Source organism: Eurytemora carolleeae, unplaced genomic scaffold (assembly GCF_000591075.1).
Source record: "Eurytemora carolleeae unplaced genomic scaffold, Eaff_2.0 scaffold219, whole genome shotgun sequence".
Classification (NCBI taxonomy): Eukaryota; Metazoa; Arthropoda; class Copepoda; order Calanoida; family Temoridae; genus Eurytemora; species Eurytemora carolleeae.
In genome coordinates, this window is record NW_019396115.1 from 3,811 (window position 1) to 123,178 (window position 119,368).

General features: G+C 32.0%; 7 protein-coding genes across 11 annotated transcripts in view; 1 reads left to right on the top strand and 6 right to left on the bottom strand.

The window, feature by feature from the left end:
- The first annotated feature begins 1,091 nt into the window (after positions 1-1,091).
- Positions 1,092-30,345, top strand: LOC111695373 (uncharacterized). Of its 4 annotated transcripts, none has more exons than XM_023464688.1 (25): positions 1,092-1,149; positions 3,536-3,583; positions 5,493-5,555; positions 6,991-7,059; positions 7,455-7,525; positions 8,024-8,229; positions 10,353-10,406; positions 11,033-11,097; positions 11,668-11,723; positions 12,522-12,591; positions 13,091-13,204; positions 13,484-13,588; positions 14,375-14,419; positions 15,262-15,420; positions 15,914-15,970; positions 16,413-16,606; positions 17,329-17,409; positions 18,049-18,119; positions 18,616-18,689; positions 19,670-19,791; positions 20,380-20,470; positions 22,167-22,213; positions 27,268-27,380; positions 27,669-27,794; positions 28,542-30,345. In XM_023464688.1, the coding sequence occupies exons 1-25, from the start codon at positions 1,138-1,140 to the stop codon at positions 28,601-28,603; spliced, it is 2,175 nt and encodes a 724-aa protein (XP_023320456.1). In that variant the 5' UTR covers positions 1,092-1,137; the 3' UTR covers positions 28,604-30,345. The 4 variants fall into 4 exon arrangements, with proteins under 4 accessions (XP_023320456.1, XP_023320458.1, XP_023320459.1 ...); XM_023464690.1 differs by having other exon boundaries at positions 18,628-18,689; XM_023464689.1 differs by lacking the exon at positions 1,092-1,149 and adding an exon at positions 1,636-1,753.
- LOC111695374 (adenylyl cyclase-associated protein 2) lies at positions 22,724-26,403 on the bottom strand. The gene is made up of 10 exons (XM_023464692.1): positions 25,748-26,403; positions 25,367-25,500; positions 25,059-25,172; positions 24,794-24,903; positions 24,630-24,694; positions 23,920-24,453; positions 23,742-23,849; positions 23,530-23,565; positions 23,333-23,426; positions 22,724-22,976 (listed from the first exon to the last, which is right to left on the bottom strand). Exons 1-10 carry the CDS (start codon positions 25,850-25,852, stop codon positions 22,885-22,887), a joined length of 1,392 nt encoding a protein of 463 aa, XP_023320460.1. The 5' UTR covers positions 25,853-26,403; the 3' UTR covers positions 22,724-22,884.
- A 6,408-nt stretch (positions 30,346-36,753) lies between the features above and the next one.
- LOC111695370 (histone-lysine N-methyltransferase SETD7) lies at positions 36,754-43,891 on the bottom strand. The gene is made up of 9 exons (XM_023464684.1): positions 42,976-43,891; positions 42,396-42,515; positions 41,020-41,257; positions 40,488-40,597; positions 40,031-40,152; positions 38,933-38,999; positions 38,184-38,303; positions 37,282-37,417; positions 36,754-36,921 (listed from the first exon to the last, which is right to left on the bottom strand). The coding sequence occupies exons 1-9, from the start codon at positions 43,032-43,034 to the stop codon at positions 36,802-36,804; spliced, it is 1,092 nt and encodes a 363-aa protein (XP_023320452.1). The 5' UTR covers positions 43,035-43,891; the 3' UTR covers positions 36,754-36,801.
- A 2,151-nt stretch (positions 43,892-46,042) lies between these two features.
- On the bottom strand, positions 46,043-53,631 carry LOC111695375 (flocculation protein FLO11). Of its 2 annotated transcripts, none has more exons than XM_023464694.1 (12): positions 53,470-53,631; positions 53,075-53,247; positions 52,899-52,951; positions 52,058-52,105; positions 51,811-51,989; positions 51,146-51,299; positions 50,365-50,432; positions 49,765-49,900; positions 49,544-49,590; positions 48,560-48,722; positions 48,119-48,178; positions 46,043-48,065 (listed from the first exon to the last, which is right to left on the bottom strand). In XM_023464694.1, exons 1-12 carry the CDS (start codon positions 53,579-53,581, stop codon positions 46,319-46,321), a joined length of 2,940 nt encoding a protein of 979 aa, XP_023320462.1. In that variant the 5' UTR covers positions 53,582-53,631; the 3' UTR covers positions 46,043-46,318. The 2 variants fall into 2 exon arrangements, with proteins under 2 accessions (XP_023320462.1, XP_023320461.1); XM_023464693.1 differs by having other exon boundaries at positions 49,765-49,903.
- Positions 53,632-53,833: 202 nt separating this feature from the next.
- On the bottom strand, positions 53,834-78,299 carry LOC111695376 (protein obstructor-E). Its single transcript, XM_023464695.1, has 12 exons — positions 78,243-78,299; positions 78,111-78,144; positions 77,741-77,836; positions 64,791-64,889; positions 64,219-64,265; positions 63,678-63,755; positions 63,133-63,235; positions 62,544-62,605; positions 62,014-62,108; positions 61,260-61,356; positions 58,054-58,143; positions 53,834-53,862 (listed from the first exon to the last, which is right to left on the bottom strand). The coding sequence occupies exons 3-12, from the start codon at positions 77,821-77,823 to the stop codon at positions 53,849-53,851; spliced, it is 768 nt and encodes a 255-aa protein (XP_023320463.1). The 5' UTR covers positions 77,824-77,836; positions 78,111-78,144; positions 78,243-78,299; the 3' UTR covers positions 53,834-53,848.
- Positions 78,300-85,078: 6,779 nt separating this feature from the next.
- LOC111695377 (uncharacterized) lies at positions 85,079-93,743 on the bottom strand. Its single transcript, XM_023464696.1, has 9 exons — positions 93,720-93,743; positions 91,433-91,481; positions 90,982-91,010; positions 89,137-89,189; positions 88,689-88,763; positions 88,112-88,186; positions 86,981-87,061; positions 85,823-85,942; positions 85,079-85,601 (listed from the first exon to the last, which is right to left on the bottom strand). Exons 4-9 carry the CDS (start codon positions 89,137-89,139, stop codon positions 85,590-85,592), a joined length of 366 nt encoding a protein of 121 aa, XP_023320464.1. The 5' UTR covers positions 89,140-89,189; positions 90,982-91,010; positions 91,433-91,481; positions 93,720-93,743; the 3' UTR covers positions 85,079-85,589.
- A 2,372-nt stretch (positions 93,744-96,115) lies between these two features.
- The window catches only part of LOC111695389 (serine-rich adhesin for platelets), a 37,237-nt gene continuing 13,984 nt past the window's right edge, over positions 96,116-119,368 (bottom strand). Inside the window, exons 13-32 of the mRNA XM_023464709.1 lie at positions 115,429-115,490; positions 114,999-115,058; positions 114,600-114,650; positions 113,761-114,116; positions 113,246-113,325; positions 113,008-113,056; positions 110,956-111,036; positions 110,519-110,587; positions 109,971-110,060; positions 108,661-108,788; positions 106,385-106,502; positions 104,835-104,899; positions 103,892-103,931; positions 102,362-102,463; positions 101,241-101,346; positions 100,407-100,502; positions 99,467-99,539; positions 99,168-99,249; positions 97,156-97,215; positions 96,116-96,232 (exon numbers count right to left, since the gene is read on the bottom strand). Of these exons, the coding sequence (XP_023320477.1) occupies positions 96,214-96,232; positions 97,156-97,215; positions 99,168-99,249; positions 99,467-99,539; positions 100,407-100,502; positions 101,241-101,346; positions 102,362-102,463; positions 103,892-103,931; positions 104,835-104,899; positions 106,385-106,502; positions 108,661-108,788; positions 109,971-110,060; positions 110,519-110,587; positions 110,956-111,036; positions 113,008-113,056; positions 113,246-113,325; positions 113,761-114,116; positions 114,600-114,650; positions 114,999-115,058; positions 115,429-115,490 (1,787 nt within the window). The 3' untranslated portion in view covers positions 96,116-96,213. The remainder of the gene's footprint in view (positions 96,233-97,155; positions 97,216-99,167; positions 99,250-99,466; positions 99,540-100,406; positions 100,503-101,240; positions 101,347-102,361; positions 102,464-103,891; positions 103,932-104,834; positions 104,900-106,384; positions 106,503-108,660; positions 108,789-109,970; positions 110,061-110,518; positions 110,588-110,955; positions 111,037-113,007; positions 113,057-113,245; positions 113,326-113,760; positions 114,117-114,599; positions 114,651-114,998; positions 115,059-115,428; positions 115,491-119,368) is intronic.

Below are 119,368 nucleotides of genomic sequence, written 5' to 3' on the forward strand. Positions count from 1 at the left end.
GGGGGGGGGGGGCAATTTTCCAATTAGTTCTTTTCTAAAGAAATATCTGTATATTTTCATACTGCTGATATTTTCCGTAATATGTTCAAACAATTTCCAAATGTTTTTTCTTCGTATTTTATCTTGCATCATTCCATTCTACATTTTGCTTGGGATTCATGAGCACATTTCTCTAGCTTTCTAAAAATTACAGCGTGTACATTTTACATTGTACATTGTAAATACACTGTAAAAATATAAATTAAAAGGGGCCCACTTGTTTCAAATGTGTTTTTTATCTGAATATACTTTTAAAAAAGTATTTAAAAAAAGTTGTTAAAATCTTCACATGGATTCATGATGAATGTTCTTTGCATATTAAAAATATGGAAATATAAAGTCAAGTTTTTATATTCTTTTTTTTGCCCGAATTTCCTGAAAAATCATATATTTTTCCTATAAATATCTTATTTTTCCTATAGCTAACTTATTTTTCCCAATCCAGCAAATCAAACCCTAACCATTTTATGGCGCAAATGTACCTTTCTTCTAAGGAAAAATAAAATTTTTGCAAGATTTATTTAAGATAAATTTCTATTCCTAGTTGACTGTATGCATGTATGATATATGACACTAGTATGCTATATTAACGGTATTTCAGAATAATATGTTTTCCCAGTATATTTGGATACTTTTTTATCATTATTTTAAAATGGTTGATATTGATTTATTTTGAGCAATAATCATAATTTGTTTCAAAGAATTCAAAGACGAGAAATTAGGTTCAAACGTTTCTGAGTTAATAATCGCAAGCAGCTGTTGTGATTAACATGAAAGGGGGGGGGGGGGGATGTACCACGCCTTCTTTTTCTTCAATCCCACCCTTTCTTGAATTCTCATAATAACTGATTTGCTCAACAGTTTGTTTTGAATTTGTTCTACTGCAGAAACTAAAGTACACTTTTTTTCTTGAATATAACGCACTGCAGTGATAACGTACTGCAGTAATAGCGTACTGCAGTAATAGTCTACTGCAGTACGAAATGTAGTTGCAGTTCAAAATATCAAGGTGTTTCAGTACAGTCAGCTGTTGCAGTACAAATGCTAATTGTAAACAAACTTCAGTTTAATTGAAAGCCTAGAGTGATTCACACAATTATGGACAACGAGGTTAAAAATAAACAATTATAAATCATAACTATACATCTCAAATTTCTCGAGTTTTATCTCTAAAATTAAGTTTTTTTTTGAAAATTGACGATTTATGTTGGGTCAAGTATTTATTTCAATTGTTTTGATTTTTAATGCAAAAACATTTTTCTATTTAAAACTAGTAATTGGGCCTATATATGCAGAGCATATGTATTTAATATTGGATACATAACTAACCATTCACAATGTCTTAAAATAATTCTACCTTTTATAATTTTCTGGTATGTGCAAAAAAAAATCCCCATTTAGAGATATGCTGAATTCAACATTATAAATTGGCTTTAAAATCAATGCGGCTTTATTTTTTCCATTGTGTTTAGAGTCGAAAAAAAGTCGTGATTTTTTAAAGATATAAATAGATCTCAGTTACTTTATTTCTATAAATTCACCCCTTGTAGCTTATATCTATCTATTCTATTCACTCAGCTCAGTTAGAGACTAGAGTTAATCTTTAGACAGTGAAACACACACACACACAAACAAAAAACGGTGAATTTATCAAATAAGAATAACATTTTAATTGTGATTTGATATCCAACGTCTTGACGTAAAAAATAAAATGGTAAGAATCATACTTTTTAGGCGGTGACGTAAAATTTATTTTGAAAAATAGAAAAAGAAGTTTTCATGATAATATGAAAACTCAGCATTTAATTATTTTTAATGGTTTGATATTTTTCAATATATATATATATTTGAGAATAGACATATATATAGGTCATATAATAAAGATTAGTTTGCAGTTATTATGCATATATATTTGCACCGAACACACGCTGCACTGCACGTGTTTTTTATTTCATAAGAAGACGTTTAAAGTATAAAAGAATATATTTTAATGTAAACTCCATCTCTGTTTCATCTTCACCTAACCTAAAAATGCATATCTTAAAACTTCTGAAAATTTGGTTGATCTACGCTAAAATTCCAATTGAGATTGGTGAGTAGAGAATAGGATTTAGTAAAACGAGAAAATAGATTTTTGTGGAATATTTAGAAGAAAAAAAATTTTAATTTCGTATAATTCCCCCCCTNTTTAGCTTTTTATTTTGGTTAAAGTTCATAGTTCAAACTATAAATATATATCTTTGTTTATTGTTCATCATCGATATTACAAAGTATCATTTTTGGAAATTAAAAATAAATACGCAAAGTACAAGATTTAAACATGAAATTGCACACTTTTTCTGTGAATTTAAGTTTTAAAGGAAGAGAAATTATAGAGAACACTTGTAGCACTTTTTGACGCAGTTGTGACGCTTTTCCACTTTATCAACAAACTTTATTTCTCTGTCGGACAAATGGATAGATAGATAAATATTTTAGAATAGATAACTATATGAGAATATATATAGTATAGAGTCTCCTTTCTTCCTGGAAAGGGGTGTAAAACAATCTGTAGATACACAATTTAAATATTATCACAAAACAATTTCTTAACATTTTGCGGAACGAGCGCCGCGCTGCGGCCATAGGTCTGTTTCAATTATAAAATAGTTCTAACTTTTTATAACTTATTTTTTTGTTTAATATATTTTTATCGGACAGGAGCGCCGGTCCCAACTTCACTGAACGAAGGGTTGTCTTTAAATAAAAATAATAATAATAGTAATAAGAATAATAATAATACTGACGTTCTTTTACTAATTAAGAGATTTCCTAATTTTTTCATAAATTCAGCTTTATGATTTTATCCGTCTGAGTATTCATATTTCTAAGGTCAAAAAATACAAAATAAATAATTTTAGCGGAAAACGTTAAACTGGAATATTCCGGATAATAGCTCAATTTTTGCCTGGGTGGGGGGAGAGGCTATATCTGTCGCAGAGAAGGGGGGGGAGAGGGACGTAAAAGAATGCACTTTGTGTACCCATGCTGTGCTTAACTGCATTGGTATTATACTGCTGGATTCTCCCGCCCGCAACCTGTCTAAATCAAGTTATTTATCTAGCTTTAATCGTCAAAAATTTGCTTCCTCAGTTTAGAAATACAAGACATAGTTTTAATTATTGTTTTAAATGATATATTTTATACACAGAAATAAAACTCCCGTATAATATTTATATTAGTACATCCGCTATTTTTATCAGAATAGTCGAATTAAAGGTTATACCGTAAATATTTCAATGTCTACCCATTTTAAGTCAGAATGTCTGATTCACAAGGGTACCCAAAAGCTTTGTCTTTAAAGAATGATATTTTTTAATTTTAATTTTTAAATTATATGATAAGCGTCGATATCTTCACATTTGTATCAGAAAAATGGAGGAACGCCTAAAGTTACGACAGTTTCTTAAAAATTGATTTTTTAATGTTTTTTTAAAAATAATTTTTTATTGTTAAGGTTTGGTTTGGCGGTTGTGTAACAGAGATACCGAATCACAAAACAATGGTGAGATTATATCCGATCTATTCTGGGCTTTGAATCAGGGGCGTATTCAGGGGGGCCTTGGGGTTTAGCCCCCCCTTGTCTAGTGAAATCTATTGATTTTATGGGGTTTTCAGGCCCAAACTGGTGCTGAGCCCCCNCCTGGAAAGATAAAAAATTTAAGCCCCCTCCTGGAATTCTAAAGAAAATGAATATGAATGGAGATTAAAAGAAGATTTCTAAGCAAACATATTTACGCTGGGAAAATAAATGAAACTGTTAAAAACTGGTTTTATAAGATACTTTAGATTGACTTTTGGACTAAGGGGCCAAGTTAAAGTTGACTCGGTTTTTAAATATTTAATATCTCGAAAACTTATAATTTTTCGTGCAAAATTTTGTTCTTGTTTTAACCAGACGTATAGCAATTAAAACCCTACACCTAGTGTTTATTTCATATGTATCAAACATAATTTTTTACACAAATAGATTATCAAGTACAATAGTTGGGAAAAGAGATACGAACCAACAGCCGCGTAATGGAGGTTTAGCGTAGGAGGGGGCCGAAATTTTTTTTTGTGCACCCCCCTAAAAAACCGGTATTAAGAAAATAAAGTTTAAAATCTTTAATAATCTACCTAAAGGCTGACTATTAGTCATCTGACCATAATTACCAATCATTTTAAATGAAACCCCGCGAAATAAATATTGTAAATAAGGTACAAGAAAGAATTTGAGAAATAATCATAAAATGGAAAAATTGTGACATTGTCGATTGATAAGAAAAGTAAAAAATGTTAATATATATTTAAGTGTACTGTTTAATAAATTAGAGCCTGCCTCTGGCTCTAGGGGGGTGCATGTCTATGGGGGGGCACAGGGGTACCGGCACCCTCTCTACAAATGTAACAAGGAAGACGACAGTTTAACTACATTTATATATGCCAAATATCTTTATTATAAAAAAACAAGACATTCGTATATATACATGTTGCCTATAGCCGGCCAAACAGCTGGACCAAATGGCTGAGGGGGGGGGGGGGTATAAATCTATACTCAAATCTCTTAATGTTTTCATTTTATATTTTCTCTATCAAAATCTCTCCAACATTATACCTTGTGTTTATCTATCTATCTATCTTTGTATTTTTCTATCTATCTATTTTTGAATTTTTCTATCTATCTATCTTTGTATTTTTCTATCTATCTATTTTTGATATCCTCTAAATCTTCTCTTGATGCCCTTGGGATGTGCATACAGTGTTTATTCATAGTTGGTACAGACCACACTTATTCTGGGGCAAAGAGCTTTGTAATATTAAGAGCAGGCATTGGAATTTATTTATACGCAAAACCAGACGCCTCAATAGGGTTGAATAAGAAGCCATAGAATGTCGTCCTTTCTAAAATTCAAAAAGAATTTAGGACTTTTTATGCATTTCTACCAACAAAAACTTGCGTTTTTTACGTAATTTGCCGTTAGAAATGCATAACTTTATTATCCTTTTAGATAAACTTTATATTAAAACAGATTGCAATGTAATTGATTAAAAAAAGTTGGCTACTTAAAACCAATGCCCTATCTACTACTATTCTACCGTCTTTGATTCAGGGGTATATATTATCGTTAAAATGTATAAGGAATATTAGCAGGAAGCAACAAAAACTTGAAGAATATTATTAGACTTTTCTTCTGATTATATGGTCTATTCCAAGGACTGTCGAAAACAAAAAAGAAATAAAGCTGTGGTTTTTTTTTTACAAAAACTGGATTGATAAAGTTTTAACTGTAACCGCAAATCTAACCAAAATATCCTCAAAGTATTCAACGCTATATCTTTGTAACATTATGGGTAAACCATTTATAAAGATAAAAAGGATCCCATGAAATTTAAAAACCTAACCTACTAATTAACCTTTTCTTTTTGTTTAGAAGCCCAATGAGAGCATTAGTGAAGATCAGTTTATAATATCTAGTGGTCAAATAAAGTCCCAGGTAGAAATACAGCATAATCTTTAAACCTTTTTTTGTAGGCTTGTAGATGTAGTTTTAGGTAACCCTTTCTTATTAGACTGTACCCTCTAATGATGAAGATGCCCATAGTTTTTTTTAATTATAAAATTTTGTAAGATATGTAAAATCATCTTGAAAAGTGAATCTAAGATTTAAGCAATAGAAACAAAAAAAATTATTGGTCAAATAACGATGTAGAGGGTACCGTTGTAAATCGTGCATTTAACTCTTTTTTTGAGGGGTCACTTGAAATAACTTCGACAGCCCGAAGGCCAAATTTAAAGAGCCACGATTTAAATTTGAGACGCGGTCAAATATGGTTTGCTCCACTTGGAATTGTATTCAATGTTTTAAGATTAAGCCGGCGCTCAATTGAAACCGGTTTTTTTTGGGAATTTAAGACGCTGTTCAAATTCATTGAATCGGACTCGAGTCCCATTAAATTATTTCCATGGCCACCGTAAGTGATTTTCATAGAAAAACATTACATATTGAATGGGTTTCGGGTGTTATATTGACTGGTTTTCTGTTTGTTTACAGCAATAATGGCTTATTATTTTACATATTTTTATACAATACAATAATAACTTTTTTAAAACTAAATATTTTTATTTTCCGTTCAGATATTTGGTTTAACAATATGTTACAGATTATCCATTATAAATCACAATTATTGATATACGGAAATTATGCTTTTATTTATAATTAATTAGCATATGAAATCTAAACATAGTTGAAATTAGGACGGTAAAACCAAGAATTTCAGCGTTTCGAATATAACTGCTCGAAAACAGCGTCGACATTCAGGCTCAATTACTTTAAAACGTATAAATTATCCCACAAAGTTAGTCAATTTGCTGACGGAAAGATTTTTTTTTTAATACAATAATAACGTTATCCTCAAATTTTAAAACAAAACATCATTCAATAAATTATTTTAATTACATATAATCCACCTGTGTACACTTACCTGTAGGAACGACAGATATTAATAAACCCTCTTAAGCGTCACATTTAACTTTTGTTCGTATATTTTTAACTTTTAAATCTGCTGATTTTATAATTTTAATCTCTATTATTAATATTATTGCAAACTATACTAGAATAGCAATTTTTTTTCAAATAATATATTTTTAATACTTATTTTTTATTTAGTTTTACGGAGACATTTTACAATGTTTTCTTTATATATAATATAAATTGTCTAGTTTCTGAAATCAATAATCTGTATACAATCAATCTGCATATTCAATCTTCTCTCAAAAAATGAACTGAACACTTCATCTTTGCAACCTGATGATGTACATCTTTGATATTTAAAACTTTCACCTCCAGATTATGTTGAAAGGTCAAAGGTTTACGACATCTGGTTGCAAAGATATATTGAAAATAAAATGATATTTATGTTAATGCTCAGGTTGATACAAGTTCTGGCAGTGACACTCTTCAGCTTATTCTACAGTCAGACCATAATTTAGATTCGAAGGAACCATTTTTAACAGAAATATTTATCTTTTATTTTTAAAATAGAACCGAGGATGATATTGATTATATAGAAATATATATTTTCTGAAATTTTAAAACCTAGTGTCAAATTCGGAACGAAAAATCGGCTTTTTCTCCGGCCACAGTTGTCTTTGAAAAGTAAGACTATTACCAATCATCAGCAATTAGGCTGTTTAGTTTACCCTGAAAATACCCAAAAAAGTGAACGGTCCCTTTAAACAGTAAAAACAAAGAAAAAATTGGAACATTTTACTCTCTGCTTTTTTTTGATTTGCCATTTGATTGAGAAAGTTTATCATAAAATTATTTATAAAAATTACATAATTCAACCGAATACTGGACACGAAAATCATGTTAAAATGTTAAATCATTTAGTCGATTATGTTCGATTTATCGAAACTACTTCAGGACAACCCTAATCTAGGACTCAGCAACGGACAACAAAGGTAACAGGTTGTTTTGGGTCAAGGGAATTTTTTTAACATTTATTTTTTCCTCAAATCTTTTTTTCTTAATATTTATGCATTGGGGATAAGACCCAAGGACAAAAAGTTTTTTTTTAATTAAATGAATTCAAAGGTTTACCTGGGGAAGTTTTAATAAAAGGGGAGACTTGTGTACAATATTCATATTTTAAGCATTCATAAATGTATCTGTTTTTAAACCGTCACGTGCTTTTTTCCAGTTTTCCAAGTTTAGTAAATATTTGATAAATGTGAAAACATATTTGTCGTATTATCAGTGTTTGGTTCCGAGAAAACACCTTAAAATACACTTTTTTCCCTTTTCTACGCCTAAAGTAATTAAATTTACAAGAAATGGATTTTTATCCTGTTTTTTCATTTTCTCGAAATTTAGGTGTCACTCATTTATTTGTGATTCATTTGAGGAAAAGATGATTTTATTTATATTATAATCAAATTATAAATATATTTTTGTTTCAGAGTGTTAGCTAACTCCCCACCAAGTTATTCTCAGCATCAAGGGAGCTTGGCGCCACATCAGGTTGGAGGCATGGCGCCTCAAACTTCGATCGCGCCTCGTGGTGGAGTAGGACCACAGGGAATGCACAATTCTGGCATGCAGGGCATTCCACAGGGGATTAATATTCCTAAACGTACAATGTTTAACATCGGGCAGTCTGACTTAGGTGAGATTTAAATCATGTTTTTAAAGTTCTTAAAGGGACTGTACGCGCAATTTCATGGAACCGTTCTTGATATCAGTCAAAGGTTTAAAGGGTATGCAGACTTTGTTACTCTTGGATGTTCCGCTTTTAAGGAAAGGTCACTTAAAATTACATGTACAGTCCCTTTTAACTGTTTTTATTCTTATAGTTGGTTTGCACTTCTCGGACGGGTTCTAAACCTGCTTGGAGGAGATTGACAAGTTCTAGTAGTTTTCCGTACTACAGGGTGTCCCATATCATATTCGTCATTGGGTCTAAACCATGTTTTTCGAAATACAAATACAAATTTTAAGAAGAATAAATCATAAAAAAACTCTTAAAGAAAATGTTAGGGTTTTCGAGTATTATGTGTTTATTATGGTGTTAAAACTTGGATAATATGATATTGGGACGCGCTGTACTTTATTTTACGACTTTAAAATGCGTGCATTCTGACTCCAGACAGCAAGGTGTCTTGATAACGATGCGAATATTCAACCTTTTTTAAGAAAAGTTTTATTTTTTGACTTTTTCGTCCATTCTCCGTGTCAGACTAAAAGTTGTTTCCTCGGTTCTGTTTAGTCTAATTTGTATAGTCACAACAAAATGCGCGAACAATTCTGTAAATTGCCATTTACCCCAATACGTACTGTACCATGGGAGGGAGCTCATGCATTTTCCTAAAAAGATAATGGTTGAGTGCGATTATTATTATTATTATAATACCCTTAAATTGTAGAATGTTGAAGTTTTTCTATTATATTTCTTAATATAACTCCTATCTGGATAATCCTGACCTTTTACAGCTAATCTTTACTCTTCAGAGTAGGTTTTCAGATATCCTCATTTGTTTATCATTCAAAAATTCTTATAATACTTCATTTTTTCTACTATCTAAGTTATTTTACAGATATATCTTCATTTTTATAAAAGATTACAAATATTTTTTAGATATCTTCATTTTTATATGAGATTACAAATATTCTTTAGATTATTTTCATTTTTATAAAATTACAAATTTTCTTAAGATATCTTCATTTTATATAAGATTACAAAAAATTTTAGAGATATCTTCATTTTTATATGAGATTACAAATATTCTTTAGATTATTTTCATTTTATACAAAATTACAAATATTCCTAAGATAAATTCATTTTTATATAAGATTACAAATATTCTATAGATATCTGGCCTAGACCTCGATATCTCGATCACACCAGACTTATGTCATAATCGGATATACATTAATTTCCATCCTTTGGTGGTTATTTTTGATGGGGTCTCGGCCTTGATTTCCACGGAATGATGGTTGATCTTTTATTTATTTATTTATTTATATATAGATATCTTCATTTTTATATAAGATAACAAATATTCTTGATATATACATTTTTATATAGAATTACANATAAACTCGTTTTCACTCTTCAATCATTTCTGTATAAGATAACAAATATTCTTTAACTATATACATTTTTATATAGAATTACAAATATTCTTTAGATATCTTCATTTTTATATAAGATAACAAATATTCTTGATATATACATTTTTATATAAGATTACAAATATTCTATAGATATCTTCATTTTTATATAAGATTACAAATATTGAGAAAATTTATAAATGTCGTCTTTTAAACTTCCCTAAATTAGTGTTGCTGCATCATCTGAACTAAGACTCTGCAAACTTTTAATTCTAATATTCTTTAGATATCTTCCTTTTTATATGAGATTACAAATATTCTTAAAATTATTTTCATTTTTATATAAGATTACAAATTTTCTTAAAACTAAGACTCTGCAAACTTTTAATTCTAATATTCTTTAGATATCTTCCTTTTTATATGAGATAACAAATATTCTTAAGATTATTTTCATTTTTATATAAGATTACAAATATTCTTTAGATATCTTCATTTTTATATGAGATTATAAATATTCTTATGATAAATTCATTTTTTTATAAGATTACAAATATTCTTTCGATATCTTTATTTTATAAAATCTTCCAACTATGTATACGATATTTTCATTTAAATATAAAAGGTTTTATATATTCTTCAGATATCTTCATTTTATAAATTATATTCAAATTTTTTTAGATGAAACGTTTTCTGTAAACACCGCTTCATCATCATTTGGGGCTTTTGGACAAGGTATTTTTTATTAATAGAAAAGAAATAGTTGCGTTTGACGACTATGAAAAATGATTAAATATAATGTGCAAATTGTGCATGGAGTTTGGTTCAACATTTTATTTCTAATGACCTTCTACTGAAAATATTGCATGTCCAATTCATGGTATCATTAAAACCATTGTAGAAGCTGAATTGAGTTATCCCTGTTTTGGCTTCTCAAAATTTGGATCTTTTTCAATTCCGGTTCTATTTAATAGTGACTTGCAGATTCATGCAGACCAAAAAAATTAGAAATCGAATCTTTTTAAGACTGAAAAACGACAATATCGACAATATTTTTTATCTGAAAAAGGTTTCATGGATACTATTGTGAATCGGGCTAGGAAAGCTTTAGATTAAGTGTCACATATAACGTTGTTCACAGTCCCTTTAAACCTAGTTGGATATGGGACTTGAGGTGACCGTGCCTATAATTGACCAAAAGATGATGCTTGAGTCATGTTTGGCTTAATAAATATATTGGCCACCGATTTTGTGGTGTTGATCTGCTAAACTGGGATGGCTTGTAAACACATACCATCTATGGATTGGCCGACTAGTTGGTAGGACAAATCACTTCATCTTTTATTGTTTGATTGTTGAAGGTTCATATGAAACTAGTCCGAGGCCTGTATCCTCTCCAGTACTCTGGGATTCAGGACATATTCAGGTATTTTAAAAATTTTAGTTTAATTCTGTAAAAAAATATTCTTTCCACAACCCCCCCTCCTCTTGAAAATCATTTTTTTATTTTTTTTATTAATTTAGGCGAAGAAACATTAATTTTTGGGTCAAATTTAGTTTTAGAGGGTGGTAGTACTTAAGTCTTAGCTGTTGAAGTACTTGGGGAACATAAGTTTGCAAATATAAGCCAATTATTCTTTAACTAGCATGTTTCTCTTTTTTGCATTCTTTTTCCCCAAACATATGTTTCTTTTCCCGAAATTTACAAACAAATTATACATTAACTAGCATGTCTCCCTTTACAAACAAATGGGGAAATATTTATTAAGTTAATTTTTCAACAAAATAAATAACCCTGTTTTCAATGCAAGGTAATTTAACAATTATTCAAATTTATTGAATGAAAAAAAGAAGTTTTCCTAATTATATATTTAAATAAGGATGAGATTAAGAGGTTGCAAGATGTAAATGAATAAGATGGATTTATAAAATATTGTTCTGAAACTTAATTAAAAAAATCGTAAAAACTGAAGAAAAAATATTTTCTTTTCTCTAGATAAAAGAAGAGGATGAAGCTGGAATAATATTAGATGGACATTCAACTCATATCAGGTTATACTTGCTAAATTCTAATCTTTTACTTACTTCCAATCATCCTTGATGAATTTAATGGTCATTTAACAAGTTTGCCCCCCCCCCCATTAGATAAAATCCTGTATATGTCTAATTTTTATATGTATACGATTAAGTTATAGTTTAAACTTATTTTTGAATAAATAAATTCAGTTTCCTTGTTAAATATTTTCTTTGAAAAGTGACGGGCATTGTTCAAAAGCTTCACTTGGTTATAAAACTACAGTACAAAAGTTTTAACATTTTTAATCTATACTTTGTACACGCTTGTTTTATTTTTCCTTAGAAAAGACAATAAAGAAAAAAAACAAGCCGATTTACTCAACAATACTAGAAGATAAAATGTATTTGAAAGGAATTGAATGTGGAACTAACATCTACTTTTTTACTCTACAGAGGTTTGGTCCATCACCATCACTGAATTTTAAATAGGAATTGAGTCTTTGCCGCGAACTCTATTTTAAAATGCTATATCTTTGCAAACCAATGTCGTAGATCTTAGACATTTCGGTATATTCCTAGAGAACGATTTTTGGACCCCCCCAGTCCAAAAATCGTTCACTAGGACAGACCCGACATTTCAAACTAAGAATTCTGTCAGATCAATTAGTTTAAGTTTGGAATTGCAAAAGTTTACATCATCAAGATGTAGGGTTTGTGGCAAAGACTCAATTCCTTTGTGAAAGTATTTTGATCTGGAATCACTTAAAAATAAACTCGTTTTCACTCTTCAAAAGTTCAAGTATATTTTTTTTTAAATCGAATTTGATTTTTCAGACACGGGAGTCAAAGCTTTTATCCAAACTCCGAACTAACACTTGCTCAGCTCAATTCACCACCCAACGAGGCAACCATCAAATCAAAATGGCGTTTCTAAAATTCAAAATGGTGGATATTTTTTTTAACATGGTGGAGAAGGATTTAAATATGGTTTAACCGCGTTTTTAAAATAATTTATAAATTGGCCGGAATAGATTTTTTTCTCTGTAAATTGTATAAAATGAAAAATTTTTATTTTGTAGATTTTATGTTTTCTTTGAAGTATTTCCATAAAAAAAGTATTTAAATCGTAATAGAAAAATATTTTTTTCCGTCGGTCCTTCAAAAACTTTTCTTGGGTCTAATCTGTTCTTTTTTTTATTCATATAATTATTATTCAGATTATTTAAAAGAAAACAAGAAATGTGTAAATTGTTTTAAAATTTTCGATTTTAAAAGTTCTTAAGATGCATACTGTTGTAGTTCTTATTGTGTTAATGTTTTTTTGTTCACATTTTCTGCTTTTCGGATCCACCATCACTTTTTTTTAATGAATTTTGCAAAATCTGATTTTGAGTTGAACTAAGGACATTACAATGACGACCCTGAAGAACTTAGAAGAGTTGGATTCTATCAACCTCGACCTCGACATTTTAACCTCGGACATCCTCTTCCCCTCACACACATTCACAGATATTAAGGTACAGGTGGTCAATCATCAAGAGTTAAGAATCTAAAACAAAGGGTCTAAAAGTTTGAATACATTTTAAACATTTTATGATAGATAATAATAAAAATAACTAAGTACCTGGCGTTGCCATTGCATTTTTAAAAAAGATGTTAGAAAAATTTGGAATTTTCCTAAGTAACAATTAGAAGCTTGAATTGTTAACAAGAAAGGAGCGTGAAGGCCTAGTGACTATTACAAGAGCTGATTATTAGAATTATTAAATTATTGATTAAATGTGCTAATATTTTAGATTGAGTCGGATTCGATTGGGAACTCGATGTTCCAGTGGGGTCGAGAGTCTCAGTTATCTTCCTCTGTACCCGTATCAGTTATCTCAAGCCTCCCAGATTACCAGGTAACCTCAGATAATAAAAGGGGGGCAGGGGGGCATGGAAACCCAGAGAAAAATGGTAGGTTCGTTTTAAAGTGATCTTATGGCAATTTCACAAAGGTTTACTTTAAAAGTGGGGCTCTCCCAGGTGTCCTTGTGGTTATTCCAGCCGCAATTCAGTTTAAATAAGAATGTTCGATGTTTAGTTTAAATGGAAATTTGGGAAATACCTTTTTGAAATTCTCACCTGATCAAGATTTTTCGGGGATTCGATATTATCATTACAAAAAATACCCTTTTATCCTCTAAAATAAATTCAATCTTTCATAAAATTTACTTTTGCATGCAATATTTCTGTCGAAATAGTTGGAAAGTAAGCTGAAGCAATATAAAATAATTTTTAAATATTTTTTTTATTAATTTGCTAAAGCTATAAAAATTAAATTTTAGAAATAATGCAAACTGTTGAATGTTTATTCAATATAATGTATACAATATAGTCCGTCTCCTTTAATTTTTATTTAAGCTTATCAAAGTTTCTTTTGTGTTCTTAAAACACTCCTTTTTACTATGAAAATCTGTTATCAATATTGCTATAAAATGTGCTTGGAATCTAATTTTTTTAAAGCTTTATCAAGAAAGATTTGATCTCTCTTTTATGTACTTTGATGAAAAACAATGAGATTGGAACAATATTCAATTTGTTCTTTTTTCTTTTACTCGTCTGTGAAAGGATTTAGAGCTGAGTACACTGCGACAAAATGGAAAATATTTTTAATTTGTTCTCAACCTGGCACTTTTTCTATTCAGGGTGGTTATCACTACGTACATTCTCACAATGGATACAGACCGAAGGTTATTTATTGTACTGTAAAATGTACTGTATCAACTGGGGTTGATTGTGCACAAATTAACGTTTTTTAAGGTTTTGCATGATAACTATTTATTATTTTACATTTTATCCTTCATGGGAAACATCAATATTTATTGCATCGCATGTTCGAAAAAATATTTAACGAGTTCGATTTTTTTTGTGGCAAGAAAGTAAAAAAAGGAAAGGTTTACTGAAATGCATTGATACCAAGGCAGATACTAGAATTGACTATAATATGCAAATTGTTTATGTTCAGAGTGGGTTTTTTATTTAATCTATTTTTCTCTTAGATAGCATAATTTTATATATAAACTAACATGGAAGGTAGGTAGGTGGGTAGGTAGGTGGGTAGGTAGGTGGGTAGGTAGGTGGGTAGGTAGGTTGGTTTGTAGGTAGGTAGGTTGGTTGGTAGGTAGGTAAACTCATCTTCAAAAAGGAATCAAATTCTAAACTTCTATATTCAGGGTGGCCAAAATGTACGGATTGAACGGATTGTACGGATTGACTTTTTTTTTACCCTAAAATTGTACGGATTGTACGGATGGCACGGATTGTACGGATTTGTTTTCAAATTGTACGGATTGTACGGATTTTTATCCTGGAAAATACACTGTTTTTTTTTAATTTTCACTCATTTCAGCAAATTTTTCATGAAAATTTAAAAAAAAATTCTCGTCAAAATGAAGTTAGTTTAACTTATTTTCTGCAGTTTTCGAAAATTGTACGGATTGTACGGATGGCTTCCGAAAATGTACGGATTTTTGTACGGATTGGTTCAAAAAAGTTTTGGCCACCCTGTATATTTTAACTTTTTTATTTTTAGGAATTGTCAAATTTATCTAATGGAGGACCTGCTATAAGTCCCTCGAGGTTAACCCTTAGTCCCTCAAACCTTGCTATGAGTCCATCCAGAACCGGCCTCAGTCCACCTGGGCGAAGTAATCTTAGTCCACTTTCACAACCGCTTAGTCCACTAATACCGGTTAGGTTTTGCAAATATTAAATATTAATATGATTTTAGTCTATTTTTTCAGCGACATAGTCCAGTCTACAATTACTGGTTACTGTTGATTTTGTATACATGTCTTCAAATTCCGTACAGATTTTAGTCCATTTTCACAGCTCACTTTCGGTCGTCAAACACTGGGCAGATCTTAGTCCACTTTCTTAACTACAAAGTCCTTAAAACTTGTTGGATTTTAGTCCACTTACGTTTTACACTTACAAAGTACTTAACTGCTTAACGAAATAGTCCTCAAATATCGCACAGATTTTAGTCCTCTTAGTATATGAAAAAAGATCATCATTATGTTTTTATTTGCTGGAGCACAACAGAGAATACAATCAAAGCTTTCCTTTCTATATAACATTATTATATAAAGCATATACTGGTTTTGAAACAAAAATAAATAAGTCACTTCAAGTTTCTTTGGAAACGAACCCATGTTTAAATATAAAACACAATTTGTATTTAGGATAGTTTGGTTGCCGGGTCTAGAAATTCTACATTACATGAATTATTAATGAGACAGGTACTGAAAATAATTGTGATATAAATTTTCAAAAATTGCATCCCGGGGAGGGGGGCGGGGTATTTTTTGCCTTAGGATAAAAGTAAAATTGGACATAAAACTTTTTTTTTAAATTAAACCCAAGACATGTTAAGCGCTCCGTGCAAACATATCTGACATATGTTGAGGGGGGGGGGGGTAATAATTTTCAAGAAAATTATATAAAGGAAAGTGTTAGACTTCTTCTGTGATTCAGTTTAGGGTTTTATATTTTCTTGAAAAATACTTCATGATGATGTTTACGCAAAGCGTTATCAGATATTGGAAGGTTTTATCATAGAACTTGGGAAATGAAATGATATTTTGGTTCAGAAAAGAACTATTTTTATCAAAAATTAGCTTTATAGAATGTAATTATTGAAAAATGTTTTTAAGATTTACTTGTAATTTTGTTGTTGTTAAGGATCAATCAGTCCCTGATCCTATCCGGCCTAGATCAAACAGTAACCAGTTCAAATCCGCCAAACGACCCATAGGAACCAGACAACGGAACTCTCTCTCCATATCCAATCCACTTCTCGCCTCTCAGCTCTCAAAGAGCGCGCCGGTCAAAACTTTACCTATAGAGAAGATGATTTGGTCACGACGAGATCCAAGGTATTTACTATTTTTCTTAGTATTATTGGATGCAATTTTTATGACGATTCAGTGAAAATAGAAACAGTATGAAAGGTTTTTAACAACAAATTTTTTAAAGATTAAATACTGTTGAATTTTAAATTTTGGCAACACTTTTTTTTAATAATAATAATAATAATGAGGTCGGAAATTTTGAGTGACTACATTTTTTACCTTCAAGGAGTATGATATCTACAGTAAAAACTTAAAGATGAAACGTAATTTTAAGTTTTCGAATAGGGAAAGACATCGGACTAGTAATTTTACTTATTCCTCCTCATTGGTCTATTCCATAAAGCCACAAAGATACGGATTAGTGCTGTTCAATTGAATTAAACCATTGGAAAGGTTGTACCTACTTTAAGTAAAAGACCTTGCATACGATTTTAAGTCTTAAATGAAAAGCCGTTTTAAATAAATTTTTATAACTCTAGACCCCCCTCCCATCCTTTCATGTGTATATGATTATGCAAACAATATACCAGGTTAGGTTACATTAGGTAGATAGGTAATCAAAGTCTAGCCCGGGCATCAACATCAATGACCCATGATTGCACATCAGGTCAATCCAAACATGACTTTTATCATTTAGCTGCAAAGGTGCTAATGGCGTGATGTTTAATACCATCCGTGGTTGCTATAATAAATAAAAGAGGTTACGGGTTAAGATTTGACCTAAATCTTTATTAAATTATTTGTAGACCTCACATGAACTCTGTGTGTTCGAATGCTGGTGACTCAAGTATAGCTGATGAAGTATCGGAAATTATGAACAGTTTAAGGTAAGGAAATGTTCAACTGTTTAAAATTTGACGCATTTATTTTTTTATTGTCGACGCATTCAACTTATATTTTTTAAATTGTCTTGCCTGAATTGTCTTTATGTGACGGGACCTACTAAACGATATGTTTCATCAGGAAAATTTGATACAGGGTATCCCACGATCCATGACAGTAGCAAGACGGTTTGAAAGTCGTCTTTGAACTTAGAGTTTATTTGTGACGTTTAGTCTTTAACGTTCTTTCAAGTGTCTGATTCTTAAAACAATAACCACACTATTCTCCTAGTCCTGGTGTTTCCAAAGTGTGGACTGCCTTGTTTGTGCTGTAAATTTTACAGGAGATATTAAAAATTTCGTTCTCATTTCAATTTTATCAAAATGAAACCAAATCTGAACGAAATTCTTCACATCTCCGGTAATACTAAAAAAAATGCAAGGACTTAAGATATTTTGGTTTTATTAACTCAGAATTTTACTTTTAAAATTAGGTAATGCAAATATGATTTTAAATTCTTCTTGCTTTTGTCATGTTTCGTCGGACACCCTGTATGTTACAAATCTCCTGGTTTTTCCCAGTGTTATTGTTTATATTATTAATATTTTTATCATTTTTATTTTCGTTATCAATATTATTTCAAGTCCCGGCGAACTGAACGATATTGACAGTGAGGATGAGTTTAATGAGACCGAGGAATTAGAATCAGATGAAGGTATTTTTAACATAAGCATGGATACAAAAAAAACATGGGAACAAAGAGAAGCTATTAATTAAAAAAGCTTATCTTCAATTACTTGTAAACTTGTAATTCTAAAAAAGCTTGTTAACAATGAAAACTGAAATAGAATAGTCGTCTTTATTAATATTGCAAATACACAAACAGTTTTTTTTTTAAATAAGAGACAAAGCAGGCCTTTTTCCATTGATACATTCTGACCCCTATTTATTGAATGATGGGTTATCTGCTAATAATAATAATAACATTAAATAAAAAGATAAAATGATAAATGAAAGGATGAATGTATCAATGAAAGGACGATAGGATGGAAAAATGAATGAAAAAAAAAATTAAACCAAATTTCAAAATAAATATAAATATTTAATATCTACGAATATAAAATCAGAATGAAGGCAAATTCTGAAGAAATGAAGAGAAAATAGTCACAAAAATTTATGAATTGTTTGGAATGAATGTTTGAATAATCTAGATTTGCGCATAGATGAGGATGGGGAAGGGGGGAGCTCTAAGAAGGATCGTCATTTCTGGCAGTACAATGTGCAGGTATGTCCTTGGTAAAACCTTCCAATTAGTACAAAACTTGCGTAGATGTACACAAAAATATGTTTTTTTTTCTATCATGGGTCTATACTGAACATTTTTTTAGAATTAACCCCCCCCCCCCCTCCCTTTGAGTGTAATGAATTTTGATGAAGGGGGGGGGATGAAAAATTGGACATCCTGAATTTTTTTAGTTCTTTTTGATTCACCCAGCAAAAAGTTCACCTAAAAATCATTTTTTTCTAAAAAAAATCGTCTCTGCGCAATCATTCTTAACGTCTGGGGAAAAAAAAACAACGATTTTCAGAAGGGAAGTGTGGTGGAAAATGATTTTTCAGAATGGATATACCTCTGCTTCTGTTAAAATCCCCTAAATAAATGAAAGAGTAACCAAATAGAAAAACTCTTGTTTTCTTGTGATTAATTATATAAAATGAAAATTTTATATTAAACAGTTTTTTGAAGACTAATTGAATATTTAAGTGCTATAAATCGGTGGGATTGATAACCAAGAAAACACTCACTGTTTTTTGTACATTAGTTTTTTAATTAGAGGAGAAGGTCAAACAAGAAGAAACCTTCCCATTAGAATATGATCTGGATCCTGGAACCGTCCACTTTCAATAAAATGGATCCTGGATCCTTCATTTCCAAAGAATGGATACAGGATCCGTCCTATCAGTAGAATGGATCCTGGATGTGTCCTATCAAGAGAATGGATCCTGGATCCGTCCTATCAACAAATGGATCCTGGATTCTTCCTTTTAACAAAATGGATCAATCTCGCACATACTTTATTTCTTTTTTTTAATATTAAATTTCAAATATGATAGAAGACCAACAAATAATAAGAGGAATTTACCGAAATCCCAAACATTTTAGAAAACAAAAACCAGAAGAAAACAATCTTTTTAATTTATCATTTAGTTGATAAGAAGAGATTTTTTCTTCTGTTTTTTGTCTTCTGAAATGTTTTTTTTCAGGCCAAAGGTCCTAAAGGGCAGAAGCTTGCCCTCGACACCAAAATAACTGATCCTCATCAACTAAACGAGATTATAGATCCTGTATTCAGTGATAGTGTTCAAGTTCACGGTATCAAACACAGGTCAGTTAATAATGTCAGAAAGCGCGGGGTTGTTATTTTCAAGAAATAAAAAAAAAATTAAACATTAAACATTAAACAAGTTTTTTTTTGCATTCTGCTAACCCAAAAATTGATTCCCCAAATTCAGCCATTAATTTTTTTTACCATGCAACCCTGTCTGAGAGAATTTCGTCCTATCCCCACCGCCACCACCATTTAATATCTGATTTATTTGTAAGCAATTATAATAAAATACTACTGCATTGGAAGTTAAGGTGATTTTCCTTTCGTTTTTATGCCCACAATCTATTTTAAGAGAACTAGTTTTAATGAATTCCGTGAAGAAGTTGATCTACCCATACACTTTTCCCATTCTTTAATCTCCAGTTTTCATCCAAGACAAGTGGTCTATGTAGTACCTAATGCTACTCACCAAATTTGGTCGCAGAGAAACCAAAAGAAATTTTTTTCTTTACGATTATAGATTTTTTATGGGTTTCGGCTGAGGAAGATGTTAATTTTGTTAATTTTCTTTGGAGAAGTAACTTGGTGGTAACTTGACTAGATAAAGTTTGTTTTAATGGGTCATAAATAGTTGTGATTTTGTAGTGGAAAGGCTAGAAGAGGAGATGGTAATGATCTGACCGCTAACCCTAAGAAGCTTGCTGCTATTGGAAAAGAACTTGATAAACTCAACAAGGTAATTCATTCCAACCTTGTATTTATCTTTAACTATTCTTATTATGTTCTTTTTACATATTTTCTCCTACTTTTTGTCTACTTTAATAATTAAACTTTACCTATTCCGGAAATATTAAATTTTGTTTGAAATAATTTCAGTTTAAATGTTCTACGTTTAACTGTTTCTTATTCTCTAGTATCCTAATTATTACTCTTTATGTCAATTAACAAATTTGGGGCGATTCGTTAAACTTTTTATTTGTGTAGTCAAAGCTTTCATTGTTCTACTATCGACTATTTTATAACGAATTTCAAATGCTTGAAGTCCGTACGAGGGTCGTCTAATGCTGATTTAGCAAATTGTATAGCATAAATGAAAGAACAGGGGGGTTCTTACATTTAAGATTTGGCTTGAAAACAGTAATTCGTTCTTGAAGTTCTTAACTTTCGGGTAGAAAAGTTCTTAAATTTTTAAATGTTTTTTAAAAAACTTTTTACCTTAAAAATTTATTTTCGACATTTCATCAAAAGTCCTGCAAAACCTTTAAAAATTTGATGAAGAAAAAATTCTTGTTTTGTAACTCATCAGATATCTTACATTGCATTCGAAGTTCTTTTTTCAATCCTAATACCTCCTTCTTTATTTATGTTTCTTTTTATAATCTAGTATATCAGGTTCAGAAGATAGATAAGAATTCAATTTATAAATGATAAAAGTGGGGTTTTTGAGACATTTTTTTTAAGAGGACCCCAGACTGACAGAGGGATGTGTAATTATTAATGTATGTCAGAAAAAGTGAAACTTACTTTTGAAGATTGATTTTCAGTTGTTAATTTAGAAAACACATAATTGAATTTCATTTTTAAGTCGCCTCATTTTTTAAAAAGATAAAATATTTTGTTACATTCTAACGAGATTTTTAAACTATCTGTACTGTACATGTTACATGTTTACTGTTTAGATCAGGACAGTGTGAAGTACAATATTATGTTGAAAATTTTTTGTATTTTTTAAGTAGTTGCTTTAATGATATTATTTTACATATTTACGATTCACATTTTCTCTATACTTTCAAAGTAAAGTAACTATTAAAATTTGTATGCGCGTTGCATTATGGTTCAGGTTTCGTTAAATCACACCAATGAAAGAGAATTATTGAGGTGTCAAAGTTAGATCACTACTGAAAGTAGTTGCGATTTTCCTTAGATTAAAAGAAGAAAAGTATCAAAGTATTCGATAATTGGCTACAAAAAACACAAAAAGCTTATCTTAAGAAACAAAAAACTTAATAAAGTGATGTTTGACATCGAAAAAAGAGGATTTAATTTTTTTTTCATTCTCATAATTTTCCAATTTTTGTGGGATTTTAAAGATTTAAAAGAAATGTTCTTAAAAATCTTAATTTTAAAAACGTTCTAAATTTGTCAATTTTTTAGAAAAACCTTAAATTTAAGAACAATGTTCTTTATTTTTTGGAGGGCAGGGGGCAACTATGTATAGTCATAGTCAATTCAGTTTTCGGCATGGTTGGTAGGATATCTCTAAACATCTGTTTTTATTTGATTTGATTTAAAATGTTTGATTGTTAGGTGTCATCAAGTCTAACGTAATTTTGGTAAAATTCAATTTTACATTACCCCTGAGAATTCAAAAATCAAATTTTGAATTTGTCATGGTATGTCAAGGCCCTGTTATAACATTGTTTTTTGTTTAGGAAATCAACTTGATGACTCCTGTTAGTGAAGTTCCATTTTCAACAAGGTAAGAAAATGCTGCTCAAAAACCCCCCTTACTATGGCAACAAGACAAATCCCTGTAAGACGAGTAAAATAATTTTTAGAAATCTGATTTTGAAAATAGAGGGAGGGGGGGGCAGCAGATAGGATAGGATAGGGAAGCTGAGTTATTCAGTTGTTAGAAACTGTGTTTTTGTCTCTTCAATCCTTTTTTCTCTCCAAAGTTATTTTCTGTGGAAGATGTACTCTCATCCCTGCATACACTTAAATACTTTACTCTATTTTATTTATTTCCTAAAGTTTGTTCTCGATATAACCTTGAAAACATCTCTGGCACGTGGATACTACTTTACATACTTCTCTCCGAATATTTTAATTATATTTGATCATATCATTATCTCTCTGTATGTTTGATTTTTCTAATTAATGTGACACACAAAATTATAATTAATGAGTTTCTTTTTCTGAACTTACCAAAATCACAAGACATAGGATATCCATAACTTATAATATTCGTTAAAAAAAAAGTTAAAAATTAGGTGTCTTTAACATTTATTTAATTTATGGTTGGATGCATTTTTTAGTTGATTCCGTTAGTTTCTGTTTTGGATTTTCATAAAGTATATTCAGGCAGGTTTCCCAGCTGATACAGTTGACCAAATTGTTTGGTTTTCTTTCCAGTCGACCAATCTCCATCTAAGCTGATTCTGTTGGTCGAGTCTCCAGTTTTCCTCCGAGTATTGTTGTTTTGAACTGCTCTGGTATTGGATGCTCTACAAACTCTTCTCCTTTAAACAAATATTTGTGAGAACATGTTCCAGTTCTAAATTTGTACTTGAAGGGATTTTAGAAATTGTTCCTCGTGACCTGCTTGGCGACATGTCTGATTCACTCTTTAAACCCTTATCTGAGCAACAATGGGTAATATATCCTTGCTTTTTTATCCTTTAAAGTGTAAAATTCTGTAAATTATTTTCTGGACCTCATTTTTAAAAAACCACTAACAGAATTTATCAATTTTTAGATAGAAAAGCAAGGATATTTTCATCATATTTGTTATGATATAGGATTGAAGGCTTTTTCTGTGAATCAGGCATGCCCCTCTTACCGAAGGTCACTTGAAATTGGGATAACAGTTCCTTACCGTTGGGAACCATTAGGTTCATTTCGGATGATTTTGCTGTGACCAGTTGGACATCAAGGGTCTCCATGCTTAAGAACATTTGACAACCATCAGTCTTACGTTCCAAATTTTGTCTTTATGAAATTTTTTTTCCTACTCAAATTATATTTTTTGATTTTAAAAGAAAAGTTCATTAGATATAGATAAAATTTGGGTTCCTTGTCCACAGAAATTGTTGGAACCTTCCCAGTAACCTTTAATTTCAACATTTTAAAATTTCATATTTATGGTTTATTAGATGCATTGCGAATTGAATGATAAATAAATTTTGCTTTTATCTTTTAATTGAATAATTCTTGTGCTCTTACTAACTTATCGAATTTTCATAGGTTATTAGAAGTAAAAGATATAAAGTCGTTTAACTATTTACCTGCATTTGCACAGATTGGCAGTTTATAAATTCACAACTTGAAACAACAGATTCAAAAACAAGAGCGCACTTCTTGCAACTGTCCATAATAATGTTGTTGCACTTTCCCTGAAACATAAATTAAATTTGTTCTCTTCCTGCAGTTTGTTTCCCCTGGGAATTAAGTAAAGTAACTCACCGACACTTGAAATGTTGAACCATTGCATCTGTAGATATAAACAGATTGGTTGGTTTCACTGGTTTCAACAGTAACACATGAATTCCCATCAAAATTCTCTATATTCCATTTTTTCCCGTCCAATTCATGAATAGGAGACCTGCCAGATATGGTTTGAGATTCAACCTTTGGTTTCTGATATGATGGAACTGTGCTGTTTGCTCTAAGCTCAGGGTTCTTGTGGGTTTTCTCGTTGTCAGACACCTTCTTCAACCCTTTGGTAATATCTTCACCTTTGTTCAAGCTGTCTAATAGAGTGGAGCGGGGTGTGGGTTGTGCTTCTATAGATACAGGAGGAGGAGGTGGAGGAGGAGCTGGAGGGCCTGGAGGTGGAGCGGGAGTAACTATTGAGGGTTGACATAAGTCAGATTTAGCTATAGTGATTGCATCTCCACCTTTCAGGTTCCAGTTTAGTCCTGTTGTATGATGTTCTCTGACATAGGCTTGTAGCTCAGCCAAAGTCTCAATCCAAGCTTTCACCCACTCCACATGAATCTAATATATTGAAAATAATTAAAATTAATTCTAATTAGATTTTATTGACACCAATCTCCATAAGATCTTTCTAAATTAAGATTGGAGTAAAAAGCCTTATTGTTTGTAATGCTTTTCTTCTTCTTTTTTAATCAATTTGAAGTTTTTAAGAAATTAATTTTTAATAATTCTTTCACCTTGGATTTTTCTTTCCAATCTTTCAGAACTCTATTTGTATAGAATTGTCCTGCATTGTTCATTTCTAGGAAAACAACCAATTTTTATTCATTCAAGGTTACTCACAAGTTTCTTGTTGTTCTTTATCATAATTAAAATTTCTGAACAAATAAAAATATGGTTCCTAAAACAAAGGATCCAGGAGCGGGGGAAACTGCTACCCAACCTAAAGCTGCGATACTCTCTGAAACTGCAGAGAGATGATTAAAGAAGTCAGATCTTCGGTTCTTCTCTCTACAATGCAATTATCTCTTTAATTAATGTGTTAATAAAACAATTAATGTTATGACAAAACAATTTTGAACTAGCACAACATTCAGCTTCAATGTCAGTTTTGAGGGTTAATTAATTTGAATATGGGGAGGATTTTGTCATTAAAAGATTTTTTCCTAAATGTTTGAATTTCTTCAATACTCTCAGCTGTGTCTTTGAGTAGTATTGGTAGTTCAGAGTCTCGAGGCTTTGTAGATTTACTGGCAATTAGTAAAAACCTTCTCTGGGCCCTGAAATTAGTATTTATGGTCAATGGTCATACTAAATTTATTTTTAAGGTGACTCTCCTTTCATAGATTGGTATGTCTGATTCACAACAGTACCCAGGCTTTATTTGACCAAGTAAATTTAGATCTTCATGCTCTTTTTGAATCGTTGTGAATCAGGTATAGCCCTCTTTAAATCACAACGAAAGTTTTCTTACTTGAAAGCTTTGGTAAGCATGTCTGACATTGGTTTAACATCTCCAGCAATAGTGCAGCATTTCTCAATAAAAACTTTGAAGGCTCCATCCACTATCTCATCAAATGCTTTCACTGAGACGGACAAAGCTCCAGGCTAAAATAAAGCAAAATGATGTCTTAAATATTTCTTAACACTATGTTTGTTTGGTACTGCATCAGTGCATACGCTTTGAGGGACGGGGGGGGGGGGGGTCTAAATGACCTGTCATTAGTTATCAATAAACATTTTTTACAAAGCTCAAGGGCTCATTTCAGCTAAGCAAAAAAATCACAAAAAATAACAAAGGGGGATGCCCCTTCCCCAGAAGGAATAGGGTTAAATATAAAACTAATTTACTCACAGTGTCAGGTGAGGTGAAGGTTTGTGCCCTGGTTGAGGTTTCAAGACGAATTGCAACTTTTTCAAGTCTACTGATTAAACCAGGGAGGTCTTCAACACCGGGCATACTTTCTGAATTATCAAAAAATTCCCAAAAGACGTAGTTTTTTAGTAACGTCTGTTAATAAAAACTACACTAAAATCTAGGAATTATGGTTTTTGTCTGGAGGAAGAAAAAAAACATATTTCTTCCTCTTCAGTTTTTAAAATTTTCGAGTGTTGTGCATTTTTATGTAAACCATTTTAGTTTTTTCTTTCCTACTAAATATACCAGGCCGGCCTAGCTTGATAATAAGGACTTATTATATTTTCTGTACTTGACCACTAAGATGTCTGGATCTTAAGTTAAAGGGATTGTAATGATAATTTCATGTGCAAAGAAAGACATGTCCGATTTGCAATGTTACCCTTGAAAATCTGTAACTGAAAGATGTCGCAAATTTCTAGTTTTTTAGTTCTGACAGTTTTCTTAATTGTTTCTGCAACAGTCACTTTGTAGTTTAACCAAGGAAATGGAAACATCATATAATTCAATCATTCAATCAGACAACACTTTTAAGGGAACCATTGTGAATCGGACTGTCCTGAGTTACTGTACAATACTTCTACAGTCCCTTTAAGAATATTCCTAACAGTTCTGCTCTGCTCTAGAATAGAACTGATCTAATAATACTGGGAACTCAGCTTTCTAGTAGAAGGAGGAGGGGGGGGGGGTTTAGGAGAAGGAGAGAGAGGGGAGGTAGACAGGTCGGCCGGCTAGCTACGACCTGTGATAGCACTATAAACAGCTGACCTCTTTTGACACTTATCCAGACGAATCTAAATAAAAGGACTAGACTGAAGATTTTAAGATAAATAATTATCTTCCCAAAAAAAAATAATTTAATCTGAATATTAACGAAGGAAAATGAAACTTTTATAATAATTCACATTAAGCATGTGCTAAATCTGCGTCTGAAATAAATGTAATATTCCTCTTTATTCCCCCCTCTCCTACTTTCTTCTTAGCTAAACAAATCTGTTGATATCCTCCCTCCCTGCCCAATTCAACAATTTCTGAAAAATTGGGTACATAAAGTTTTGGATTAGATTTATAAATAGAAATGTATTTTTGTTAAGGTCTGCATTATTGGAAATGTATTTTTGTTAAGGTCTGCATTATTGGAAATTGCGTGCAGGGGGTGGAGGGGGAATCAAATATTTATTAACAATTATTTTTAGTATTTTTTTTCTGTGACTCATTTCTTTTCATTAAAGATTTTTAAAATTAAAAGCTGAAAGCAAAAATCTTTAAGTTCGTTAAACAAAAAAACTTTTTCTCTTTAGGTTGGATTGCCTACATACATACATATTTAATGGTTAAGATGTGTGATTGATTAATCAAAAAGTTAATTGATTTGTTGATTGATTGGTTGGTTGATTGATTGATTGATTGATTGATTGATTGATTGATTGTTTGATTGATTGATTGATTGATTGAAGGACGAAGACCCGGAAGGAGAAGAACAAGCTGGCGAGTAGAGCGTGTAGACTGAAGAAGAAAGCGCAGCACGAGGCCAACAAGCTCAAGCTTCATGGACTAGAAGAAGAACATAGTAAGCAACACTTCTCTAGAATATTACAAATGTTTGATTTATCACTAGAGGATCAAGATCAAAAGGTCAAAACTTTTGTATGGAGTATCGTTGATCTTATAAGCCAGTGTGGGCACTTTGGAAATCAAAAATAAATGCTTGATCCCTTAATGACTACCACAGGATGTCGAACAGGAATTATTTTATTAAATCAATCCTTAGGTCTGCATAAAATGAAAATCAAAAAGTAAGAAGTACCCCTTATAAATGCCCATGAATACCCTAAAAGGTCAAATAATAAATGTTAAGATGAATTGATGAGAAGTATTCACGGTGTGAAGGAGATACTCCAGGCTAAGTGGGCGGGAGCCCAGGGCGGAGCCGGACACCAACAGTTATCCGAGGAGGCGGAGAAAATTTTGAAAAAAGCTGGCAGTAAGTTTTTTTTTATAATTCCACCTTTTGATAAGTTTTTTTTTATAACTTAGGACCACCTTTTGATAAGTTTTTTTTTTATAATTTAGGACCACCTTTTGATAAGTTTTTTTATAATTTAGGACCACCTTTTGATAAGTTTTTTTTATAATTTAGGACCACCTTTTGAGAAGTTTTTTTTCATCATTATAATAATGAAAATAATAGTGTAACCGAAAACGTTGGGAAAAACATTTTGTTTAAAATTCGGTGATGGTGATGGACCAAACCTCTGTGGAGTAAAAAAGTAGATGTTAGTTCCACATTTTGAATATCTTACCAAAAGACTACTTTTATCTCGCTTTAAAGTGGGTGTCTATTTCTTAAGAGCATGTTCTCATGTTCAAGATTGAGTCTTCTAAAAAATGTTTATGTCGTGAATCATTGAATATAGTTAGTTTGGTAGTTTCCCAAGTGACAATTTCCTATTGACACGTTTCTAAATGTACATTCCCCCCAGCGGAAACTTCCCAAAGGTTAGGTCAAGCCTTCTGAGGCGCCGCAGGGTACAAAGGAACCGAGCGCAGAGGCTAGGATGGGCTAGGTAGCCGAGCACTGTGACTAGAAAAGGCTAAAGGGCAGAGCGATGCGGCTTCGAGAGACTGGGGGAAGTTGCCGCTTGGGAAGTTGCGGGTTCAAATATGAAATGAAACGCCCTGTTAACAAAAAATAAACTCGAGGTATCATAATCGTAAATTTTATTTTCAGAAAACCGAGTAGCTGGACAGACAACTGAATATGTGAACAGAATGATAACTAAATATAGTTAACTCATCAATAAAGGCTTAATATAGTCAAGCTAGTTATCTCCATAGTATACACGCTATACAATACACATTCTAGCTAGTCAAGCTAGTTAGTTTTATATTGTACAGGTTGTACACAATGCATTCTAGCTAATCAAGCTAGTTATTAGCTTTACAGTGTAAAAGCCTACATTACTTTTTTTGTTAGGCAAGCAAAGTGGCATTAAAGTTTAACGACTATACAGTATACACAATACGTTCTAGCTAGTCAAGCTAGATAGCTTTATCGTATACAGGCTATACAGTATTCACTAAATATTCTAGCTAGTCAAACTAGATAGCTTAACGTGTACAGGCTATAGAGTATACAAATATGGTCTAGCTAGTCAAGCTAGATAGCTTTATCGTGTACAGGCTATACAGTATACACAATACGTTCTAGCTAGTCAAGCTAGATAGCTTTATCGTGTACAGGCTATAGGGTATACACAATACATTCTAGCTAGTCAAGATAGCTAGTATAGACATACTTAGGTCAAACTAGCTATTTAATCTAGAATGCTTTAAAGGGATATATATTTATTCGTTCTGTACATTATTTAGCTAGTTGCTGTTTTTTATAAAAAAAGAACATTTGAAAGATACACATAAACGTCTCTATCTCTTGAGATATGTTAAAATACGTAAACGGCTGTGATGTGGCTTAATACTATAATCAAAAAGCATTGATCTATAGTATGAATGCAAGCAAATTTTTTTTCAGGTAGGTATAGGGTGCTGTACAGTTAATGCATAAAAAATGTCTCCTCGCAAGTTGATGTCCGTATCTTGAGTCCCTTTTCATAAATGAATGTACAAATGTCGAGCTTGTCGTGTTGGTTTCATGTTATTGTCTGATTATATTAGAGATTAGACGAAGGGCCAAGTTTCATAACGTTCCTTCAAAAATGGATCCAGTTTTTTTCTGTCACAGTAAACTCAAGTTCTGCATGAATTTTTATGCAGAAGAGTAAAACAATGCAACGTTTTAATTGTTATGTAAATTAAATGAATTTTTGGCTACATCGTACTATTATACACCTTTTCTGCATGAAAACCTTAATTAATCTATATAGTAATTATTATTATTTTTCATTTATCCCTGGATCTTTGGCTCTCGTCTAGTCTCAATTAAAACTGAAATTCAAAATAATTTTGGCGGATTTCTGAACTTTCTTTAATGCGGGTTTATTGATGCTTAGTTTATAGTTATAGTGTTGCAATGTCTACTTCGAATTATATTGAAGGCCATTTTATTTAATTTGCAACATATTCAAGAGAAAAAGATATTCGTTGGCTTCAAATTGAATCTGCATCAGCATGATGATTGAACCAGCTTTTGTCTCGCTTGCAGTGCAGTGCAGTGCAGTGCAGTGCAGTGCAGTGCAGTTCTGCTACACACATATTTACAATTAAACTATTAGTAATCAAGTTTAAATGTAAATCAAATTAAAACCTGTTGAGCGCCATTAATAATCAGAAATGCAAAAATCTCAGTTAACCCATTTTAAGCATAATATTTAACATTCAAATTACATCTGTGTCATGTAAAACATATTTTTTATTCAACATATATGTTTTCTATTTAATCCAACATATAAAATGTTTTTTTTTATAATTGAACTCTTTAAAAGTGGCGGAAACAAGAACCTTGTTAATAAAAAAAGACGACAAATTGTTATTGTAATAATCTGCATATCGTTTCTAAATATATTTGATGTAATCTGTAAGAGTTTAGTAAAACCGGTTTTAGTTTTTTGTATTCAAGGTTTTTGACATGAATAGTGCATGTTTATTGTTTAATCATGTGATGAGTCAAAAGAAATAAATTTCATGGTTTTATTTTTCAATAAATTTAGTCTCTGAAGCCAAGTGTCAAGGATTTTCATACAGGGTTCCCCACAAAGGATGAGACTGCTGTGAAGACTTAATACTTATTATTAACACCATCTGAGATGTAAAATTGATTTTCTCTTTAAGACAGTATATTAATGGTTCACTTCATGAAATTGACCCCCCCCCTGTAGTTTTTTTTTACATAACTGAAAAGTATTTCTCTGAGGTTGTTGAAATTTTCTGACTTATCCTAAATACCTAAAGCCCTCCCTTTAGGTCTAAAACCAGGCTTTTTTACTAACTGCATGAATCCTCAGTCTCACTGCCTTAAAGACAACTTTTTCCTGCAACAAACTAAATCAATGTTTTGACCCAACTTCAGTGGTTAGATTTTGATAATTTTTAGCCTCTTGGAAAGCCTATGATATAAGGAAACGGATTGCACAAGTTTTTCAAAGAAATCTATGTAAATTTTTTGCATACAGCCTGTCAAAATAAATTTGCTCATTTTTAGTTTTTCTTAATTACACATCAGGTTACTTAAAATTTTGCAATTTTTTGGCGTATTAAAAATGGCATGATTATGGGCTTTTTGATAATCTATAATTCATTATTTTACGGGCATTATTCCTTAAAACGCGATTTGCAATTTTTGCGAATTTTAAAAGTAGGCTTAACAATCTTTTGTCATATATAGACATCAATATGGCCTTTGCCTAGTTTGTTTCCAGCATGAAGTTCTTCATCTTCCTGGAGCTTGTCCAGTGATACATGATGTTTCCATTGTATTTTTTCTCCATCTACATTTACCAAGGTTTGAAAATCTCCAAGAATGTTTCTGGCAAGTTTGATCAGATGAGAAGCATCCATCATCACTTGTACAGTGTTACCAAGCACATTTTTGAATTTCAAAGAGGTTTAAGTCATCTCCTGAAGAACTGCCCCATTCATCTTTTCTAAAGCTAATTACTTTTTCTCTCATGATGAACGTGCTTTAAAATGGTCAATAACGGCAATCAGTTTTTCTTCTATGAAGATATATACAAATGAAAAATTAAAATAGTAACTCGGATCTTTCTGTTTAAACATTGGTTTTCAAAAATATTTACCAAATTAAAGTTTTTAATTTCAACCGGCCATAAGTTTTCTAATCTAATTACATCTTTGGAACCTAATTGCATAAACTTTTAATATTTCAAACTTTATTCAATCTAACAGATTGATAGGTTTAAATATCGTTGGGTTGCAAAGATTAGAAAATCTGAGTTTGTGGCCCAGACTTAATTCAATTGAAGAAATTAATTTGTTAAGAACAGAATCTTTTTCATTGCTGATTGACGTATATATCGTTTTAATTTTAAACATTTCTACTTCAGATATCCTTCCTATGGGTTATAAATCCACTGGAGGAATTCAGATATCCTTCCTATGGGTTTTCATACAGTGATAACCAGAAAACTTAGGAATAGTAATATGATCTTGATCAGGATCAAGTTTTTACTTTAAAAATTTCAGTAACCATAAAACACAGCAATTGTGCAGTGTAAACAGACCCATTTCACAAAAAGTAGTTTTTTAAGTGTCTGGTAAGGTAAAACTATTTCCTTTGTAACACAATCAAATACACTCAAGTATGAATATAATGTCGTCTTCCTATTTCATTGTTTTCTGGTTATCTCTATATATAAAAGTTACAAAAATCATTGATAAGTAAATATAAAATCAGTTGTCACATGTTTTTATTTGTCAACAACAACAAAAACGTTATTTTTAACATATTTCAGGCCTTTTTAAGGGGGGGGGGGTAGGGCAGGTCGTCCCCCAACTAGACCCTTCATAAATTTAAAGCAGCCAGCCTTCATAGGGTTGAATGAAATAACATTTATATTAAATTATTCATTAGAACAATATTAACTAAATAAGCACGGGCGGATACAGGGAGGGGGGGGCGGCAGGACCTTCGCACCCCCTGACGGATTCAAGGGGGGGGCGTATCCCCCCCTCCTGAGATTTCAGAATAGTTCCTCAATAGCACTTAAGGGAAGGAAAACCTAGTACAAAACAGAAAAAATATCCATCTTTAAAAAAACATTTGTTCCTAAATCTGAACGTTTTTGTTCCGAAATATATTTAGCACCCCCCTCACTTAAATCCAGTATCCGCCCCTGTAAATAAGTCAAGACTCACCCTCTCTATTATCTAGCTGTTCCTGTTGATGTGGATGGTGGGGAAGGTGGAGACTGGGAAAGCGATATAACTTAACTTTCGTCCGCAAACGTATTTGTTTTCAAAATGTTTTGACCGACAATACTAAATTTTCCCGGAGTCCTGAAACCTGGCCTTCCTGTGAAGTTACTCCACGTTTTTTTTTTAACTTTTCATCTTTAGGAAAAGAATGAAATCTTATCTTATATGTTTGATCCATGTTACAATTTCACATTGAACAATACCTCAAGCTTGTTTATACTGAGAAATCATGTAACTGATCAAAACAAATCCCCCCAAGAACAGTGTACTACATGTACACAATAACATACCAATACATGTTTACATTGTCATACCAATACAGGTGCCACCTGTTATTCAATAGTATATATATTCTTAGGAAAAATGTTTCTAAAACATTTGCTACTCCTTTATTATGCCAAATTTTGACCCTGAAAGAAAATATAGTATAAAAACGAACCAGTGCTTCCCTACCTAGCTATAATTTCATCTATATTTTCAAATTGTAAAAACAAATTTTAACCCCTATCCTTTCACGTGCCCCTAGCTACGGGCCTGAGCCCATTCTCTCCATAGAAAGTGGTCGTGTATTTCACGTACTTTGGGGGACGATATGTTGGCCGTTAGATGTCTTGTGCTAAATTCTTATCCGATAGATAGATATTTCTCCGTACATTTCACGACCAAAATAGGAGACGTCAAGTTGTCGACCAATGTAGTTTATGGAAGGAAGGGCCTCTGCTCTCTCCTTCCTCCTAGAATGCTACCTCCGTAGGGCTGGGCACGTTCCAACTTTTTTAAAATTATTCCATTCCGTTCTAGAACGAGGGCCTTCAGCTAGATCGTTCCGTCCTAGTTCGTTCTTTTTCCAATCGTTCCATCCCCGTTCCGTTCTTGGAGTTCTTAGTTGAGAACGGTTCCATCCCAAGTGTTAATAATTTGTTTATATAATTTTCCTAAGAATACTCATCAGACACTTCCTTTTATTACTTTGGTGAAAGCTTCAAGGGATGAAAAATAGAGATATATATTTTCATAAGATTATTACATAAATAATGATACCATATCTATATTTACACTGAAGGCAGTATTTATTAAAGCCTTTTTAATGAAACTGTTTAAGTTAAGGGCAAAAGTGAGATTTTTAAGTATTATTTTTATATGATGTGATTATACTTACATGGAATACATACGTAGTTTATAGAGTGGCATATCCGATACACCTTTGAAACCTTCATTTCTCCATCGTTTCTGAAGCAATTGAAATACTTTTGTAGAGAAACCATAATGAAAATAATCAGTTTTCAAATGAGAAACATGGATTTTAAATGCAATACTTGATCAGACAAAGCTTTGAAGGGTATTGTTGTGAATCAGAATTGAAATTATGTCTGCAATCACTAAACCTCTCAATTGATTCTATATTAATTAAACTGCTTTGTAGGTTTTTTTCAACAAATCTCCAGATGTTATATTAAATGAGAACGCGTTCTTGATTTTAACATTCTTTTCAAGCAATTTCCGTTCGTTCATTCTTTTACTAAATGTTATAATATGTTTAAGAACGCATTCTGTTATCTTCGTGTTCGTCCTTTTTTTCTAAACGATGGGATCGTTCTTGATAATTCCGTCAGGAACACCATGCTGAAAGTGATATTTCCGGTCTTGGGTTCATTAAGACTCTCCTCACCGGAACATAATGATACACTGAATAGGTTATACATGGTGAACGTGGTAAAAGTAACAGTTTAAAACAGAGCTCAGCTACCAAATAAATATATACAGAGTTGAACACAAGGGATAAGACTTCGGAGACGATTATACGGAATTTGTTTAGTCCTGTTCCTTGTAGGTCAAAACTGGCAAATTTCTGTGCTTGACCATTTAGTAAACCATTAAAATATTTAATTAAATACAGAAACCAAAAATCAAGCTTTTATCGTCATATATTTAGAGTTTTGGGCCGTATTTACACTCTCATCTGTTGTTGGTAACCCTGTATAAAGGAAGTCTGTAGAAACATATCTTATTCCATATCATTGAAGTCACAACTTTTGTGGATTAAATTTGAGGATCAAGCATTTATCTCCATGAGGTTCTGCAGAACTGTTCAGGAGCTGTTTTCTATAAATCTTGATCCTCTGTGTTCAGAAGCTGTTCTTTATAATCTATATCCTCTGTGGGTTAATAGAATGAACATTTGTAAAATAAATAAAATGCATAAAATAAAATTATGTAAAATATTTAGTTCAAATCATTTTTTAACAGAATAATTGGTGAGATAAATAAGCGCTGTAATATAAACTACATTCAAAGAAGTTTTTGAAAAAATCGTAAAATATGTAGGGAAATCCCCCCCCCCCCCTTATATTGGTGTTCGATTCAAAAACTAGATCACATTTCAGGCCTGCATGCAAAAAATCAGTGTTAAATCTCGAGTAATAAAATCATCAGGCTTCATTGGCATTTTGGAGGAGGAAAATGAGGGAAAAGGGGAGGGGAATGGTGTAACGACAGGGCGAAATGCATTAAGTTGTTTCAAGGTTTCTTTTACCCACTCCGTTGAACCAACTATAGTCTGAAAAAAACAACGGTTTCACACCAGGGGCAGGGCCTGGGCCCAAGGGTCCCCACCTTAGCTCCTAAGGAAATTTATGATATGAATTAAAATCATGAAGGGATGAAAGATACAACAAAAATAGAATTGAATAAATGACCTGAGATACCAGTTAAAATTGTTTTCTCATCTTAAATTATTAACACTAATATGCCTTTGATGAGATATGTAAATCTCGAAATCTGATGATGAGGCCTGCTGTTAGCATGAGCTAAACTTTTTTGAATGACAAAGTATATATACAGGGTTACCAACAAAGGATGAGACTTCAGAAAGGACATCACAAAATGTACACTGTCTGTTTCCATGAATACTAAATAGTAAATACACGGTTTCCTTAAACTTGTTTCTTTCTTTGCCAAATCATAAGATAATAATAGACTAAATTCAAGGTAGACGACTCAATTAAACCTTGGGTTTTTCATTATTAAGAGTTTTAGGTCGTCTTTACAGTCTCATGCTTTGTGGGTAACCCTGAACACAAAAAGTAGTCTTAAAAGTAATAAACACATGTGTAGATATGAACAACATCTTATTTTCTGCAATGTATAAACTTTTTTAAAGGTTGATTTTGATTGAAAATTATATCTACATACGTAGTGCTCTTCAGATTTTGCTTCATCTTGGACGTCGACACTTCAAGTCTCGAACCAAGCTATGTAGTAGAGAAGCCTGTATATTTAATTAGTTTCATGTCAAAAAAACCAACTTTGTAGATGAAGCCATATCTGGCTAGCACTCAATGTATTAAATGTTACCCACACTATGAGTTGTGACGATTGCACAAGTAAGGTTACCTTTAACTGGATACTCCATATGTATATACTCTGTGATTTAAAGAGTCAACATCATAAATTAAGACAGCCATGTGTGTTTCTCTCGATCTCTATGCGTCCTCCACGCATCTCTGACCCTTTAGTAAAAGTAAATTCAACCTAATGTCTGACCGAGTCCTATTGAGTGTCTGCCATATTTACCCGATGTCCGGGCGATACGGTACAAACTGGGTCCGGAAAGGTTGACCCGGCTCGGAAATTCAAATATACTAAGTCTGCCCGTGCCTCACCCCTCATGCATACCAATCTCCCTCAAGGGGGGGGGAGGGCTCTAAAAAAATGCGATGCACATCCTCCTTACAAAAGTTGTATTTATTTTGATTAAGTATTTTGATAGTGAATTGTTTTGTAATTTTGAAACATACATTTTTGAACAAATAAGAAATTGAAACTTGCTGCTTTTTGTTCAATTTTTAGGGGGGGGGGCAACATTTTTTTTGGCGAGCACACTCAAGCCTTTATCCCCCCCCCCCCATGAGATATTGATTTAATCCACCCCTGTTTAACACAATCATATTGCAAAGATATAAGGATTACAAAATTTAAGTTTGTCGCATAGAACTCAGTTCCTTTGCAAAACTTGTTGTTAATAATAGAGCGAAATAAAATACTTGTCATGATTCGACATAAACTCAATTTATATTATTTCAGATTTGTTTTATACACATTTATAGTTCTTCATGCTTGATTTCTTTATTTTGTTTCTCTTGTAACCATAGTTTTCTAAACCAGTCTGGTTGAGATTCCAGTTGATCTTCGTTAACATAATATTCATAATCAACCAGTATCTAAATTATAAAAAATCAGAAATAATACAAAAATACAGGGAGAGAAAGTTCAAAACTGTAATTTAACCCGAATGTGACACTTAGTTTCCGGTTAAGACTAAATAAACATAGTTATCTGTTTCTCTCAACTTTTAAACAAGTTATGGCATTAAAAATCTATTTACTTCATTAAATTGATAATATGGGTACATTTTGATAATTACGATGTACACATTATATCATTGTGTAAAATTTTTGAATTAATAACTTTTATTTCATAAATTCTGGAACAATACACATCATTTGCTAAAAAGTGTACATTTGGAATATTTTCAAATATCATAATTTTCAGATTTTTCAAGCTTAAAAAACGTCTGTTACCTCTTGATCAGCTTGTATATCCTGGGTTGCGACCAATGACATGACAGTACCAAGGATCGGATGAAGAGGAAAAAGAAGGAACTCAGAGTTAGGTTGGAAACTATGATTTACTTTATGTCCCAGGGTAGCATTATACCTAAACAAGTATAAATTAATAATGTAAAATTTTATTCAAAATCAAATATTTTATTATTTAATTCTTATTTTTAAAGATAATTTTCTGCTTTAAATAAGCAATACCATATATGCTTTATAAGAAAGAAATATTAAGTTTATGTTTGCAGGAAACCTTGAGAAAAAAGTGTATACAGTTTGGAACAGCTCTAGGCTTGAGTTTGATATCCACAGCAGACAACTTTAACATTTTAGGGAAAAGTGCTTAATCTATTAATCTTAGTCATTACTTCCAACAGTAATCCACAAGTAGCAATCTCTTACACATAAATAGATGAAAGTTTTGCTAATTATTTATAAAAAAGCTTTGAACAAGAGTTTTATATTCCTAAAATGTACATGTCTAGGTCTACACAAAAGTATTGATAAGTAAGGTAAAATCAAAAGGCCAAGCTCGGTTCAAGATTTCAAAGTCAATCCAGTCTTGTAAATTAACTTTTCAACCTTTCAGAGCAGACTAGATCTTTGTGTTCCTGGTACGACCACGAGATATCCAAGAGGAATTAATTTTTAATTAAGATACGAATCATTGCTTGATCCTGGGATTTACAATACAAAAGTTTTGGCCTCTTGGAAAAGGACAACAAAAAACACATAAAGCACATGCACAATTCGAAATTAGGTTTAAAGACAATTAACGAATAAAAATGTGGGCGTATTGTGTAACTATTAAAACATATTTTCATATTTCAAAAGTTGGATCTGCTCTCCTGTTGTATTGAAAATACCTTTGAAGATTAGCGAGCTCTGGTGGAAGATCTATACAATAGTTATCTTTTACTTCCTCTTGATGATGAAACATACGATACGTATTCCGTATATGTTCCTCTTCTTTACTAAAGCTTTGTCTAAACAGAAAACAAATTTGAACTTTTTTTAAATGGAATTTTATAAAAAAAAATATATTTTGAACATGAATTTTTCAAATTTATTCTAAACAATAAAAATCAAATAACTGAAAAGATAACAAAAGCATCTTTTTGATATAAGTTTAATGGGATTTTAAAAAAAACAATAGAAGTTTTAAAAAAAATTATTCAAATATATTCAAAATATGCCGTTTTTCTTAAATTTAACTTTGTCAAAACAGCAGAAGTCAAAAGACTAAAAAAATCAGTAATGATTTTAATTGTTTGCATGGACGAGTTAGTTTTTATAAAAAAAATAACGAAACTATAATTGAGGAAGTGAGCTTTTCAAAATTGAAAACAAATCCCTTGTTTTGCAAACAAAACTGCCAAAAGATGTTTACACAAAATATGTTTATGAAAATGTCACATCTTGAGAAAAAAATCAAAATAGAAGATAAATGCACATTAATAGGTCCAGTATATCAAATTAAATTAGCCGAAAAGTAATTGTAGACTGTTTTGCTGGTTTATGCCAAAATTCGCACAAATTGCCAAAAATGGTGCGAAAGTGAGCTTTTGGTTAAACCCCTATAGCTCTTGAAATTGTTTGTGTGGTTGTTTATTACCTGTTCAGTGGTCTGGTGGTAGCATTACAAAAAATAATATATCCATTGTAAAAAGCTAACACTTCACCTGCATGTGAAATAAAATATTACTAAATAATCTCTAGAGGAACTCAGTTTCTTTTCATCCTGATGGTTTAAACATTTGATAATCCAATTTTAGACTATTAGATCTAACAGAATGCATAGAATTCTAAAATCCCGAGCTTTATTAATCCCAAATGGTTCATTGGTTAGAATAGTGAAAGCTTTAGGCGCAGGACTGTATCCGTTATTCCAAGTTACCATAAGTTTTGGACTTATCATTAATAAAAGCTTGTAATTGTGTAAACTAGATTTATAGAAATATACCCTCTTAATATACTAGTGTAGAAACTAAGACTGGCGTTGGTGGTTAATTGACTAATTGGTTGGTTGATTAGTTGATTGATAGTTGATTAGTTGATTAGGCTCCTGGACTCAGACACAGGATTTGATTATTGATTAAAAGTTTTACTGTTTTGTGTTTTCCTTGTCGGAGTAAAAAAATTGCCAGAATATTGCTTTGGTTTGGATTTTCTCCGAGAGGAGGGGTTGGTTAAAGACGACATTCTGTGAGGGACGGGGCCGGGATAGAAAGTAGATTTATGGTCAACAACTAGATGGATAAGTAAATAACTATACGCTGCGTCGGTATATTGCGGATGCAACGGCTTCTAACTCACCCATCGCAATATCACAGCTGTCTTTCTAAGAATTCTCAAAGAATATATGAAACGACAGCTGTATTGAGTTAACACTCTACGCTAGCTTACACTCTAGTTTTGCGGCAATTTGAACACCATCTTACATATATTATACTGTGCATGTCCGTCTGTTTGTTTGTTTCTATTTAATCACCTGAAATCACGCTTACAGTCCTTTTAACGCCTACCAAATTGCATGGAACTAAAAAAAAATATGTTCCTTAATTTTTGCCACAATTAATGACACCATTTTAACTTTTTGCTTCACTGTATTGTGGCATATTGACTAACCTTCTTTGTCTGGTCTTTTAAGTATACTTGAAATAACAGAAATTATCGAGAAAAAAATATGTTAAAAATCTGTAATATTTCTATCCTTTAATTATATTTCGTTTAGTAAACAGTCCTTGTCCAGCTGAAGTATCTTCCACTGAACTGTTTCTAACCTCAACTGTTCTACTCTCATATGGGTCAACCTCTAGAGGGTCAACACCTAAACTGGAGAGAGAAATTAAAGGGATTGTTTGTATATTTGTAAATTTTACCACTCAAGCATTGCCATAAGGGCCAAATTCATAAAAATGTGTTATCTCTCAATTTTTTAACTTCTGCATGAAGAAGCCTGAATTTTCTGATCATTTTGAGATAAAGTTTCAATGATTCTGGCCCTAACTGCTAAATTCGTAAATGCTAAAACTCAAATAGTATTTACATATATAGCTAAAAAATAGTATTTACATATATAGCTAAAAAATAGTATTTACATATATAGCTAAAAAATAGTATTTACATATACAGCTAGAAAATAATCATGAAATCTGATGATTTAAAACCTGTAATGAGTTGGCGGAGAGTATTTGATATTAGATTCTGAAGATTCTTTAAAATCTAGAATCCACAAATTTCCAGACTTACAAGCTTGGTGTAATTTTGTAATTTGACCCTAGAATATAGAATATTGTTAAAAATAAATTCAGTCATAGGTTTCTTCGTTTACAAACAAATAAAAAAGTCTTGAAAAAAAAACTTTATAAAATAAATCATTACCGCGGCAAAGAGTTTTTTTGAGAACTCAGGAAGGATTTGAGTCTTTGCCACAAACTCAAGTTTTCTAATCCCTATATCTGTGGAGCCTATTCAAATTGGATTAATTGATCTAACATAATTGATAGTTTGAAATATCCGAGGTCTATGACGCAGGGTTGCAAAGATATAGGGATCAGAAAATCAAGGCATGTGAAAAAGACACAATTCCTTTGCTAGATCTTTAAAAATATCATAATTTATAAAGTTTAAACAAAAACTACCTTGATTGGTTCATTGTGTGAAATATAGCTAACATTTATTTTAAAATAAAACTAAAACCTGAATTAACAAATGATTCTGCCAAAGTCCCACCACAGCAGTGTAGAAGTCTGGATAAAGGTAAGCCCCAGATAAAGTTTTATCTGATATTTGACATTCCTTTAAATCCTCTAAATCTCCAGATGTGCTTGATTCACATAAATCTCCAGGTCTATCTTGAGAGTCAAATGAAGTATAGTAGAAGCTTCCCTCCCAGCCATGAGCAGCTATATACCAGGTCGGATTGGAGGGACCATTCCTGCAATATTAGAGATGAGTGCATATAATGCAATATTTTAGGAGACATGATAAGATTATTTATGCTAGAATATATTTAATGAAAACGTTAATAAAGATTAAAAAATAAAAAAGTAATATTAGAGATATTGCATATAATGCAATGTTTTCAGAGACATGATAAGATTATTTATGCTAGAATATATTTTATTTATTAACAGCTTGGGTGGAATAATATAACTCAGTGAATTTATATATATATATATATATCTTGGTATATAAGGCGTTTTTAATATTTTTCTTCATATATACGCAATAGATAGAAGACAAATTAAAAGGGAAACCCGAATTAAAATTGAGTTAAGCCAATAGTCCTATTAATTTTTAGCTAACACTCCCTTTAACTGTAAGATTGTAAACTCTATTCTATGAAAAACAAGCATCACCACAAGGTTGTAATGCAAGGAAAGTTTTTTCAGAAGTGTACACATCTTTTGTACTGCAGTGTACTGTCTCTGGGCGGTAATGTAAACACAAAACGGATGTCAAAGCCTGACATGGGATCCATTTTTCACATAAAAAAATCAATGAAATATTCTGGTCATAGGAAACTATTATGTGAATTATCAAAATTATCAAAATTTAATGCTTTTAACCTCCTCGGATACTAAACGAACACTGATGCTTCAATTCTTGTTTACAAATTCCGTCCAAGGAGAACTGGTTTCAATATGTACGCAGAGTATACACAACTGCAATTAACTTTCCTTGCATTACACCCTTGCATCACCATACCTAATCCAAAATGGTTTTAAGGGAAATTTTAAAATCATCACTCAATCCCCGGCACGTTATATATACTGGGAATTTGAGAAAAAGCCATTCGGAAAAATTCCACTGAAAATATGCATTTGAAAACATTAATAAGGTATAATTTAGGATTTTTAAAGAATAAAGATGGAGCTTTTTTATTCCCCTGAGAGGAGATTAAATACTTGTTATTTTTTCATGTGAAAAGTTAAGAAAGAAACCTCTTATCAATTTATAAGAATCTATTTATCAAACAGTTCACCTATAAGGATAAAAGTTTCAAAGTCCATTCCTACTTGGTTTGGGGGCTTTGTACACTTGTTGCAAAACAGAAGAAACAAATGAGTTACCTAATTAAAGTAAGATTTGTATCATAGAGTTCTATCTTTTTATTCTCCTGATTTGAACCCTCTCTCAGGGCCCATTTTCTAAGTTGTTTTGCAGCTAGTTCTCCATTAAAACATTCCTTACTACGTTTACATCAAATAAAATATTTTTTCATCAATATTTTTTACAAAATTAGCATTTATTAATTTGAAAAAGTAAAGATAAACAGAAGAATATTAGTCTCAGTTATAAGAGCTGAATGAATTGTGAGTTAAAAATGTTCTACGGAGCCTTTAAAGCTGATAAGAATGCAAGACAATTTAAAGCTTTCAGAGAGGAACTGAGTTCTTGCAACAAACTCAAATTTTCTAATTCCGAATTCTGTTCAAAATGGTGTTTATCAAAACTTGATCCTCTCTTTTTGCTAACCTTCAGAGTGTCCAAACTAATTTATTCTTCAGATTAATTTCTAGAGATTAAAGATTCCTTTCTAAATATAATTAAGTCTTTTCAAATGAAATAAAATTTTAATAGTTTTAGACTTGAAAAAAAATCTTTTACTTTTAATGAAGTGAAGAAATAATAATGATTTATTCAATGATCCTGGTAGTTCTTGAAGCAAAGGCAACACAGATAAAAGACAAACATTGAAATTTATTCATTTTCAAAAATCAAGATCCACCTAATAATGATAATTATAGTTCAAGGTTTTTTTTGAATGGTTTACGTTAATCATTAAAAAGATTAACGAACACGTTTTTAAATTATTTTAACTTTTAACCAGGGGCGTACACAGGAATTTTCGGGTAGTGAGCACCCGTCGTGATCGGGGGCTTAAACCCCCTTAAAAAGATATATTTCACTAAACCATCTCAAACCCCCATTAACCCACCCTGCAAACGCCCCTAATTTGAATTTGCATTAATTTTTTGATTCCAAAAAATGCACTTTTAAGATACAGGGTGTTCCAATAAACATGGGAATTTAGTAACAAATTTGATATCGTCATTGTTATGAATTAGCATTGTAATACCTAATTTCAAAAGCCATAGTATCATGTCTGCTAGAATTTATTTTATGAACAGAGTAAAAGATGTGTAAAGATCTGTCTATAATGTCTCCGCAAGATGAACAGTGAAGACTTTTTATACTGTCATTTTCTTGTTTTACTAAGTACAACCGTATGCAGTCAAAAAATAAACAAACTAATTATAAACTTAGCAGACGAAATTCATACGGATTAGAGCTTTCTCAGTAGGTATCACTATACTAAATCAACGAATTATTTAAGAAGACGATATCGAATTTGCCACTGAATTCCCATGTTTATTGGGACACCCTGTACAATAAAACTGCACTTTGAAAATTCTTATCATTTCAATTTTAAAAATTTTCTGAACTCAATATCTTAAAAGTATTTATCTCTGTTATCGATGTCGAGTTTTGTATAAAACTGGTAGATAAGTAGAGAAGGATTCACGTAGGAACATCAACTAAACAGTCTGCAGGAGATGACTTGCATATTTTAAACCTGTAGTTAAACAACCATTTTCTCCTCCTTCCCTTGATCATATTGCATTGAAGTCACAAATTTCTCATTGTTCGGGATTATTTTTAAAGTTTAAATACGTATGACTAATAACTACTAAGTATGTCGGGGTTTTTCTTCCGAAGAATCTTGATACTTTGATATAAAAAGTTCTTAAGGTATTTGGACTTGACAGATGTCACAAAAATCTGAGCAGTTTCAATTTTTTCTTAATAAATATCTTTTTTTTTAACTTTGCAAGATCTTAGTTTTGAAAATATTCTAGTCATATCTAGGTATGTTACACGAATCAATGTAAGAAAATCACAGGAATAAAAATTTCTGAAAACAAAACCTGGAAATGAAAACTTTTGTAAAAAAGTCCCAGTTTAATTTTCAAACAACCGGTAAAAATATCTTTCTTCATAAGCATAACAATAACAAAAACAAATAAGATTGATTACATATCGGCTTAACCTTTCTCCGTTTACACAGTTTTATGGATCTCACTGTTATTATTTAAACAGTAGCAAAATTTGTTACAAGGTGGTAAACAAATGAAGTGAAAGTATTGAATCTGATATCTTGATATTTCTCGCCGGTGCGGTATTTTGATTTTCCAACATGACTTACAATATTCTGAAGTACCATGCACTGCATGTACTGGTACAGTGTTTATCTCAAATGACATTTTGAAAATATCAATATTTTCTGTTCTGAAGTTATGTATACAAATTAAATATTTCTATATATATATATAGATATAATATATTTATACTTTTTCCTGTTCTTTCCTGATTTATAATTCTTAGAAGAAAGTTTATATTATAGAAACAACTCACCACGCAAACGAACAATGAATTGTTTGCCTTGTCTCATGACGTCACGGTACAGTGGTAATCAGAGAACAGTGGAAGGGTTGTCGTCTTCATTCTTTTTTAATAATGAAATGTTCCTCAGAATTTGTCATTTGTAACTTATTCTGATTTTAAAATTTTTATTTATTTAAAACAATTACATGAAAAATGAGTATTTCAAAATTATCAAAAAAATGCATGCAAATTCGACATGTTTAAACGTTTATACTTCCTTTCTCTAATGTAGTATGTATAGGGTGCATTTTTAAAATAAATGTAAATATCTTTATGATGATTCAGAATATTATAGTCTTCTAATTTTTAAAACAATCTAATTAAAATTTGCTTTTTTAAATTCAAAAAGAGATATCAAAAAAGCTTTAAAACAACTTAACCCCCCCCCCCCGTCCCTAAACGAAATAACCGAAATTTAAAGTGCACAAGCATTCTTTAGAAATATTTATTACAGAGTATGAAATAGAAATAGTTTTCTCACCTTCTTAGAATCTAATAAAAAAAAACTGCTGAGTTCAATTTAAACTTTTAGAACATGTTCAGAACATCGATATGTTTTTATTAATACCTAATAGATGCTAATTTGTAAATAGATTAAACTGGCATACTCCATATTCTGCTAAGGTCTAATCAGGGAGTAAGGAAAGGTTCGCCCTACCATATGATTTTACATGTTTTGCAGACGGTACTCCATTTGTATATGAAATATTCAGAATAGGTTATTGTATACGCGGAAATTGTACATCAGACAAATATTTCTTATTCAAATGAAGTACCGTCTGCAAAGCATGTATAATCATATGGTAGGGCGAATCGCGTCAGTTATATCTCCCTTCTTTTCCTTACTCCCTGGTTCTAATGGAGTAGAATAGGACTAGTACAAAAGTCAGTTTTATTTAATTTGTGCTTCATACAGGGTGTCCCACGAAACATGGCACAACTTGAACACCGTCTTTGATCTTGATTTTGATGTGGTCGGCCTTTTTTGTGCATATAAAGAATGTTATAGTTCAGATTTAGACAATTATGCTTTTATTTGATAAATTTAAATCTGAATAAAATCTTTAAAATCTTCTAATATATTGAAAGAAACAAAAAAGACCCATTTTGGAAATGTCAAAACCTTTGAATTTTATGTTAATGTCTAAAAAATCATACATGTAAAAGTAGATTGACAACGAATGCCCCATATTATTTCATAAAGGTTAAACTTATAAATAATACACAAATATTATTAAAAATGCCACACAAATACAATACAAATAAACTTTATTATTTATCCTATAATGTATTTTTATTACATAACATGGACACTAAATTTTGAAAATCAATAACAGAACTATTTTTGTTCAATCATAATATTACACAATTTTAACAAAGTTCAATGCCCCAATATATTTGGTAAAATTCTACTGCAAGGCAAATTACACTTCCTCTTCTTACATGTTTAATGTTTATATAATTATATAATATAAATTCTTGCATACATGACTAAGAACTGAGAATTAATGTGGGTTTTAACAGCCAGGATATTCTTTATCAACGCTCAACCCCTCGCTCTATTTGCATTCTTTGATCTATTCACCTTTTCTCTTAGTATTTCAAGAGCATCTCCTTCATTTGCTGCTTCTGGCAGTACAGAGCTTAATCTTGTGCGCAGGCGCTCTGCAACAATCTGCATTGGGTCGTCTTCTAAATCTTCAGCTCTTCGGTTCACAAATTGCCGCGTGGGAATGCTGTGTAGTGCAGTTTGGAAAGGAGACTGCGGTAGTGTTGGACTAAGTTGAAAGCTTGAGGCATCCTGTAAGGGGCTTGAGAATTGATTTCTGGCTGTAAATCTATTAGGAGTTTGTGTAAACTGTGATTGAGTCTGTTGTATCGGAGTTAGATGAGCCGACTGTTGGCTTCCCTGGTCAAAAAGGGAAGGAAATGGAAATGAGGAGCCAGAATTTTGGAAAAGAGTTTGGGTACTAAACCTTCCTTGATCAGCCTGGGAAGGTTGAAAAGGTTGTCCTCCTAGTTCTGTTGTTGAAACAGTCCTAGCTTGATCTGCAATATTTGTTTGAAATAATGTTCTTCCTTGACTTGAACTACTAGGTTGGAAAACAGATCTTGCTTGTCCCTCCCTAAACGCTGTAAATTGAGTTGGACCCCTCAAAAAGTTGGATTCACCACGAACAGGGATAGCAGCGCCTTGTAACGAATCATCTTCTCTCTGAAGAAAGGGAAGAGCAACATGAGGCGATTCTTCTCCTCTGAAACTAGTTTGAAAATCTCTCACATGTGAACTTGAAGGAGGATTTTGAGTAAAACTGGTAAAAGGCAAGGGTTGGCGTGATTGCGCAGGCTCTCGGTTAACTAACGCAGAATCCCTTGAATCTTGGGGCGACCCCCTTGATAGAGAAGCTCCCCTTGGTACGGCTGGTACTCCAATTGGTGCTGCTGGTACCCCGCTAGGTACTGCAGGTACACCTGGAAAACTTATCCTCTGAAAGTTTTGAGTATCTAGACTTGGGGAGGTTGGAAATTGGGCAAAGAAATTTCCTGAGGGAGCAGAAGAGAAGGAAGAACTTGTTTGAGGCGATAATACTGGACTAGATGAAAAGGAGGATGACAAAGAAATTGGTAATTCCTCATCAGAAGAGGACACAAAAGAAGACTGTGAAGGGACTGGAGCAGGTGTAGCTGCAAATACTGGAAATCTTGAACCTGCTGTGTTAAATCTTGTAAATTGATTCTCTGCTGGTTCCCTAGAAAGTGATGCAAGCAGATTCTGTCCTCTTTCTGCCGGGCTTTCGGTAGTAGCAGATAGAGAGACTACGGCGGCTAATATAGTCTCTCCTCTGCTTTCTACTGAAGGCAGTGTGGGTTCTGAAAGAGGTTCGGAGACGGTGGTCTCCTGGGGTTGGAAAAGTTTTTGCAAGCTATTCATAGGTTTGGGGATGGGTGTCAAGTCCTGAGTTCTAGTCTGCTCCTTTCTTGACAATGGTCTTTGTCCTCTCCCCTTGATCCTCCTGACAGGTGCAGAAGGTTCTGGTAAATCAGTTACATCTTCAAAATCTTCGGTTGAGATCTCATTGTTATTTTCTGTCTTTGTTTCCGATAAAGAAGGACGGACAAAACTTGGCCGCTTTCTTTTGATTCCACGTACAACAGCTGGCATTTCATTTGTGTCAGGTTTAGAATCAGTTACTTCCTCAGGTTCTTCAATGGCAGGATGAGGAGTTACAAGAAGTTTAAAATTTTTAGATTCAGTCCTTGGTTCAATCTCATTAATTTCTGGGGCCGCGTTTCTAAAATGAAAGAATTAAATGATAAATATCATTATTTCAGAAAAAAAACTTACTTTTGGCTTTCAACGCTTTTCCTGATGCTTTCCCTAAGTTTAGATTTTGACATAGAAGCCCTGAAACAAAATTTGTTGTAATTCAATTAGCTAAAATCCTGCCTCTTTATTTGTTTAATAAAAGAAGATATCTGTTTTTCGAATACAGATATTTCATGTGAGTACACAATTTTTAACCCTTCAGGTAAAAATCAATTAAAAAAATCTGAAAGAAAAGGTGTCTGTCTTTGATTTTTGACAACTTTCTGATTACAACTTGTGCGTTTTCAACGTCTTTCTTTTTAATTTTGGATAATTTTAATTTAGATGTCATTGTCAGGCTATTTTTCCCCCGAAATTGAATATCCTGGCTTCTCCAGTAATCTTAAAAACGTACTAAAAAGTCATACGTCTAAAAAAATAAAAGAATTTATTGCTTTAAAATTGAGAATTCAATCAAACCTAAAGTTGGAAGGTTTTGAAAATGTTACTTCTTCTTCTTTTTCAACTTCTTCTTCTTCTTTTTCTTCTTCTTGTTCAATTAGTTGTTCTTTCCTGGAATTCTCCTCGTCTTCTGCAGGTTCCTCTGCTTTTAAAAAGGAAGGCCTGGAAGGTCGTCCTTTCCCTAGACAAATTTCGGATATTAATAATAAAAGAGATAAAGTTGGGAAAAGTATCCTCCCCGGATTTTTTAAGCAAATGGAGTGGGGGGGGGGGGTGCCATGTTCCCTGACTTTACAGTTCTAGAATGAAACTCATCTTCAGGGTGGAGTTTTCTAAACGAACCCAAGAAACAAACTCTTGCAGTTAAAGATGTTTATGCCGGGGCTTTGAAAAACTACAAGTGGGTTGTTAAGGTCAAAACCTGGCGAAGACGCTTCAAAGTTGACCCGGTCTGAAGAATATTTTATCAGGATTGTTGTAAATGACGACCTTAAATGTGCTAATTTTATCTAAACATTTATTATCTGTTCAATTAACCTTGTGCAAAATGCGTATTTTTTGTTGGCAAATCATTTAAAAGAAGTAACCACGTTTATAGCTAAAAGAAACCATGAATAAAAACTTAATTATGGTACCGTTAATTTTTTTTTCTAAATCCCTTTTTTGTTGGAATTTTTATATATTTTGTTTTCACATTTTAAATTTAAGATCCTTCTTTAAATCAAAGTTTTTTTATAAAAAAATCAGCTTAATAGATAATAAAAAAGCAAGCAAATTTTCAGTAACTTACAGTAAGCCCCATAAAACTGTGGAATAGAAAGACGATTGTTATTAATAATTAAAACATTCCTAAAAACAGCATATTTATATGTCGTCTTCCTATTCCACAGTTTTATGGGTCTAATTGTATTTCATTTGAGAAAGCAAAGTTTTAAATATTTCATGATTAAATCTTATCTAAATTACGACTAGGTAAACATTTACTGACATGAACAATCTTACCTCTGAAGAAATTATTTCTGAAGCTGGATCTTCCTGGCAGGGTTGGTCTAGAAAAAATAATGCAAGTAAAGTGACCAATTTTTGCCGTCTCAGTCCCAAGATGCATGACGATTATAGATTGATACGTGATCTATAAAATTTATTAGAAATTCAAAATAATTAACAACAAATGTATATTTATCAAAACTCAAATTCAAACTCGTTTCTAACTAAAAAAAAACCTTTTATCATCAGAAGTTCTTGATTCAACAACTTGTTCATCCTCAACATTTTCTTCTTCTTCAACTTCTTCTTCGTCTTTTACATCTTCGTCTTCGTCTTCTACATCTTCTTCTTCGACTACTTCCTCTGCTCTGTCTTCTTTTTAAAAAATTAGCATGGTCAATTAGATTTCAATTTAAAGACTTTTGAAAATTTGTCATCATTAATTAAAAGACAGAATTGTTCCATACGACTTGGTTTAAAAAATTAAATATTAAATTTGGTGTTTTTTACGATATTCCAAAGAAGTTATGACTTGTAAACGTTATTTAAAAGTTAACCACTAAGTTAAGAATTTGACACAAACCAAAATAGAAAATAGTTGAAATTTGTAAAATTATTTTAAATCTTTGCATTGTATTTAAAGATACAAAACTTACATTTCTCGTTAGTTTAATTTCTATTTTAGTAAATTATATTATTATAAAATATAATTAATAATAAAACTAAACTAATCAAAAATTTCTATTAATAAATTTGATTAAACTGTTGCTTTTTTTTGATAAGTGTTAGATGAATGAATGAATAATATTATTTTAATTGATTGATTGATTAATTACCTTGTATCAGACCACGTGGCCGGGGAAACAGGAACTTCCGGGACAGTGCGCGTGGCTGCTGTACATGCCTGAAAAACAAAGGTTCAGCTTTTGAAATATTTTGAAATCCACCAAAACATAAGAAACTTTTTGCAAAAAAAAGCTCCTGCAGTTAAAAGACGCCACTAAAAGTTCATAATCTGCAATTTATAACATTTGCTAATATGATCGACCATACATTTTTTTTTTCTTCATGACAGAAACAAATCTCAAGGAATAAATATTTGTGTAACAGTTTGTAAAAAGTGAATACTTTTTATCAGTCAAAAGTTTTTTATTTTTTAAAATGATTTTCCTGGGATTTTTAAAATTTTAGGTTAGGATAATTATCAATCCCAAATTTTAAATAAAATGATATCTTTAGTTTGAATTTTGTCGTAGAACTCTTTGGCATGTAAAATAACTAATACGTTTTACCGCTTTTTGGCCAACATTACCCACACATGATTCGCCTTACAGAGTCATGTTAAGTTTATTTAAAGTTAATTAACATCCCTTGGGACAATTAAGTAAAGTAACCATCTGGACCTGCTTTTCAAAGTTTTCTTTAAAATAATAGCGCATTTTCATCTTAAATAGCGATAGAAATTTTGTACATCTACTTTTTTGGGAAATTAAAATTTTACTTAACCACGGATTCCCTCAACCAATTTTCCATACAAAACATCCCTTGCTACGCTTTGGAACCTATGGTTAAATAAAATTCACTTAACATTTATGTAAAGTAAATAATTATTAAAACCTTTGTTCTTGTGTGGTAGATTCTAGACTTGAAGTAGGCTGGATAGAAGGGGGCGGAGTTGTTGTATCCACCACGCCTACTGCAGAGGGATCGTCACGGATCAAACTTTGGAAAAGTGCCTCAGCGTCAGGACCAGACAGAGTCATCAGACCAACTAAACAAAGAAAAAAGTAGGCCCAGCTAACATAAAGACCAATGGCGGTTATACCGCCTCGATATAGTGTACCCCCCGCCATCGCATTTACGACGGCGGAAAACCAACTCTGGCGAAGATGTCATGTTATCTGGGGGAACAATCAGCTTATAGGGAGTAGGGATTGTAATGAAGATTTAATCTTAAATCACCATGCATTTAAAGAATAATCAATGATTTTAACAGCTGATACCCCTTTAATCTCTAAATACTCCGATTTCATTTATTGTAGCTTATGATAAATTGTCACTTTAAAAACAGCACAATTGAAAATGATTATTTCCAAAGAAAAAAAGAATATATCACAGTATAAAGCACAGTTTTAGGACCGGGGTTCCTTTTTTTCCTGCTCATTCTGATATGACCTATTTTTGTAAACGCTAATATTTGACTACGCTTAAAACGTTTACCTTTGTTATTTTTTCAATTGAAAAAGTTTTTTATTTGCTTTATTCTGATTGTTTATACTTACCACTTTTCGTCGGCTCAGTTCTAGAACTTTTTTCTGGTTTAGAAAAAGGATTTCGTCTTGGTTTCTCACCAAGCTCCGCTGCATTTGCAGCAGATGTATCTTCGTTCGCTATCATAGATTTTTCGTCTTCAGCTGTATCAAACTTCTTTTTGTTGTCAAGAACGTTTACAAGATTCACCCTGGCAAATTCAAATTATAAATAATTTTACTCAAAATAATTTAGAATATTAATTTTAAATTTTTTTACTTTGGTCTGAATCTCTCGGCAAATGAAGTTTTACTCCTGGAGGGAAACCTGAAAAAAAAATCATGCAATGCAGAAGATGTAATTCTAATTGACTTTCAATTTATAGAGTGGGATATATCAATTCACAACGGTACCCTTAAAAACTTATTCTGATCGAGAAAGAGATATTACAAATTACTATTTATTAATAAATTTAAATCTTACAACTTTCATGTTTGTTTATCATGTTTTTGTTTTGCTTGTCTGTCTCAGTCTGTCATGGTGTCTGGTTGTTTGTTTGTTTGTATCCAATAAACGTCAAAACGGCTGAACCGACCAGACCCAAATTTTGTGAATGATCAAAATTTCAAAAATTTGCCTCCATTCAAATTCAATTTTCATTAAATTTTTTAAATTTTCGAAATCCACGAAATTTTTTGTTAAAACCCGCGAACTTTTTTGTTTTGTTTTACAATGTGCACAATTTACACAAAGAGAACGGGTTCACAATTTAAATAGAAGATGGGTGCGAAGCGCCGTAAAGGCCTAGCATATAAAAAGCTCCTCTCTTTCTGAAAAAGCCAAGAGAAGCTACGAGGTCAAAAAGTCGTACAAGATAATTTCAGGTAATGGAACTCACCACAATTTATAATTCTAATCCCTTTATCTTTGCTACCTGATGACGTAAAGCTTTGAAATTTTAAAGAAAGGCTACTTGAGAAAACAGAATTAATAGATTAAATAATTGTTATTTTGAATTTTTCCTAAAAGCTGCTCTGGAGTGACACAGCTGTAATTTTGCCATATAAGTATAATAGCTTTTTTCATGCTTTTTTAACCAAAATAAAGATAGAATTCTTACAGAGAGTTTTCAGGTCTACTTGGGGCTGCAGGTTCAGGGGCCAACGTTGTTATCTTAAAATAAGTATTATTAATTTGAGTTTTTAGACATTACATTTTAGCTTTCATTTTTATTTTTCATTTTAGCCTCTGTTTTTTTGTATTTTTAGATGTATTTAGATATTTCGTTTTTTTAACCTTTTCTTCCTCCACTTCCTCCTCCTCCTCCTCATCTTCGTAATCTTCGTAATCTTCATACTCATCCTCTGCATAAACATTGAATAAGGCTGGACGAGGTCTATTCGGTCGCCTTCGATTTGGACGGTTTCTTCCCCCAGGTCGTCGGCCAGGTCCTCTTCTTCCTGGTCTACCTAGACATAAAGGAATGATTTTTATCAGCGGATTAATTTAATTTAACAGCTGATTAATTTCATTCAACAGCTGATTAATTTCATTTAACAGCAAATTAATGATTGATTTCATTCATCAGCTGATTAATTTCATTTAACAGTTTTAAAAATTTTATTTCTTTCATTTCATAATTATCATATTCTTTTTAAAATATGGAAATAAGTAGATAGTAAGGGGATTACCTGGTCTTGCATTAGATGCTGGTCCCTCACGTGACCCTGAGTCTTCTTGAGATAAAGATTGTCCCTGGAGAACAGCATCTAGTTGGGCCCCTTCCTTTAAAACCCCGCTCATTTTCAGGAGAGTTAAAAATTTACTGAAATCCTAAAAAATAAGAGATATTTTTAAATGGATGATCTATAAGAGCGACGCAGAAATTCCTTGGTTGAAAAAAATAATTATTAAGGAAAAAATGTTTAAAAATTGTCTTGTCTAAAAAATGTTTAAAAATTGCCTTGTCTAAAAAATGTTTAAAAATTTTCTTGTCNACATCCTAATTATAATACGTACAGGCTCATGCTTAATCCTCACATCCTAATTATAATACGTACAGGCTCATGCTTAATCCTCACATCCTAATTATAATACAGGCTCATGCTTAATCAGACTTAAAAGGACTGTAAGCATAATTTTAAGCTACCCTCCATGTACAGATAGCAATGCACGATTTACAATTCACTACCACTGAAACCTTAAAGGGAGAGAACGGCTAGATATAAACATAGTAACATAGTAATAATTCTGCACTCTCGTTTCAAACGATGCCTAGCTGGTCTCTCCCTTTAATCTTATCCACAAAGGGAACTTAGCTTTTATAACTCTAAAATTGTTTATTTTTGTGAATTTCTCCGTTAATTCTTAAAAGCAATAAATGGGCAAGTCAAAATTTTGCAGAGAAACCGCAAATGAAAATAAACAGTTTAATTAAGCAAAAACATTGATATCTAATTTATACTTGATCAGACAAAGCTTTCAATTGGTATGAGAACCGTTGTAAATCGGGCATTGTCATCTTTGCATGAAGGGTCACATAACATAACGCTGAACGTTTATTTGAGGTGTATTTTCAAATAACCCTCACGTTAAAAAGTGGCGTGTCCGATTCACATCGCGGGAAGATATCGTTAGTTTTTGAGCTAAAAATGTCTTGTACTAGAAATGCGCAAGTTATGTACATTTGAAAGAAAAAATAGTTTTCAGTTTGGCAAATAACGATTACTCATAATTTGACAAAGCTTTAAAAGGTATCGTTGCAAAGGGGAAACGTCAAGTAGGGTTACTAAAATACGATAAAGCCTTTGTAAACAATTTCTAAACATGGTGTGCAGGGTGAAATAATCCCTTGTTTAAAACCTTTTAAAATTTTATTTAAAATTTTTTCATGATACGAAAATAGTTTTGCCTGTTTTGCAATTAGCATTTAATTTTTCTAAACGTTGACTACCATAGGCGGTTTCAAGGGGGGGGTGGCAGTCCATTACCCCCCCCTGAGTGAAATTAGGGGGGGGTGTACCCCCCCCTGGATTTTTACAAATCAATACCCTGTAATTCAAGGTAAAATAAACTGTAATTTTAGTAAGGTTATGGGGGTAAATAGAACTTTTTAGCTTTACAGGGGGGGTTAATATAGGGGTCAATATAGGGGGGGGTAAAATCAATATAGGGGGGGGTAAAAAAAATTTTTCGCCCTTCGGGCGAAATATTTTTTTACCCCCCCCTGACTAAATTCCTGAAACCGCCCATGTTGACTACTATTTTATCTTTCTGCTACATGAAATAAATTATTGCAAATACCAAACATTTAAACAAGGGGGTGGGGGATATTTAAACAAGGGGGTGGGGGATATTTAAATTTTAAGCGAGGGAGGAAGGGGGTTACGGTCTGTTTGTATATTGCAAGGTATATTTATATCTTGCTTAATCCTAGCAAATATGTCCAGTTTGCATCAAAAATTACAAAATTATGTAACTATAATGTACAGTTTGAAGGATAAGGTTGAACAACTTCTTAAATTATGATAAAATAGTTGGTAATTAGTCCGTTCGTCCGACCGTCCGTATGGGAAAATGTAGGAAAAATAGTTTGATAATTGTTCCGTTAAACTTACTGTGCGCTAATTGAAAGAAAAAACGTTCTCCGTTTACAATAAAATAGTTTTTTAACGAAACCTTTCTGAATCATTTAGTTTATAAATTTTGTTTTCAAACAAAGGAGTAAATTAAGTCTTTACCACAAACTCTGATATTATTCCCAATGTCTTTTTCACCCAATGTCGTAGACCTCAAATATTTCAAACTCTGAATTCTGTTAGATCAACTAGTTTAAGTTTGAATTATCAAAGGCTTAAATCATCAGGTTGCAATGATGTAGGGAATATAAATTTAAGTTTTTGGCAAAGACTTATTTCTTTTATTTCAGAATTGAATAATTTCGTGGAAAATTAAAAAAATGAAAAAAGAATGTCAACAATTTTTGAATATAATTCTTTGCCCTTTTTTTTTACCACTTAATGCTTTATTTCATTTTAAAAAAATAACAAAGCTGAATTGTAAACAGAGTGCATGTATGTATAATGTATATTTATGCGTTGAATTTTAAATAGTTGAGTATAAGAGTACATATAAGGATAATAACGAAGCCTTTATGTACCTATAAACGGGTTAGCTTTAAGATTGCCTACCACCGAACCCCAGGCTAATTTTGTCTCCCGCCTTTAAAGGGCAACACTTGAAGCTACTATACTTGAGATTTTATCTAGTTAAACCTAGTTTCTGTTTTTTGTCCTTTTTGTGCCTTGCAGAAATCGACTGCTCAAGGGGCGACGATTCATATTTTCTGGAAAATTAGTTTCAAGACTGGGCTGTCATTGCAATGTTGGGACACATTTTTCCTATTCTTGATTTTAATTTATAATCTTCTTAACACCGCTTCGACAAAACTAACCAAGTTTGGTCTAACCATAGATTAATGTCTAACCATAGATTAATAACAATACAAATAGAACATTAGTTGTCGTCTTTTCCATATTTAAGGGTTTTTCGTACACAATAACCCTCAGGCAAAAGTCCAAAGGAGTTCCGTGCAGGTAGTTTTGAATTACAATAAAGAGCATGCGCGTAACTCATTTGAGCTTCTGCCTTAGGGTTATTGTGAACGAAAGCCCCTAAATCTTAAAAAGGCGACATCAAGTGTTCTATCTGTATTGTTATTAATGTATGGGTCTAACTTTGAATTTTAGCGTTGAGAACTTTGACATTGAGAAGTGAGCCTAAGTTTAAACCGCAGCGCCAGGACAGCAAAATAAGGAATATTAACAAAAGCCACTGACTTTTTCTCTATTTTTTTACATTGTCAGAGTAAAATAATAATGACTGAGAGAAATTTTCTTAATTTTTGATTTTTTGAATAAGAAATTATTTGTCTATTTGCAAAATATTAATGATGTCTAATTGCAGTTTCTCATTTTTTGTACTTTAGGCCAGTTTTTCCTCATTTCACAATTTCAAAGCTTTAAATGCGTATTAGAATTATGTTTTTTTATGAAAACTGCAAGTAAGCCATATTTGCTAGATTCCCTGTAGACTGACTAGGAAAAAATAGAGGATTTAAAGCGACAATCCGCGAATCTGACATAATTCAAATAATAATTAAAGATATAAAGTCTTTGTCACGAACTTTAACTTTTAAATCCCAAAAATATTGTCAACATCATAGCGAAAACCTTTGATATTTCATCTTTTATTTGATAAAAAAAATCATAGCTTGAAATATCAAAGTTAACTGCTCGCTGCCATATCGGGGGGCAAAGATTAAAATATCTGAGTTAGTTGCAAAAATTCAGTTTCATTCAGGCGACATTCGTTACTACAACGCTGACTAGTTATTAAGAAATTTTTAGACGAAAAAAAAAAAAAAAAAACAATCTCAAACCAAGTTTCCATATTTGCGAACACTCCCTTTAACTGAGTTGAGATGAAGAAAATGATGTTTATAAAGAATGAATATTGAAAGTCAGCTCTTCACAACTGTTGGAAAATCCAAAAAAAAGATGAAAACTGAAAACACGGTGATTTCTCAATTCTGAATTTATTCTGCAAGCTGTTTAAAATTAATATTCAGAATGATGATTTAGTTTTGAGAATATAAAAATATTAATCAGAGTTCTGCGGTTTCTTGTTAACACATGTTTATTTCATTATAAAGCAATAATAAATCTAATATTTCTGATCAGAATAAAATTATCAGTCAAATCAAATTTAACAAAATCTTTATTAGGATGAAAAATTTATAAAAATTTGCAATTATTTGAGAAGTTTTTACAGATCGTCAATTATAATTGTTTTCTTTTATTGTAATCATAATTGATAATAATATAATAATTTCTGTTCATTAATAATTGTAGCGTTCGGAATTTTTGTTAAAAGGAAATTTATTTTTCTAACATGTTTTTTTTTATCTACAAGTTCGCCAAATTTAAATTTAGTTTGTTAGTTTTCAAACATTTTAACAATAATCAGCTGATCTGACCATAACTTAGCTGATCTGTCAAATAATTAGTTGATCTGACTAATAACCAGCTGATCTCGTAAATAATCAGTTTCTCTTATCAAAAGTCAGCCGATTTAACCTATAATCGGCTGATCTAACCAATACACAGCTGTCTGACCATTAATCAGCTGATAAAGCCAATATTCAAATAATCTGATCATAATCGGCTGAACTGAACATTGATCAGCTGGTTTTTTTTTACTTAAATCTAATTTACCTGGAACATTTTGTGGTGAATCGCACTGCTGAGTTCCCGGGTTAAATACTCGACCCTTAGTGCATCCAGCTTCAGTTGCTGTTATTCCATCTAAACAATAGGACTGTTTACTAGATTCATACACTTTTTAACAATAAGACTGTTCACTAGATTCAACAATAGGACTGTTCACTAGATTCAAGCACATATTAACAATAGTACTTTTTACTAGATTCAATCACATATTAACAATAGGACTGTTCACTAGATTCAAGCACATATTAACAATAGGACTGTACACTAGATTCAAACACATATTAACAATAGGACTATTCACTAGATTAAAACACATATTAACAATAGGACTGTTCACTAGATTCAAGCACATATTAACAATAGGACTGTTCACTAGATTCAACAATAGGATTGTTTACTAGATTCAAGCACATATTAACAATAGGACTGTTCACTAGATTCAAACACATATTAACAATAGGACTGTTCACTAGATTCAACAATAGGACTGTTCACTAGATTCAAGCACATATTAACAATAGGACTGTTCACTTGATTCAAGCACATATTAACAATAGGACTGTTCACTAGATTCAAACACATATTAACAAAAGGACTGTTCACTAGATACAAACACATATTAACATAGGACTGTTCACTAGATTCAAGCACATATAAACAATAGGACCGTTCACTAGATTCAAGCACATATTAACAATAGGACTGTTCACTAGATTCAAACGCATATTAACAATAGGACTGTTCACTAGAATCAAGGACATATTAACAATAGGACTGTTCACTAGATTCAAACACATATCAAAAATAGGACTGTTTACTAGATTCAAGCACATATTAACAATAGGACTGTTCACTAGATTCAAACACATATTAAAAATAGGACCGTTCACTAGATTTAAGCACATTTTAACAATAGGACTGTTCACTAGATTCAAGCACATATTAACAATAGGACCGTTCACTAGATTTAAGCACATTTTAACAATAGGACTGTTCACTAGATACATGCACATTTTAACAATAGGACTGTTCACTAGATCTAAACACATATTAACAATAGGACTGTTCACTAGATTCAAACACATATTAACAATAGGACTGTTCACTAGATTCAAGCACATCTTAATAATAGGACCGTTCACTAGATTCAAGCACATTTTAACAATAGGACTGTTCACTAGATACATGCACATTTTAACAATAGGACTGTTCACTAGATACATGCACATTTTAACAATAGGACTGTTCACTAGATACTAACACATATAAACAATAGGACTTTTTACTAGATTCAAAAACATCTTAACAATAGGACTGTTCACTAGATACAAGCACATTTTAACAATAGGACTGTTCACTAGATTCAAACAAATATTGACAATAGGACTGTTCACTAGATACTAACACATATAAAAAATAGGACTGTTCACTAGATTCAAGCACATATTAACAATAGGACTTTTCACTAGATTCAAATACATATTAACAATAGGACTGTTTACTAGATTCAAGCACATGTTAACAATAGGACTGTTCACTAGATTCAAGCATATCTTAACAATAGGACTATTCACTAGATTCAAGCACATTTTAACAATAGGACTATTCACTAGATTCAAACACATATTAACAATAGAATTGTTTACTAGATTCAAGCACATATTAACAATAGGACTGTTCACTAGATTCAAACACATCTTAACAATAGGACTGTTCACTAGATTCAAGCACATTTTACAATAGGACTGTTCACTAGATACTAACACATATAAACAATAGGACTGTTCACTAGATTCAAGCACATATTAACAATAGGACTGTTCACTAGATTCAAACACATATTAACAATAGGATTGTTTACTAGATTCAAGCACATATTAACAATAGGACTGTTCACTAGATTCAAGCACATTTTAACAATAGGACTGTTTACTAGATCTAAACACATCGTTTTATGTCAAATGCAACAATTAAAAGGACTGTCCTTGTAATTTCAAGGTACATTCCAATTAAAAGATATATTCACAACATTACTCTTTAACCCTATTCCTGCTGAGGGGGGGGGTCAATTTGACCCCCCCTGTAGTTTTTTTTACATAACTCAAAAAGTATTGGTCCGAGGCTGTTGAAATTTTCTGACTTTTCCTACACGCTCAAAGTCCTTACTTTAGGCCTAAAACTGGGCTTTAATACTAACTGCCTGAGTCCTCAGGCACACTGCGTGTATGACTACTTTTTCCTGTAACAAACTTAATCTTTGTTTTGACCCACTTCCACTTGTCAGATTTTGATAAAATTTAGCTTTTTGGAAAGCCTTTGACATAAGGAAACGAATCGCACAAGTTTTGCAAAAAAATTGCAAATTCTTTTGCAAACAACCTGTCAAAGGAAATTTGCACATTTTTAGTTTTTCTTGGTTAAAAATCAGGATATTTAAAATTTTGCAAAAAGTTTTGCATATTAGAAATGGCATGGTCAAGGGCTTTTCAAAAATGTATAATTTTTCATTTTTTGGAAAAAAAATTTTTTGCAAACATTTTTACTATATAACTGGATTTTACGATAAAAAATTCAATTTTTGCAAATTTGCAAATTTGTTTGCAGATTCTAAAAGTAGAGAACAAGAGCTTTCCAAAGATGTATCATTTGTCATATTTGGACATCAAACATGGGATTTAGAGGGGGGGGGGTCAAATGGACCCCCCAGCATATCCTGGTTTTCAAGTACCCCAGGAAAGATAGGGTTAAAAGTCTGAGTTTCGTAGTTTTGCTTCCTCGAAAAGTGTTAAATTCGCACAATTTCCATTTGTCTCTGCAGTATAAAGCTGCAAGTCACACAATTGAACATGATTAGTTTTCCGAGAGAAAAATAAGAATATATCAATTATTCTTGATCCGACAAAGGATTAATTGTACTGTAGTTTGATTTCATGCCTGCAGTTCCTGTGTGAGAAATTGATCCTATTTAAAGGTGGTGAAAAATAATAATAAATGTTAATTAAGGCCCCCTGTACACTGTACAGGGTTAACCACAAAGGATGAGACTTCAGAGACGATTATACAGAATTTATACTGTCTCGTTTCTTATATTTATAATATGTTTCCTTGCCAAATCATTTTATAAGCCATTAAAAGGGTTTATTCAAGGCAATCTTATCCGTTGTTGGTAACCATGTATGATCAAGTATTACCTAAGCATATATAATATTGTCTGCATGAGGTAGGATGAGGAAGAGCAGGATGTACTCCGAGAGCTCCTCCAGGGCACGTAAATCCATTTTCTAAACTCTAAACAAACAAAAATTCAAATTTTTTTCTTTCTTCACATTTTAAATTTTCATAAATTATAGAAAATCAGGGTACTGTAAAAGTGGCATACAACATCCATATTTAATAAATCAGTTTTCAAACCTTTCTCTTCCATATGTATTTAGAGGTTCGCTGATTTATAATTTTGAAATTATTTTTTTTCAAAATTGGAACTCTAAAACCGTTTTTTTTAAATAAAAAAGATAGAAAGATAGTGAATCAAGACAACTTCAACTTCAAATGGTTTATGTTGTACTCTGATGCAAAATTTAAGAAAAAGATAAAGGTTTTGAAAGGGGTTCATGAAGACTTATAAAATTCGAAATAAAATATATTTAACGGTTTTTTTTGGTTTTCAGTTCTGGTATAAGAGTACAGTATAAGATGTTTTGCATTTATTTTTTTAAGAGTATAAGTCCTTTTTGCACACGGGATTTCAAACATTTTTCAACATTTCTTTTGTATTACATATAGGCCGAGTGATGCGGCTAGGAAAGGCTAGGGGGCCAAGCATCGTGGCTAGGAAAAAGCCTTTACATAGGGAAATTACCCTACTTTATCCTTTAAATAAACTCTAATAATTTCAATTTGAAAAGTTTAAAAATGTTTTTAAACTTAGTTAAGCAATTTGGTAACCTTTGGTTTCTGAGTTGTTGGTGTATCATCAGCTGGTTTCTTGTCGGTCATCTTCTTCTGAGATCTATTTTGCTCAGACACACAACCAGCTCTCCCTGGCAGACACAGGAGGTTAGATAGGCAAGGATCGACAAGAATAGACAAAGATGACAAGGATTGAAAGGATAGACAAGGATAGACAAGGTTAGACAAGGATATACAAAAATAGACAAGGATAGACAAGGATAGACAAGGATAGACAAGGATAGATAAGGATAGACAAGGATAGACAAGGATAGACAAGGATAGACAAGGATAGACAAGGATAGACACGGATAGACAAGGATACCCAAGGATAGACAATATTAGACAAGGATAGCCAAATAAAGACAAGGATAAACAATGATAGACAATGATAGACAAGATTAGACAAGGATATACAAGGATACACAAGGATAGACAAGGATAGACAAGGATAGACAAGATTAGACAAGGATATACAAGGATAGACAAGGATAGACAAGGAAAGACAAGCATAGAAAAGTCTCTACCTGACTCCCTGGCCCAGACACAGGTTCCAATGTCCTCAGAGAAATGAAGTCCCTCGGCACATCTCAACAAAAATAAAATAATTAGATTTAAAAACTTCTCACATTTTCTCTCTTTGAAGCAGACTCTCTTGAGATAAAATGTGTAAACTATTGGTCTAAGTAAGTCATCTAGAACGGTATTAGGTACTTTCCCAAAGGCTTTTTCCCGAAGGTGACTTCCCAAGTGACTATTACTCAATTGGCAACTCCCCAAATTTGCAATTTAACAAGCTGTAACATCCCAAAGGTTTAGATAGGACTTCTAAGGCGCCACAGGCTGCAATGGGTCCGAACGCTGCGGCTAGGATGGGCTATAAAGAGACGAGCGTTTCGGCTAGAACAGGTTAGGAGACTGAGTACTGTGACTAGGACAGACTTGGGAAGTTTCTGCATTGGAAATTGCTCATTTTGGATGTTGCCATTTCGAAAAAATATCCCTGGGAAGTTGCCGCTTGGAGAAAGCCTTTGGGAAAGTACATCCTTCCTTAAGGCTGGAGTAGATTAGAATAGATCAAATTCATAAGTTTTTAAATTTTTTCGCTGAACTAACCTGGTGGGACTTCCTACTCCATTAAGACAAGAATAGAAAACATCACATTCAAATGGATCTTCACTTGGGTATACACCATTCTGCCTCGGGCAATGACTGTCTCCTAAACAGTAAATAAAATTAGAAGACGGTGTAAAAGTTTCTTTGGTAAATCAAAGGACTCATTATTAATGTTTATTTTGTTTAATTTGATTAATTAAAGAATCCTTAATTGAATGGCCGTAAATTAAAACAATCTTGAACACAACAATTTTTTATTGATAAAAATAAAGCGACTTTTTGATTATTTACTTTAGAAGAGTAGTTTAAAATTGTAATAAACCAATTTTTATTCACCGATTGTTTAATTTTTAGATATTTTATTATTTTGATAAGTTATTTAAAGTAGATTTGCTTTAAATATTGAAGACAAACTTAATTACTTTCCAATCATGAAATGTTAAAAAAAAATTTTTAAATTTCTGATAAATTTTGAAATTTTTTTTTTAAATAAAGGCATTTTTTTAGAAATTTTTTATTACTATTGAATTTTGAAATAACTAAACCTGGTTTTGGTCTCTGAAGTTCTGGTCTTGTTTTACATTTATCAGGGGTATTATGTTTCAAATCACAGGGGTCCTCTCCTAAGCAAATTTATTCTCATTTTTTTTTGGGGGGGGGGGGAGGGAAAAATGGTACGCTGGTAGGCAATTATATAAATAAAATAAAGACGACTTTTTATTTAAGCTTTAATTGTTAACAAGCTTTTTTTCGAATTTCAAGTTTACAAGTAATTAAACAGAAGCTTTTATAATTTGAAAATATGAAACGGTTTGAAATGCCTAAAATGGTAGACTAAATTTTAGAAATGCTAGGACTAGAGGTTTACTATGAGGTTCCAAAAAACGTAGTATATAGTAAAATTAAGTTTACAAATATCTCGAGAAGTTCGACATATTATTCTCTTTTTCGGGAAATGTTTATGTTTGAGAGTCTACACAGTTTAATTGCGTTCAAGACAAGTACACAGTACAAACGTACCTACTTGTCTGATTTAAATTGGGATTCACTGCAATATGATTTAAATATCTTCATTATATATTCTACCTTCTGGTTTTTCAGGATGAAATACAAGGCCATCTTGACATATAACCCTTAAAATAAAAAGATGGCTTATTATTTACAAATATATTATCATTTAAATTTTATATAGTTAAAAACATTATATATATATTCTAATCTAAATTTATAAGTACTGATGAGTATACTTTTCTTGTCCGTATAGGTTTGTAGATTTTTTAAAAGCTCAAAAAGAATCTGAGATTTTAAAACTAATTCAAAATTAAATGCTCGATAAGTTTGTTTTTAATACTTAATGGAAATTATTACTCGGATCAAAGATGTCAAACAAAAGATTTTTTTAAAACAATTGATAAAATTGTTTTGACAAATATTTTTTTAAAATTGTTTTGATTAATATATTTGCTTCAGATTTTTTTAAGCTTAATGTAATAAAAGCTAACTTATAGAAAATTGGAAGATGATTTGTGTTGAACATTTTTTTATCCCAAAAACCTTGAATGTGTAAAAAGAACCTTAAAACGATGCCCATGGCCCTATTTGAAGAAGAAAAAATTTAATATTATAAAAATTACCATTTAATTTTTTTCTCCCCTTACCTTTTTGACAATCCATTCCTACATTCAAAATATTTGTCGCATTGTGTAGGATCAGGAAACAGGTGGATTTTATCGGTCAACTTGGTGAAGGCAGGACATCTAAAATTAACAAAAATGAAAGGGACTGTCCACGTAATTTCTAGTATATACGATTACCCTTTAAACCTTCGTCTGAGCAAATATTATGTACATTATCTTTTGTTTTTCTAAATAAAAACAGATTATTTTTATTTCTGGATTTTACCGGATCTGTTCTAAAGGGACAAAATGCGAAAGCTGTATTGACTTTTTTTGTCTGGTTTAGCTTTCTTTTAACCGTTTTTAACCCTATCCCTGCTGGGGTAATTAAAAACCAGGAACGGGTTGTATGCTTATAGTTTGCAAAACTTTCTTTGTAAAAATTGTGCAATCCGTTTCCTTATGTCATAGGCTTTCCAAAAACTAAAAATTATCAAAAACTGACAGTAAAAGTTGGTCAAAACAAAGATTTAGTTTGTTAAAGGATAATGTAGTCATTCAGGCAGTGCGTGTGAGGACTCAGGTAGTTAGTATAAAAGCCCAGTTTTAGACCTAAAAGGATGGATATGGGTATTTAGGAAAAGTCAGAAAATTTCAACAACCTCACAGACCAATACTTTTTGAGTAATGTAAAAAAAACTAGAGGGGGGGGCAAATTGACCCCCCCCCCTTTAGTTATAAGGAATAGGGTTATAAGAATATATGGTTTCTATGAGGACAATGTATTTGTTAAACAATTAAAAATACATACATACTTGGGGTAGGAAGAAAAACATACATACTTTGGATAGGAAAAAGTGTGGCAATCTTTGTTTTATATTAATTCCCATTTTTGATATTTTGGTTAACCCTATCTCTGCTGGGGTACTTGAAAACCAGGATATGCTGGGGGGGGGGGGGTCAATTTGAACTTCCCCCTCTAAATCCCATGTTTGATGTCCAAATATGACAAATGATACATCATTGGAAAGCTCTTGTGGTCTACTTTTAGAATCTGCAAAAAAATTTGAAAATTTGCAAAAATTATATTTTTAATCGCAAAATCCAGATATAAAGTAAAAATGTTTGCAAAAAAAATTTGTCCAAAAAATGAAAAATTATACATTTTTTAAAAACCTTGAACATGCCATTTCAAATATGCAAACATTTTTACAAAATTTTAAATAACCTGATTTTTAATCAAGAAAAAATAAAAATATGCAAATTTCCTTTGACAGGTTGTTTGCAAAAAATTTGCAATTTTTCTCTCGCAAAACTTGTGCAATTCGTTTCCTTATGTCAAAGGCTTTCCAAAAAGCTAAATTTTATCAAAATCTAACAAATGGAAGTGGGTCAAAACAAAGATTTAGTTTGTTACAGGAAAAAGCAGTCATTCAGGCAGTGTGCCTGAGGACTCAGGCAGTTATTTAAAATTTTAGTTCCACAGAAAAATGATCATCCCTTTTTCAAAGGATGTATCATAGTTTAATATAATAGTAGATGCATTGCTAATTTGTGTATATATTTGTAAATTGTAATAATGTTCATAATAAAATACATTTTCACATATCATTATAAATTGTTGAAATAATAAGTTCAATAATATATATAAACATATATGATGAAAATCTCTTTTTTTATTAATAAAAATAAATTGATTATATATATATATATTATAAATGTATAATATATATGTACCTTTCTGTATCTACTTAATGTAGTATGTATGTAGTATAATGTGCTTATATACATCTTATCTAAACAAGACGTCTTACAAATCTTCAATACCATATTGGTAAAGAGGAGAAGAATAGACCCAATTTATCTTTTTGTAGAACACATGTCAAACTTTAAGAAATAATATTTATAATAATCTTTATGAACATTTGTATGTACATCTTCTGTACATTTCCTGGCTGTACAACAAAAAAGTCTATAAATCAAGAAAATTCTATTGATTAGTCGAGTTCTGGCTGTCCATTAATTTTGCTTTGACCGGGCCGACTTGGAAGCGTAACTCTGACCAAATTTGGTTTGTAAATGCCAAGTTTTTGTTTTACATTGGACATTGGTTTTGGACTTTTTGTTTACTTGAAACTACGTGTTTTTAATCTCACAATCCAAAAATTCACAATTTCGACTTTATTTTAAAGGAATTTAGTTTTTGCCACAAACTCTTATTTATTAATTCCTATATCTCTGCAACACTCAATTCCTTTGTTTTACGCAGTATTTATGAACTATTTCCCCCTCTCGCCCTTACTGTCTTAAAATGCTAATATTTTGTTTTTATTATTTTAATACGCTCAAATGTCAGATCAGTAACATTATGGACCGAACAAAAAACCAAAATATCATGATCTGTTAAAAGGCAACATACAGATCATACCCCACTCCACCCAAGTTCAATATCAATCTACCCCCCCCATCCTCCCTTTAGGCCAATCCCCCCCTGTATACAGGCCCAAGATGAACCTTCTTCTCCAGTAAACCATTGTAAACCTACAAAGGGCACGCGGAGTCCTGAACTTACAAATAGTTTTAATTCCATTTTTGCTTCCCTTTGTGCTTTGTTATATCAAGACAGATGTATTTTGTTGATTGTATATCGAACTTACCGAAATTACAACCATGCAGAATGTTCGAAAAAACAACCAGAATGTTCGAAATTACAACTAGAATGTTCGAAATTATAACCAGAATGTTCGAAATTGCAACCAGAATGTTCAAAATTACAACTAGAATGTTCGAAATTGTAACCAGAATGTTAGAAATTACAACCAGAATGTTCGAAATTACAACTAGAATGTTCGAAATTACAACTAGATTGTGCGATATTACAACTAGAAAGTTCGCAATTACAACCAATGCAAAGAAAATATCACAATTTGTGATATTTTCTTTGCATTCTGTTTTTATTTCCAACAAACTTTTCGTAATTTATAAATCCGATTTTACGAAAAGAATGTTTAGTTTTTCTTCAAGCAGTGTATGTTTGAATTTTTTGCGTCTTTATACCAAATTTACGAAGGTTTCATTCATTAGAATTTCCGAGTATATTTTGCACACGGCAGATAAACAGTAAACATTCTCACAACATTTCGCGCTAAGATTGCAACTATTTGCATAGAAAACGCATTCTCAAGTTTAATTGCGCTTTTTTCTTTAAAAACTCAGATTTAGTAATAATTACAGCCAAGTCAAATAGTGTTGCATTTTTTTAAATTCAATTACATTTATCTCTAAAACATACAGTATTTTTTGATTTTATACCTGATATAAGGCCTGGAAATAATAAAAGCATTCTTAAAAATTTGTAAATTTCTTTAAAGTGTATAACTCCAAAATGTTGAAAAGTAAAGAGCAGGAAAATTGTTGTTAGATACTTTGTTTAGTAATCCTTAATGTAGATTATATAAAGAAATGTTTTTTCAGACACAGTAACATGCTTTATAAGTTTTAAAAACATTTGCGTTCACAAGGAATAAAGAGAGTCTAAGAAATGTGAGTATTTTAAACACTATCGCAAAACTAACTAGTTCTGTTTAGGTTCAGACTGCATTGGAATAAATTATAAAGCTCAATAACAAACCTTTAAAGCAACAATTAAACCTCATCAAAGCGAAGAAATGGGCTCGAAAGTAATGGTAAACTGACTGATAAATCCGGAAGCTAAACACACTTTAAAATTGTATCATGGGAAATAGGAGACATTATATTGAGACACACTGTAGTATATAAAACGCTTCCTTTAAGTGAATATAATTAATCAGTGTTATGGTTATGTCTTTATAAAACCCAATTAACCTTGCTAACCTAGGTTATACACTACATGCTAAGTGCGCAGCTTGAAAATAAAAGCCCCTAAACAAATGATAAATACCGTGATAACCAAAATAAAGTGAAATATGAAGACGACCTGGTCAAAATGTAAATATTATTGTTTAAATGCAGGTTTTCAACCACTTAGAAACGATTTTTTTTTGTTGTTTTTAAGATATAAAAACTAATGGTTGCATGTAAAGCAAGATGAAATAAGTGAAACAATTTCTGGACAAAGAGGCGCGAAGAGATCTGAATGCCTTATCGATGTTTAGTTTTTTTTCTACGCTCTATTTTTGAAATGTATAACATTTAAAAGGTATTTACATACATCCGGGTAACCATTGAGCATCTTACGCAAACATGGGCGTGTCCTTTGTGTGACGTACTTTACACATTCAGCTCCCTGCAGTTGGGCGTTCACCGCTTTTATTCTTCAACAGTAGAACTAACCCAATTAATTAATTAATGAAGGATAGTATTCTAATTATGTTTAATCTGCAAAATCTTTAATTAATTAATAATTAAATTGGTGTGCAAAAATGTGAAGCTATGCTTGAACCACGGAAACGCCCAACAAGTTCAATACACATCTTATTTCTTTCTATTCCTACTTTGAAAAATTGAAAGATGTTTTAGATTATATTCAGAAGGGAAGTAATTTCAAGAAGTCCAATCTACTATATTACCCCCCCCCCCACTCCTGGCCTATGTTTCTATCCTCCTACTCTCTATTATAGTATCTATATGCCGGTGTTGCTTACAACAGTTTAAAAGGTCAACCCCTGACCTTGACTTCACTATTATTGTACACCGTGCAGTTTTCAGATTATCATTTCACCAAGAAATATTGAAATAAAAATATTCTTTAAGGAGTTGAGACTTTGCATTGCCACAAACTTAAATTTTATAATCCATTTAACTTTGCAATTTGATGGTGAACACCTTTTAAATTTCATACTTAAATTATTTCATCAAACATAGTTTGAAATCTCTGAGGTCTACGACATTGAGTTGCAAAGATATAAGGATTAGAAAATCAAAGTTTGTGGCATAGACTTAATTCCTTTCTTTAATATTAATTGTTGATTCAGTTTACAGCATATATGAGGATCTTGAAACCTTATTATTTTGAGCGTTAAAAGGAGTTGAGTCCTTCCCACAAATTCTCATTTTGTAAACCCTATATCTTTTGAACCCCATGTCGTAAACCTTTGATATTTTAAATTTATATTATTTTATCTAACAGAAGTCATAGTTTGAAATGTCAAATGTCTACAACATTGGACTGCAAAGATATAGGAATTAGAAAATCAGAGTTTGTAACAAAGAATCAATTCCTTTCTCTGCTTTATTGTGGAATAGGGCGTTGAAATCCTTCTGCACTGTGGTATAGAGTATTAAAATTCTTCTGCTACTTTGGCAAGGAGCGTAACACTTTTCCTGCTACTGTAGTATAATTCTTTTGTTCATTTGGTATAGAGTGTTGAAATCCTGTTGCTACTGTGGTTTAAAGTGTTGACATCCTTCTGCTTCTGTGGTTTAAAGTGTTAAAGTCCTTTTAATAATGTGTATAGAGTGTTGAAATTCTTTTGCTACTGTGGTTTAGAGTGTTGCAATACTTCTGCTACTCTGTGGTTTAAAGTGTTAAAGCCCTTTTAATAATGTGTAGAGCGTTGAAATTCTTTTTGCTACTTTGGTTTAGAGTGTTGCAATACTATTTTGGTTTAAAGTGTTAAAGTCCTTTTAATAATGTGTATAGAGTGTTGAAATTCTTTTTGCTACTTTGATTGAGAGTGTTGCAATACTTCTGCTACTCTGTGGTTTAAAGTGTTAAAGTTCTTTTAATAATGTGTATAGAGTGTTGAAATCCAATTGCTACTGTGGCTTAGAGTGTTTCAATACTTCTGCTACTCTGTGGTTTAAAGTGTTAAAGCCCTTTTAAAAATGTGTATAGAGTGTTGAAATCCTTCTGTTACTGCGTACCCTTCGGTACACACGGAGCTTTCCGACCTCGTTGAACAGTAAAGCTGTGTTTCATGCACTCCCAGTTTTTTTTTTATGCAGGTTTACTTAATATTACGCTTACAGTCTCTTTAAGAACAGATACATACCCACTTGTATAATTTAACTTGAACTGTGCTTGTACAGATAGATAGATAGATAGATATATAGATAGATAGATAGATAGATATACCGGAAATAGATTTAGAATTTTAGAAACATTTCCATCAGTGCATCGTCAAACCATGCATAGTTTATTCTACATACAGGGTGTCCCGATAAACATGGGAATTGAGTCATGAATTCATTTATAAATCCTAATGACCCATCTCAAAAACATTTCACGATTCATGGGACTTACAAAATTCATACCTTTAAAATTGACAGTCAGTGAAGAATTGTGTCACATTTATTTGTACATGCACACTTAATCATTCATTAAAAAATCAAAGACTGATGGCGTCAAAAAAAAAACTCAATTAATAGGTCGTGCTATACAACCCTAACATCTAAGCGTCTCTACTCTCTGACTCATGAAAAACTCTCCTAACTTTTCATGGGGTAACACCCCTGACTCCAATGGTAAAACTCTGATACCTTTGGTAATACCCCTGACTCCTCTCTGGTAATGACTCGGACACCTCTGGTAACACCCCTAACGGCCTGACCCTCCATGGTAAAGCCCCTGATTGGAACCCACGCCCCGGAACCAATGATCGGTTATGGACCATGTTTTCCTTCACAATCTTTGATCCAGAACTAGAAATATTCTTCATACTTTTTTATACTTGAAGTAAATTTAAACTTAGGGAGCTAATTGCGCCTCGGAGCTAACAATTTAGGGAGCTTCACGCCTTGTATCTTACAATTTGGGGAGCTTATCGCCTTTTTTTTCTCTTGAGGACATTTTAAATTCTAAAATTTTCCAATATTGTTGAAAAAATAAAATTATTCTAACTCTAAAACTTTTTGCGGGATAAAGATTACTGAAAACAGTAATTAGCTAATAATATCTTCAAGCTGTACTTCCTAAAAATCCTGATAATTGATGGATTGTGGTTAAAACAATAATCATTTTCTAGCTACTGCTAAATATTGGTTAAATGCACACCATTTCTAAAGCTTGTAATAAAAGATCGAATTGCGTTACAGCACCAAATAGATTTTTTCGTTTTTAAATTGTTCAGAACCCCTCCCCCCCCCCAAAAAAAAAAACAAAAAAAATGAAGTTGAAATCAATTTTGTATTAAAAAAAAAAGTATTTGATTAAAAATGATCGATTTCTAGAAAGAAAAACAAGAACGATTTCACAATTTATGCTCAGATGAAGATGGAAAGAGTAGTGTTATCAATTTAACCTACAGAGTGTCCCAATAAACATGATAACTAAAAGACGCCTGAAATTCCTCTTTGATATCTGATATCTAATGCTTGGTAAAGAAAGTAACAAAGCGAGGCATAAAGGTCTGAAAAGCTATTCATAAAGTGGTATATATATATATACCTTTCTTGTATCTTAAGAATTGACGAATATATATTAGATATTAAGACAATTTTGAATTCTTAAATAAATTGAAATTTGTAGAAATTTTGCAATATATCCGTTAATTTTGAAGATAAAAAAATGATAGACCACATTTTGAAAATCTCCAAACCAGGCGTTTTCGATATTAGGAGTTTAGGCTGTAATACTGCATTAATTGTGTGCATGAAAAAATGGATCGAGGCATAAAGATTGAAAAGCTATTAATAAAGTGGTATATATATATATATATCTTTCTTGTATCTTAAGAATTGACGAATATATATTAGATATTAAGACAATTTTGAATTAGACCATATTTTGAAAATCTCCAAAGCAGGCGTTTTCGATATTAGATGTTTTGGCTGTAATATTACATTAATTGTGTTCATGAAAAAATGCCGAATGGATCGAAGACGATATTTAAGTCGTCACTGAAATCCCATGTTTATTGGGACACCCTGTAGAATAGAGCTTCACTTGTACTGTAGTCATTCCTTTTATTCATAAATTGTATTTAACCTCTGAATGAGAAATCCCGGTAAACACAAAACAATAAATCCACCAAATTTTATTTTATTTGACCCGTGACCAAGAACTGCATTTCCATATTTTTTCCCGGAAGTATTTATATGTTGAGTGCATACCAAGGAATTCAACTGAATTCTTCATTTTTCTGCAACGGTTTCCCTCAGAACAGTTTCCGAAAAGCGAAAGATTTTGAAGATAATTCTTGTTTATTAGGGTTTCAAGGTTTCCCACGAAAATACAGTAGGATAAATAGTTGAAATAAACATCAAGTTTTGATACATGGGCTGGCATACATTTACAAATACAATAATGTTAAAACATTTTGAAATGCACAAAATTCAGAATGTTGTGAAAATAAAAGAAAATGTGTACATAACCTAATTTTATAATTGATTATTCAAATTATTAATATCAACGAAATCTTTGAAAGTTTGAAAGTCGTGATATTTAAGCTAGCTATCATGAATTCATGATTTTGAATTAACGGGCTGCAGCTTAGTTGTGAGCGGAGCGGAAGTAAAAAACTTGGTAAAACTTAGGAAGCTTATATTTTCTATTTATTTTTAAAAGAAAAAAAGTTTTCCATTTTTCTTTTTCCTCAAAAGTAACGGAACTATGTGTAATTTAACCTCTGATAAAAGTGATGGAACTATGTGTAATTTACACTCTGATAAAAGTGATGGAACTATGTGTAATTTACCCTCTGATAAAAGTGATGGAACTATGTGTAATTTACCCTCTGATAAAAAATTCGTCTTTAAATATTTTTTCAAGTAACAAATATTGACATATTTTTGTTTTTCTGTCTAAAAAGTTTTTTTGGTTTTAAGTGGGACCTTTGGTTTTGTGCTTCAATAACGAGCAAATAAATTGTCAATTAAAAACTCAAGAAAATAGAAATGCCTAAAAATCCCGAAATTTTTTATTACAACTTTTTCTTTGCAACAAGTGTATTTGATGTTGTTATAAAGGAAATAACTTTACTAAGCTCTTATATCAAATCACAAATTAAGTGAAATGGGTCTGTTTACACAGCATAATTTCCGTATCCCATGCATATTGGACTATCAAAAGTCATAAATTGATTCTAAAAGTCGTCTTCCTATTCCAGAATTTTCTGGTTCTCACTATATATATGTAGATACTTAAAAATCTGGTTCCTTCACGTTCCAAAAATGTAGATTGTAGACCTTTAAACATGAATTTCCGGATACCAGGCGTTTTTAACCTTACAATACAAATAAAATTAAGTGGGTGCAATCAGTTACAGGGGGTTGGGTGGGGGGGGGGGGAGAGGTATTTGTGTATTGGTATGGTATTAGTTTTTGAAAGTGGTGGGAGGGAAGGGGGGGAGCGTATTTGTGTGTTGGCATGGTATTAGTTTTTTTAGTGGCAATGGGGAGGGAGGAGGGGGAGGGGTATTTTTGTATTGGCATGGTGTTAGTTTTTGAGAGTGGTATAATGAGGATATAGGGTGGGAGGGGGGGGGGGGGAAAAGAAAAAGAAAATCAAAAGTGTTTCAAGATTTTTTTCTGCCAACTTTGCAGTTTTTATAATTAATAAGCATGTTGAGTTTCAGGTTTTAATTAAATTTATAATCAACTTTTCCATAAGTTTTGCATAACTATATATCTATATATCAGTCTAGGCATACTATATGTAATTATAGTTTCATCAAACTTCAAAGAGAAAATAGATTAAAACGGTATGCTAGAATATAGTTAGGCATGTCGAGAATGAAGGCAAGCATTGCAAAGCATGCGTCAGTTTTAAGCAAGCCATAATAAAATCTTAATAAACAAATAAATATAAAGTATAAAGTAAAAAATATCTTCTGCTTAATATATTGAATTAACATGTTTACAATATTACAATATTGAAATTTCATAAACCTTTTCTACGTTTTTCCTTGTTTATCCTTAAGCATGTGCCCGCCCTGTTCAACCATTTGTTCCAACCATTCTGAATTCCAAGCCAAGCAGGGCGGGACAAGCAGTAGCTGGGCCTTTCGGCCTGGATTATCCAGACGTTTATGTAGATTTATGCCAAAATACTGTTTAAATACAAGGCTAGAGTCACGGATTCGAAATGAGAGAAATATCCATAGAAAATCTTATTTTATAAAATTAAATATAATTCGTGATCTAGTCTAAAGGTCACACATATCCGTAACCAAATCGCTTGCTAGATTTTTTTAACCCAAAAGGCCGGGGGAGGGGGGGGGGAGCTATATATTATAAAAATAGATTCGGACTTTGCAGGAACTAAAATGTCAAATTGTTGTTTTTTAAAGAATTATAAGAGAAGGGAATGTATTTGTTATTAATGATTTTATTATGTTTTTAATAGTTCTAATAAATAAAAATGAATGCAAAGTTGACATATTTTTATCTATATTTTTCTTAGTTTTTTATTTCCTGATGCTCTCTGGCCGGTCATGGACTAAAAGTTCAACAAAAACAAGACGGTGCAGATCTTTGCTTTTAGATTCTCTCAGATTTTTCAGTTTGTTTTCAACCATTATTGTAAATATCTATTTTCTGTACTTTATATACATGTTATATAAAGAAACTTGTACTGTTATATAATTTATTGTACTCTATATTATACTGTACTGTACTGTACTACAATTTTTTACATAATACTTTATTGTACTACAATTTCTTGTACTTTACTGTCTTTACTGTACTGCCCTTTACTGTACTAGCCTGTACTGTACGTACTTTACTGAACTGCACTGTTCTGTAGTGCACTGTACTGCAATGCACTGTACTGCACTGTAATGCACTGTACTGTACTGCACTGTACTGCACTGCACTGTACTGCACTGCACTGTACTGCACTGTACTGTACTGCACTGTACTGTACTGCACTGTACTGTAATGTACTTTACTGTACTGCACTGTACTGTATTGTACTGTACTGTACTGTACTGAACTGTACTGTACTGTACTGTACTGTACTGTACTGTACTGTGTTGTACTGTACTGTACTGTACTTTACTGTACTGTACTGAACTGTACTGTACTGTACTGTACTGTACTGTACTGTACTGTACTGTACTGTACTGTACTGTACTGTACTGTACTGTACTGTACTGTACTGTACTGTACTTACTGTACTGTACTGTACTGTACTGTACTCTACGCACTGTACTGCACTGTACTGTACTGCACTGTACTCTACTGCACTGTACTGTACTGCACTGTACTCTAATGCACTGTACTGTACTGTTCTTCATTGTACTGTACTGCACAGTACTGCACATGGTTTTTTTACTTCACTATAATGTACTGTATTTCACTGCACTTTCAAACCCATAACAATATATTTTGACAACATTTTATTTTTCGCTATCATTAGTACATTTGTTCCCATCTGTATCAAAGAAATATTCAAGATTGGTAATTGAGTATTTAAGTTCGTCCGTCTTATAGGTTTGTCTATGAATAAACCGGACAAACCACAAAATAATAGTTTCCTGAGAATCTGGGAAAATAATCAGTTTGACACACTAACTATCAATCTATCATTTGCTGAACCATCTAACTATCTTTCTATCATTTGCTGAACCATCTTACTATCTTTCTATCATTTGCTAAACCATCTTACTATCTTTCTATCTGCCCAACACAAGATAACTAGATATTTTGCGGAAATATATATAATAATTCTAATATCAGAACAGGAAGTAGAAAAAGATGGATTTTCTAGGATATAAAAATGAAAAATTGCTTTTGATTTAAACCACTAAATTCAGCTCCAAAATGTGTCAAAAGGTATGTAGATTTAAACTAATAAGATTTAATACTTTACACAAGATATCTTTAAATAAAACCCAGGAAATTCAGCCATCTACATCAAATTTTACTTTCTTTTTCGTAATTTTCATCTTTTTGATAAAAAAACGATTATATACGAGTTTTCTTTGTCAAATGTTCATAAGAACATAAATTTATAGCTAACTTGAAAGCTACAAACCTAAAATTTGTCTTGTGTGTGTTATGATTGATTCCCAGATTACATCTGAACTTCTGAACCGAATGGAAAAACATTTAGTGTTGGACCCCCCCCCCCCCAGGTTTTGTGGTTTTGTCCAGTCATAATTCGAAAATGTACTTAAACAACTTGTGTTTCAAGATTATGAAAAACTCTGAAAAAATCTACGGAAAAATGCATATCAAAAGGACTTCTTAGAAGTCAGAACTCGAAATTGTGATAACAAAAGAAGTCTTTTTCAAAGATAGTATTTTTTCTTTTTAAAATGTTGTGTAGAGATAAAATTCTATTATAGAGCTAGGATAAACTTGTCTTTTTTCTCCTTCTATCATTTATTCAAACTAAAATCAGATGCATTCATTTTTCTGGCTTCTTTCTAAACCTTCTTTCTGAATATTCTTTCTAAGCTTTCTTTCTTAACCTTCTTACTAAATCTTCGTCTAACCTTATTTCTAAAGTTTCTATCTAAACCTTCTTTCTAAACCATCTTTCTAAGCTTTTTTTCTAAGCTTTCTTTTTTAATATTCTTTCTAAGCTTTCTTTCTCAAACTTCTTTCTAAACCTTCTCACTAACCTTCTTTCTATGCTATCTTTCTAAACCTTTTTTTAAAAAACTTTCTGTCTAAGCTTACTTTCTAAACCCTCTTTCTAAACCTTCTTCCTAAGCTTTCTTTCTTGAATTGATTTCTAAACCTTCTTTATAAACGTCTTTCTAAACCTTCTTTGCAAACCTCTTTCTATTCTTTCTAAACCTACTTTTTTTACCTCTTTCTTTTCTTTCTAAACCTTATTGTTATACCGCTTTTAATTCTGTTTAAACCTTCTTTCTATACCTTTTTCTAACCCCTTTTAAAGTTTCTTTTAAACCTTCTTTTTAAACCTTTTTTTCTAAAGCTCATTTTAAATTTTCTACTTGGTTTTAACACTTGAAAACAAACTTTACATAAATATTATTTTAGATTAAATATTTCAGTTCATGATCAAGATTTTATTGCATGAATCTACTATTTAATCTATAGATTGTATTGTATTACGTACATGTAATGTATATAGAAAAGTAAAACATATCTCTTACTTGAACTCTTCCTCTTGTGTGAATACTTCAGCTGTTAGTAGGCTAAGGTAGAAACCTAGTCCGGTCAGCACAGCTAGCTTCATTTTATATTCTGGTCTAAACACCAGTTTTATCTGTCTTGTCTGTCGTGTCTGTCGTGTCTGTCTTGTCTGTCTTGTCTGTCTTAACTGTCTTGTATGTCTTGTATGTCTTGTCAGTCTTGTCTGTCTTGTCTGTCTTGTCTGTCTTGTCTGTCTTGTCTGTCTTGTCTGTCTTGTCTGTCTTGTCTGTCTTGTCTGTCTTGTCTGTCTTGTCTGTCTTTTCTGTCTTTTCTGTCTTGTCTGTCTTGTCTGTCTTGTCTGTCTTGTCTGTCTTGTCTGTCTTGTGTTACCTAATTTACAACTCTAGCTGACAAAGGCTCATATCTGAAAATAAGATCTAAGTAATTAAAATAGTTTAAAGATTAAAAATTAAAAAAAACGTTATCTAAAGTCAGATCTAACACTGTAAATAATTTACGTACATATTGGTTCTCTATCTATTTATATTACTAGCTATTCATCTTTCTAAGGAGAATAACTTCCGTTAGTCTGAAAAAGGTTGTCTCAAAAAAAACATAATTTTTAAGCATATAATTAAAAAAGATATTTTATATTCGAAAACCAGGCACTGCACTTTCAACATATTCATTAAAACTTTTAAAATGTAAATAATGATTTTTGTTCCTGGATTTAAAAAAAAAACTTTTTTTCCATGGAATTTTTTTTTGGACTCTGACTAGTCGTGACTTGTTCTAATAAAACATCTTGGAAGGATCTGCTCACATTATACTATCTGACACTAGGAAATAGATAGATAGATAGATAGATAGATAGATAGATAGATAGATAGATAGATAGATAGATAGATAGACATAAAAAATTCTGTTAAGTGTGGCAAGTATAATAGTTTTATTTGGATTAGCTCTTAGATTACTCTAACAGGACGGAACGAGACAAAACGGAACTAGAACGGAACGATCTAGCTGAAGGCCCTTGTTCTAGAACGGAACGAAACTATTTCAAAAAAGTCGGAACGTCCCAGCCCTACAGACCACATCCAATGCGCGCATGACATGGATAGTTATACAACGTGAGTATAAATAAAACATATCATCAAATTGCATGACGTTGTAATTTTTAAGATGAAATTTTTAAACAACTTTTGTCTGTGGCGCCCAATAATTTCCGATTTACATCACAGACTAATTACTAATCTTAAAAAGTAACACAGTTACGCCTCATCTAGCTGTAGACATGGTACGCAGTATTAAATGCTATATCTACAGAGCGTCCCATATCATATCGGGTTATCCCCAAACTTTAAAGCCAAAATACGCACAAAATACTCGAAAAAACTAGTATTTTCTGCATGCAATTTTTTAAATTTAGTCTTATACAATTTTTTAGAATGATTTAATCTTTTTAAATCTTCTGATTTCTCCCGAAAGTCGCAGTTAAAAGCTATAAGCCTATATGATCTAATGTTATGTGGGTATGACAGATAGAGAGATACGTGGATACTTATTATGGCTAACAAAGATAAATAGATTATAGTGATACGTGATTTGAATATGAAAACAAGATTGAACGTACTAAGCTTTCGACAAAATAAGGGAAGAAAACAGCCAAAAGGATTATTTCAAGAAATTGGAACAAAAAAGAAATACAGAGAACAGAAATTGGAGAACAGAGAACAGAGAACAAAGAACAGAGAACAGAGAACAGAGAACAGAGAACAGAGAACAGAGAACAGAGAACAGAGAACAGAGAACAGAAAACAGAGAACAGAGAACAGAGAACAGAGAACAGAGAACAGGAAACAGAGAACAGAAATCAGAGAACAGAGACCGGAGAACAGAGAACAGAAAACAGAGACCGGAGAACAGAGAATAGAGAATAGAGAATAGAGAATAGAGAACAGAGAACACAGAACACAGAACAGAGAACAGCTAGCAAAGAACAGAGAACACAGAGGTACAATAATGATTATATCATAATTTGATCTCCAAACAATTAGGGTTTGACATGATGAGACTTTAGTTTTAAAGTTGCATTAAACGGGTTTCAGTGAGAGGGGGGTCGGTCGAAGAGGGGAGCTGGGTCGGGAGAAGAGGGGAGGTGGGTCGGGAGAAGAGGGGGGGGGGGTCGGGATAAGAGGGGAGGTGGGTCCGGAGGTTTTAAAAAGGCCAATGGTAGGAACTTAAGATTTTTTAATTTAATCTGAAATTATTTCACAAAGGTCCAAATAGATAAAAGGCGGAAAGTAGTTGAACTAGGAACAGATAGTTGAACAACTCTATTACATTGGAGCGATAACAAGAAAAGACGCTTCGCAAAAAAAATTTTTGAAGATACAGGAATGGGGGGGGGGCGATAGGTGGAGGTTAAAAAGTGTAATGGGAAGTGTGACTTTGAATTTAAGTTTGTTTAACATGAATGACTTGTTTAAAGAACAATGTTGATTTAGATAGTTAAATTGATAGAGGTACAATAAACAAGAATAAGAACAATCGAATTTTTTTGAAATAAAAAAATTAAGCCTATGTTACCCCAGGTGTACCCCTGAGCTCAAAAATGTAAGCCAATTTGGCACAGCCGTTTGGCAAGCTATAGCTAACATATAATTATATATATATGAGCGAAGAACTTCCTTATGTAGACTAAATAAGATGAAGAAGTGGGAGAAGGGAGAACTATTAACTAATTTAGTTGAAAAAAATTAGATATCTAAAAAAAGTTTATCCTAAAAGCTTAAAAGAGAAGTAAGTAATTAATTGAGTTGTTCAGAACTGTTAATCAGTAGCGAATTAAGTTAAGTGCGATTTAAGAATGAGTATACATTATAATTGTGTAAAGTACATACATATGTTGTATATATATGTATATCTATACACGGTTACCCACAAAGGATGAGACTTCAAAGATGATTGAAGGACTTTTCTTCAATATTTGCTTGCGTTAAAGTTTCCATGGATTTGTTAAAGGTAGGCGTAATTTCAAGTGAACTTTAGTGAAAAAATGGCGATGCTTAATCACAACCGTAAAGCTAAAAACTTCGTATGATTAAGCATAAATTGATATCAATACTTTTATTTGGAAAACTGATCTATTTTCAATTGTGGTTGCTCTTCAAAAGAGCGCATTTCTACTGCAGGAAGACAGATCGAAATTATCTAAATTAAATACTTTTAAACCTAGAAAAACTTCAATATCTTTTACATTATTGATCAAATAAATGTTTCAAAGAGACTGTTGTAATAATCTTTACACTTGAAATTACGCTTATAGTCCCTTTAACTTGTTCTTGTATGGTCAAATCATAAATAAAAGAAATAAAATTAAAGGCCTTCAGGACTAAATTCAATCATCAGATCGTTATTTTAAAGATTTTAATGTCGTCATTATTTGTCTTATCCTTTATGGGTGACCCTGTTTATACAAACAAACCGCTGAACAACACCATCAGTATAGGATAGGGTTAATGTACCCTATTTAAAACAGGAAAATGATATCGATCAAGTTTAAAAGGTCAAAACTCTCAAATATCTCAAGATAATGAGTTAGAATAAGGTGATGCCCTAAAATCATTCTTTACACTAAGAATGAAATACAAATTTAAAATGTAAAAACTTAAAAAAGATTTGTCTTTCAAAAATACAATAGTTGACTGATAGCGAGAAAAAGACTTGTTTCAATCATTAACTTCTCACCGGCCTCCCCTTCGTCTCTCAATCATCTCCCTCCCCTCCCCTCCCTCCCTTCCATCCACCCTCTCCCCCTCCCTTCCCTTTCCCCTCCCTCCCCCCTCCATCCACCCCCTCTCTTCTTTCCTTGACATTTAATTTTAACGTGTTTTAGTTTACGCTGCACTTATTTCTCAGCTAATAGGATTGAAAAGTAGAATTTGAAAAAGAAAAATTAATCATTTTCGAAGATTTAGATAAATAAATAAAAGTTTGAAAAGAAAAAGGATGACATGGAGTAAGGAGGACAGTAAAAAAACGAAGTAAAATAAAGAGAAGCAGAGTAATGGGACAGAGCGCGAAAAAGGAGATGAAAATTTAACCAAAAAATAATAGGCCCCATTTGGAAAAGAAACTGGTTAATTACAGTGTATCTCATAAAGTTGTAGAATGGGGAGATGACAGTTGGTGTTGTTCAGGAGGTCAGATTTTGATTTAAATACTCCAATAAACACACAGCTTTTGTGCAGTGTGCAGTTTGCACTTTGCACAGACATTTGTCACTTAACAAGCTGAATTTTAAACTATTTGATTTGAAATTTTGTCCTCTTATTTTTCAGTTTTTTGGACCCCACTACAAGTAATGAACAATTATATATTTGTTGTACATTTATGAACAAGAATACCCCCCCNCCCCCCCCTCAGCTATAACATCTAGTTTGAAAAGGAAGTCTGTAAAAGAACATAAAAGCTGCAGCACGATGAATCTATTAAGAGCCTGTGTTGAATTAATCTATGAATATTGAATAGAGTAAATACCATGTCATATGGTTCCGTGCCCTAGGGGCATTATCCGTGTATTTATATATATTCATCATAAAACTATCTTTTTAATTTTACTTAATTTAATATTTTTTAGAAATATCAACAAAAAATCTAAATTTTCCTCTTGCATTATCATTGATAATGTATTAGAAAAAACATATTTAGAACTACCGTTAATCTAAATAAAAAGTCATGTAATTTCTTGAGAAAAAAAATCACTTAATTTTACGCACTGCATCCCGTGTTGTCTTGACGCTGTAAGTTACGCTACTGTGGTATCTTTCAACTCTTGCGTTCAAGTCACTGGGGATAGCAGCTTACACACACCCGCACACACTGACAAACGGACAGTCGCACACTCTCACATATTCAAGCTTAGCTGCTCAAATGCTATCTACCCATTCACACCATACAACAGACCCTAGGGCGACAGTTAACGATATTCTTAGATTAGTTCATCAAGTTAGATTGGAGAATTACAGTTAGATGTTTTTCGAACTGATTACTCGCATCAAACTCAACAAGTTTTACGCTTATATCTTTGCAACCTGATTGTGTACATATCTAAAATTTCAGACATGAACTTTTATAATTTATAGTTTGTAAATTGTAATATCGATTTATCTACAGTGAGAGCCAGAAAACTCTTAAATAGAAAGACGACTTTTAGGCTCAAGTTAAAAGTAAGTAATAATTCCCTTTCAAGTCATTTCCAACCTATTAAAAACCAAATTTAATAGATTAACAAATTTTAGTATTTTTGGGGTAACAGAAAAATGACTTTCAACTCAAATCATGTTTCCTTAAGAATATATGTTTACATACATCCTATGAATAAAATCCATCCAATAAGGTTTATTTGAGTCTTGCATTCTAAAATATAAAAAAAGCATTACTCCCAAATAAATCTATATGTAATGGTTAAACACTGTTCAAAAGTGAAGAATGACATAAATCCTGGTAAAAATGAGAGGAAGAAAAAACCCTACATTACCATTTATTTAGATAACATTTTCAATAAATTTTCTAAAATCTAAAATCCATGAATTCAGCAGAAATCTCCACGGTTTTTCTAATTCCTAATCCTTGTCCTCTGCAAAATATAATCTAAAATCTTTTTATTCAATCTTTGAAAAGATTACTTGAGATTGGAACTTTTGTCTGAAACTGGAAACTCAAAAAAAAAGCTGACGAGTATTTTTGTATTTTTCCACCCTGAAGGATTTTGACACTATCGCCTAACTTTTTTTACATCTAAGAAATAGTAATTTAAAGTTTTTTGCAATTTTTTTTCTTCGAAATGACAGGGGAGGGTACCGGACGGTAAAAAGACCGATCCATTTTTTAAAAAAGCTAAAATAGTCCGACTTTTTGTTACATTTTGAAAAGCTCTCAAAGAATGAAAATAAAAACATCTTAAAATTTGTCAAAAACTAAAATTTATCTTTAACATTTTCCGACCTTTTTTTACATTTTTAAAAAATTGCCTAGCTATTAAAGTTAGTGTTCTAATTTGTTTTCAATGTGCTGGTTTTGAGAAATTAAACATCCATTGCCACCCTATACCTTTACTCTAAAGCCTTTTTCTTCATAAATTAACAAGATAAAAAGTTTAGACCTGTAGTAGAAAGTAAAGATGAGGGAAAAATAATAAGAATAACCGTTAGTCTGTTAGACTATTGAACTTGAGTTTCTATCTATCAGTGTCAGTCAAAAAAGGTTTAAAATTGTCATTTCCCCCCGTAATTAATTAACATTTTTATTGTATTCAAATTATTTTTGCTGGGAAAATAGAAATGTTTTTAATTGCTAATTTCTATCTAAACCTAAAATTTCATAAAAATTGGCCTCGTGGAAATATTTAATAGAAAATTCTGCAATTTAGTTTTAGTTTAACCGTTTGAGTTATTAATACTGTTTTATTTTTATGATCAACCGATCAACGAGGAATTCTTATAAATAAATTGTTCAAACCGATTTTGATTAAATTTTAGTATTAAAGGGACAGTAAAGGAAAAATGAAAGGGGGTATAGGCTGAAAACTAATCACTTTAGCTCTTGATCGCGACCCATGAAAGTCATATCTGATGTTCCTGTCTCGAGAAATTGATACAAAACTGTGTAAAATCTATACGAAAATTAATATATGTACAATTTTGTATAAAAGTAGTAGGCTTAAACAGATCATATTCAGCAAATAAGCAACCAATCTGAAAACGATGATATCCCAGAGAAAGCTAATTGTAATTTAGGTTTACTTTTATATTTGTTGTTTCTATTTTCAACAGATTTGATTCATAATATTATTTTTACGTCCGTATTACTTGACCAGAAATTCCACCAATGGCAGTGCAGTAAAGTGGTCACGTGATACAGGCGGAGACACGTGACCAGTATACTGCTCTGCCATTGGTGGTATTTCTGGTCACGTGATTTAAGTTTCAGATTTTCAAAATTTTACATATATGAATTTTCGTATAATTTTAACACAGTTTTATATCAGTTTCTCGAGACAGGAACATCAGATAAAACTTTCATGAGTCGCAATCAAGAGCTAAAGTGATTAGCTTTCAGCCTATACCCCCTTTCATTTTTCCTTTACTGTCCCTTTAATACTTTATTATCGCGGATTTCTTTGTGATGCAGTGTGAGTTTCAAAATACAAAACAGTATTTCAAAATATTGCAAAAAAACGTGCGTAAGAGGTTCATAAGTTTTTTAGAAATAGACGCCGCTAACCTGTAACCACACTTTCTTTTCACCCACTCTGTCTTTTCAAAAAATTTAAACATAAACAAATAGAGTTTTGCAATAAAGTATAATATATTTCCAGCCTCTTAAATATAACAGATATGTTTAGATACAAACATTGAATATGTTACGTACAGTGGTCTGCAAAAAACATGGAAAATATTTCGTCTTTCTGAGAAATATCGCTCAGGATTTTGTTGAACTGGCAACTGGCACAACTAATATATGTCAAATTTCAAGAGATAACGACATTAAACAATTTTATTTTTTAGTTACAAAAGAAAGAAAGAAGACGTCAATCATTTCATTAACTTTTATAAGATACCACTGTAATATTTCCAGCCTCTTTGGAAATGTGTTAATTGCTTACAAGATTAAAACCCAAGGAATAAAAAGTAAAGAAGTTACTTTGACTTACTGTTTTTGAACTGCTAAAAGCTTCCCTATTCTACTTTTCTTGGGTTTATAACCTTTAAGTTTGAAATAGTGAGATAGTAGTAGTACATTAAAAAAATGACATATAGGTTAAATTTGTCTTCTGATTTTCTTCAATTGGCATCTCCTTATATTCTATAGATACGTCTGAAATAAAATATTTTAAACAAAATGAAAACATTTGGCTAAAATTCAAACTCAAACTCCCCCCGCCCTCCTTGAGTAATTTCATTCAAAAATATAATAAAGTTTTTATAAAAATTGTTATTTATTTTTGTCAACTATGAATTTAAAAATAATAAGCCTTTCATTGAAAAGATCTCTTATTCGAGCAGGACAAAAAAGCGTATTTATTGCTTTAAGTTTACCCTAAAAATTTTAAATCGCATATATCTGAAATAGTCTTCGTACTCAGAATCCGATTGGGATGAAGAATAATCGTAAGGTCTGAAGACGTGTGCAAGCTCCTGCATCTGCTGTTTTAATTCCTGAAATAAAAAATTTTCAAATATTTTATCAGAACTTAAAATTTACAATGAGTATATTAATGCAGCACTGGCAAATTCTGAACGTACAGAAGCCATAGAAAAATAAAAAAAATGATATTAATTAACAAAGAACGGAAAACCGCTTATGTCCATAACAAATTCACTTATTTGGCAGCAATTAAGTTGGATCACAGCAATTTTTATCATTTATTTGGCAGCCATACGACTTTTGCTGCAAAATAAACGTTTTTTTAATTCGTAATTGTGTTGTATCTTTGGAGCAGATAAGACAAACAGAAAAAAAGAGCTATAATTCAGAACAAATATTGAGAACAGAGAACAGAGAACAAAGAACAAAGAACAGAGAACAGAGAACAGAGAACAGAGAACAGAGAACAGTGAACAGTGAACAGAGAACAGAGAACAGAGAACAGAGAACAGAGAACAGAGAACAGAGAACAGAGAACAGAAAACAAAGAATAGAGAACAGAGAACGGTAAACACAGAACAGAGAACAGAGAACAGAGAACAGAGAACAGAGAACAGAAAACAGAGAACAGAGAACAGAGAGCATATTTGAAGAAATCACCGAGTGATAAATAAATATACCGCAAAAAATAATTTCCTCAATACTTGTTTAAACCTAGAGACCGAGCCTAGCTGTCAACAGAATCCTAATAGAGAATGATGCAAAGTAATTCCATCAATTTAGCAGTATTTAACTTAAAGATTTAATACTTTGCAGTGCAATTTGATAAGGTGCGACCACTGCACTTTGCATGCTTCACGACATTAGGACCATCAGACAGTTAGAAAACAGAGATTAAAAAACTAGGACAGCAAATTCATGGTGTTTTTTGCTTTATATAAAATCTGATGCAAAATTCTAATAAATTTGACATTTTTTCATAGTAATTGTGAACTGTGTAGCGCAATAACCGTCTTGCCAATAAATTGTCCTATCCTTAATAATAACAGAAGACCGACGACGTTTTATGTTCTATCTGTATAGTCTATGACTAAAAATAAAGATTTTACCGCTCTTCTCTTCAATACTTCCAGTTCCTTGAGGAATGCTGGTAAATATATTCGTTTAGAAACATTCAGGTTACTCACATTCTATAAACAGAGGAATTTGTTAGATATACATAGAAAATACGTACATTTTTGTTATTACGAATTCAAATAATCCTTTTTTGCTCAGTGCTCATTATGTAATTTCCTTGATATTTCAAACATCTTTTAATCATATGTTGAACAATAGAATATCCTTTAATTGAAGGGACTGTCAGATTAATTTCAAGTGACCCTCCATGAAAGAGAGCAATGACGGATTTACAACGAAACCCTTTAAAACTTATGTCTGTTCACTAAGCTTATAGATCTAGATGTGTACATGTGTTTGAACGCTGCTGAAATTCCTGTAAAACCCGGTGCACGCTGCATAAACATTAAAAGGAATTGAGTCTTTGCCGCAAACTCGAATTTTTAAATCCCAATTTCTTTAAGACCAAATGTCGTAGACCGTAGATATTTCAAACTATGATTTAAGGTGGATCAAACAATGTAAGTTTGAAATATGAAAGGTTTGCATCATCTGGTTATTGAGATTTAGGTATTAGAAAATTGGGATTTGTGGCAAAAACTCAATTCCTTAGCGACTATTTTACGTCAAACGCGGTTCTCAAGAATTCGAAAGAAAATATTTGTTTTCTGCCACTTCGAAGTAGAAATTAGGTTGCAAACAAAGTGTTTAATAATTAAAAAATTAGGAAAAGTCCAACAACCTTGGTCAAGTAAAATGTTTAAAGAGTACTGTTGTGAATCGGACACGTCACTCTACCAATCAAAGGACACTTGAAATTACGCAAACAGTCCATTTGAACACACAAACGTACATCATTTTTGTATTATCAAAATAATTTAATTAATTAATCTATTATTATTATTATTTTTTTAATCATTTGGAGACAAATCTTTAAGTATCCATAACCCTTTCTTGCCTCAACATTTTTGAGCTTGATCGGTTCAGCCGTTTCTACGTTTATTGAATACAAACAGATAGACAAGTAAAGTACTTATTTAGAAGTTTTAGTAACCCTAATTTCAAATTTATGAGTCTTCCCCTTAGCAAAGAAAAAAACGATTAAAATTAACATTTTTTCTCGCCTTTGGTTTATTTTTCATACAGTTCATCAACTCCCGTATAACAGGATCCACCATCGCTGGTTCTTGGTCATCATTCTAGGTTTAAAGGGAGTGTTCGCGAAAATAAAATGGGGTTTAGACTTACATAGAAAAATATTCGATGGAGATACCCCTTTTTATTTTTCACGAACACTCCCTTTAATTATGAAAACTAAAACGGCAAATCCAGATATTCAAAACATGAAAATATTTACGTGAACTCCAAAACATGAAAATCCATAAGTCAAGAGATTTCATATGAAGTAATGAAGCGAGACGTTTCTCCTCCTGTTCTTATTTAAGAGTTTAACCTTTAAACTAATGAAATATTAGGATATTTCTTTTATTTTAATTGAAATATAGCATAGTCAAGATTCCTTGAAACCTGAATGATTTATAATGTATTGCACTAACTTTTACTTAACGAGATTTTGTAAAAATATTTTGTACGCTTTCTAAAAAATTTCAAGATATTTTGACATGAACAAAAAATTCAGAGGAGGGGGTGCCCCCTACCACAATTTCATTTTGTGAATGGAATTTTTTATTTTTCAATTACCTTACGTTGTAGACTCTTTACAAGTCTCCACAAAGCAGACACATGCATTCTTTTCTCCATAGAAATATCATCTTCCTTCATTGAAAATATTTAAGAATTGTCATTTTAACCATTTGCCAAAGTTTTAGCCCTGAACATTCATCTTTTTAATCTTTAGTGCCCTCTCCCTTGTGCGCCTCTGTAAAATATGTATGGAATATAAGTATAAACCAGCAAAACCGTAAGGCATTGCATACAGACTGCAATACATAATTGTTTATTTTTACGTTAACTTAAATTAAAAATATCTTCAGAAGGAGTCAATATTTCATGAATAAAATTACAAAAGCACCTTTATTTTTAAAACCGTAATGGAAACTTTTACTTTGATTTATTTTTTAAAGATTTTTCAGAGAAGGGTGCAGAACCTTTGGAAGGGAGATTCAACATTTTTTTAAGGATTAATTACCATGTTTGGAATAAAGTGGTAGTGAGGTCCATTAAATACCAAGGGCTCTAGACCTAAACAATTATAGAGGCCCTTGAAATGATAAGTCATAAAAAATTGAGTCTTCGCAACAAACTCAAATATTCTATCTAATCCCTAAATCTTTATTGTACACCTATGTGCACATTTTTGAGTCTTTTTACGCGAATAGATAGGCTGAAACCCCCTAATCCCTATTTTTAGGGCCACACTGGCCCTGCATATATAGAACATCAGTTTTATCAATAAAATTACGCATATGTCATATGACGTATTAGTCAAATGTCTCATTTGTCAAATGATCAATGCAGAATAATAACTTTTCTGGTGTAAAATATCACGTTTATGCTACAAAATATTAAGTTTACAATGAAAATACAATTTTCTATTGAAAAAATAACAAATTTGAAGTTTTTCTTTTGATTAAAAAATCGATGAAACATTTAAGTAAAGTTTTCATGAAGATGATGACGTTCTGAAGAGAAAATTCGGTTAATTTTTTTTGACAAATTAAAATTTTGACATTTGCTACATTTGACAGTTAAGACATTTGACAGATGAGAATTTTGACAGATGCGCCATTTGACAGTTACGACATTTTACAGATGCAACGTTTGACAAATGAAACATTTGACAGGTTCAAATTTTGACCGGTGCGACATTTGACATGCGTCATTTTACAAATGCGACATTTGACATGCGTCATTTTACAGATGTGACATTTGACAGACGCGACATTTGACATGCGTTACTTGACAGATACAACATTTGACAGGCGCAACATTTGACATGCGTCAGTTTACAGAAACAACATTTGACAGATGCGACATTTGACTTATTTTACATTTGAATTTAAATTTGAAATAAAAAATTTATTTGCATTCTATAAATTAAGAAAACCATATTTTTTTGCGAGAATTGATTTCGTATGTTTTAAATGTCTTGTCTGTTACTTTTTTCATCAGTGAAATGGTTGATTATTCTTATCAATAAAATTACACATATGTCATTTGTCGCATTTTTTTATACATGCAACATTTGACATATTCGATACTTGACAGATTCAACATTTTTTCAGATATATGACACATGAAAGATGCGACATTTGACAGATAACAAATTTGACATATTTTACATTCAAATTTTATTTTGAATAAAGAGTTCTCAGAAACCAATTCACCGTTAAATAGTTCTCAAAAGATGAAAATACGATTTTCTACAAATTTAATCACAAACAAGATGTTTTCCTTGTGAAAAAATAATTCTATCAAAAATTTTGAACAAAGTTTTCAAGAAGATGATTACGCTTTGAGGAAAAAATTCGATCAACAATTGTATGTCAATGTTTTCAATTAAAATCATTCTTAAAAATTATTCACCTTGCAAAAAAAACAGAAAAAAAATTTAATTTGCGTTCTGTAAATCATTAAGAAAATTATGGTTTATCACTCAGAGAGGGCAACGTAAACATTTTCAAATCAAAATTTCAATATTATTTTTAACTGAGCTTAACAAAAATCTGTTTAGTTTGCAACATTTCAAATTTGTCCTTACTTTTATTGTAATGACTAGAAAACTATATAACCTCCCAGCCAAATATTAGAAAACTTTATAACCTCCCACTCCCAGCCAAATATTAGAAAACTTTATAACCTCATAGCCAAATATTAGAAAACTTTATAACCTCCCTGCCAAATATTAGAAAACTTTATAACCTCCTAGCCAAATATTAGAAAACTGTATAACCTCCCAGCCAAATATTAGTAAACCTTATAACCTCCCAGCCAAATATTAGAAAACTTTATTTTTCTGATAATTTTGTGGTACCTGGATTCTGAACTAGGCTACGGTCTGCCCTGGATAAATTGATGATTATTCGAAGGAACTGTAACTGAGCGTAGTTCTAAGTAACCCTCCATGCAAAGATGGCCATACCCGATTAACAACGGTACCTTTGAAACCTTTGTAAATATGTGAAAGACTAAGCTGTCTCGTTTTTCTAGGGTTAAAAGTTGTTGATTCGGATAATTCCTGTATGTTTTCCTGCAGTAGACATGCTCAAGTCACTTTTTAAACATTGATAACTTATTTAAACTTCAGAATTCAAGCTTTTAAGGGTACCGTTTGATTCGAGCATTGTCATCTTTTTTATGGAGGAACACGTAAGCAATTATGCTTACTGTCCTTATAAATATTATTTTATTTTGGCTAAGTTATGTTTGAAAATGAAAAAAGGTTCAATCTAAATGGAAATGAATTATAATTTAAATTGTCTTACTCTGTCCAAGCACTAGCCGAGAACCCAGCAATGAATCCTACCCAAATGACTAAAAATATTTTTTTTTAATCTATTTAAACAAAACGATGTTTAACAAAACAAAAATTTTTTAACTGAAAGGGAGTGTTCGCGAAAAATGAAAGGGGGTATAGGCTTAATGCGATAAAAAGCGCTTTTGATCGCTACTAATCTTACTTCTATCTGTTGCGTCTATAAGGAGAAAATTGTTAAAAACGACTCACACTCAAAGAACGTAGTGTTCATACAAATTCAGAAAGATGCAACATTTAACTCGGATCGTAAAAAAATCTATTTAATTCCCAACAAATCATTCAGATATCACAAACAATAGTCATCGACATTTATCGACGCATTCTTAAATAGTTGATATTTCATAATATTTTATATTTTTCATGATCTGAGAGTTACATTTTTCCTATTTCGAGGATTTTTGACAATGAAGACGACATTTTCATATTTTCCAGGAATGTTCGAAAATCCAGCGCCAGCGAAAATTAATTTAAAAAATAAAATAAAAAATATTATGAAATATTATTTATATATGAATGCGTCGAAAAATAACCAATGACTGTTGTTTGCATAGATAATAGAATATATAGAGAGGAATTAACTAGCAAAAAGTGTAAAACGGCCATTTTGTTGTACTGTTTCCATACTGCAGGTGTACTTCACATATTTATGCTATATAACCTGTTGGGCCCTGGAATATCATTTTATAGAAAATCTAAAATTATTGTTAAAAGAAAACCAAATTATGAAATAGGCTGGTTTCATAATTGACCAATGATCATTTCACATAGACTCTATGCCTTCCACTTTACAAACGATGATTTGCCGTTAAAACTATAAATCAAATGATGTTTTTATTCACCTAATTCATTATAAAGTTTATTTAACAGTTTAAAAAATTTAAAATTAAAATGGGTAGTCTAGGGAACATACTGTATTAATGTACTCTACTTCATATAATTTGTGAACATTTACATGATTTGTACACTTTGAACTCCCTTTCAGGCTGAAAGGGACTGAAAAAATTCATACCGAGAGATTCTTTTAATTCCTCTCTATATATTCTATTCTCTATGATTGTTTGTAATGTCTGAATGATTTGTTTGGAATTAAATTGATTTGTTTGCGATCCGAGTGGAATATTGCATCTTTCCGAATTTGTATGGGCGCTGCGTTTTTAACAATTTTTCCTTAACAGATAGAAGTAAGATTAGTAGCGATCAAAAACGCCTTTTTATCGCATTAAGCCTATACCCCCTTTCATTTTTCGCGAACACTCCTTTTAAAGGCAAAGTCAAGAGTTAGTTTTTTTAGAAACAAAATTTATTTCAAACTTATCTTAATTTTCGAAGGTATGATGTCGTTAACTGAGAATCTACGTTTGTTAAGTTTTCGATATCAATCGTTCTTAGGTGACACCATAGATAAATAACAATACAGATAGAAAACTAGATTATCTTTCTCTATCTTGTAATTCAACGCGGCATGAGCGTAATTCCTTTTGGCTTTTGCATCAGGGTTATTGTGAACGAAAACCCCCCAAAATCTTGAAAGGACGACAGGTAGTGTTCTATCTGTAATGTTATTAATCTATGACTGACACAGTGTAAACCTAAGGTCGGCACTCCTATAATATCAATCCCGTCCGAAAGCAACGGATACAGTTACTTCCTGCTAGATATCCAAAAGGTTTGACCATAGATAAATAAATAAATATAGATAGCTTATGTACGCAAAATCACCAAGAATTGTACAGTCCACGAACTCATACTTCTAGGGGTCAAAGTGAACTTTAATGATAAGTGGGGTGGTTTGGTGTTTTAATGGATTTCATAATAGAGTGTAAAATAACTCCGGTAATGGAACTATTTGAACAACAATATTTCACTGAGCAATATATCACATTGACGAGAACTGAAGAAGGACATGAGATGGACTAAACTAACATAAATTTCTCTCTACAGAACTCATGTACAGTGTACACCATCAAGTACTCAATGACATAAGCACACCCAATGTTCACAACCGACCTAGTTAATCTATAAAATAGGAATATCTTTAAACATCTCTGTAATTTACATCTTTCAAGATGAAAAATGTCGTCTTATGCGCAATCTATTTTTATCTATGGGTTTGACCTAGGAAGATCGAGAAATCGTCATTTGATTGCTTTAAATCAAAAGACTGCTGTGGATATCAATTCCAGTCGTTTGAGATCAGCGATATTTAAAACTAAGTTTTGAACTCTGTTCTTTACCTGGACCAACCTTCCAGCACAACATCGTTCAGGGAATTGAATGATTACAACCATCGAAAAATATTTATATAGTAATGAATATTTTTAATCCTCATTCATTTTTGAGATAAAAAACTTTATGCAATGATAATTAATGGCGGACAGAAAAAATGTTTGTTTTTAATGTAACTTGTGATTACCCCTTTACTTTTGAATTGTGTGCAGAATGAACTTAATATTATTCCATATAAAGAGCTTTTCAGATAAGTTGAAGATGGAAGGAATTAGAGTTAATTATTTCTCATTATTAGACATGCTATTATAAGAAGATGACGAAATAAAAAAGAACATCATTAATAAACTATCTTCATAAAGGCACTATTCTGACTTCGTTTTTAGAGAGAATTCTCTCTGATATCTTTGCATCAGGCCTGAATTGAGATCTTGTTTTTCAATCAAAAACCTAAATGAGGGAAAATAAATTTTTCTCCCTCATTTTTGCGCATTTTTTCATCACTTTTTCTTATATAATATCATACTGCAGTGCTTATTTTTCTCAACGCATATTCTGTTGCAAATAAATCTTATTTTTGACTTTAAATGTTAAACATATTCTTTATATATGTTCTTATAATTATTTTCCTCACTCATTTTGGTTTTTGATTCAAAAACGATATTTCAAACCAGGCCTGCATCCAACAAATCAGAGAGAAATCTCTAAAAATTCAGAAAGCCCCCCTTTGTGCGTAAATGTGAGCATTTCCTTTTTAACCGAATAATTATGTTTGACTCAGGCCTGCTCGTATTTCAGCAATCTCTCATTGGCCGATGTTTGTGTGGCTTTTGGTTTTAACTTTTTTTTGTAGGTTATTTTATAATTTGTTGAATTTACTTGGACTGTTAAACTAAAGTTACGAATTTTGGTAGTATGATGAGCATATTTTTTTTTCGTGAAATTCTTGTAACACCTAACTACAGTTGATTTACTTTATAGTTGTTTAAAAGGGAGTGACCGTCAATGTATGGTAGTTCAACTGAGAATGTAATACAGTAGAGTATTTTTTAGGATTCATTAAAACCCTATCAGACGTTTTTATGGTGCATATTTGTCAAGCAAGAGTGCAAATTCAATCTTTAAAATCCTCATAGATTGTCCATTTTGAAGGGATGATTTTGAGAATTGGTCTGTAAAAGGAATATATTATGTCCTGCAATTTTTATTGAAAAGACGACATTTGAAGAATACAGAGAAATCTGCGAACAAATTTGTAAAGAAAAAGAAAATCAACATAACGATGAAAAGAAAATTATGTCTTTGGCCCTACTTTGCACACTTTATTGTGTTCCATCGTTTGATAAAGCAAATTGATTTGGATGCATTGAACTTTAAACCTTTTTTGTTCTTCTCAACAGCTGTTTCAAAGTGGAATTTGATAAAAAATATAACGATTTTTATTTTTCGTGAAATTTTCGGGACACCTCATCTACATTTGATTTACTTCATCATTGTTTTTATACCTCTCGAACCATCGTAAAATTTAGAGTTCAAAGACCAGCATCTCTGAATTGTGATATGTATGCAAAAAAGAAGAATGAAGAATGAAAAATGTCACCTAGTCAATTTGTTGATTTACTCTTAATAATTTTCATTTTTTTTATTCACTCAGCCATTGAGTTTCAAACTGTTAGGAGTTCTGGAAACTAATTTAATGAATTGGATAGAGGTCGCTGAACTACCTACCGCTGGTTCAAATTCTGAATCATAGATTCAAGATTAATATTCATCAGGATTTGAATCGGCGATTCATGATTTGAACCGGCTGTTGTCAGATAGGAATTTATCAATTTCCGTCTTTGGTTTACAAGATGATATAAATGGCTTCCGGACGTAAAAAATGTACGTATGTAATAAATAGTTTTTAATAAATTAGAGAATTATGTGTTTTGAGCTTTTTTGCTTGGCCAACGTATCTTTTGAAAAAAAATTGGGGTTTGTAAATTTCACCAGCTTCGATAGGCAAAAAAGGGATAGAAATGTGCAACAAAAGTATTCAGTATTCTTGGCCGCAGTTATATTTTTAGACGATGAAATGAGAAATTTGACTGCCTAACTCCTAAAATATACTTATTATAATCATTATGAATTTTAGTTAATTTCTGGCGTTAATTTAATTAAATTCTAGGTACGTCTTTACTCTTTTCTCAAATTAAAATCAAGAAAAACAAAAATTAATTATTATCCTACAAAAATGAAAAGAAACTTTACAAATCCGGTTCAAACCAACTACAAAACTCTAGCAAACCGTAATTGAACTTGTTTCTGCAAACCTATACAAAACTGACCCCAGACCCTCTCTCAACAACAATATTTGATTCCTTTTTACTTCTTTTCTTCACTTCAAAATAGAAAATTGCTGTTGCATTACACACATATATTTAAATATTATCATATTGAATCATTTGTTATATTACGCGTTATTTAATATTTGTGAGGATAAATATCAATCATTCAGATTTAGTCCATCTTCTTTCTCCTATAACAGTGATAATATATATAAGTAGATTACTTTCGTTCTACAGTGAAACCCTTAATAACGAATACATTGAAAGAATTCATCAAATGTCTTATTCTTCACTTTCTGATAATGGTATGTTGCAGATATTTAGTTTTTTAATTAAATGATTTTTTGAAACTGTTTGCGCATATTCATGGCTATTTATTTATTTTTGCAAATACTGAAATTTACGTAATATAGTATACAACTCATTGAAAAATTGCCAAGACGACATTTGATTAATTCTTCCAATGTATTCGTTATTAAGGGTTTCACTGTAAAGAACATTTTTTTATGTCAACTAACTAACTCTTAGAGACATTTTTCAATACAATATTAACCAGAAAACTCTGAAAAAGGAATACGACTTTTAGACTTTAGTTATGACTTTAAATAGTCCACTGTGCATGGGAAACAGTAGCTGTGCAGTGTTAAAAGACCCATTTTACTTTATTAGTGTTAAGTTACTAGTAAAACCTATTTGCTTTATAATATTATCAACTAGACTTAAATCTTGATATAAGTCGTCTTCCTATTTCAAATTTTTCTTGTTATAACCTTATCTTAATCAATTTCTTTCATTATTAAAAATTGTTTGAACTATTTTTGACTGATTAACACTTTGTATTCCGGAAAATAAGCAATCTTGAAATGTCATAATTCTTTAAATTAATACGATACATTTTTTAAAATCATTAATCATTTTAACGGAACCATTAAACCATTTAACCAATTGTTATCCAGATGTTGGAACTTGTTAAGATATTGGAATTTCTTTGTGCATACAATTTTTAACGCAAGTGAATGCAAAAATTGCAACAACGTGCGCAAAAATGCTCAATTAGCCCTCATCAACATACAGATTGCGGTGAACAGAAAATATAAAAATGAATACCCTGTACCTGGCAGTTCTTGAGAACTGTATAACCACCCAGTAGATTAACTCAATCACAGAGAACAAACTTTAAACACAGTACTTATTAGACAAAATAATTTTATGAACCAAGAATCTACATGGAAACCACCTTAACTAAATATCACTTCCATTAAACTTACTTGTTTTAATCAAAAATCAAATTGAAAAAATTAAAATTGATTACCGTTGTAAATCGTTTATGTAATTTTTTTTAAACAGTGTCCCTTGTACTTACATCAAAAAACCTCACCGTAGTTTTTTTGTGCGATATAAATTATCGCAATTTTTCTTTTATGTTTATATGCATACCCCATCCTAACACAGAGTCCCATAAATCCTCCCATAAATATACCTACCTCATCCCAACACAGAGTTCCATAAATCCTCCCATATATATACCTACCCAATCCTAACACAGAGTCCCATAAATCCTCCCATAAATATACCTACCTCATCCCAACACAGAGTTCCATAAATCCTCCCATATATATTCCTACCCCATCCTAACACAGAGTCCCTTAAATCCTCCCATATATATATACCTACCTCATACCAACACAGCGTTCCTTAAATCCTCCCATATATATTCCTTCCCCATCCTAACACAGAGTTCCATAAATCCTCCCATATATATACCTACCCCATCCTAACACATAGTCCCATGAATCCTCCCATATATATATACCTACCCCATCCTAACACAGAGTCCCATAAATCCTCCCATATATATACCTACCTCATCCCAACACAGCGTTCCTTAAATCCTCCCATACATATACCTACCTCATCCCGACACAGAGTCCCATAAATCCTCCCATAAATATACCTACCCCATCCTAACACAGAGTCCCATAAATCCTCCCATATATATACCTACCTCATCCCGACACAGAGTCCCTTAAATCCTTCCATATATACATACCTACCCCATCCTAACACAGAGTCCAATAAATCCTCCCATAAATATACCTACCTCATCCCAACACAGAGTTCCATAAATCCTCCCATATATATACCTACCTCATCCCAACACAGAGTCCCATAAATCCTCCCATATATATACCTACCTCATCCTAACACAGAGTCCCATAAATCCTCCCATATATATACCTACCCCATCCTAACACAGAGTCCCATAAATCCTCCCATATATAAACCTCCCTCATCCCAACACTGAGTCCATTAAATGTTCACATATATATATATCTCATCCCAACACAGTCCCATAAATCCTCCCATATATACCTCCCTCATCCCAACACTGAGTTCATTAAATGCTCCCATATACATATATATCTCATCCAAACACAGTCCCATAAATCCTCCCATATATATACCTACCTTATACTGACACATAGTCCCATAATCCTCCCATATATTTATACCTCCCTCATCCCAACACAGAGTCCATTAAATCCTCCCATATATATATATATACCTATCTCATCCCAACAAATAGTCCCATAAATCCTTCCATATATATTCCTACCTCATCCCAACACATTGAGTCTCTTATAGCATCCCATATATATTCGTACCTCATCCAAACACAGAGTCCCAAAAATCCTCCCATACATATACCTCCCTCATCCTCCCATCCATTTATATACCTAACTCATTCCCACACAGAGTCCCATAAATCCTCTCATATATACCTGCCTCATCCCAACACTGAGTCCATTAAATGCTCCCATATATATATATATATATATCTCATCCCAACACAGTCACATAAATCCTCCCATATATATACCTCCCTCATCCGAACACTGAGTCCATTAAATCCTCCCATATATATATTGACCTTTCTCGTCCCAACTCATAGTCCCATAAATCCTCTCATATATATACCTACCTCATCCCAACACAGAGTCCCATAAATCCTCCCATATATATACCTACCCCATCCCAACACAGAGTCCCATAAATCCTCCCATATATATATACCTACCTCATCCCAACACAGAGTCCCATAAATCCTCCCATATATATACCTACCTCATCCCAACACAGAGTCCCATAAATCCTCCCAGATTTGAGAAAAAATTCGGCCATGATGAACTGGCGCTGGTTACAAAAGCTATAAATTGTAATAATGTATTAGACATTAAAAATAACCCGTTACAGTTACTGAACGATATTACAAAGATACAAAGATCCGAGTCAAAGGTTTAGATAAAGGGCTCAACAATTCAAAATGGTTAGCCTCTGTTTCTGTTATCTCTTATCTGTTATCTGTTTTCTGTTATTTGTTATTAGTTATATGTTATCTGTTAACTGGTGATCTGTTATCTTACCTGTCATTTCTCTTTTTCCGAAGAAGATATTTACCACAGCAATGTCTTCTTTAAATGCATCGTACGAACCTCTCTGAAAAAGAATTATTAAGTGAAGCCAAACAATTTTGTTAAATCAAAAATGATGCTTTATAGATATCGGGTTTCCAACGCAAGTGGATTTTACTCGCGAGCAATCGCGAGCCCTGTAAACACGACACAATTCCGCGCAGTTCAAGAATAGTTGCGCGCAATTTCGCACAGTTGCGCGCAATTCAGCTCAATTTCGTGGAATGGAACTCCGATTTGAAACCCTTCTTAGATAAATTTCTTTTTTAGATGAAAACTTAATTAAAGTTGTTTACAAAATAAGAATCGAAAGTAATATTAAAAACAAAATTAAAATTTAGGATTCTTGATTTAATTTTTCCTGCATCCAGCAATTTGTTTTTAAAGTAATTGTTTTGGAGTATTCGAAAAGAAAATTGTTTGAGTATGTTAGTGATATTTTAGAAGATAACTTAACGGAAGAATCTGTTAACGAACGGAAAATTCAGTAATTTTTGAAATCGTTAAAGAAAGAAAATACTTGTTCATACTGGAAAAAAACGAACAGAACATTTAAGGTTTATAAAAATATTTTTTACATGTTTTTGGAAGTCGTTCTCTAATTTTCCTCTCTATTTTTGCAAGACATAATCGTTAACGATTTCAATAATATCTTCCGTTCATGTGGTTATTAATTTTGAGATCGTGAACGAATGGTAACTTTAAAACAGAACGAAAAATACCATTAACTAAACGGAAAGTTCATTTCTTAGCTGAGAACGAACGGATAAATGAAAAGTTGGTTTTAAACGATTATAGATTTTCTACACAAAATTGAAAGGTCTGCTTACTGTTTTTTTTTTATTTTACATTAAATTCACACTTCGTCGTCATTAAAGATGTTTTTTTTTACCTTACTAAGGGAGTAGATAATCTCGTTTTCTCTTTTTGCTTCTGAATCATATCGTTCTCGGGAAGAGTTTACTTTACTAGCCAAGTACGATGGAACCTTAAAAAATGATGAAAAACATTAAATGAGTAAAAGTGATCTTGGCCATAAAACTGTGGAATAGAAAAACGACATTTAAGTACTATGGGGTTCTTGTAAAAGAAATTTGTTCACCATTAGAATAAAGATATGCCTAATAAGTGAAATTTAATTCTGTGCACACTTTTCATATTTTTCTAATTTTTAAATTATAACTTGAGTCTAACAGTCGTCTGAATAAAAGTGATACCAAAAATTCAAATGTTCCAAATACTCAATATTTTTACAAAAATAATTTACAAATGTACAAAAATTTTATTTTGATTAAAATACGACGAAAAAATATGTAAATGAACAGTGAGAACCAGAAAACTCTTGAAAAGAAAGACGACTTTTTAGACTCAAGTTATTACTTTAAATATATAGTTCAATAAACAAGAGACACAATATAATTGTGCAATTTGCAGTGTAAATCGACCCATTTTACATAATGAATTATTTAAGAAGTTACAAGTAAAACTGTTTGCTTTGTAAAAAGATCAAATACACCTTATTATTGCTTTAATGTCGTCTTCATATTACAAATTTTTTCCGTTTCTTACTGCACATTCATAAATAAAAATAAAAACGTGCATGAAAAAATATGCAAATATGTATTCATTAAAAAATGGGCCTTCACTTCATACACTTCTCGTTATTCTTAGAAATTAAAAAACCTTTCCTTTCCAAATTTATAAAAGATTTGATCAAGTTTCTTACATTATCCCCAAAAACTGACTGAGCCAATCCCGCCCAGGCTGAGGGCTCAATGTCGTCTTCAAAAGAGCACAGAGGACTCAGGTTTATATTATAAGAGTCACATCGCCTGCAAAAAAATGTTGTGATTGCTATGAAACAGGTTGATTGTTGTCTTAATTCATTTTAATCAATTTATCAGAATTTTCCAGAGTTTAAAATATCCATTATTGAACTTATCAGATGATTTTGATTAACGTTTTCTTATTTCTTTTTATTTAAAAAAAAACTCATTTCCGCGCTGTAATTTTATATCTTGAAAATACAACTTTATATCAAATGAATGATAAAAATGATTTTAATATTTTTTCCACTTTTGTTTTCAACTGTTATAATATGTAAAAACGCATCATTATTCAGAGTGTAACTATATCAAACCCTTAAACATGCAAACACATCAACATATATAAATATCATTCTAAAGGCTAATCCAATTCCAATTTACAATTTTGCTTTTAAGATAAACTCTGAAAGTCGCCATTTTTAATTATTCTAAAATTGTCGCGGAGTTTTTTGTTTTAATTGGGGCATTTTCAAAATAAAAAATTGTTTAACTTAAATTAGCCTTACCCTACCCTTGGGTCCCATATGAGTTTCAATACAAAATTTGGGCTCGATCGGTTCGGCCGTTTTTACGTTTGTTGGATATAAACACCCAGACATCCAGACAACCAAAGTATATGTAGATATAGAATGAAGAATAAGAAATAAAATAGTAGAAAACGGTGTTTTGCCGAATAAAGTAAACTTTATGACAACCTTTATAACAAGACATTTTTTGACATGATGTTATTGTAATATGCCATACATTGTTTAGAAACCTGGATTTTAACACTTTGTTCATATGTTATGTTCCGTTTCATAAAGCGCTGAGTCTGTTCCCTCCCCATGACATTGGATAATACATGACAGCTAGATACATTTTTTATTTAATCATTTCATAATTATCACTCGGTAAATTTCCCGTTTATCCCAGAAATTACCCTTAAATTCTTCTGTTTAAAAGTTCACGTTTTGGATATCGAGTTCTGTCGATGTGGCTAAGCGCTACTCGAACCATAAGTTTCAGCCTTTGATTAACCTACCGTAGAGGAGCAGAATTCGATCTTGCTTGTAGAGATGATCCGACACAATTAGGTAAACAACCACACCCAGCATCATTCTGCTTAGTTAGCTCTTCCTTAAACCTAGTCAACCAACATGTAAATACTGGGGCGTATACAGGATTTAACCTAAGGGACGGGGGTGTAATGCAAAAATTGCACAACCTCTAAAATATTACTCCGCTTCTAGAAATGCTAGGGAGGGAGCAAAAATGTTAACCCTATCCCTGCTGGGGTACTTGAAAACCAGGATACGCTGGGGGGGGGTCAATTTTGCCCCCCCCCTCTAAATCCCATGTTTTATGTCCAAATATGACAAATGATACATTATTAGAAAGCTCTTGTGCTCTACTTTTAGAATCTGCAAAAAAAATTTGCAAATTTGCGAAAATTGAATTTTTTATCGCAAAATCCAGTTTTATAGTAAAAATGTTTGCAAAAATTAATTTGTCCAAAAAATGACAAATTATACATTTTTGAAAAGCCCTTGACCATGCCATTTCAAATATGCAAAAAATTTTTCAAAATTTTAATTAACCTGATTTTTAATCGAGAAAAACTAAAAATGTGCAAATTTCCTTTGACAGGTTGTTTGCAAAAAATTTGCAATTTTTTTTTCGCAAAACTTGTGCAATTCGTTTCCTTAATTATGTCATAGGCTTTCCAAAAAGCTAAATTTTATCAAAATCTGACAAGTGAAAGTGGGTCAAAACAAAGATTTAGTTTGTTACAGGCAAAAGCAGTCATTCAGGCAGTGTGCCTGAGGACTCAGGCAGTTAGTATTAAAGCCCGGTTTTAGGCCTAAATGGAGGGCTTTGGGTATGTAAGAAAAGTCAGAAAATTTCAACAGCCTCAGACCAATACTTTTTGAGTTATGTAAAAAAACTACAGGGGGGGGTCAAATTGACCCCCCCCCCAGCAGGAATAGGGTTAATAAGTTAGATTTGGGAATCTATCAAATATTTCTTCTGAGAAAAAAACTCATTAAGTTAGATGTTATTTTCTCCAGATTTAATATTCAACATTATTAACAAAATATACATTTTATTAAAATCTGCAAATTTTTCTCCGAAAATGTTGATAGATTAACCCTGAACAGGCTGGGGTGGGCGTTTGACACTATCACATTAAATTTTTCTTTACTTTTAAGAAATAGTAATTTCAATGAGTTTTTTTATTGCATAAAACTACATATTTGAAAAACCCTTGAAAAATGATTATGTAAACTTGCGTAACAAAATTAAATAATTTTTTACATATTCCGACATTTTATTTCTTTTTATTTCATTTTCTCTTAAATGAGCTGACCTTTAAAAATTGGACTAAAATCATGTATTGCAACAATATCGCTTTACTCAAGGCCTTTTTCTAGGGGGGGGGGGGCGGAGGGGGGCCCCCACTTAGACTATACATCGATTTATAGGGTTTAGCCGGAGTTTACTGGTTTTCCATGCTAAATTTTAAATTAATTATAAGTAAAATAAAAGATTATTTTAAAATCTAAATATTTACGTTTTAGCTTGCCAGGGATCACAGGCCGGATATCCATCGACTAAAAACAAAATAACTTAAAAACTGAGAAATAAAAGGGAATTTTCACCATTTCATGGATAAGGGTGCAATTGCTTGTTAGCACTGAAATGAACTTAATACTAGATTGACAATGTTTTTAAATAAATAGTTTGGTTTTTCAAAAATACACATTTTTAAAATAATTCTTTCAAACTTCCCAGCAAGAATGGGAGCGTCTTGGACGAGGTCAGGGACGTCATTAAGCATCCCCCAGGGGAAGATGATTAGTCAGTATATGAAATGTTCGCCCCTCTAACTCAAAGCGGAAATGGCGGAGAGCAAGAAACACTCCTAGGAGTTCTCTATCGAAGGCGGATATATACCTACCTCATCCCAACACAGAGTCCCAAAGAACAGCTGCCGGAGAAACACATGTGAAACACGGTCAAAACTACGGACGCCCACATAGAAACCCCTCCTGAAACAAATGCCATTAGCAACCTGATTCATGTGCAGCGTCCTGGAACTCGTCTTTCTGATGTAAATATGACAACCTCGGTAGGAGTAATTGTGGGTCTTGAGCACGTAAAATCCCCCTGTCTTGAAAGTCAATTTTAGACTTCCTGGGCCGTTTCTGGTTCTTGCTGGGTTGAGAGGAATTGAGCTATTGCCACAACCTCAAACTTTCTTATCCCAATATCTTAGATTATTTGATCGAACAAATACATAGTTAAAAATATCTCAGATCTCCGACATTGGGTGGCAGATATATTTTGGAATTAGAAAATCAGAGTTTATGGCAAAGACTCAATCCCTTTTTAACAAAATCGCGACAGGTATTTTACATATTGGGACTATTTCGGTAATATTTGATCCTGCGCCCCTTAGGTTTTTAATTGGAGGAACAATCTCTTAAAAAAAAGAACTATTAACATTTTTTTACCTTGAGGCATATACCATGGAATACAGCCAATATAAGCAGCCACTCGTTTAATAAAGCACTCAAACCTATACAAATAAGTTTATGATTTAAAAACAAATATTCAAGATAAAAGTTAAAAACGCTTGAACCACCCCTCATGAATCCTATATCGTTGAAGGATCAAGGTTATAAGGCAAGGAAAGTTATTTGCTGTGTCGTATTCTCTGCGTACATACATATTGAAACCTGTTCTCTCTGGGCGGTGTTTGTAAACAAGATTAGTGCTACTCTAGTATCCGAGGAGGGTAAAAGCATTTTGATAATTTTGATAATTCACATAACTGTTTTCTATGACCAGAATATTGCATTGATTTTTTATGTAAAAGATGGATCCATGTCAGGCTGTGACATCCGTCTTGTGTTTACTTTACCGCCCAGAGACAGTAGACTGCAGTACAAAAGATGCGTACACCTCTTAAATAACTATCTTTACATTACAATTCTTTGGGTTTAATGTAATCGTACAGAGAACACATTTTCTCGTACCAGTCCGTCAAGTAAAACAGTCGTGTGTAGTGGACCCGGCGCGTTTATGATCCCACTTTTTGTGGTACATAACAGTCAACTGATAGAAACATTTAAAAACTTTCATTTTTTCAATTTTTTCAGTTTTTCAATTTTTTCAGTTTTTCAGGAGACTGTATAATTTTAAATAACCTCACTTTTTGAGAGAGTATACCTAGTTCACAATTCTTTTTTATAACTTGAAAAGTGTTTAATTCTGACACTGACGCAATGAAAATGACGGTTTTCTTAATCACGCTTGGCTAGACAATGTTTTTAAGGGTCCCGTTGAAAATCAAACATTCCACTTCTGGTATGAGAAAGCCAGTCGCACTGCCTTACAGACAAGTTCGTTATTACAAACGCATACTCTTTTGGTACAGACACACAACATGACTACAGTCAAGAAAATTGCAGAACAATGTTGTCAATTATAATTAAATTTGGCTTATAGTGTTGACTTAAATATATGAATAATGTATTACATGTATATTAAACTTATTTTTAAGTAAACAATTAACAATAAACAAATGTACTTTCCTAGACTGTACAAATAACGAGATTCTTATGTACTGTATATACCTAGAGTACACGCCTTCGGTTCGTTGTTTCTTACACAAAATCTTTTGGTACAGACCAAGGGTGTAATGCAAGGAAAGTTAATTGCGGTCATGTGTACTCTGCGTACACATTGAAACCAGTTCTCTTTGGGCGGAATTTGTAAACAAGATTAGATGCATCAGTGTTCGTTTAGTATCCGAGGAGGTTAAAAGCATTAAATTTTGATAATTCACATAATAGTTTCCTATGACCAGAATATTTCATTCATTTTTTTATGTGAAAGATGGATTCCATGTCAGGCTTAGACATCCGTCTTGTGTTTACATTACCGCCCAGAGATATTACACTGCAGTACAAAAGATGTGTACACTTCTGAAATAACTTTCCTTGCAATACATCCTTGGTACAGACACACAAACATGTCGTTTCCGCCCCTTGATTTTTACCTACAATTAGTATATGTATATTGACTGTAGAGTTCAAGATTTGATTCATCTTCAAAATAGCAATTCCTCTCCTGTGGTGGAATACTAACAATAGATTCATCTGCACGCAGTAGATAGCCTAGGGTAGAAAACTACTGATTACTCGCAGTAGATAGCCTAGGGTAGAAAAATACGAATAACTCGCAGTAGATAGCCTAGGGAAGAAAACTACTAATTACTCGCAGTAGATAACCTATAGTAGAAAACTACTGATTACTCGCAGTAGATAGCCTTGGGTAGAAAACTACTAATTACTCGCAGTAGATAGCCTTGGGTAGAAAACTATTAATTACTCGCAGTAGATAACCTAGGGTAGAAAACTACTAATTACTCGCAGTAGATAGCCTAGAGTAGAAAACTATTAATTACTCGCAGTAGATAGCCTAGGATTGAAAACAACGATTATACTCTCCTCGAAACTGTAGTGTTTAATCCTTATAAATTTGCAACCTGTTGACGTATACATTGATATTTCAAACCATGAATTCTATTAGATAAAATAGTCAAAGTTTGAAACAACCAAAGTTTAAGTTGTCAGGTTGCAAAGCTATAATAGAGATTATGAAATCAAAGCTTGATGCAAGTTTCTTTAATGAATGAAAAGAAATAAGAAGATAAATACTGATAGTTTTCTATAATGTAGTGATGTAGTTGGTCCAAAAAAAGTTTTTAAAGTTACATGATCACTTTTTAAAATTTCTTAACCCACTTAATGCTTTTACAATTTTACATAATTCTAAAATGAGGGTTATCTTCTTATATATCTGAAAAATGGAGGAAAAATATCAACTATAAGGATAATTTTACATATTGGTAATTTCACTTTTTCTGTCTTATAACTATCTACGTCCATTGATTGTAATGTAAAATTCAGGTTTTTGAAAAAAATATTTGAAATAAAATAATACCCAAGAAAAAACGTCAACTCATCCATTAGAATATAAAGAAAATATAATTTTAAAACTTCAAAGAAAATAATATTTTTTTGCAGGTTAACTTAGAATTGAAATGAATCTTGAAAATATAAAAAAAGACCGTAGATAAATAAGATAAGGAATATGTTCAATTGTAGTTTCATTAAAACATTAACTAATGAATTTCTGCAGCAGAGATAAGAATGACCTAAGCAAAAATTTACCAAGTTTTAAGATAAATCAATGACTATGGCATGCTCTTGCTAAGGTAAAAATGAAATGAAATAACGGTAACAGTCCTTTTAAATTGCAACCAGCGTGACCAATAACCCACAAATCATAAATTCATTTTTCTTATTTCAAGAAAACCTGATAGATTTTATCCTATCGTATATACAGGGTCACCCACAAAGAATGAGACTTCAGAGATGATTGTACGAAATTTATACTGCCTCCTTTCTTATATATATTCTATATATATATCTTCTTAAAATAAGTCTGGAACGTGTTCTATTGTTTATTAAGATGGTTATTGCTGGACACATATATTATATATATATATGTTCCCTTGCAATTATTATCTTATTTTGTTCCTTGTCAAATCATTAAATAAACCATTAAAAAGGGACTTATTTTAAACTTGGGATCGTCATATTTTAAGGATTTTATGTCGTCTTTACAGTCTCATCCTTTGTGGGTAACCCTGTATATCTAGCTATATATTATTAACGATTGAAATTCTCCTTATGTGTATTCAGAGTAATTAAATCAAATAATATTGATAACAATTCATCGGAAGGATCGTAATTGACAATCAGAAAACTAATTGCTTCGTCAAAAGGATGGTAATTAACACTCAAAACACTAATTACCCATCGAAAGGATGGTAATTAAAAATTAAAATACTAATTACTCCATAGAAAGGATGAAAATTAACACACAAAACACTAATTACTCCATCTCAAGGATGGTAATTAACACTCAGAACACTAATTACTCCATCAAATACATGCTAATTAACACTCAGAACACTAATTACTCCATCAAATACATGGTAATTGACAATCAGAACACTAATTACTCTATCAAATACATGGAAATTAACAATCAGAACACTAATTACACTATCAAATACATGTTAATTAACAATCAGAACACTAATTACTCTATCAAATACATGGAAATTAACAATCAGAACACTAATTACACTATCAAACACATGCTAATTAACAATCAGAACACTAATTACTCTATCAAATACATGGTAATTAACACTAATAAAATTAACATACTCCATCGGAAAAGGTAATTAGGTTTCTGCACCTGATATATCAATATTGGTTTCACGTCCTGTGTCTAATAATGTTCCACGATCTGCAAGAACAGGGAACTCTGTAGGTTCACCAATAAATATGTGGAACCCACTAAACTTCTTAAACATTGTGCCAAAACTGAAAATAAATTATTTTTACCGTAATAATTAGCTGAGATTGGTTGTGTATGGGTTATACAGCTATTCATCTTGTTTATATTTTTTTTACAACAAAAGATTTAAGAAAGAAACAGATTCTTTTTCTCAAACTCTATCTATGATCCCTACATCTTTGTAAAATGATTTGATTTGTCAATATTTGATCTAGCAGACACCCTGTATGTACGCTGTACAGAGCTGCTCATGTATACATAGAGAATGATCTCCAAAGTTTAGCGCCAAAATTCAAACAAAATACTCAAAGAACCATGTGTTTTTAGTAAACACCTACTCCATAACAAGTTCTCGAACGTATCTATCCAGGTACAATCCGTATGCTTTCAAACTCAAACAGGACTAAATCCCAGGCTCTAAATGCCACACAAGGACACAAGCTTAGCTATCAAAATCCTGCCACTAATATACAGTGTTCAACCAGGACTGAACCCCAGGCTCTAAATGCCACACAGGGACACAAGCGTAGCTATCAAACAAACTTCATATAAGGATCACAAATGATAGGGATGATCCAAAGTTCTAAATGTCACACAGGGACCCAATACACACGGATACAATCCCGTGAACTATCAAAACCTTAATACACGGGGAGCGATCTCGTTAGCTATTGGTTTCAGTACAGAAACTAGCAATCAATTGATCAATGTCTTAAATAGGACACCATCCACACTTCTACAATCCCGTGAATAATTATCTTACTGCAAATTTACAGAATATGATATTTACACGATTTTTGCTACATGTTTTATACGTACATGCCATTGCCAATATATTAGTAATAAAAATTGCTTCAATGATATATATTCAAATTGTTCTGCCTACTTGTGTACAACAAAAAATCTAAATTTAGACCTATTAAAGATTAAATATACAGTGGTAGGCGTTTATATCAATACAATGAAGACGACTTTTTATTTAAGTTTTAATTGTTAACAAGCTTTTTTCGAATTACAAATTAACAAGTAATTGAATAGAAGCATTTTCAATTGACAGATTCTCTCTTCCATGTTTATGTATAGCATGCTGTTTTAAAGCTTTATATAAATCAAAATTGAAATCGATAGTCGTCTTCACTATATTGATATAATCGCCTACCATCGTACGTAATTTGTATGTCTGCTCCTTATTGAGTTTAAATTATTACCTAACTGAATCTGCATGTTGATCTACAACAAGTGTTAACCCTTTACTCTTCCCTGATTTTATCTTGAATGGTTCGTGATCAGTGTCATTGCTAAAAAATAAAATACATTTTCAATCTTTTATGTTGAAAAAAAAACTACATGTAGTTTAACGGAAATGTATTCATGAACAGTTTTGCTTATTTTGAAATAGCAAAACCTCCCAAAGTAGTATCTGAAATTTTCAATCTGAGCTGTCCTTGACAAATTGGGCTATATTTACATACAATACATGTATGTGCATTACAATTTAATAACTTGTCTCTATGAATTCTTTTTTTTATGGTAGTCTATAAACTCTCCACCAGGAAGGGAAAAGTTAATCTTATGATGTATGCTTGGCATTTTGTTTGTCAGTTTTTTTCTTAAATGCCTAAATTAGTGATTTTTTGGCCAGCTGAAATATAAAAATGTCCCCTCCAAAAACCTTTTTTTGTATTTGGTAAATAATATTTGAAATAAATGCGCTTATGTAAAGTGCTTAAGTCAAATTCAATAATGTAAATTTTACCTGATGCTTTTTCTTAAATCTTTATCTTTGCTCCTCATACTATTTAGCAGATCAGAATATGAAGAGTTTCTGAACAAATAAAAATTTGTTTTGACAAGACGTAAATATTATTTTATGATGTTTGGTACTTTCCAAAAGGATTTTTCCCAAGTAGCAACTTTCTACGGGTATTTTCCCAAACGGCAACTTCCCAATTCTGTCCTAGCCGCAGCGCGCGGCTCCTTCCCTGTTCTAGCCACAGCGCTTGGCCCCCTAGCCCATCCTAGCCGTGGGCCCGTGGCGCTTGTCCCCCAGAGTGCCTAACCTAACCACTGGAAAGTTGCCGATTGGGAAATTGCACACTTGGGTAGTTGCCACTTGGAGAATTGTCACATGGGAAGTCGCCCTTGGGAAACTGCCTTTGGGAAAGTACCTTACACCTTATTTAATTACCTTACCTCAAGGCATTTTTGGCATTGAATGAACAACACATGCCATGATCTGTGGGAACAGTTTGAAACAATTCAGCACAATTATACCTTTAATCAATCAAATGAAATTTAAATTTTCTAAAAAGAAACCTTTTTAAAGGTCTATATATATATGTTACCTTTCTTCAGGACAAAATACTGTTTGGCTGTTTTTAATGTAACAACAACACAAAGGTTGTACGTTCCACTTAAAATTGAGACTTAAAAAACGAAAAAATTTAAGCTTTTGAAACAAAAAACCTATTTAGATTTAATTTTATTTTCTTCAAATCCCTAAAAAACAGCGTTGTCAGTAACTTTTAGAGGCTTAATTTTTAATACTCTGAACAGTCTCTGGCAGAAAATTCCCCTTTTGGAAACATGGCGAGCGATAACAAAAGCGGCTCTTGGTGATTGGATTTTGACTTAAGACAAATTTCATGAGGAACATCAGCTCAACATGCATTGCATGAGGAATAAACCTGTATTCTATTAATGCCCTCACCCATCTAGCAAAAGTAAGATTCATAGTTCATAAACAGTCGCAGATGATGCTAAATTTTGAAAAGGTTTAGAGCTATGTCAGCTTTATCCAGAGCGAGCTTGGGACAAAATTTTTGCTTCCTGCATTTGACATCATCTTTTGAAGGGCTTTTTGAGCATATAAACATATTTTATCCCCTAAATCTTCTTAGAATACCTCAGAAGTGTTTGGTAGATGGTCATATTCAAATCGTCATATAGCGAGGAAGAGTTCAATTGTGAATCTCTTACCAACAAAGTAGTTTTTAATGTAAAATCTGTCAACAATTATTTTCAACCATTGCTCTCTAGAATGTCCTTAATATCTTCTATGTTATAGAATATTCTTTAAAAAAACTACAACCAATTTCTTCCCAGGGCACAGGTGACGGATTTTCATTTCCATATTGGTGGATTTGCTATTTTATAAGCTTTTTCGTAAAAGTGTCAAATTACGTTGGACAACCTTTATTAACCAAAAATGAATCAAAAAAGAGTAATAAGCAATTTTCATTTTTTACAAACCAAAAAATATGATGTTTTTTTTAAATGTGCCGAAAATTCAAAATATAATTTTCCTTTTTTTGGCTAAAGTATTATTATTATTGTTATTATTATTATTATAAATATTTATTCACACACAAAGATATAAATACATATATAAATGGTGTAGTTTAAATTTGTTTAAAAAATTTTAAAATTTATCATAATTACTCTTAGGTTCATGAGGGGAGGAAGGCCAACCAAATCAATCTCTAGTCCGAACCACATTCTCCTCATTTTCTCGTCCGAACCACCTCGAAATCCTCGTCCTTTCAATATTATTTTTTTTAAGTGTCTAATCCTTCCAGATAAAACTATTTTTAAAGAATCAGGACACGTTAGGGCATAAATGAAATATCAAATTTTTGTAAATCGAAAAAAAAGTTTCAATTGAATTAAAGATTTAAAGTTTAATGTCTTTAAAAATGTTCACCTTTTTTACGCGCATTTTCAGATATTCCTGGTGTAGAATGCCGAAAATAATTCCAAGTTTATAGAACTTCAATCTTTTTTGTTAACTTTAGTGAAACCCATAGAATTTTTCCAGGTGGTTCCATGGGGAAAATTATAGGCAGAGGTATGCCGAATATTTTGATATTTTTTTCATATCACGAAGGTTAGCCATTACGGAGGCGGAAGAGATATAAGTTTTACCTAAATAAAGTTTGACATCATTCTCATGGGTTTGAAGATTCCAACATGATATAATCATTGCAATACTTTAGTCCATCCATATTTTATGCCCTAACGTGGCAAGATTTTTTAAAAATAGTTTTATCTTCAAGAATTGGAAACTTTTTAACACAAAATAATCGAAGGACAAGGATTCCGAGGCATGGTTTGGACGAGAAAATGAGGAGAATGTGGTTCGGACTAGAGATTGATGTGGTTGGCCTTCCTCCCCTCGGTTCATAGTTTTCTTAATGTTGATTCCAAAGATTTATACTTTGTAGTTTTACAATTCCTTTAATTTACCTTTTCCCGTGGAAAGTACAACGCTGAAGAATACTTTTTGTGTTTACACCTGAAACAAAATTAAAACTGTTTTCAATTTCTCCTCTAAACTACAATTTTTATTCTATTTTTGATATTGGAAATTACAAATTACTTACAAAATAATAATTTAAAGGTAAATACCTTTAAATTTGAATTTTATCTTATTTTTAAAAGATGTATGTTTAAGAATTATGTTTTTAATATCAAAATAGTTTACTTGGTAGCTTGAAACATGGTAAGCTTGAGTACCAGAGAAGTTCAAACATACTTTTGTACATTTTCATCATACTCTCCTTGCTAAATAAAAATTATTTAAAGTGACTATTAAGGTAAAATGGAAGAGTTATAAGCAAAATGTTAGGAATTATCGCAACCAATAAAAGTTCTGATGTCACTGTCTCAAGAAATTGATATAAAACTGTGTCCAAGTTATATTAAACCTCTAATATACGTAATATGGTATTTGAATCAAAGCTTTAACAGATACGGAACAAATCTAAAATTACGGTAGCCCACTGGTGCCTAGAAATTTTAGGCACGCTTAAAAATCAAAAAATGAATATAATGAACAACGTTTTTACATTCAGAACACATTAGCTGTGAATTTTTCTCTCAGAGATAAATCGTAAAAAAACATTTGTTAAACTTTTCAGATTTGTTTCCAGCCTTTGGAACCCAACAAACTGAAATGTGTTTAATAAATGAAAAACTTTGACCATTATGATCACTTACTTGAAGATTTCTTTCAGTTTTCCCAGCGTATCATCTATGACTTGTTGTCGTTTCTCCTTTAGCTCTGGGTTTAAAAATACATCTATGACTGGTTTTAAATCATCTGGAGCTTCTTGTTTGGGAAGGTTGGTAGATAAAGTGGGTTCAGTTGATGTCCTTGTATCTTTAAGAGTTGTCTTGGTAGACAGGTTGGAGTTGGTCCGTCCAGCTACTGATGGAGTAGGTTCAGTTGATGTACGTGTATCTATAACAGTTGTGTCGTTGGTGGAGTTTATAGATAGGTTGGAGCTAGTGTTTCCAGCCACTGATAGAGTAGGTTCCGTTGATGTGGTGGTAGTGGAGTTATCATTATTTATCTAAAGAGTGTTAAGAATATTCAAATTTGATGTCACTGCTAACTTGAAAGGAAGTGTGTTGTGTGCAGATTTAAGAAAAATATCAATGAAAACGGGCGGACATTATATTATTTTTGTTTAGGTCTATTATTTCCAAAAATGTTCTTTTTAATTATAGTTTTATTTCAATAATGCACACAAAAATCATTTTCATTGTTTTCTGTTGACATTTATCTTATCCTTCATTCAGATTTCAGAACTTTTGTGTTTTAAATCAAAGAATCAATTATTGATCTTCATCTTGTGAAAATAACGGCTTAATTCAATTCCTCTTGAATATCCTATTGTGACCAAACACTGCATGAACAAACCCGTATCTCTCAAATTCAAAAGTTATTACAGTGGATGTCGAGATAAAGCATTAAAGATTAGTATAATTTTCACACAAAAGTTTGGACTTCATGTGAGACTATCTGTTTTAGAATTTGAAATATAAATTCTTTCCTGTCGTTTTCTTCTCCCACTGGCACAAACAATAGGACTACAGTTGTTGGACTAAATTAGAAAAATATGTAAATTACAATTTAAAATAATTTTATTTATTAAAGAGGGATTGCCGACGTTATTTCTAGTCTCTCTTCATTTAAAAAGTTATATACCCAATTCACATTGATATTCTTTAAACCTTTATTTATTTGAGTGACAATTAAATAAATCTTCGTTTTTTATCTTGAAAAGAAACAATTCTTTTAATTATTTTCCTTTTCTTAGCTGTATAAGTTCATCATTTTAGTCAATCTCAAAATAAACTTTTCACACAGGTCGGGGATTACTTGAAATTTTTCGACATTCCCTTCAAAATTTAAATTTTTTTTGAATAAATAATATTTATAAATATTTTACTTTTTTCCAATATTTATCATTTGATTCATCGCATACACAACAGGTGGCTTTACTACAAACCTGAGATAAAAGTTTTTTTGAAATCTTATTTCAAAACACACAGAATAGCGTAAAGATGTCCCTTTTGACCAAAATTGTCAATAGTTTCTGTGAAATATTAGAAAGGAATTTAGTCTTTGACACAAACTTAAATTTTCTAATCCCTATATCTTTGCAACGTAATGATGTTAACCTTTAAGATTTTAAACTTAGATTATTTGATTTAACAGAATTCATAGTTTAAAAATGTGTACGGTCTACGACATGGGGTTGCAAAGATATTGGGATTAAGCCATCAGAGTTTGTGACAAAGAATCAATTCCATTGAATTTCAGGCAACTTATTATTTTCTTTTTAAGTTTGTTTAGGAGGAAGAATGAAATGAACTTACTGCAGCATCCTCTGTCGATATTTTAATTTTACAACACTTTGCATTACTAGGAGGACACACATCTAAACATTAATACGTTTGTGCAAAGTTGATTCCGGTCAGGAACAAAACTCTCTGAACTAATCGGAAAATTCCGTGAACGCACAGAAAGAATCGGCAGAAACTATCGGACTTATTCGTCAATTTTTAATTAACCTTACTGTAACTGTCTACGTACTTAATCCATTAGTTTTTAGTTTACTGAATGGATATTTTAATAGCGAGTGGACTTCTTAAAATTATCGAAAACGTCTGTTAACAAAAAGAAAGAATCAACAGGAAGAACTGTTAATAAAAACAGACAGGCCATGATCGTCAATTTTTATGACTAACCTAACCTAAATCACTTAAAGTAACTGAGTTCTTGGATCTCTTATGTTCTAATTCCTATATTTCAAATTATGAATTCTTACAGATCAAATAGACAAATTTGGAAACAAAGCTTTACACCACCAGGTTGCAGCGAAATAGTTATTTGAATATTTGAGTATATGGTAAGAACTCAATTCTTTTTTTCTTTTTTTTTGCAGGAAACTAAGATAGTATGGCTTAACAAATTTCAGTAACAAGTGAAAGTTTTGAAATTGAACAGAAAACGGAAACGTCAATCAAAAACTTGAATTTAAGACTTTTCCAGTTTCTTCAACAAACAAAAGTTTTTGAAAGTTAACGAAAATTTACGTTCCCAAATGGACGCTAAAAGTTCAGAGTTTAAAACACACAAATGGTCAACTAATCTGACTGACCATTTCCGACCCAGCCAACCCCACCCCGCCTTCGAGGAGACCTTGGGAAAAATCTGACTTCACTAAGTTCTCCTTTTTCTTCAATATTTGCAAAAAATATCAAATTTGTATCGCATTTTAAAAAACAATTAAAATATTGTACAATTCAGATGGCATCAGGCTACACGCTCCTTCTAAAGGCGAGTTCTCTGCCCCCCCCCCCCCCCCCCCCCCCCCCAGCCTTTAGAGGACTGTGATAAATAACTTGTCATGTCCCGCCCATCCCCATTATAGCCTGTTCCCCTCCTCCAACTTTCTAAAAGTCTTTCTAAGTTGGTGCTCAGTTTTACAATTATGATTATATTTCCCACACACATGCCTTGAGTCCTATGAAGTACTCCTTGAAGCCGGTGCTAGTCGGACTCTAAAAATTGCAATTTGGTCTCTAGCATCAGGCTTCAAAGTTTCATATTTCAATTTCTTCTTTCATTACTCAAATTTTGTTGAATATTTTCCAAAATTACAATCTAACAAAACTTGTTAATAGATTACACATTGTTCTGTCATATGACATCTTTCTTTCATAATTTGACAGTTTTCTTTCATTGTAATTAGCCGATATTTTAGTTTGTGTAAGATTAAATAAATTTTGATTTATGATTATGAAAAAAGAACTTTGATCCCTAATGCTAAAGACCAAAATTGCGTTTTTTAGAGTGATGGCTCCAGTATGTTTGCAAGCTGTCATATTAGTTTGTAATATCGTAGTACACTAGTTTAGCTTTCTGTTCAACAGATACACTGTTACAATAATACTTAGAGTGACATGTCAACCCAGATTAATGTTATTTCATGGGTGTCTACTTCAAATCTCATCTAACCATTAACGGTCAACGCATTTTAATCGAGGTTTCTCAAAATGCCCCCTCCGAGTACGTACCAGGAATAATCCTTCCCTAAACTCCAAATCTGGAAAACAAGATCATAAAAAAGTGAGGACCTATTATACAATCCATGAAATCCGATTTTCTTAAATCGATTAACCAACAAACTGTTACCTTTAATAAGCTAATCCTCGAGTGTAGGACCCTGAGGGAGGAGGCTAGTAATCTTAAATCTATACAGAGTACTCAGGAGCAACGCCAGAGAAATTATATTGTAACATTATTCAACCTACCCAGGGTAGGAAGGCCAGCCAAATCAACTTCTCGTCCGAGCCACATTATTCTCATTTTCTCGTCCGAACCACCTCGAAATCCTCGTCTATCGATTATTATGTGCTGAAAAGTTACTAATTCTTGAAGAGAAAACTATTTTTAACAAATCTGGCCACGTTAGGGCATAAAATATGGATAGACTAAAGTATTGCAATGATTATATCATGTTTGAATCTTTAGAGACCTGAGAATGATGTCGAACTTTATTTAGGTAAAACTTAAATCTCTTCTGCCTCCGTAATGGCCTACCTTCGCGATATGAAATAAATAGAAAAATATTTGGCCTACCTATGCCTATCATGTTCCCCATGGAACCACCTGGGAAACATCTATGGTTTTCACTATAATTAAGAAAAAAGATTAAAGTTCTATAATCTCGAAATTATTTGCGGCATTCTATACCGGTTATATCTGAAAATACGCGTAAAAAAAGGTGAACATTTTTAAGGACACAGAACTCAAATACTTTAATTCAATTGAAACTATTTTTTTTTAAAATTTATGAAAATTCAATATTTCATTTATGCCCTTACGTGGCCCAATTCTTAAAAAATTGTTTTATCTTGGAGGACTAGACACTTTTGGAAAATATTATTGGAAGGACGAGGATTTCGAGGTGGCTCGGACGAGAAAATGAGGAGAATGTGACTCGGACTAGAAATTGTTGTGGCTGACCTTCCTCCCTTCACCTACCTTTCAATGATAATCAGAGAAATAATACTTCCAATCTGATCCAACATGTCTACAACAAAGTTCTCAAATCTATTCTCTAGGTCTGTGTTAACAAGAAGGAAATTGACTCAATTGAGCACAGACACCCTCTAAAACCTTCCAAGAACGCACCTCCAAACTCTCACTCTCCAATCATCCTCAGGTTCTTCTCAAGAACATATCGTCTTCTTGTTCTTAACAATAAACGAAAGATACTGGAGGGTAAAAACCGTTCTCAACCTAACAGGATATTCATGACTAAAGATCTAACCAAGTTGAACTACAACCGTCTGATGGAGCTGTCCCAGTGTCCAAGGATGATAAAGTTGAGAAATGCTTCACACAGAATGGGCAGATCAAGTTTTCTCTAAAAGATGACGCTCAAAAGAAGCTGCACTTTGAAACCATTGGCTAATTTCCTGATCTACAGAGAGCAACCATGCCCTTAAAGCATGTGCTTTCTTTATCTATGAATATGCAAAAACCATGAGATTAATCTTAATTTTGATTTTATATTTATTACTTAATTTTCATCTAGGCTCTCTTGTGAATTCGTTTTAATTTATTTTTCTATTTATTTGCTTTAAATTCCTTATTCTCTATTTACTATTAGTTATTACCAAATTTTAACTTTTAAATTCAGGCAACTATCTTACATTCAAACCAATGTCGAACATGCCTATTTTAAAAATTAACATGATTTTTATTCTTAGATTTAGAGCTCGCCGGTTCTCACTCTCTGGTACTGAACTCATTGATTTTTTTAAAAACCAGTGATCTAAGCCGGAGCGTGTGGGTTCCTCACCCACTAGTAAATTAAAGCAAACATTTAGATTTTTAAAAGATCACTTTTTCTTTTTCTACTTATTTTCATAATATGATACTCTTTTTTTTGTTTCTCCTTGTTGTGCGGGAGCCGCCAGCTTATTACATCCTTCATATTTTTTCTAGTATTCCTGGTACCTGAGTACATGGGTCAACCTCAAACTCATTTTTTTTAAAGCTACTAAAACCGACCTAGAAAATACATTTGTAGAAAATAATTTTACTTGCGAGTTTTTCAATGAACCTACTTTTTGTGCCTTGTTTTAAAATTTTTCTAATTACATTTGTTTGAGCTCTAATGTTCAGAGCCTTTCAAATAAATTTTCTTCAGTTTGTAATTTTTTAATGTCCTACACAAAAGTTGTGTTACTCCAGATATATTTTCTGTTCAAGAAGTCCAGTATGTTTGCAAGCTGTCATATT

Excerpts from the sequence above, each read along its gene's own strand:
- LOC111695373 (XM_023464688.1), top strand. Across the intron at positions 20,471-22,166 it reads AACTTGATAAACTCAACAAG|GAAATCAACTTGATGACTCC; the intron begins GTAATTCATTCC and ends TTTTTTGTTTAG. Across the intron at positions 22,214-27,267 it reads GAAGTTCCATTTTCAACAAG|GACGAAGACCCGGAAGGAGA; the intron begins GTAAGAAAATGC and ends GATTGATTGAAG.
- LOC111695370 (XM_023464684.1), bottom strand. The coding sequence starts at position 43,034 with ATGAATAAATTTCAATGTTTGTCTTTTATCTGTGTTGCCTTTGCTTCA. Across the intron at positions 42,516-42,975 it reads TTTGCTTCAAGAACTACCAG|TAAGGAATGTTTTAATGGAG; the intron begins GATCATTGAATA and ends ATGTAAACGTAG. Across the intron at positions 41,258-42,395 it reads ACAAATCTTACTTTAATTAG|GAATGGTCCCTCCAATCCGA; the intron begins GTAACTCATTTG and ends CTAATATTGCAG.
- LOC111695374 (XM_023464692.1), bottom strand. The coding sequence starts at position 25,852 with ATGCCCGGTGTTGAAGACCTCCCTGGTTTAATCAGTAGACTTGAAAAA. Across the intron at positions 25,173-25,366 it reads ATGCTTACCAAAGCTTTCAA|GGCCCAGAGAAGGTTTTTAC; the intron begins GTAAGAAAACTT and ends TACTAATTTCAG. Across the intron at positions 23,850-23,919 it reads GTTCAACATTTCAAGTGTCG|GGAAAGTGCAACAACATTAT; the intron begins GTGAGTTACTTT and ends TTTATGTTTCAG.
- LOC111695376 (XM_023464695.1), bottom strand. The coding sequence starts at position 77,823 with ATGAAGCTAGCTGTGCTGACCGGACTAGGTTTCTACCTTAGCCTACTA. Across the intron at positions 64,266-64,790 it reads AGGAATGGATTGTCAAAAAG|GGTTATATGTCAAGATGGCC; the intron begins GTAAGGGGAGAA and ends TTTTATTTTAAG. Across the intron at positions 62,109-62,543 it reads TGTCTGGGCCAGGGAGTCAG|GGAGAGCTGGTTGTGTGTCT; the intron begins GTAGAGACTTTT and ends TGTGTCTGCCAG.
- LOC111695375 (XM_023464693.1), bottom strand. The coding sequence starts at position 53,581 with ATGAGCGGGGTTTTAAAGGAAGGGGCCCAACTAGATGCTGTTCTCCAG. Across the intron at positions 50,433-51,145 it reads TCTACCACACAAGAACAAAG|GCATGTACAGCAGCCACGCG; the intron begins GTTTTAATAATT and ends TTTGTTTTTCAG. Across the intron at positions 48,723-49,543 it reads CAGAAATAATTTCTTCAGAG|GGAAAGGACGACCTTCCAGG; the intron begins GTAAGATTGTTC and ends AAATTTGTCTAG.
- LOC111695377 (XM_023464696.1), bottom strand. Across the intron at positions 88,187-88,688 it reads TAAAGAGTCTACAACGTAAG|AATGATGACCAAGAACCAGC; the intron begins GTAATTGAAAAA and ends CTTTAAACCTAG. Across the intron at positions 87,062-88,111 it reads GTATGAAAAATAAACCAAAG|AATGTGAGTAACCTGAATGT; the intron begins GCGAGAAAAAAT and ends CTCTGTTTATAG.